General features: G+C 42.2%; 1 protein-coding gene and 1 long non-coding RNA gene across 2 annotated transcripts; both read left to right on the top strand.

Moving 5' to 3' along the window:
* The first annotated feature begins 26,264 nt into the window (after positions 1-26,264).
* LOC141583217 (phospholipid phosphatase 2-like) lies at positions 26,265-30,474 on the top strand. The gene is made up of 3 exons (XM_074392535.1): positions 26,265-26,361; positions 28,948-29,246; positions 30,151-30,474. The coding sequence occupies exons 1-3, from the start codon at positions 26,265-26,267 to the stop codon at positions 30,472-30,474; spliced, it is 720 nt and encodes a 239-aa protein (XP_074248636.1).
* Positions 30,475-32,060: 1,586 nt separating this feature from the next.
* LOC141583193 (uncharacterized) lies at positions 32,061-101,268 on the top strand. Its single transcript, XR_012515900.1, has 4 exons — positions 32,061-32,261; positions 70,708-70,846; positions 75,318-75,435; positions 101,224-101,268. It is a non-coding gene; the product is annotated as an uncharacterized LOC141583193 (long non-coding RNA).
* The last annotated feature ends 5,651 nt before the right edge of the window (positions 101,269-106,919 follow it).

Genomic DNA, 106,919 nt, shown 5'->3' with positions numbered 1-106,919 from the left:
CTATGCCCCAGGCACTGAGATGGAAGTAAATGCTGGGCATGTCAGACCCTGTACCACCCCAAAGGAGCTCTCGGTCAAATGGGAGGGACAGATACTCCCCTAGGAAACTGAGATTAGGGAGAAAAGAGCTGTGGAAGGGTACGCAGTGACTGCCACCAGAGTAAAAGCAATATTTACTAAGCTACCAAATTCCCTGGGCCTTCGACTTTCAACCAAAAGAGTCCAGCTGCTTTCACCTAAGACGGAATGTAGTTGCTTGTAGAGCTGGGAGAGTCACCAGGGAATAGCCTCAGGCACAGTTGGACTCACAGGCTCCAATGATATCACTGGATCGCTCATACTCCTTATGTTTCTCAACATTTTGATTCTGTGCAGGAGCATCTTTCTCTTTGCTATGGGATTTACTCATGAGGCAAGAAAGGGAAGCTGGAAGGGAAATCATAACTACTGGCAGCTCCAAGCTTAGCTCATCCCATCTACTGACTCCAGAGGGAAGAGAGAACCGCTCTCTTATAGCCATAGATAAAGTTTCAGTCAAGGATTCTATTAGGCTGATTTTGGTCACATGTTCTTCTTGGACCAATCACTATTTCCTGGGGAGAATGGATTGCTGTGATTGGTTTAGTCTAAGCTGATACCTCTCTCTGAGGAGAGAGGTGGGATAGTCACTGACTATCTGGTCAGACTATCAGGGCCTGAGTGCAGGAAGCTTACTTTCCCAAAGGAAGGGAGACAGGAGTGATAGGTGCCAAAAACAGAGGGGGAAAGAGATGCTGGATGAACCAAAGCAGCCCAAATGCAAACTGCAGGAGATATTATGATTTCCTTTTATAAATAAATAAACTGAGTCTCAGAGAAACTAAGAAATTGGCATAAATTAGCAAGTGGCACAATAGACCCTTGAACCCTTCTCTGCTGAACAAAAGTGCCCCATGTTTTAGTCCATGGACAGCAGTGCTTCCCAGGAATACTGGCCTCTGCAGGCATCTCAGCACCTCCTGAGTTCCAGCAGGTTTAAACTCATAATTCCAGCCAAAATAGGAAGATTCTCAAAGCTCAGGCATTCAGGTCCCTCACGGGCCCCATGGCTTGCAAACCTAACCTTCATGATAGATTTAAGGCCCCCTTTCGTCTGGCTCACTGTGTGCAGGAAAATGCCGCTCCTGCTACTTCTTGTCAACTAAGCCATGCTGGGAGTGAGCACATCAAAGGGAACAGAGACTGTGTCGGTGTTGCCAGGGGCAACATCAACCTGGAGGTGCAGGGAACATTAAGATGGCTGAGGTGTGAGCTGCCTGACATGTGAGGATGTTCTCCAGTGAAGCACACAGCAGACTCAGCCAGAACCTCTGCAAGCCCTCCCTTCTCCCCGGGCTCCTTTTCAGCAATCAGATCCTCCTATCCCTCCTGCCAGTCCCAACCTGTCCATTTCATTTAAGGGACTGATTCAAAGCATACAGCTCAAGAGGGCTAGAGGGACCTTGTGGATCCTTTATTCCAACCTCATTCATTTTACAGATGAGAAAACAGGGCCCAGAGAGACCCAGACACTTGTTCAAGGTCAGAGAGTAAGTCAAGGGTGAGGCTGAACCAGAGAACATCAGGACCCCTAGACGGAGGTTATCTCATGTTCAAGTCCTGACACAGACACTTTTACATGCATGTTTAATCCTCACACAACGACCCTGTGCAGTGGGTGTTATTATCCTTATTTTATCCTTGGGTAAAAGAAAGCTCTGAAAAATTAAATGCCATGCTCAAGGGCATAGAGCTGAGTTTCAAACTGCTTTGATTAGCACAAAAGTAGGAAGACATCAGTAATAACATCACAGTGTATATTTCAAAATAACTAGAAGAAAGAATTCTGAATATTCTTACAACAAAGAAATAAGTGAGGTGATATTTTAAATACCATTTCATCATTGCACAATGCATACATGTATAAAAACATCACAGAGTACCCCCATACATGTGTACAATTAAGTGTCAATTGAAAGCAAAATTAAAAAAAGAAACTGCCAAGCTGTTTTCAAAGTAGTTGAAACTATTTTACATTCTCAAAAGCAGCTTGTGTGAGTTTCAGTTGCTCCATAGTCTTGCCAATAGTTTTTAAAATTTTAACCACTGTAGTGAATGGGTGCCTCCTAGGGCACACTTTGCAATGTCTGGAGACATATTGGTTTTTACAATTTGAGTAAGGGAAGAAATAATACTGCCATTTGATGGGTAGACCAAGGATGCAGCTAAACACCCTACAATGTACAAGACAAGCACCCCAACCCCCACCTTCCTGCAACCAAGGAAATATTGTGAGGCTCAAAATGTCAACAGTGCTGAAGCTGGGAAACCTTAGTGGAGTGGTATCTAACTGTGATTTTAATTTACCTTTTCCAGTGGCTAATGATGAACATCTTTCCACGTACTTAATTTAAAATACTATTTATAATAGCACCAAAAAATAGGGATAAATTTGAGAAAAAAATGTACAGGATGAAAGCCACCAAATATCAGTAAAGAAATGAGAGAAACTAAACAGAGGAACTAAAGAAGTAAATGGGGAGATATACTGCATTCCTGGATTTGAAGGTTCAATATTGCTAATAGGTCAATTTTCACAAAACTGATGGATACACTCAATGCAATTATGATAAAAATTCTATCGGGGCTTTTAGAAATTGACATAGTAATTTAAAAATGTATATGGGAATGTAATAGACCTAGAATAGCTAAAACAACTTTAAAAAAGAAAAAGGTGGAGGATATCCAATACCTGGGTTTCAAGGTTTGTTAACAAAGCTACAGTAACTACAGTATTGATGGTATTGGTACAAATACACATCTAGATCAATGGAAAAGAATAAAGGGTCCAGAAAGAGGCCACAACAGATATAGAATCAACTGATTTTCAACAAAACTGCAATGCTGAAATGACAAATCCCCTAAATGAGGAAAAGAATAATCTTTTTATGAAATGTGCTGGAACAATGGAATAGTCATCTACAAATAAAACAAAATAAAACAAAAACACCTTGACACTTACTTTGCTGTATATACAGAAATTAACTCAACATCATGAATCTAACAAATCACCAAACTGCTCAAAGCAACTGTAAGAAGAAATTTTAATGACCCTGGATTTGGCAAAGATTTCTTAAACGGGGCACTAAAAGTCTGAACTGTAAAAGGAAAAATAAATAAATAAATTGGACATCACAAAAATGTAAAACTTTTGCTCTTCAAAAGACACAAAAAGGCAAGCCAAGCCAAGGATAAAAACACTACTCATAAAACCCACATTCAACAAAGAACATTTACCTATAAACAAAAACCCCCTACATTCCCAACTGCACATGATAAATAGTTCTAAACAGATGCTTCAGTGAAGGAGATTAACAGATGGCAAATGGTAATTACTGAGCTTTTTACTCTTGATGCTAGTTAATGAAACTAGACTGCTCTCCTAATACTGCTGAAAATAACATCAGCAAAATAAAAAGAAAACAGCTGTGTTTCCCCAAAGCCACAAAAAGCAGATATTATTCTGCTCCAAAAATACATTGCAAAACAATATATATATATATTTTTAGTGGGAATGTAGATTGGTGTAGCCATTATGAACAGAATATGGAGGTTCTAAATAAAGTTTAAAATAAGCCAGGTGAGTTGGTTTGCACCTATAATTCTAGCACTTTGGGAGGCTGAGGTGGGAAGACTGCTTGAGGCTGGGAGTTCAAGACCAGCCTGGGCAACATAATGGGACTCCATCTCTATATTTAAAAAAAGATATTAAAAACAAAACTACCTGTACCCCAGTAATCCCTCTTCTAGGCACACATCCAAAGGACATATAATCACCATGCCATAAATATATCTGTGCTACCATGTGTATTGCAGCACTATTCACAGTAGCCAAGATATGGAAACAACTTGGGTGTCTGTCAACAGAGAAATAATGGATAAATAGAATATTATCCAATCTTTATAAAAAGAGACATCCTGCCATTTGCCACAACATGGAAGAGCACGGAGCACATGTTGCTAAGTGAAGCAACCCAGACACAGAAAGACAAATACTGCATCATAAGACAAATACTGCATCACTTCACTTGTAGGTAGAATCCAGAGAGAGAGAGAGAGAGAGAGAGAGAGAGAGTCAAATATACAGAAAGAATAAAACAGGAGTTAACATGGACATGGGAAAGGTAGAGATGGAGACATGTATGTTAGAAGTTATACAGTAGCAGATACATAGGATAAACAACTCCAGAGATCTGATGTACATGACAACTATAATTAATAAAACTATACTATATTTGGGATTCCTGCAAAATAAGTAGATTTTAGCTGCTCTTGCCACAAAAACAAATAAAAATGGGTAACTATGAGATGATAGATATGTTAACTGACTTCACTATAGTAACCAGTTTACTTGGGGAGGAGAATTATCTACCATAATGGAAGGTTCTAAGCATGTGATATCAAATCCTGTATGATTTCTTTCTCTTAAATGAAAAGTGGCTCAAACTTGAGGCTGTTGCCAAGTTATGGAGATGACTGTAGCTTAGCCTTGGAAAAGTGCTCTGGATAGTGTCACGGGAGACCTGATTTGTGCATTCTTTCCTTCCAAGGAGGGTGGGTAATAGGTTGGGTGAAAGCATATTATTCATATCTCTGTACATAGGGAATTTTGAATAATCCTCAAAAGGATGTTTAAGTCTATGCTTTGGTAGGTAAACTGGCCTAGACACACATATTATTATTAGATATTTGGGAAAACTTGTGATATGAGTAGAAGCAACACACTCTCAAATACTGTGAACTAAACATACATTTAGGTTGATGAAAGGAGGGAAGCCATGGGAATAGCAACATTAGGTTTCTTTCTTGTGCATTTTCCTTCACATTTCAAAGGCCTTCACAGTAAAAATATACTTGCGAAGAGAGGTATGAAGCTGAGAACTTCTTTAACATTCTGCATATGGGAAATCAGAGATAGTCTACAAGAATACTATTCATGCTAATAAATTCATCAAAATTGCAGAGTACAAGGTTAACACTCACTCAAACGGCAGTTGTGTTAATATGCATTCAATATAAATAATCCAATAGTAAGATTACAAATGTAATTCCATGGATAATAACCTCTGAAACCATTGAATACTTAGAAATAAATCTAACCAATGAGATGAAATACTCGTAACCTGGTAAGAACAGAATGTGACTGAAAAGAAGTAGAGAAGGTACAAATAAATGAAAAGGCATCCTGTATTCATAGACAGGAAGACAAAACCTAATACACAATACTACAAAATGATCCAAAGATGCACAAGAACTACTATCAAACTGGTAACAGCCATCTGTGCAGAAACGGAAAAGATAACCCAAATTTTTTTATGAATTCTCGTATGTTTCAAATAATCATAATAATGTTGAAAAAGAATAGCGTTGGAAGATACGCATTCATGAGATTGAAATCTACAAGAGGAAAAGATAGAGAAATTCAGACAGCAGGGTCCTAGCATGGGGGCACCCGTAAGTATCAGAGATACGGAATAGAGAGCCCAAAATCCAATGCACACATACACAGTCAACTGATCTTCCACAAAGGTGCCGAGAAATGGGAAAAGGAAGGCCTCTTTAACAAATGACGGTAAAACTGCATATCCTCATTTGAATAAACAAACTGAGCAGTGTGCTCAAGATTGTGCTTCTTCCTCCATTTACAAGACACTGGAGCTTTGCAATGAGCCCAGAGCGAATCTTCATCCCGTCCCCCATGCCCAGAGAAAGTCCTTGATATCAGGAGTAAACAGCAAGGACAGACAAATGAATGTGCTGCCATGAAACCTAACAGTTCAGAAGGTGAGGATCAGTTTCTCCCAAGCATCTGGGCACACTGTGGAAGAACTGTTGTCTCCAGGATTAAGTAACTACAGAACTGTGTCCCAAACCAAAGGCTTTAACATTTTGCAGTGGCAGAAGCAGAGGCAGAAAAGAGGTGTCCTCAGAAAGACCATCTTTAAATAATAAAGCAAGAAGAGGTGATCACAGACAGGGTACTCGCACTTCTCACCACTATGACATTAATCTCTGACAAGAACAAACTTCATCCATGTGTTCTTTTTCTTCTCTTTCTACATGTTCACTAAGCCTCCCAAGCAGCAGGCAGAAGCTGAAGTCTCCTGGGCACCTGCTTTATTAGATTCCACCTGTAATCTTGTTGCCTACCTGGAAAGGCATCTTCTTCACTGTTGAGATTTTCCAGAATCCACTCTTTAGAACCACCAACATCAGAGTAAGTCAGAGAGAGGTACACTCACTTCTACTCCAGCTGAAGCCACGTTGGCTCACACATCCCCTGGCTGGTCCTCTGGGTTCACATGCAGTCATACAGCCCCTCTGATCAGAGTTATACACTTGCACAATTATTAGCTCTCACTAGACTCCCAATATTCTTTAACCAGAACCCAGAATCAGGTTTCTATATATTACAACGAACAAGTTTGTTCCTCAGCAAGTGAGCTACTTCAGGGTACATACCATAACCAGGGAGTTATGAACTCTGCAATTAGACAAAAGAAGACGCCATGAGGATCAGATTAATTCTTCTGTGCACCCCCGCCCCCTGCCCAGATCTGTTAGTCTCTTGATGACTTCAGAAAACTAGTTGTAAGACAATGGTTGAGTCAAAGGCCAAGAATCAAAAATGGTAGTACAGAGGACACCTGTGGAAAAGACAAGACCCTTTCCCACAGAATTTATCTATGAAGTTTATTTACATTGGCAAACACACAATGCCTAAACCGAAGAGGAAAACTGGTGTTGAGGAAAATTCCTCTGCATTACAGTTGATAATGGATGCTGTCATTTAAAAACATTCAGATACATCACGTATCCAATGGGAAGACACTCCCACTGAATTCCACTCCCACAAAGAGAATTGGACATGTGGTACATAATGTGCCTTCTCAGACTGTCACAATTAACAGAAGGAAAGAAATCAAGAAAGAAACAATTCTTTTTTAATTTTGTTTTCTTTTGAAGTTTAAGTCTCAGGATGTATGTGCAGGACTGTGCAGGTTTATTACATCGGTGAACATGTGCTATGGTGCTTTGCTGCATGTATCAACCCATCATCTAGGTTTAAGCCCTGCATCCATTAGCTATTTATCCTGATGCTCTCCCTCCCCGATCCCCACCTGACACGGCATTCTTTACAGGACAGAAAAAGGGGTTCTTACCTCGTCATCATCCTCAGAGGTGGTGCTCCTGAAATCCTCAGGAGGAGCTGGAGGGAGACAGAATAAAAGTCAGTCCCCTGGTGGCTGAAGACTGTGAGTAACTCAGGAAGCTTTGCTGGGTGTGGCATATGGAGTGTGGGACTGAAGATTCTGAGACGGTCTCAGAGAAACAACTATGGTCAAAGAGTACCATGAGGGAGTCTCACCAGTTATCTTTCATCTTAGACAATGCCAAAACCTGATAATACTCTTGCATTCCCAATTCCCAAAAGATATTAACCAATCAAAAAGCAAGGCTTAGATGTTTGCTGTGATACAGTCAGGAAAAACTGGTCTCCTGGGAAAAGTAATCATTAAATACCAGAGCAAGAAACAATGGTTACAAATGCAGCCCATAAAGCCCATGGACACACATCCTCTCATCTCTATTTTATTAAAACACAACAGGAACAAGTCAGACCTCTACAGCTATTTTTGTTTTTGTTTTTTTTTTTGGTTCTGGCTTCATAGCCCCCTTCCTAGGTTCCAAAGCAACAGGTGTAACCTAAATGCTCCCAGAAATACTCCTAGGGTATCATTTTCATTTTGTTTGTTTGTTTGTTTGTTTGAGACAGAGTCTTGCTCTGTCACCAGGCACTAGGTTGGAGTGCAGTGGCGGGATCTTGGCTCACTGCAACATCTGCCTCCCGGTTTCAAACAATTATCCTGCCTCAGGCTCCCGAGTAGCTGGGACTACAGGCACACACTACCATGCCCTGCGAAATTTTGTATTTTCAGTAGAGACAGGGTGTAGCCTTACTTTTATAATAGAACAGCCTTTAACAGGAAATGGATCACAAAAGGAAAGGAACATACATTGAGTGCTGACTATATGCAACACATTGTTTTAGACACCAAAGCTGTCTTCTCATTTAATCTCTGCAATCGCTGTGTGAAACAGGCACTATTCCTGACTTATTTTGACACTGAGGCTCAGAGCAATCTATAAAACAAACGACAATGTGGGTAGCCCCAGTAATTGTCCCTGTTTTTTATAACCTGTTCAGTATTATAATCATCTACACTTCAGAAAAAAGAAAAGGCATAAAAAGGATACAATAGTAAAATAAATAAAAATTTCAACAAAGAATAAAAGGAAAAATAGCCATTCTCTTACCTCTCTGGATGGGCATGGAACTTCACCAGACTGCTAGAGAGCTGTCTCTCTGCTTCTAAGTCCTCACTGAACTGACTCTGTTCATCTACTAGTCCTTCTAGCATCAGCAGCAACTGAGAGAAGAAGAGAGAAGAAGCAATACAAAAATGGCACAGTGAGACGGGAAGCCACAGTTCATCCTGAGAAACAAGAAAATGCATCAGCACATCCCATGACATAAAAAGCCCGCTATCTTAGTACTTAAGCTTTTGACAGTATTGTACAGTTTTCAAATCAATATCATATTCACTATTTTTTAAATCTTTAAAACCCTGTAAGGTGGAATTCAAACATGGGAGCAAAAAGGACAAAAAGGAGAGAGAAGCTAGCAGCACAGGAAAGCAGCTGAGAGAAAGGAGTAAGAGGGAAACGGGACAGGCAGGAGGGAAACATACATAATAGGGGTTACCAGTATTCTTCATTCATTCAATCAATATTTATTGAGCACCTTCTATGGGAAAGACTCTGTTCCATGTTCTAAGGGAAAGCCTACTATCTAGTGGAGGAAAAAGACATTCATTAATCATAGACGTGTGTCATTGTGAGTGTAACAGTGCTATAAAGATAACGAGCTACGATCATGTATAACCAACAGAGTTGTTTAAGGCAGAGTTGAGAGCCACAACGGAGAGGGGTGAGTAGTTAGTGAGAGAGATGCTAATGCAGACAGGAAGTACAAGCAAGTAAGTCTGTTGGAAAAGAAAGGATAAACAGGGCTGGAGCTACGAAGAAAGTTGGGGCAAAGGCAGGGGCTTCTTTCTCTTTTTTTAACTGGGAGAGATTTTAACATGGTAAAATGCAGAGAGGAGAAAGATTCAGCTGAGAGGGAGATGACTTATGCATGAGTGTGAGGGATAACCATTGGTATGTGTCCAGAAGAACTACTGCTCTTTACAGAACCACACATCAGAAAGAGGCATCTACAACTGCTACTGATCAAAGTAGGAAACTTTAGAGGTTTCCCGATGAAATAACATTTATGAAAAACCAATACCACGGTTTATTTCACAGTAGAAAAACAAGGTTTGTGCTGGGTGTGGTGGTATGCACCTGCAGCTCCAGCTACTCAGGAGGCTGAGGCAGGAAGATGCCTTGAGCCTGAGTTTGAGGCTGCAGTGAGCCATGGTCGTACCACTGCACTCAAGCTTGGGTGACACAGTGAGACTCCACGTGTGTGTGTAGAGAGAGAGACATTGAGAGAGAGAGACAGAGAGAGAGAGAGAGAGAGAGAGAGAGAGTCTGTATTCCAATGACTTACCTGTTGTCTTTGTTTTCCTGAAATTTCTTGATCCTGGGATTCTACTGAAGCAACTTTTTGCCAAAGAAGTAATACTTTTTGGTCAGGCGTTCTACAGCTGGTATGTCTTCAGGATAACCAGTTGTATTTGCAGATCCTGGAAGTCAAAAAGTAAGTGTAAACATGAAAATAGTAATAAAAGTATTATTCAGTTGAGGAGCAGAGGAACAAATGTTCTTGGGACAGTCTGCCTGTACTTTCAAGTGGGATACTGATAGGCACTGGGCAAGGGATTCAATGTGTGCATAGTGTCTGAAGATGCCCTACAGGTAATCTGAGATGTGAACATTTCCAGTGATCTGTAAAAAGTTTTGAAGGACCTTAATGAGGTCTTCTTTAATCTGTATTTTCCTGGTCAGAGGCTCTGTATCAGCAGCCTGCACCTGCAGCTCTTCTTCCCGCACCTGCGCCCTTCTTCCCGTACCTGGGGCTCTTCTTCTCACACCTGCAGCTCTAATTCCCGCATCTAAAGCTCTTCTTCCCACACCTGAAGCTCTTCCTACACCTGGGGCTCTTCTCGCACCTGGGGCTCTTCTTCCTGCACCTGCAGCTCTTCTTCTTGCACAGCCATCATGGCCTGTAGAGCAGAAAGTTCCAACTGTGAATAAAGGGAACAATATCTGGCATGTTTACATTTTAACACGGAGGCAAATGCTTTTGCATATCATATCACTATCAGCCAGTAATGCAAGAGAAAATGAGACAAGAATAGGGCTCTACAGGATCAAATAAAAAAATTCATGTAGTATGGTAACAAAGGATGTTTTACGGGAAGATGTAATAGTTCTTTTTAATGATATCTTCCACCTTAACTGGCACCATAAAACACACCAAATTTGTTTAACATGCTTATTATGTTACTTAAAAAGAATGGTGACCATTAGTAGAAGCAAGAAGAGATGAAGTTTTTAATATAAGTACTTCAGCTAATAGAGGAAAAAATGATAGCATTAGGATATCTCCATTTTGCAACCCTTAACGAATTAATGGATTAGGCATCAAACCACAAAAGCTGCTAACATCACAAGAGATCACCAAACATTACATGCCTCCAGATGGAAGAACATGCCACCACCTCTGAAGGAATCCTGCCAAAAGCTAGTGCTACATGCCCTGAACTTTCAGTGTTCTCAACAGAAAATGACAAATACGTGGTTATGACAAAGTTCATTAAAACTTATCATAGCCTGGGTGCCATGGCTCACGCCTGTAATCCTGGCACTTTGGGAAAACCAGGCGGGCGGATCATGAGGTCAGGAGTTCAAGAGCAGCCTGACCCAAATGGTAAAACACCATCTCTACTAAAAATACGAAGATTAGCCAGGCATGGTGGTGAATGCCAGTAATCCCAGGTACTCAGGAGGCTGAGGCAGAACTGCTTGAACCTGGGAGGTGGAGGTTGCAGTGAGCGGAGATCATGCCATTGCACTCTAGCCTGGGTGACAGAGCAAGACTGTCTCAAAAAAAAAAAAAAAAAAATCAAATAACCATACCTGCTAACGTTTACTATGTCACTGGCTCTCTAACAAATGCTTTGTATATAGTTAATTCTTTTAACAAACCTAGTGCTCTGGTTCCTGCCTACTTTTCCCACTTTAGTATCTGCCACTTTACTTCTCACACATGACTCTGTAGGTATACTAGACTTTTTCTGTTCTAGGAACACCAGATGTTCTCTTAACTCAGGGCTTTACAACTACTACTCCCTTTGCCTGAAATATCTTTCCCAGGGCTGTCTCTGATTCCCAGGTTTCAGTTTACATGTCATCTGCTCAGAGAAGCCTTCTTTGGCTCCCCTATTTAAGATGGTCTCCATCCACGCTACTTTCTATCATTTCCCTCCTATCACTTATTATCATCTATAATTATATCTGTTTATTGTCTGTATCTCCCCAGTGGAAATTAACTAAATAGAGCCAGCGACTTTGCAGATTTCATTCACTACCTCGTCCCCAACACGAGCCCAAGCTGAGAGAAGGTTCCCACATAGCTAATGAATGAAGGAGTGAATCCTCACAACAATCCTTTGAGGTAACTCCTTTTTGATTTATACATAAGGTGACTTCTACTCTTCAATTTACAGACAAGGTGATTGAGACTGAGAGAAACTAAGAAACTTGTTCAAAAATCACAGGGCTACCAAAAAAAGAAAAGAAAAGAAAAGAAAAGAAAAGAAAAGAAAAGAACAGGCATGGTGACTCACGCCTGTAATCCAAGCACTTTGGAGGCCAAGGCAGGTAGATCACCTGAGGTCGGCATTGCAAGACCAGCCTGACCAACATGGTGAAACCCCATCTTTAAAAAAAAAAACAAAACAAAACACAAATCACAGGGCTAGCTAGTGAGCTAGAATATGAACTCAGGGAAGCTGACTCAGAGCCACTAGGCTATCACGTCTTCTCAATAGATGTTGCATATCCATACTGTCTTTATGGTAAGGGCAAGTTATTTTAAATAAACCCGCTAAAGCTAGTTAGCAATAGCTAAGTATCAGCCCCTCAAAATACCCATTCATAGGCACTAGAATTTCATGATCCTGAAAACAGGACAGAACCAAAAAGTAACATTACTCTGGATTTGGTATATGTGAGAAACACAGGAATAGCAAGTGGAAACTAAAATACCTGACATGAGTAATCAGATAACGGCTAAGGCAGAACCACAAAAAGGAAAAGAGACTAGGGGAATTTAAAACCTGGTATCTCTTCAGTGCCACACATTCTCATATCCTAAAAACTGAGTCAAAAACATGAGTCTATTTGTAAGCAGAAATATGGTAATAAAATCAAAAGATAAAATACATTAATTCCATCACAAATACAAACACAGATTCTATATTATAGATCTAACTATGACAAAAGGTAGAAAAAAAATCTAAGGAGCTATTTAGACTAGCTAGCTAAAGTTAATTTAGGAAGCCACGACACTGACTGATCTTCTAAAAGAGATGCCAGAGTAACAAACAAGCTTTTAGTTTCAGTCTGTAACTCTGCACGGTGGCCCTATTTCCTCAACATCACAGATGAATATGCAACCAGCTGTGTAGACATTTAGGAAATATATATTTCCTGTCTATTTAATTCTTTTAACAAACCTAGTGATCTGGTTCCTGCCTGCTTTTCCAACTTGAATATCAGCCATTTTACTCCTCACTCATGACTCTGTAGGTACACCAGACTTTTTCTGTTCTAGGAACAGAAAAAATATATATATATAGGAAAGGTAGGAGGGTGCGAATCTCTAAGGCTGAAAGGCCTCTTCTAAAATAACTGACGAAAAGTCTATGCTCGAGAGAGTTAAAGCATAAGATGGGAAAAATAAATCTTAGGAATTATGTGAAGTCACAAAAGACAGGAGTTTGAATCAAAGCTTTGGCATTTATTAGTTACATGACTATTCTCCACTCTCATTCTATAAGCAAAATCAGTGTTTCAGCTTCTTCATCTGTAATAATGGGGCCGACATCATTTACTTCATGTAGAGTTGTAAGCATTAGTGCTAATTTAAATACCCAGCACGGTACATTGCATATGAATACTCAATAAACATTGACTATACTCAAGTTTCTCCTTTCATGTTTCTAAAACTAATTTCATGGGTCTAATGTCATAACTCTAAGCAGCAATCACACAATCCTTCCTATTTATACCAGTTATTTACTGTCATTATTATTATTTTTAGAGGAGGAGTTTTGCTCCTTTCCTAGGCTGGAGTCCGATGGCATGATCTCAGCTCACTGCAACCTCTGCCTCCCAGGTTCAAGTGATTCTCCTGCCTCAGCCTCCTGAGTAGCTGGGATTACAAGCACCTGCCACCATACCCAACTAATTTTTGTATTTTTAGTAGAGACGGGTTTTGCCTTATTGGCCAGGCTGGTCTCCAAATTCTGACCTCAAGTGATTAGCCCACATCAGCCTCCCAAAGTGCCAGGATTACAGGCGCGAGCCACCACACCCGTCCTTTACAGTTGTTTTAGCCCAATTAGCAATGGGGAGTGAGAGTTGTGTTTTTCCAGCACTTAGTAAGTTTTAATGGTCCCAATACAAAAACAGGAGCATCTTGTTAAGATAATGTATATAAAAAATAACATATTTTTCCCAAAAAAGAAAAAAGTCATACCTGGCATTTGGACTCAGATATTCTACTTGGAGAATTAGACACTTTTAAACATAAACTATTTTGAAAGTAAAAATAATAGGGATTTAAAAATTAAGACTTGACTAGAAAACTCACCTGACTTTCTCTTTTTTAGCCATGAGTTCAAGTTCCTCTTTGGCACTACTCAGTTCTTTTTCCAGCCCTGCCACTGTATTCAAGTCTCCTAAAATGAAAATAGAGTGTTAGTTTTAACTGCTATGAATATAATGTGGTTATCAGCTGCCTTCTTTGAGGAATTTACTGAGGACACATTCCAATAATTAGAAAAAAGTAAAACATATACACAGGTTGTTCTTTGTAGCATTATTTCTAAGAGCTAAATACCACAGTCATCCTGCAGTCTATAAAGAAAAGATTGAATAAAGTATAGTATATTCACAGATGGAACTATATACTGATGTAAAAAAGGAGTAAGGACAATCTTTTATCAACATATATGGAGTGATTTAGAAATCCTGAGACTATGTTAAGGAAAACAAGCTACATGCTCAAGAATACATGTAAGGTAATAGGTTTTATATTAGGAAAAGGAGGAATAAGAATATACACATATACATCATATATATACAGATGATTCATTTGCCGATTTTTGCAAAAAGATACACAGGAAGAATAACCCAGAAATGAAACTGATTACCTTCAGGAGATGAGTGGAAACAGGAGAGAGGGAATAGGGAAAGAGATGGGACATCTGAGTATATCATTTTATATACTGGAGTTTTGAACTGTGTTAACGTTTAATTTCTAATAAGTAAGTCAGCTTGTCAATTAATGGGACATAAAAAACCGAAATTCAATCCTAACATCAACAAATGAATCTATATGGTAAACAGATAATAAAGCCACCCAGAAGATAAAACAAATTAATCCAAATAATTTTTGAACTCACTAACTGAACATTGTCAGTGCAAAATACCCTAAGGATAAAAAGAATCACAAAACTACCTTAAGAATGAGAAGATTTACAAAAAAAGGTAAACATTACAGAATACATTTACTGTTGATAAGTGGTATTTATGTAGTAATTCTGAAACTACTTTTGCATAGTATACTGCTCCGCAAACGTGTAAATATTTTGAAATATAGTGACGTTATAAGTAACCAGGGCTCTCAAGAAGATACGAATGTGAAATGAAGGAAAAAAGAACCTATACTGTTAAATTCGAATTAGAGAAGTCAGTATCAAATCTTCATGTGTATACAAGTACATACATATATACTTAAAAATACTCACTGCTAGCTCTGTTCACTTAAAAGGGCCTAGAAGCAAAAGGTATTCATGTGGCAATGAAGAAATCTTGTGCCCAGATTACAGTTTGTCAATGCCATTACCCACCAAAAGGAACCAGGGAGCTCTTTAGGATAATGGCTGATCCTGGGACTGAGGCAGGTAAAGTAAAAGGTAATCATAGAACTTCTTACTGTGCCAGAAACTATGAAAGGACAAAAAATAAAGAAACCAAAAAAAACCGATGGGGATATGGCAAAGGGTCAGAGAAACAGCTCGATGAGGTTCCCATTGACCGAATCTGGGTTAATTTAAGGAGTCAAGGAAATAATGACCAAAATCAGTAATATAATGATTTTTGAAAATCCATATTGATAAAAACAAATGGAGTACACAGACAGGGAAAGGACAGCTCTTCTTTATAAAATAATATCCACAAAGAAATAAAGAAGAAATTTTACAAACAGAAAATTGTAATTTTTTTTTTGAGACTGACTCTCATTCTGTCGACAAGGCTGGTATGCAGTGGAGCAATCTTTCTGCCTCCCGAATTCAAGCGGTTCTCCTGCCTCAGCCTCCTGCATAGCTGGGATTACAGGCATGTGCCAGCACACCCGACTAATTTTTGTATTTTTAGTAGAGATGGAATTTCATCATACTGCCCGGGCTGGCCTCGAACTCCTGAGCTCAAGTGATCCACTTTCCTGGGCCTCCCAAAGTGCTGGCATTAAAGGCATGAGCCACCATTCTCAGCCCTGAAAAAAATCACTATTTTTAAGCTACCAATGTAAGAGTTGGTTCAAGCAAGGCTCAAATGATACTACAGCCACTGAGTGAATGATTGTTGGAAAACAGAACTGTCAACATCTCAAATTCAGCCAGCAGATGACTTACATATAAAGAAGAAATGAAACTTTTACAATGGAGAGATTTGGCAGCTACAACTTTAACCAAATGACTAAATTTCATATCACCACGGATGATACAAACTGATTATCATGCACTGATGTGATGCACTAAGAAAGATGTCATCCAGGCTCACACCTGTAATCCCAGCACTTTGGGAGGCTGAGGCAGGTGGATCATTCGAGGCTAGGAGCTCTAGACCAGCCTGGCCAACACAGTGAAACCCCATCTCTAACAAAACAAAACAAAACAAAACAAAACAAACAAACTAGCCAAGCATGGTGACGCATGCCTGTAGTTCTAGCTCCACTTTGGGAGGCTGAGGTGAGAAGATCGCTTGAACCCGGGAAGCAGAGACTGCAGTGAGCTGAGATGGCACCACTGCAATCCAGACTGGGCAATGACAGATTCTGACTCAAAAAGAAAAAAAAAAAAAAAGTAATATTCGTCCTGAATTCTTCAAAAATGCCAGTCTCGCTAAAAAGAAAAAGCTAGGGCCGGGCGCGGTGGCTCAAGCCTGTAATCCCAGCACTTTGGGAGGCCGAGGCGGGTGGATCACGAGGTCGAGAGACCGAGACCATTCTGGTCAACATGGCGAAACCCCGTCTCTACTAAAAATACAAAAAAAAAACTAGCTGGGCGTGGTGGCGCGTGCCTGTAATCCCAGCTACTCAGGAGGCTGAGGCAGGAGAATTGCCTGAGCCCAGGAGGCGGAGGTTGCAGTGAGCCGAGATCGCGCCATTGCACTCCAGCCTGGGTAACAAGAGCGAAACTCCGTCTCAAAAAAAAAAAAAAAAGAAAGAAAAAGAAAAGAAAAAGCTAGGCCAGGCGTGGTAGCTCACGCCTGTAATCCCAGCACTTTGGGAGGCCGAGGTGGGCGGATCACGAGGTCAAGAGATCGAGACCATCCTGGCTATGATGAAACCCCGTCTGTACTAAAAATACAAAAATTAGCCGGTGTGGTGGCACGCGCCTTTGGTCCCAGCTACTCGGGAGGCTGAAGTGGAAGAATCGCTTGAACCCAGGAGGCAAAGGTTGCAGTGAGCCTAGATTGCACCACTGCACTCCAGCCTGGTGACAGAGCAAGACTCTGTCTCAAAAAAAAAAAAAAAAAAGAAAGAAAGAAAGAAAAAGAAAAAAAGAAAAAGAAATAAAAGCTAAACAACTGTTTTAGATTAGAGACTAAGAGACATGACAACTAAGCACAATGCATAAGCCCTGGATTGGGGGAAATCAAAGTAGCTATACAGAACGTTATTGGTACAACAGGAACTCTGACTGTGGACTGCATAGTAGATACTAAGCCTATATCGAAGTTAAATTTTCTGAGTACGATAATTATATTGTAGCTATGTGGGAGAGTGCCCTTGTTCTTAGGAAACACCGACGTGTGCAGCATAAAGTGTCATGATTTCTGTAAGAAATTCTCCAACGGTTCAGAAAATACATCCACACGTATGTTTCTGTACATACAAAGAAATAAGGCAAATGTGGCAGAATGTTAATAACTGGTCTGAATAAAAATGTATATGAGTCTTCACTATACTATTCTTGCCCCTTTTCTGTAGGTTTGAAATTTCCAAAATACAAAACTTAGACGAAAGTACTTTTTAAAAAAGGCAAATAAAGAATAAATAAAACAAACCCAACATTATTTTACTCTTCGATTAGTATAAAGTTTCCAAACTGGAGAATGACTGCTCGTGAGACTGATCTAACCCACCCCCCGCACGGGCCCGGCGTGGCGAGTCACTGTGCGCCCGCGGCCGCCCTTCCTGACGGTCCGCGCAGGTGACGTCGTCCCAGCGAGGGGCCCCGACGGGAAAGGCACCGGGAAGCGCTGTTGGCACGTGGCCCGCCGTGCAGGATCGAACCGCGACCTCCTGCATGTCCGAATCCCCGCAGGCCGTCCGAGGAGGAGAGTAAGGACGGACCTTCTCTGGGCCACATCGGGACCGCAAAGCAACGACCTCAACGCAACATAAGGTAAGGGCAGTTCTTCAGCCTTTCAGAGAAATTCCAAGCCTGTTTTTTTCATTAAGTTAGGAAAAGAAAAGAATCTTAGCCAAACCGATTACTCACCGTCAGCGCGTCAGGGTCGTCGCGGCGCGGTCGGCGTCAGCGGCGTCCGGAGGGTTTGCGGCCTTCATGCCGCGCTCGGCGTGTCGGCGGCGTCCCATGCACTAACGGCGTCGGCGGCGCGAAGGCGGCGTCCCGGGCGCGGATGGCATCGGCGGCGCGGTCTGCGCGTCAGGAGTGTCGGCGGCGAGGTAGTCTCCTCGAGGGCGTCGGCGGCGCGGTCAGCGGTTCGACGGCATCCCGGGGCGTCGGCGCGTCGAGGGCGTCAGCGGCGTGGTCCGCGCGTCCAGAGGGTCAGTGGCGTCCGGAGCGGAGTCGGCGCGTCAGTGACGTCAGCGGCGCGACGGCGGCGTCCCAAGCGCTGACAGCTTCAGTGGCGTCGGCGGCGCTGTCGGAGCGTCGTGGGCGTCCGCGGGGTCTGCGGCGTGTTGGGGACGTCCGCTGCGCGGCTGGCCCGTCCGCGGCGTCCCAAGCGCGACGGCGGAGTCCCAGGCGCGGATGGCACCGGCAGCGCGGTCGGCGGTGACCGCGGTGCGGTCAGTGCGTTGGTAGCGTCCAGGCACTGACAGCGTCAGTGGCGTTGGCCGCGAGGTCCGCGCGTCGGGGGCGGGAGGGGGCGTTCACGGCGTGTTCGGCGTCGGCTGCGTCCACAGGATCTGTGACGTCAGCGGCGCGACGGCGGCGTCCGCGGATAGCATCGGCGGCGCGGTCAGCAGGTCAGGAGTGTAGGTAGCGCGGTAGGCTCGTCGGGGATATCCGTGGCGCGGTTAGCGGTTCGGCAGCGGCCCAGGCGCTGACACCGTGAGTGGCGTCGGCGGCGCAGTCGGCGCGTCGTAGGCGTTCGAGGCGCTGACGGCGTCCGCGGCGCGCTCTGCGTCGGGGCCGTCTGCAGCGTGTTGGGAACGTCCGCGGCGTCTGCGGCGCGACGGCGGCTTCCGAGGCGCTTCGGCGGCGTCCCTGGCGCGGATGGCGCCGGCGGCGCAGTCGGCACGTCGGTGATGTCAGTGGCGTGGTAGGCTCGTCGTGGGCGGCCGCAGCGCGTTCAGCGGGTCGGCGGCGTTGGCGTTGAGGTTCGCGCGTCGGGGCGTCCGCGGGGTCCGCGGCTCGGTCGGCTTCCGCGGCATCTGCGGAGTGTCGGGGACGTCCGCGACGTGGTCGGCGCGTCAGCGGTGACCGGGCGTCAGCATCGCGGTAGGCGCGGGCTGGCGCGTCGGCGGCGCGCTGAGTTGAGGTTTACCCGGACGTCCACGCAGCGTTTCCGAGGTGGGAGCGCCGCGCCAAGCCGGGAAACGGTGAGTCCGAGACCCGCGGCGTCCAGCTGGGTCAGTGTGCGCGCCGGGGGCCTCCACAACTTCCGCTGTGCCGGCGGGGTGGGCGCGCCGGGCTCCCCGAGCGCTTGAGTTTCCTGCGTTGGATTCCTTGCCGGCTGCAGCCCTGCTCTCGTGGGCTCTGGGGAAGAAACTCGCGGGTAGGTTTTTCTGTGGCACCCCAGAGGGTGGAGGGATGGAGCAGCGTCGGGGGCACATCCTCCTGGAGCTGGTGGAGGGCAGTGACCCTTTGCCCCACCTTCAGAGCATTCTTGTCTCCCAGTGTTTTCTCCTGTTAGGCAAAGTTAAAGAGGCATTTAAATTCCTTCATCTGGTTCCCCCCACCCCATTTTTTTTAAAGGTGGGGTTTCACCACGATAGCCAGGCTGGTCTTGAACTCCTGACCTCAGATGATCCGCCCGCCTTGGCCTCCAAAGTGTTTGGATGACAGGCATGAGCCACCACGCCCAGCCTCAAGCGATTCTCTTGCCTCAGCCTCCCAAGTACTTGGGATTATAGGCGCCTGCCGCCATGCCTGGCTAACTTTTGTATTTTTAGTAGAGGCGGGGTTTCACCAGGTTGGCCAGGTAGGCCAATCTCCTGACCTCAAATGACCACCCACCTAGGTCTTCCAAAGTGCTGGGATTATAGCCACATGCCTGGCCAGGAGTTTCTTTATTTTAGAAAGGGAATTTCATCAATAATACTTCTTTTTTTTTTTTTTTCTTCCAAGTTGGCCACTCCTGGATCATCAGTACTCTTAAATGAATCAAATGAATCTGGTTTTCAGTTTTCTGGGGTTTTTAAGTTTTGTTACTGATTTTAGGCTAATGAAGAAAGGATTTCTAAGTGTGCTATTTTTTTTTTTTTTTATCCAGTCTGGGACATCTTAAATAACATGGGATTGTGTGTCTTACATTTCTTAAAAACTGATCTGAATTCTTTAGTGGAGAGATTTGTTCCTTATCTAGTGGGCTTTGGTGTGATCTTTTTTCTTTTCCTCTTTTCTTTTTTTTTGGTAGCTGGAGAGCCTAGTAAGGAGGTCAGTTATATTTGGGATCTGGGTCTGGGATACTAAACTTGCTGTCAGTTCATTGCACCTATTTGCTGTTTGACCTTAGAAAATTTATTTCCATTTCTGAGCCTTGGTTTCATCATTTCTCAAATGGAAATAATCACAGCCTGCTAACATCACAGAGAACTTTTAAGAATGAAAAAAAGTAGCATATGTTAAAAGCACAGTAAAAAACCAAGCAAATGCACGACTTTTTAATAAAAAGGTTATGTTATGTTATGTTATTTATTTATTTATTTATTTATTTTTGAGACAGAGTTTCGTTCTTGTTACCCAGGCTGGAGTGCAATGGCGCAATCTCGGCACACCGCAACCTCCGCCTCCTGGGTTCAGGCAATTCTGCCTCAGCCTCCTGAGTAGCTGGGATTACAGGCACGCACCAACATGCCCAGCTAATTTTTTGTGTTTTTAGTAGAGACGGGGTTTCACCATGTTGACCAGTATGGTCTCGATCTCTCGACCTCGTGATCCACCCACCTCGGCCTTCCAAAGTGCTGGGATTACAGGCTTGAGCCACCGCGCCTGGCCAGAGTTTTGCTCTTGTTCCCCAGGCTCCAAGCGAGGCTATGTATTTATTGAGTTATTTATCTATTAATCGATTTATTTAGAGGCAGACTCGAATTTGTTTATTTACTGACGTACTTACTGTCTGTAGTCCCAGCTACTTGGGAGGCTGAGGCAGGAAAATTGCTCAAACATGGGAGGCAGAGGTTGCAATGAGCCGAGATCATGCCATTTCACTCCAGCCTGGGTGACAGAGCAAAACTCCATCTCAAGAGAAAAGCAAAAGAAAGAAAAGAAAATGAATTTGCGGGCAGCTGAGAAAAATCGAGGAGACACAGAGACTAAAGATGACAGGCAGCCAGCTGGACAGCCACCGCCTCCTCAAGCCCGAACATGCAGAGGCTGACCTAGGGGGGTGACACAGAAATGGCCAGGCATGGTGGCTCATGCCTGTAATTCCAGCTTTTTAAGAGACCTAGGAGAGCAGATCACTTGAGACCAGGAGTTCAAGACCAGCCTGACCAATGTGGTGAAACCGTTTCCACTAAAAATACAAAATTAGCCAGGCATGGTTGCAGGTGCCTGTAACTCCAGCTACTTGGGAGGTTGAGGCAGGAGAACTGCTTAAGCCTGGGAGGTGGAGGTTACAGTGAGCTGAGATCACACCATTGGACTACAGTCTGATCAACAGAGTGGCTCTTTCTCAAAAAAAAAAAAAAGAAAGAAAAGAAAAGAAAGAGAAAAAAAGACACATAGATTCAATTTCTTTTTATTTTTATTTTTATTTTATTTTTTTTTTTTTTTGAGACAGAGTTTCGCTCTTGTTACCCAGGCTGGAGTGCAATGGCACAATCTCGGCTCACTGCAACCTCCGCCTCCTGGGTTCAGGCAATTCTCCTGCCTCAGCCTCCTGAGTAGCTGGGATTACAGGCACACGCCACCATGCCCAGCTAATTTTTTGTATTTTTAGTAGAGACGGGGTTTCACCATGTTGACCAGGATGGTCTTGATCTCTTGACCTCGTGATCCACCCGCCTCAGCCTCCCAAAGTGCTGGGATTACAGGCTTGAGCCACTGCGCCCGGCTAGATTCAATTTCTGTGCAGAATTGTGAGTGAGTGTCTCTCCTTTTGGGGGCAATGTCAGGGGATTTCCGGGATCTGAGAGTGGGCACTGAGCATGTGGCTGAGAATCCTGGACAGCTGCAACATCCAGATGTACTTAGCAGAGGAATCCGGGATGTGCCTGACTGGGGTATCAAAAAAGCTGTCAATTCCAGCTGGCTGTGGATGTTGATGCTATACATCCTGTATATGAATTCTCCCATCAGAAGCTCTATCTAGTTAGAAAGGCAAAGAAGAAAGAAAATCATGCTCCCGTTCCCCAAAGGAAAGGGCAAGGAGGCGGGAAGGTGGAAGGGAACTTCCTCGTGCTGCGGCCTGAATCTCTGCTTGTGCTGCTGTCTTCCCCACTAGACTCTGTACTTTCAGAAGGGGCTGGAGATGGGCACAATGCCAGCCCCTCCCTTCTATCCAGAAGTGTTCCGCAACCCTGACATTCACAGTAATTGCTTCTTTCTGTTCGTCTTTTTTTTGAGGCAGGTTCTTGCTCAGTCACCCAGGCTGGAGTGCAGTGGTGTGATCATGGCTCACTGCAGCCTTGACCTCTTGGGCTCAAGTGATTGTCTCCCCTCAGCCTCCTGAGTAGCCGGGACTATAGGCGTGCGCCACCATTCCTGGTTAATTTTAAAAAAACTTTTTTTTTTTTTTTTTTCCTGTAGAGACAGGGTCTTACTATGTTGCCAGCTGGTCCCAAACTCCTGGGCACAAGCGATCCTCCCTTCTCGGCCTCCCAAAATGTTTGGCGTTACAGGTGTGAGCCACCACACCTGGCGTCTTTGTGTTTCTTTAGAGTAGAGCCGTCCTAGTATGCATCTCTAGCCCATAACTGTTCCCCAGCATTGTTATGTCTTTTAAGCCTCTTTAAATCTCCCAAGTTTGTTGGCTGGGTGAGTCCTCACACCTGTAATCCTGATGTGATAGGATCATTTAAGTTCAGAGGTTTGAAACCAACCTGGACAACACAGGGAGACTTCTATCTCTACAAAACCTAATTTTCTTCTTCTTTTTTTTACCCTACCCAGGCTGCAGTGCAGTGGTGTGATCTCACCTCACTGCAACCTTCGCCTCCTGGGTTCAAGTCATTCTTCTGTTTCATCCTCCCAAGTAGCTGAGATTACAGGCACGTGGAACCATGCCCAGCTAATTTTTGTACTTTTAATAGAGCCGGGGTTTCACCATGTTGGCCTGGCTGTCCTCAAACTCCTGACCTCAGGTGATCTGCCCACCTCAGTCTCTCAAAGTGCAAAGATTGGGATCACAGGTGTGAACAGCCATGCTTGGCCAAAAACTAAAATTTTTAAAAAGACGAAATCTACAAATTTCTCCTCTATTCCTTTTCCTTTTTTTTTTTTTTTTTTGGAGACAGAGTCTTGCTCTGTCACCCAGGCCAGAGTGCAATGGCACAATCTCAGTTCACTGCAACCTCCGACTCCCAGGTTCAAGTGATTCTCTTGCTTCGGCCTCCTGAATAGCTGGAATTACAGGCATGTGCTACCACACCAGGCTAATTTTGGTATTTTTGGTAGAGATGGGGTTTCTCCATGTTGTCTGGCTGGTCTCAAACTCCTGACCTTGTGATCTGCCCACCTCGGCCTCCCAATGTGCTGGGATTACAGGCGTGAGCCTCCTTGCCTGGCCTATCCCTTTTCTTTTCTATGAATTTTGGAAGACTCCACACTGTTGGGCCTGCAGCATTTCTCAAAGTCTGGATTTCCCTGGTGCAGGTGAACCCATTTCTGTCTTTTGTATTTGTGGCGTATTTGCAGCTGGATTTATGCTCACCCCATTAGATTAGAGTTTGATCGTGTTGGCAAGATTCAGTGGGTGATGTGATTGATCTCTTATTGGTGATGAATACTATCCTATTGTCTCTCTTATTTTGTTAATTTTTTAAATGAGTTTTTTAGAAATAGGGATCTCATTTTGTCACTGTCTGGAGTGCAGTGACTCCAACATAGCTCCCTGAAGCCTCAAATTTCTGGGCTCAAGTGGTCTGCACACTGCAGCCTCCTAAGTAGCTGAGACCACACACCACCACACCCAACTTTTTTTCTTTTTTGAGATGAAGTCTTGCTCTGTCGCCCAGGCTGGAGTACAGTGGCATGATCTCAGCTCATTGCAAACTCCGCCTCCCAGGTTAATGCAATTCTCCTGCCTCAGCATTCTGAGTAGGTGGAATTATAGGCAACTGCCACCACGCCCAGCTAATATTCATATTTTTAGTAGAGATGGGCTTTCACCATGTAGGTCAGGCTGGTCTGGAACTCCTGACCTCAAGTGATCTGCCTGCCACAGCCTCCCCAACTGCTAGGATTACAGATGTGTGCCATCGCACTGTACCTGGCCAATGCCCAGCATTTTCTTTTTTTAGACTGAGTGTTGTTTTGTCACCCAGGCTGGAGTGCAGTGGCGCAATCTTGGCTCACTGCAATCTCCACCTCCTGGGTTGAAGCGATTCTGTTGCCTCATTCTCCTGAGTAGCTAGAATTACAAGCACCCACCACCAGGCCCAGCTAATTTTTGTATTTTTTAGTAGAGACGGGGTTTTGCCATATTGGCCAGGCTGGTCTTGAACTGATCTAGTGATCCACCCACCTCAGCCTCCCAAAGTGCTGGGATTCCAGGCTTGAGCCACCACGCCTGGTACCTAATTCCTATTCACTGGTCATGGATGGGAGCTATGGAACCTTTCCCCAGAATACATGCTGGCCCCATCAGAACTTCAGGATTCGGTCTCCTAAGAGATGTTCCTCTGTTTGTGCTACACACCCAAATAATCCATCTCAGTCCACTGTCAGACAACTTCCAGGAATGACAGTGGCTGTAGTCTAGCTGAAGAAACACTGAAGTAGGAGTCAGCAGACCCCAGGACTCTTTTGACTCAGCTGCTAACAACTTAATGTGGCATTGGGGAAAAAAAAAAAAGTTGGAGCGACCATGCCTGTCATCCCAGCACCTTGGGAGGTTGATGTGGGAGGATTGCTTGAGCCCAGGAGTTTGAGAGCAGCCTGGGCAACATAGCAAGACCCCATCTCTACAAAAAATTTCAAAAATTTTTCCAGATGTGGCAGTGTCCCCCTGTAGTCCCAGCTACTCAGGAGGCTAAAGTGGGAGGGTCACTTGAGTCCCGGAGGTCAAGACTGCAGTGAGCCAAGGTCATGCCACTGCACTCAAGCTTGGGCTTCAAAGTGAGACACTCTCAGAAAAAAAAAGCTGGAGCTTTTGTTTCACATTTGTAAAAGGTACATGTTATTATCTCCTTCATGGAGTTACTGTGAGGATGGAAATACAATTATTTTTCTTCCCTCTCCTTTTAGAAATACAATGAGATAGGCATAGTGGCCAGCTGAGGTGGTTCATGCCTGTAATCCCAGCACTTTGGGAGGCTGAGGCGGGTGGATCACCTGAGGTCAGGACTTCAAGACAAGCCTGGCCAACATGGTGAAACTCTCACTCCACTAAAACTACAAAAATTTGCCCAGTGTGGTGGCATGTGCCTACAATCTCAGCTACTCGGGAAGCGGAGGCAGGAGAATTGCTTGAACCCGGGAGGTGGAGGTTGTAGTGAGCCGAGATCATCCCACTGCACTCCAGCCTGGGAGACAGAGCAAGACTCCATCTCAAAAAACAAACAAAAACCAAAACCCGGTGTGGTGGCTCATCCCTGTAATCTCAGCACTTTGGGAGGCCGAGTTGAATGGATCACCTGAGGTCAGGAGTTCAAGACCAGCCTGACCAACATGCAGAAATCCCACCTCTACTAAAAAGACAAAATTAGGCAAGCATGGTGGCATGTGCCTGTAATCGCAGCTACTTGGGAGGCTGAGGCAGAAGAATTGGTTCAACCTGGGAAGCAGAGGTTGCAGTGAGCTGAGATTGCACTCCAGCATGGACAATGAGAAGTAAACTCTGTTTCAAAAATAATAATAGTAATTAGATAGGCATAGGCCCTGCGCATCGGTGGGATTCGAACACCTGCGCCTCGGGCGGGGGAGACACTTGGAGAGAAAAGCTGAGTCCCAGGCTTCGGGACCTCGGGAGACTGAAACCTGTCCCGCGGGTTATTGGGCCAGGTTGGGGAAGCAGTGCCCGGAGGCCTCCCACCAGGGTCCCGGAAACAAAGGCCAAGTGTTTGCTCTGTGGCTGAAGGGACAATGGCGTCGCGGATCTGTCACCGCGGGGGGGTGGCCAGGGGTGCGCTCCTCCCGAGCGCGTTTCCTGGTTCTCTGGCCAAGCACTCTGAACTCCGAAGTAGACCCTTGTTGGGGGGGCCAGGGGACAGCACGAGGTCCCCGTGGGGTGTCTGCCAGCCCTGGGTGCCATGTCCAGTGGGGTGTCTGCCAGCCCTGGGTGCCATATCCTGTAGGGTGTCTGCCAGCCCTGGGCGCCATGTCCTGTGGGGAGTCTGCCAGCCCTGGGTGCCATGTCCTGTGGGGTGTCTGCCAGCCCTGGGCGCCATGTCCTGTGGGGTGTCTGCCAGCCCTGGGTGCCATGTCCTGTGGGGTGTCTGCCAGCCCTGGGTGCCATGTCCTGAGCAGCTGTGCTGTCAGTTACTTAAACGTGTGTGGCACTTTCTGGTTGCCAGGCCCTCAGCAGCATGCAGATAACCTAAACGGTTCCGTAAACGGCCTGTGAGGGAGGGGCAGCCGCGCGGAGTCGCCTGCTGGAGGCCGCACAGCCGGGAGGTGCCGCCAGGGTGGGGTTGGGTGTGGCTGCTGCGTGCCAGGGGTGGCGGCCAGGCCGAGGGCACCTCCATCTGGAAGCTGCGGCCCGTCACAGTGCAGTCCACAGGTTCCAGACGGGGCTGTGGGGGCAGCGTGAGGGCGGGAAGGCTCCCGGGGGTCAAAGGAAGAGAAGGTGCCTGTTCCGGGGACCCCAGAGTGAGCTTTCCAGGCAGAGGGAAGCCCGGGGCCAGTTGTCATGGGGGTGTCTGAGTCTCTAGCTGGAGTTACTGGGGCAGGGAGGTCGGAAACGGAGGCCAACCGGTGTGAGCCTCCGCCTGCTGAGAGCCCCTGGGAGGGGCTGGTGTCCTGTGACCCTGACCTTCCACCGCGGGGCAATTGCAGGAGCCTCCTCCCTGGTCTCTGCCATCACTCACAGCAGCGCCAGCCGCCCTTGCGCCCCAGCAGAAGCTGGGCTCTTACAAGGCATCCCGCTCTGCCCCAGCGCTGGCCTCTCCAGGCACCGTCCCGGCTCTGGGCCCCTGCGCTGCCCGTTCTGTTCTGCATTCCCTCCGCCTTTTCTGCCCTGTGAGGAGCTCTGCTGTCTTCACTGCTTTATTTCCCCAGACTCAGCCAGCATCGAAGGCGTGCCGTGTCCTAGGACCCTTGCAGCTGGCATGCAGGGAGGAGTGTGAGGCTCCCTGTCCCTCCTCAGGCTCTCAGAATTCGGAAGAGCCACGCTTTTTTGTTCTTGCCCTGCTGGGCCAAAGACGCCCTGCCTTCGTTATTCTCTGGGGTAGACACCCTGCGCTTTTGTTGTGCACCTGCCGTGTGGAACAGGGAGCTGCCCCGGGCCCTGCCCTCTGTAGCTGACTCCGGCTTCCCTGGCCACCCTGAGCCCAGCAGGGCCCCGGGAGCCCCAGTGCTGTGTGACACCTTCCGCAAGTGTGGAATTGACAAGAATGTGCTTTTCGTCCCTGAGTTACCATGTGGCTGGCATGTGCCCTGGCACGAGGGTCAGTGGCGGGCAGGGGCGAGCAGGAAGGCACCTCCGCTGTGCCCCTGCTTTTGCCTTTTCCTGACTTCTCTGGCCAGCTCTTAGGTTGAAATAAGTCCTGCCTGTTTTAACAGATGTTTATTAAACATCTGCGCTGGCCAGGCTCTGAGCAGCCTCCAGGGTCTCTGTCCTGAATACAATAGGCCTCTCCTGGTGCTGGCGGGTGGAGGCGGGGAGATTAAGTCCAGTGTCCCACAGGTGACTGCGTAATTCCACATGGGGCAATAGGGAGAAAGAGCAGACCTTCCCTTTTATTTTTATTTATTTATTTATTTATTTATTTATTTTCTTTTAATAAATTGAGACAGAGTCTCGCCCTGTTGCCAGGCTGGAGTGTAGTGGCACGACCAGCTCACTGCAACTTCCATTTTCCGGTTTCAAGCAATTTTTCTGCCTCAGCCTCCCGAGTAGCTGGATTACAGGCACACGCCACCACGCATGGCTAAACAGACCTTTCCTTTTGTGAGAGGGATGCTGGTGGGGACAGCCGGGAGGGGAGATGAAACTGAGTGGAAGTGAGAGTCACTTTGGTGACCAGCACGTTGTCTCACACCTGTAATCTCAGCACTTTGGGAGGCTGAGGCTGGGGGGTCGCTCTAGCCTGGGAGTTTGTGACGGGCCTGGTCAGCATCAGACCGCAGTCTCTACTTTTAAAAATAAAAATAAGATATTCTGGGCAGAGAGAAGTCCCTGTGCAAAGGCCCAGAGGTGAGTGTTTGCCCGTTTTTTTTTGTTTGTTTGTTTTTTTTGGGGGCCGGAGTTTTGCTCTTGATACCCAGGCTAGAGTGCAATGGCAGGGTCTCTGCTCACTGTAACCTCCACCTCCTCGGTTCAGGCAATTCTTCTGCCTCAGCCTGCAGAGTAGCTGGGATTACAGGCACGCACCATCATGCCCAGCTGATTTTTTTGTGTTTTTAGTAGAGACGGGGTTTCACCATGTTGACCAGGATGGTCTCGATCTCTTGACCTCGTGATCCACCCACCTCGGCCTCCCAAAGTGCTGGGATTACAGGCTTGAGCCACCGTGCCCGTCCTTGCCCGGTTTTTCAAGGAGCAGAGGGAGGGTGTGACGGGGAGAGGGCCTGGGGAGTTCGTGCTCATCTGAGGGTGATGGGAAAGGAGTGTCGCTTGGGCCTCCCACGTGCTGTGAGAAAAGCTCTTCCTTGTTGGTGGGAGCAGGCCTCGAGGCCAAGGCGGGTGTGGGGGCCCCATGGCCCAGCTGGTTTGAGAACCTCACAGCTCCCAGGCCCTTCTCCCCCTCCAGCCTCCCTGTCCTTCGCTGTTCTGTGTCGCTGGTGAACACCCCGTATAACCGAGGATTTGACTGTGGGGATGACTCCATCCGGTACCCCTACCGTCCAGGCACCATCACCCTTGGGCTCATGGCCGGGGTCACCATCACAGCCACTGTCATTCTTGTAAGACAGGAGGGATTCAGAGGGACAGGGAGGGGGCGGGATGGGGTACAGCCCTACCCTGGGTTCCTGATGGAGGTGGCCTGGAGGTCTGTGGGGGGCTGGGGGACACAGCCTTGCCCCGAGTGGTACTTGTGGGTAATAGGAACCCCCTTTTGGCCGGGCACGGTGGCTCAAGCCTGTAATCCCAGCACTTTGGGAGGCCGAGGCGGGTGGATCACGAGGTCAAGAGATCGAGACCATCCTGGTCAACATGGTGAAACCCCGTCTCTACTAAAAACACAAAAAATTAGCTGGGCATGTTGGTGCGTGCCTGTAATCCCAGCTACTCAGGAGGCTGAGGCAGGAGAATTGCCTCAACCCAGGAGGCGGAGGTTGCGGTGAGCCGAGATCGTGCCATTGCACTCCAGTCTGGGTAACAAGATCGAAACTACCTCTCAAAAAAATAAAAATAAAAATAAATTTAAAAAAACACAAAAAACAACAACAAAATAGGAACCCCCTTTTGTCTTTTGAGATGGAGTTTTGCTCTTGTTGCCCAGGCTGGAGTGCAATGGCAGGATCTCCGCTCACTGTAACCTCCGCCTCCTGGGTTCAAGTGATTCTCTTGCCTCAGTCTCCCCAGTAGCTGGGATTACAGGCATGTTAATTTTTGTATTTTTAGTAGAGACAGGTTTCATCATGTTGGTCAGGCTGGTCTTGAATGCCCGACCTCAGGTGATCCTCCCGCCTCAGCCTCCCACAGTGCTGGGCTGGTAGGCGTGAGCCACCAAGCCCAGCTTGGGCACCTTTAGAGTCCCCAGCTCTGCAGCAGCCTTGGGGAGGCCCGTGGGGAGGACTGAGGCCCACTAAGGGCCCATGGGCTGACCAGGACCCCCTCTGGTCACCGCGGCTGCCCCACACGCAGGTCTCGGCAGGAGAAGCCTACCTGGTGCTCACAGACTGGCTCTATTCCTGCTCTGACTTCAATAATTACGTGGCTGCCATGTACAAGGTGCTGGGGACCTTCCTCTTCGGGGCGGCTGTGAGCCAGTCTCTGACGGACCTGGCCAAGTACACGATCGGCCACCTGCACCCCAGCTTCCTGGCCATCTGTGACCCCAAGTGGAGCTGGGTCAACTGCTCGGTCTATGTGCAGCTGGAGAGCGTGTGCAGGGGAAAAGCTGCTGACGTCACCGAGGCCAGGTGGGTGTGGACGAGCAGCCTTCACTCTGAGGGCAGTGGGAGCTGAAGAAGCCGCAGAAGCCAGATGGTTAGCAGCCAGCAGGCGGGGGGTCAGGCAGGAGCGGGGCTCAGGGCTCCAGGCGCCCCGCAGACAGCAGGAGGCCGCGGGGAACGTGCTGTCTCCCTTGACTCCCTTGAGTCTCAGCCCTGCCCTCTTCTGCACTGTCTTTTTTTCTTTTTAAAGATAGGGTTTCACCATGGTGGCCAGGCTGGTCTTGAATTCCTGACTGCAGGTGATCCACCCACCTTGGCCTCCCAAAGTGCTAGGATTACAGGCGTGAGCCACCGCACCCAGCCATGCGCTGTCTTCTTACTGTTTCTACTGATAGGCCCTTAAACGTTTCAACTCATCATTGTCCTTTTTAAAAAAATCAAAATATTGACTGACAAGCCTAGGGTAATGTCGGACCAGAATAAATAAATAAATAAATAAATCAAAATAAAATTTGTATAAGTCACCATTTCTTCCATTTTAATGTGTACAGTTCATTTTTAGTACATTCACAATGCTGTACAGCCATCTCCTCTACCTAATTCCAGAATATTTTCATCTCATCAGAAGGAAACCCCGCAGCATAGGTAACATGGCAAAACCCCGTCTCTATGACAAATCAAAAAATTAGGCCGAGCTAGGTGGCTCATGCCATAATCCCCGCACTTTGGGAGGCTGAGGCGGGCAGATTACCTGAGGTTGGGAGTTCGAGACCAGCCTGGCCAACATGGAGAAATCCTGTCTCTACTAAAAATACAAAATTAGCCAGGCATGGTGGCACACGCTTGTAATCCCAGCGAATACCACACCATGAGCAAGAGAACCCTGCAGTGCTCTAGTTGCCATCACGGGAGTGTTGCCAGGACGCTATGGGCAAGAGGGTCTTGCAGTGCCCCAGCGGCCAGCAGGGGGCGTGACCCCACTACACCGAGAGTAAGAGTGCCCAGCAGCACAGGCACCACACTGTGAGCAAGAGGATGTAGCACTGCCCTGTTTGCCAGCAGTGGACATATTGCCACTACACTGAGCAAGAGGGCCCTGCAGTGCTCCAGCTGCCAGCAGGTGATGCCGGTCACCACACTGTCAGAGGGCCCTGCAGTGGATCTAGCCAGAAGGGGGCGTGGGCACAGCATCGTGAGCAAGAGGGCCCTGCAGTGCAGGCCCCCAGTAGGGGCCCCCACACCCACCTTTCAGATTCTTGAGGCTCTTCCACCGATGTACATCCTGTCACATCACCAGCGTGCATTGAGTCACAGCGGTCTGCAGAGTTGCATTCTCCTCCTTACAGAACTGGGGGGCATTGTGAGGGTGGAACTGCGTCCTCCTCAGCACACACCTTGGGGCGGGGTTCTTACTGCAAGAGGGGCTTGCGGTGGCCCCAGCTGCCATCAGGAGGGGTGCAGACACAGGACCATGAGCAAGAGGGCCCCGCACCGCCTGGCCACCAGCAGGGGGCTCCCGAGCGTGCATCGCATCGCTTCAGGGCAATCTGCGGAGCTGTGTTCTCCACGGCACAGACGTAGGGCACAGCCTCGGTTTGAGACAACTCTGGGCCATGTCCACGGTGAGTAAAATCCTTCCTGTCTGCATCCCTGACTGCTGAGGGTCAGAGACTAGTACGAAGAGCTCTGTGTGGGAAACTGGACACGAAAAGCCCCTCTGAACCCTGCGCACCTGGGTTCTCCCGCCCAAGGCCAGGCGGCTGCGGTGTGAGGTGCACCCAGCAGCCTCAGAAGACAAATGGAGCGTTCCTGAGGCAGATATGGCCTCTGAAATACGGATACAATAAGCCCAGTGCTCAGGTAGGAAACACCTAATGCTAACGCAAGGCCTCAGTCCAAACATGTTACTATAAAATCCGCACTAGTCATGCGGCCCTGCCAGTACCGCAGTTTCAATACTGAACACGGACATATCAGTGCAAACGTAGAAATTAACGTGTGGTTAGGGTTTAGGGTGAGGATTAGGGCTAGCGATTAGGGTTAGCGTTCGGGGTTACCAGTTAGGGGTTAGGATACAGGGGTTAGAAAAATTTTAGGCAAATTTGAAGGAAGGAATGTTGCATGAATCATGCCTGAAGCACCAGAACGGAAAACAGGGCTTGGGGCTTCGAGCTCTTAGCAGTGGCAGCTGAGTGAGGTTTCTCATGGGCTCCAGCTGGGTGACCGCCGGTTGTGGGGATGGTTCCCTCAGTGTCAATAGTCATACAGCCAGCTGGCAGCTGGGCTTTTTGTCATTAACTGATTGGTTTATTCATGTTTTTAAGTCAGTTTGCATGCCTCGAAGTTCGGTTTCCATTTGCTTAGGCAAGACCTCAGGCTAACGGCTTCCTCGTTTTTTGCTTTAACATATCAAAACCATAATTCATTTTCATTTTATTTTCCTGGCATTAGAAAAGTAAGTTCACGTTTTTGTTGTCATTCAGAAAGTCAGTTTAATTGGCAGCCTATTTGTGATTTGCATAAAATAATGTCTGTTAATTATTAGCATCTTAGATTAGATGAAATGTTTATTAAGCTTTGCTATTAAACCATAACAGGAGTTCAGTTGCTTTTTCTTCCTCCTAGGCTTTAACCAATGAAAATACACTCAAGCATCTCCTAACAATGTGGATACTGTCTGAGAAATGTGTCCTTAGTGATTTCATCTTTGTGCGAACACCATCGAGTGTCCTTATAAAACCTGGATGGTGTAGCCCCCTTCACACGTAAGTGATATGGTATAGCTTCTTGATTTCAGGCTACATACCATACCTGTATAGCTCATCTCTGTACTGAATGCTGTAGTCAAATGTCACACCATGGTGATTGTGGATTGTGATCCCAAAATATCTGAGTCAGGTCTCAGTCAAGTAGAAAGCTTATTTCGCCAAGGTTAAGGACATGCTCATGACACAGCCTCAGGAGGTCCTGACAACATGGGCCCAAGGTGGTCAGGGTAGAGCTTGCTTTTATATATTTTAGACAGGAGACACCAATCAATATGTGTAAGATGTAAAGTCATTTGGTTCAGTGAGGTGGAACAACTAGAAGTAGGAAGGCGGCTAGGGGGTGGTTTTAGGTCAGAAGTAGATAAAACAAAAGTTGCATTCTTCTCAATTTTTTGATCAGCCTTCCACTGAATACAATTTAGTCTGGTTCAGTGAAGTTGCATTTTTACATAGACAGTAGGGCAGAGGAATGGTGTGATCTTGGCCTAGCGTACCCCCCTCTGCCCTGGTTTAAGCCATTGTCTTGTCGCATCCTCCCCAGTAGCTGGGATTACAGGCATGCACCACCAAGCCTGGGTAATTTTTGCATTTTTAGTAGAGATGGGGTTTCTCCGTGTTTGCAGGTGGGTCTTGAGCTCCTGACCTCTGGTGATCCGCCTGCTTTGGCCTCTCAAAGTCTTGGGATTACAGGCATGAGCCACCATGCCTGGTCAGGAAGCTTATTTTGATTCTGATATTGTCAACTGTATTTCAGGTATAACTTGTTTTCCTTGGAGCATTAAATACTGCATTGGTATTGTATTACACAAATAAAACAGAGATCCCTTTTTATCACATTCATTGCTAGTGATATTAACAACTAAATTTAGATACATTCCAGAGTCTGGGCTTCCAGTAATTCTTGGCGATCCTCTGAAGGTAAATTACTTTTTCTCACAAGACACAGTGACATCTAAAGTCGCATTGATTGTCCTGCCACTTTTGTTTCTCTAGTTTCATCGATTTCTTCAAAGCATCTTTGGGGGAATAACTTTGACTATCCCTTTAAACTTTTCAGTATTAGAAAGCATCGTCATGAAACATTGAATAATTGTGGTCACAAATTCCCTTTACAGTCTTCCTTTGAATATTTTTTCCAATCGCAAATATTTGCTTTTGTTGTATTGTAGCTAAAAGGAATGCTGGGAAACAAAACAAAGACAAGCATTCATTATAATAAGTGATTCAGTCACAATCAATTGCTATTTTTTTTTTAAAGTTATATTTTTGAAAATGTCCCGCTGTAAATTGAAATAGTCTCCAAAATCTGAAGTCTTTCCTTGGTTCTAAGGTGACCAGATTTCCTAGAGAGTGAACCACACCACAAGAAAAAAGATATGATAAATATGTTTACATGGATGTGTTATTTTAACATAAATCTTGTAAAATAGGCATTTCATTGAAATTATATATGTTTGCATAAATTACTTTGCAGCATAATGAATGCCCTTGTTTTGAAAAGTAGTAGTTAGTGTCAATTACTACTTATTAGTACAAATAAGTAAGCAGATATTTTTAAAAATTTGTAATTTTTAAATAAAGGTTTTATTTTAAATTGGTTTTAGATTCACACTGAAATTGGGAGGAAAATGCAGATTTCCTGTGTAGACCCAAACTAGTTTCCCCTCGTGAATATCAACATGTGTCAGATACGTTATTAACAATTTTTTTTTTTTTTGAGATGGAGTCTTTCTTGCTCTGTAACCTAGGTTGGAGTGCAATGGCACGATGCTGGCTCATTGCACCCTCTACCTCCCATGTTTAAGTGGTTCTCCTGCTTCAGCCTCCCAAGTAGCTGGGATTACAGGTGCCCACCAGCACGCTTGGCTAATTTTTGTATTTTTAGTAGAGATGGGGTTTCGCCATGTTGGCCAGGCTGGTCTGGAACTCCTGACCTAGATTATTTACCCGTCTAAGCCTTCGAAAGTTGTGGGATGACAGACATGAGCCACCATGCCCAGCCTACTATCAGTATATTTGCTTTGGTTAGGTATCTGTTCAGATATTTACCCAGTTTTAAAATCACATATGTATTTTGTAATTATCTTCTCACATCTCTCTTGTCTTTTTGTTCTCTGCATACAGTTTTGCACAGTAGAATACTTAGTTTTATAAAGTCTGTGTTATCAATATTTTCATGAATTGGCATTTGATGTTTTGTGTTATAAGTCAACACCAAACTCAATGTCATATAGATTTTCTTTTAGATTTTTTATAATTTTGCATTTAAAATTACCGTCTCTGGACTATTTTGAGTAGGTTTTTGTTTTTCTTAATTTCTGTATTTATTCATTTTATTCTACATGGCTTCCAAAGTCTTCCATCACCATCTTCGGGAAGGAATGGCTACAGTGGGCTTCATTTTGGTTTGAATTTCTAAAATTATTACATTGAGTAAACTCAATATTGAATTTTATAGGTATTTCAGGACAGCCAGGCGGGGTTGCACGTCCACCTAGAAACTCAGCAAGAGTGTCTGTGCTGAGCTCTGGCATCACCAGAGGGTGCACGAACCCACCCCTGACCAACTTCCCTCTGAGGTGCCAGAAGCGGCAAGGAGCTTTATCTTCCTCAGGGCAGCATGAAGGTCATGTCAACTTGGTGTTGTTCATTGGTGAGTAACAAACTTCCTGTCCAAAGCCCTGAGTGCAGAGGAGAGAGTCTTTAGAGAGTACTCAGCAGAGGAAGGAATTCAGCTAGACAAAGGAAACCCTCACATCCACTGTTTTGACTACACTCTGATCTTGTCAGTGTCCAAGACACAGCGGCTGCTAATAAGTATTCTCACAAGTATTCTCACAGTGGTCTGTAATATAGTAATCACTCCGTGGCCTAACACCAGTATAATATTCACACCATGTCCTAACACTAATATCCATATCATGCCATAACACTAACATATCCACACAGTAGCTTCTAATACTAGTAAATACAGTAGTATCTACTAAGTGAACTCTGTTGACATGCAGACTTTTATAAGGATTTCACAGCTTTGGTTGAACTATAGCCTCTATAATGGATTTTGATGAGGTCTTTGCTTTCCTGGCATGGTATTGATATGGTTGTTCTAAAAAGTAGTTTGTTTCCAATAATGTCATACTTCTAAGAATCTTCCAATAGCAGTACAAAGTATAACCTCTTTCTTCTCTTAGATTTGCAGCAGTTGTTGCTGTACCAGATTTACAATGTCCCAGAAAATACTTCAGTATATTTTGCCCAAAGTACACTCTCCCAGGTAACCACCACATAACCCCTAGATCAGGAAATTAGCATGGTTACTACATGATAATTCAGTCTACAAACTCATTTCACTTTTACCTTCTGCACCACCTGGGAGTATGATGTGTTTTTTCATTGTTCTGATCCAGTTTTCTTTTCCTGGCACTGTTCCCCAGACTTTCCTGCATATTTATCACCTTGACACACTTAAAGAACATACAAGTTTTTGTTTGAACACCTGTCTTCAGTTCTTTACAGTATATGCCGAGGAATGGAATCATTGAGTCATATGGCAAATCTATTTGCACGTGTTTGAAGAAACACCAAATGATTTTACACATAGGCTGGACTGTTTAATACTGTCAGAAGCAGTGTTTATGGGTTCAAGTTTCTGCACATCTTTGTCAACTCTTTTTTGTTTGTTTGTTTTTTAGTATAACTATTCTAGTGTGAAATTATTTGAATTTTTTTTTTTTTTTTTTTTTTTTTTTTTTTTTTTTTTGAGACAGAGTCTCTGTCACCCAGGCTGGAGTGTAGTAGCACCACCTCGGCTCACTGCAAACTTCACCTCCCAGGTTGAAGTGATCTTCCTACCTCATCCAGCTAAGGAGCTGGGATTACAGGCACATGCCACTATGCCCAGCTAATTTTTGTATTTTCCATAGAGACAGGTGTTCTTCATGTTGGTCAGGCTGGTCTTGAACTGCTAATGTCAGGTGCTCTGCTCGCCTCAGCCTCCCAAATTGCTGGGATTACAGGAGTGAGCCACTACACCCTGCCACTCCCAGACATTTTGGTTTTCTTTCTTTTTTTCTTTTCCAGATGGAATCTTGCCGTTTCAGCCAGGCTAGTGTGCAGTGGCTCAATATCAGCTTACTGCAGCCTCCACCTTTTGGATTCAAGCAGTTCTCCTGCCTCAGCCTCCCAAGTAGCTAGGATTCCATGTGCATGCTAGCAGGCCCGGGTAATTTTTGTATTTTTAGTAGAGATGGGGTTTTGTCATATTGGCCAAGCTGGTCTAGAACTCCTAACCTCATGTGATCTGTCTGCCTCAGCTTCTGAGGCGAGTGGATCACGGGGTCGAGAGATCGAGACCATCCTGGTCAACATGGTGAAAGCCCGTCTCTACTAAAAATACAAAAAATTAGCTGGGCATGGTGGCACCTGCCTGTAATCCCAGCTACTCAGGAGGCCGAGGCAGAAGAATTGCCTGAACCCAGGAGGCGGAGGTTGCGGTGAGCCAAGATCGTGCCATTGCACTCCAGCCTGGGTAACAAGAGCGAAACTCTGTCTCAAAAAAAAAAAAAAAAAAAAAAAAAATGAATATAACTTAATCCTTTATTACTAAAAGAATGCTCAACTCAAGGGGACACAAATCACTCATTTTGACTTCATGAGACAAATTTTTGAAAATACACAGCTTAAACTGTCCGTGCTTTAAGTGCTAGACAAGTTTTTTTTTTTTTTTTTTGAGACGGAGTTTCGCTCTTGTTACCCAGGCTGGAGTGCAATGGCGCAATCTCAGCTCACCGCAACCTCCGCCCCCTGGGTTCAGGCAATTCTCCTGCCTCAGCCTCCTGAGTAGCTGGGATTACAGGCAGGTGCCACCATGCCCAGCTAATTTTTTGTATTATTAGTAGAGACGGGGTTTCACCATGTTGACCAGGATGGTCTCGATCGCTCGACCTCGTGATCCACCGGCCTCGGCCTCCCAAAGTGCTGGGATTACAGGCTTGAGCCACCGCGCCTGGCTGTTTTTAAGAATACACAGCTAAAATAGCTAAAATGGTCCCCGCTTTAAGTGATTTAGGAAAATGGATTTCAGGCAAGGCCAGGCACATCGATTTCAGAAAAGTCGATTTCAGACAAGGCTAGTCAATTCCAGAGGAATTGATTTCAGGCAAGGCCAAACAAGTCGATTCCAGAAAAATAGATTCGGGCAATCCCAGGCAAGTTGATTTCAGAAAAATCGATTTCAGACCAGAAAAGTTAATTTGAGAACAGGCCTGGCAAGTCCATTTCAGAAAAATTGATTTCAGACAAGGCAAGTCGATTCCAGAAAAGTCGATTCAAAAAAAAAAAGAAAGGCAAGACAAGTAGAATCCAGGAAAAGAGATTTCAGGCAAGGCCTGGCAAGTCGATTCCAGAAAAATCGATTTCAGGCAAGGAAAGTGGATTCCAGAAAAATCGATTGCAGACAAGGCAGGTCGATTCCAAAAAAGGAAAGGCAAGTTGAATCCTGGAAAACATGTTTTAGGCAAGGCCAAATTGATTTCAGAAAAATCGATTTCAAACAAGGCCAAATAAGTTGATTCCAGAAAAGTCGATTTGAGAAAAGGCTAGGCAAGTCAATTTCAGAAATGTCGATTTGAGAAAAGTCAACGTAAGTCGATTCCAGAAAAGTCGACTACAGACAAGGCCAAACAAGTTGTTTCCAGAAAAGTCAATTTGAGAAAAGGGTTAGGGTTAGGGTTCAGGTTCGGCATTAGGGTTAGGTTTAGCGCTAGGGCTAGGGCTATAGCACTTAAATCAAGGACAGTTTTAGCTGTGTATTTTGGAAAAGTTGTGTGCTCTACAAAGAAAAAGCAACTTTTGTTCTTTTTGGTCCCCAGGAGAAATGGGAGTCTTTTTCAGAGAGCACAGGAGACACATGAGTCCTTTGCAGTCCTCTTGTCTGCCTCTAAGGGTGAAATGAGAGTGCGAAGCACTTTGGGAGGTGGCCAGGCACACAGCTTGGATGGCTGCGGAGCAGAGCTTCTCCCTGGAGGCGTGGTCCCAGTCATCATGAGCCATGTCTGAAAGAATCACATTTTATATGCAAGCATGCTCTCCATTTGACTGTGCTGTTATTTTAAATGAGAGCATCATTGACAATGCTTTATCCTGATAGCCCTGCCTAATTTTGTTCTACTTAGTAATGCGTGGGCTTGAGGAGAAGACAGCATTGGGGGATAAGGAGGGAGAATGGACGTGTGAATTAGGGAAAGGTGTCTTTTCCTTTGGAGCATGAATGACTTCAAAGCCCTCCTCATACTGCTAAGTATCTGGCTGGACACTACCAGTTGTGTGTTTAGACTGTTTGTCTCTGTGTATGTGTGTGTGTGTCTGTGTGTCTGTGTGTCTGTCTTCAGGCGTGAACAGCATCTCCTTCCTGTGGTAGCATATTACTCAGAATCTTGGATAACCCCCAGCCTTCCGAAAAACACAATACATGTATGTTTTAAGAAATTTTATCTTGATGATTAGTGAGAGGGTGGTGATTGAAACCAGCTCATTTCCTATTGACCACTGAGGTCAGCTCACCTTTGCTGAAAATGGTTCTTGACTCTTACTTTGTAGCAGGAACTCCTAAGTTAATCAATCCTTTTCAAGAGTTTCAGGCTGAAAGTCCAGATCTCTCAGGTTAGACCCAGTGTTAAAATATTACCTGGGCAAATTCTCGTTAGAGACAAGGGGCCAAAGACTGTTCCGATGTCTTTTAATGTTGACTTCAATCCAGTAAAGCCCTTGTTAAGCTATTTACCTGTGAAACTGGGCCTTGGGGAGGCAGTGCACCCTTTCAAATTAGAGGTCAGGAGATTTGGATTTGATTTCCAGCCCTCTGCCAGTCAGTCAGCCACTCACTTTCAAGTGACAAGCCTTAGGCGAGTCCCTTTCTGTCTCTGTTTCTCGATTTCTGCACAGGGATTTATGTGGGCCTTAAGGCCCACTGGGAAAAGATCCCTCTTCCAGCTCAGTGCCTGGTTTGTTGAGTATACTTGTCAATCTGGACTTTAATATACCTATAGTTTTGGATTAACTATATTACCTCTGCTAGAAATTAACACAGAAAATTCACAGTTGATTGACAAGAATGAGAGTCAGTTCTAAAGAATTCAAATAGAACTTAATCCTTTATTACTAAAAGAAAGCTCAACTCAAGTAGACACAGATCACTCATTCTAATTTCATCAGCTATAGCACTTAGAGACAACTTTTTCAAAATACACAGCTAAAACTGTAGCAGTCCCCCAGGGCACCCTGGCTGCTAGGGACTCCTTGGCTAGGAGGCTGTGCCCACACACAGCCCCTGGCCCACCCTGGCTACTAGGGACCCCTGGCTAGGAGGCTGTGCCCACACCCCTCGCCAGAGGGCCCATAGCAGCCCCCGGCCCATCCTGGCTATTAGGGACCTCCTGGCTAGGGGGCTGTGCACACAACCCCATCCAGAGTGCCTACAGCAGCCCCCCAGCTCACCCTGGCTGCTAGGACCCCCTGGCTATGGGGCTGTGCCGACAGACCCCAGTAGAGGGCCTGTAGCAGCCCCCCGGCCCACCCTGGCTCCTAGGGACCATCTGTTTTGAAAATGTTGTGTAATATGATACTTAGAACCATATCATAGGGTGATCATAATGTTATTCTGTTTTTTTTTTATATTAAGCACAATAACACTAGTTCTAGTTACATGTCTTTGATATTGACAAAAATGTCATCCTTACCTTCCTTGACATTAGGATTGAAAGCACAGGGGGTTTTCACCCCTTGCAATGTTTAATTCAATATAATTTTGTGTGTGTGTGTGTGTGTGTACATTAGTGACCATATGAGAGCTTGATGTACACCTCTTGCCATACTGAGAGTATTTCCCTATGGGCAGTAACATCATCCTCTCCTTCCCTGGATATTAGGAACAACATCACAGGACGGGTGTACAGCCCCAGTCGGATTGTGAGTATTATTATCTGTAATCCCTTAGTTATTAGGAACAATATCACTGGGGGTTTGTGCACTTCCTGAGATACTTGGAGTAACATCCTCTCCGTTTTTGGATGTGTTAGAAACAATATTACAGTGGTGGTGTACACTTCCTGCGATATTCAGGGTACTTTCCCCAGGATATTAGTAACCACATCGCAGAAGCGTTGTACACCGCCTGTGATAATGGAACAGTCACAGAGTGTACACTTGCTTTCACAGTGAGAGTAATACTTACTTAGGATATGATGGATAATATCACAAGATATACACACATGGGTGTATACCCACCCTGATATTAGGAGTAATTTTTATCTAATATACTAGAAATAATATCCCAGAATATACTCATAATGTGTACATTTATTGGGATATTACAATAAATGTATATAATATGTACCATATGTACCTTTACTGTGATGTACATATGTGTACACAATACATATGTACAATAAATGTACATAATCCATACAATATGTACATTTATGTGCACATGTGTATGATATATACATTATTGTAATATCACAATGATATATGTAATTACAATTATATATATACAATATGTAATATCATGGTAAATATACAGATTGTACACATTATGTACTTTTAATTTATTTTGGTATTACAATGTGTAACCATGTACGTAATGTACATATGTACTATATGTACATGTGTACATATTTGTGCACATTATGTACATTATGTACAGCTGTACAAAATATACACGTTTACATAATGTGCACATTATGTAAGGATGTACAATATGTACACATATATGTAATGTATACATGTTCACGTGTACATAATGTGCACATTAGGTAGAGAGGTACAGTATGTGCACATTTACATGTTTACATTACGTACAGATGTACAGTATGTATGCATGTACATATAGGTGCACATTGTGTACATATGCACAGCCCCCTAGCTCAGTGAGCCTGAGGATCCTGCATTGCCCTAGTTGCCAGCAGGGAGCATGTTGCCACGGCAGTGTGAGCAAGAGGGCCCTGCATTGGTCCGCCAGGAGAGGGCGCCCAAGCCAGCCTTTTCAGAGTCCTGAGGTTCCGCCCCCCGAGGTGCATCATTGCCGCCCACGTGGTCTGCAGAGTTGTGTTCTCCTCAGCGTTGATCTGGGGGCACTTGGAGGTGGAGCTGCGACCTCCTCAGCACAGACCCCGGGGCTCGGGTCTCACTGTGGGAGGGCCCTGCCGTGGCCCTCGTCGCCGGAAGAGGGCGCGGGCACATCACCGGGAGCGAGAGGGCCCCGCACTGCCCGGCGGCCGCCAGCAGGGGGCGCCCGAGCCGCCTTTTCAGACGGCGTCACGGTCCCGGCGTGCCTTGCGTCATGGCGGCCTGCGGAGTTCTGTCGTCCTCAGTGCAGACCTGCGGGGCCCCGTCAGGGCGGAGCTGCGTTCTCCACAGCACAGACCTAGCGGGCACAGCCTCACCTGGGGACGACTCTGGGCCGCGTCCACAGTGAGTAAAATCCTTCCTGTTTGCAGCCTGACTGCTTAGGGTCAGAGACTAGTAGGAAGATCTCGGTGTGGAAACCTGGACACCAAAAGCCCCTCAGAGTCCTGCGCGCTGAGGTTCTCCCGAGCCAAGGCCACGTGGCGGCAGTGCGAGGTGCACACCGCAGCCTTGGAACGCAATGGCGCGTTCCTAAGGCAGCTGTGACATCCGGAATGTGAATACAACACCCGCAGTGCTCGTGTAGAAAACAGCTGTGATGCTGATGCAAGGCCTCCGTCCGCGCGTTACTGTAAAGTCCGCGCTGCTCCTGCGGCCGCCATACAGCAGTTTGAATCATCAACAGTGACGTATCAGTGCAAACGCAGAAACCAATGTATGCTCAGGGCTTTGGGTGAGGATTAGGGATACGGGTCAGGGTTAAAGTTTAGGGTTACCAGTTAGTCGTTAGGATTTAGGGGTTAGAGAATTTTAGGCAAAATAAATTTTGTTTATTTAAGCAAAGGAATGATTTGTGAATCACACCTGAAGCACCAGAATGGAAAACAGGGCTTGGGACTTTGAGCTGTTAGTGGTGGCAGCTAAGTGAGGTTTCTCCTTGGCTCCACCTAGGCGACTGCCTGTTGTGGGGATGGTTCCCTCAGCATCAACAGTCATAAAGCCAACTAGCAGCTGGGTTTATTGTCATTGACTGGTTGGTTTGCTCCTGTTTTAAAGTCAGTTTTAATGCCTCCAATTCGGTTTCCATTTCCTTTGCAAGACCTCAGGCTAACGGCTTCCTCCTGTTTTACTTTAACATGTCAAAACCGTAATTCATTTTCATTTTACTTTACTGGCATGAATAGCAGTAAATTCACATTTTTGTTGTTATTCAGAAAGTTTAATTGGCAACCTATTTGTGATGGTGCATAAAATAATGTTTGTTAATTATTAGCATCTTAGATTAGATGAAATATGTTAACTCTATTAAGCTTTGTTATTAAACCAAAACAGGAGTTGAGTTTCTTTTTTTTTTCTTCTAGGCTTTAACCATTTAAAATACACTCAAGCATCTTCTATTGATGTGAATTCTTTCTGAGAAATTTGTCCTTGGTGATTTCATCCTTGTCTGAACACCATAGAGTGTCTTTTTAAATCCTAGATGGTATAGCCCACTCCACACATAAGTTATATAGTATAGCCTATTGCTCCCATGCTACAAACCTGTATAGCACGTCTCTGTACTGAATGCTGTAGTCAACTGTCACACCATGGTGACTGTGGATTGTGATCCCAAAATATCTGAGTCAGGTCCCAGTCAAGTAGAAAGCTTATTTCACCAAGGTTAAGGACACGCCCATGACAGCCTCAGGAGGTCCTGACAACATGGGCCTAAGGTGGTCAGGGTAGAGCTTGCTCTTATACATTTTAGAGAGACAGGAGACACCAATCAATATGCATAAGATGTACAGTCATTTGATTCAGTGAGGAGGAACAACTGGAAGTAGGAAGTGGGGGTGCTTCTAGGTCAGAAGTAGATAAAACAAAAGGTTGCATTCTTTTGAATCCTTGATCAACCTTCCAGTGAATACAATTTAGTCTGGTTCAGTGAATCTGCATTTTTACATATACAGTAGGGCAGAGGAATGGTGTGATCTTGGCCCACCACAACCTCCGCCTCCCAGGTTTAAGCAATTGTCTTGCCTCAGCCTCCCGAGCAGCTAGGATTACAGGCATGCACCACCATGCCTGGGTAATTTTTGTATTTTTAGTAGAGATGGGCATCCACCATGCCCAGCCTACTATCGGTATATTTGCTTTGGTTGGATATCTGTTCAGATATTTAACCAGTTTTAAAATCACCTATGTATTGTGTAAATATCTTCTCACATCTGTCTTGTCTTTTTATTCTCTGAATACAATTTTCCACAGTAGAATATTTAGCTTTATAAAGTCTGTTATCAATATTTTCATGAATTGGCATTTGATGTTGTGTGTTAAAACTCAACACCAAACCCAATGTCATCTAGATTTTCTTTTAGATTTTTTATAGTTTTGCATTTTATATTACCACCTCTGGACTATTTTGAGTAGGTTTTTGGTTTTTTTTTATTTTGTGTATATATTCAGTTCATTCTACATGGCTTCCAAAGTCTTCCATCACTATTTTTGGGAAGGATATGGCTACAGTGGGCTTCATTTTGGCTTGAGTTTCCAAAATTATTACATTGAATAAACTGAATATTGAATTTTATAGGTATTTCAGGACAGCCAGGCAGGGGTGAACATCTGCTGAGAAACTGAGTAAGAGTGTCTGTCCTGAGCTCTGGCGCCACCAGAGGGTGCGTGAACCCACCCCTGACCAACTTCCCTCTGAGGTGCCAGGGCAGCACAAGGGTTGTGTCAACTTAGTCTTGTTCATTGATGAGTAAAATGCTTCCTTTCCATGGCCCTGAATGCAGAGAAGAGAGCTTTAGAGTACTCAGCAAAGGAAGAAATTCATCTAGAAAAATGAAATCCCCAAATCGCATCATTAAGACTACAGCCTGATATCATTGTCAATATCCAGACGCAGTGGCTGCTAAGATATGTTCTCACAGTGACCTCTAATATAATAATCACAGCATGCCCTAACATTACTATGATATCCATACCGTGCCCTAAAACCAATATATTCACACCATATTCTAACGCTAATCTGATATCCACACCATTGCTTCTAATACTAATGTAATACTATCCACATGGTTCCCTGATGTTAATGTAATATCTGACTGTTCTCCAACACCAATATAATATGTACACCATGTCCTAACACTAATATCCACACTGTGCCGTAACACTAATGTATCCGCACAGTAGCCTCTAATACTAATAAGTATAATAATATCTACTAAGTGGAGTCTGTTGACGTTGAGGCTTTTATAAGGGTTCACAGCTTTGGATGAAGCGTAGCCTCTATAGTGGATTTTGGTGATGTCTCTGCTTTTCTGGCGTAGTATTGATATGGTTGTTTTAAAAAGTAATTTACTTTTTTTTTTTTTTTTTGAGATGGAGTTTTGCTCTTGTTACCCAGGCTGGAGTGCAATGGCACGATCGGCTCACCGCAACCTCCGCCTCCTGGGTTCAGGCAATTCTCCTGCCTCAGTCTCCTGAGTAGCTGGGATTACAGGCACATGCCACCATGCCCAGCTAATTCTTTGTATTTTTAGTAGAGATGGGGTTTCACCATGTTGACCACAGGGTGGTCTCGATCTCTTGACCTCATGATCCACCCGCCTTGGCCTCCCAAAGTGCTGGGATTACAGGCTTGAGCCACCACCCCCGGCAGTAACTTACTTTTTAATAATGTCATACTTCTAGGAAACTTCCAGAAGCAGTGCAAAATATAACCTGTTTCTTTTCTTAGAGTCCCCAGCAGTTACTGCTGTACCAGATTTGCAGCGTCCCACAAAATACTCCAGTATACTTTATCCAAAGCATGGAAACTCTCCTAGGTTACCACCACATAACCCCTAGATCAGGAAATCAGCATGGTTCCTATGTGATAATTCAGTTCACAAACTCATTTCACTTTTACCTCCTGCCCTGCTTGGGAGTATAATGTGTTTTTTCATTTTGATCCAGTTTTCCTGTCAGTGTTCCCAAGACTTTCCTGCATATTTATGATCTTGACACATTTAAAGAGCATACGAGTTTTTGTTTGAACACCTGTTTTCAGGTCTTTGGTGTATATAGCTAGGAATGGAATCACTGAGTCGTATGGCAAATCTACTTGCAACTGTTTGAAGAAACTCCAAATTATTTGACACATATGCTGCACCATTTCATATTGTCACAAGCAGTGTTAAATAGTTCACGTTTCCGCACATCTTTGTCAACACTTTTTTTTTTTAGTATGACTATTTTAGTGTGAGTTAAGGGGTATCTCTTTCTGGTTTGAATTAGGACTAATGATGTTAAGCATCTCTTAAGTGCTTGCTGGTGAAGTGTGTATTAAAGTGCTTCATTAGTTTTTAGATTGGATTGTCTTTGTTGTTGAATTGTAAAAGTTATTTATACATTCTGGATAACAGACGCTTATGAAGAATCTACTGTGCAGATTTTTTCTTCCATTCTGTGGGTTACTGGAACATAATAAGAGTTTGTGTGTGGTCTCTGCCCCAGTGTCCTGAGTGTAATGTATGAAATGATGTGTCTTTTGTATGCTAATGAGATGACTGATGGCTGGGGGCACCTGGACAGCCTCAGTGGGGCTGGTTGCCAAAGAAACTAACCTTGCCATTAGAAGATTTGAAATTTCAGCCTCACTCCCATCTCTGTGAAAGTTAGAGGTACTGATGGTTGAGTAGAATACCTAAGGCACTGTTGGGAACATGGTAACACAGTGGTCTGCAAGCTTTTTGGCACCAGGGACTGGTTTTCTGGAAGACAGATTTTCTATGGCCCAGGGTGGGGTGCATGGATTTGGGATGATTCAAACACATTATGTTTATTGTACATTTATTACACTGTAACATGTAATGAATGATTTCAGATTGTCTTCTTGCAACTGGACGGTCCCATCTGGGGGTGATGGAAGACAGTGACAGATCATCAGACATGAGATTCTCATAAGGAGCATGCAGCCCAGATATCCCACATGTGCAGTTCACAATAGGGTTCATGCTTCTATGAGAATCTAATGCCACTGCTGATCTGTCAGGAGGCGGAGATCAAGTGTGGACGCATGTGATGTGGAATGGATATGAACACAGGTGACACAATGCTCGCCTTTCCTCCTCTCACCTCCTGCTGTATGGTCCAGTTCCTGAGGCTGCAGACTTGTACCAGTCTGTGAGCTGGGGATTGGGGGGACTCCTCCTCGAACAGACCAGGTCTTGTCCTCATGCAGAAAGTCCAAGATGATAAGCATGGCAACATTTTGGTCAAGCTAGAAAAAAGTATCACTGCAAGCTCAGCATGGTGACTCATGCTTGACATCCCAGCACTTTGGGAGGCCGAGGTGGGTGGATCATGAGGTCAGGAGTTTGAGACCAGCCTGGCCAAACTAAAATACAAGTATTAGCCAGGTGTGATAGCGTGCACTATAATCCCAGCTACTCAGGAGGCTGAGGCAGAATAATCACTTGAAGCTGGGAGGCACAGGTTGCAGTAATCGAAGACCATGCCACTGCACTCCAGCCTGTGCTACAGAGTGAGATTCCATTTCAGAAAAAAAAAAAAAAAAGGAGAAAAGAAAATAGCATAATTGCAAGCATTATTGCATGATGAGACTCTCCAAACTCAAGTTACTTGGGCTTGCCCCTCTATCCCATCCTTTTGTCACCCCACAGACCAAGCCACCCTCCCCCTTGTTGTACTGAAGAACCTGGGCAAACTGTGTACCTGAAAAACACTCACCTAGTGGTAAAAACCTAGCCGATGGCATTGGACTGCCCAGGTCCAAATCCCAGCCCCAGCACTGACTAGCTGGTTGATCCTGACAAGTAGATCACCTCTCTCAGCCTCTGTGTTTCCATCTGCAAAATGGGCATATTGATCATCACAGCAGCTGGTTGTGAGAATGGATTTAATGGATCTGGGCTGAGCCATGAGAGCTTTGATTTTTAGAAAATCTTTCAGGAGATTCTATTTGTTAAGGATCAAGAACCACTAATCTAATTACACGTGTCACAGTGAAATATTTATTACCGATTATAATGGTTATGATAATTATTGTAGTTATGTAATTAAAAATATATAATATATATTCTAATAAGTACTTGCTATTATTTGAGATGGAGTCTCGCTCTGTCTTCCAGGCTGGAGTGCGGAGTCTCGCTCTGTCTTCCAGGCTGGAGTGCGGTGCAATCTTGGCTCACTGCAACCTCCCAGGTTCAAGCAATTCTCCTGCCTTAGCTTCTTGAGTAGCTGTGATTACAGGCACCCACCACCACACCTGGCTACTTTTCATACTTTTTGGTAGAGATGGGGTTTTGCCAAGTTGGCCAGGCTGGTCTAAAACTCCTGGCCTCAAGTGATCCACCCACCTCAGCTTCCCAAAGTGCTGAGATTACAGGTGTGAGACACGCGCCCTACCCCTGCAGGGTCACACAGGAGCCAGCGAGCAGCAGGACGGTTTGTTCAGTAGGAGAGATTTCCTGTTGCCGCTTCTGCCTCTGGCCTCCCCGATGCAGAGGGTGGCCAGGTCAGGGGGCTCCCGTAACTGGCCTCTTGTGCCCCGCAGCTGCCAGAAAGGATTGCATCATGATACATGGTGCCACCTCTGCCTGGTTCCAGGAAAGCCCTCCCTGCCTCCACAGGTACAGAATGACACCCATGGAAACCAGCCTCATGTTTTCAGGGAGAAGCTGTGTAGGGCTCCAGCTGACTTCCACCTGAGGGGTGGTGCAGGTTTCCAGCCTGGGATGGGAGGGTGGGTTAGGTTGGGCTGGGCCTCTGCCAGGAAGGTTCCCAGGATGCTCCTGTACCTCCTGCAGGTGGGGACCTGGACAGCATAGACCTGCACTTCCTGCAGATGGGGACAATGGCATTTGCTTAATCGGCTTTGCTCAATTCTGTGCCACATATGTCAGTCCCAGATCATTATCATCTACAGCCCCCAATTCCATGGCTTGGTCTTTGTGGCCAAAAAAATCTCAGCCAGGCCTGAAACTCCATAAGAAGGGAGAGAATATGTCCTGGGCAGTATTTGCATTGGCTGTCACTCAGTCACTTCATTGATGGAGCACTAGCTGTGGGCCATGCTCTGTTCTAGGTACTGGGGATTGGGTGAAAGAAACAGACAAGGGCCCTGCTGTCTTGGGGTGATGTGCTGGTAGAGGTGAGGTCCAAACAGGAATCCAGGGCAAGGGGACAGAGCACGATGGCATGCCTAGTGAGGGAAGGCTTGGCATTCAAGCTGAGATCATAAGGAAAGACAGTGAGCCGTGCAGGTGTCTGGGAGAACAGTTTTGCTTTTTTTTGGAAACAGTCTTGCTCTGTCACCCACGCTGGGGTGCAATGGCATGCTCTTGGCTCACTGCAACTTCCACCTTTGGGGTTTAAGCAATTCTCTTGCTTCAGCCTCCCGAGTAGCTGGGATTACAGGTGTGCCCCACCACACCCAGCTCATTTTTGTATTTTTAGTAGAATGGGGTTTCACTATGTTGGCTGTGCTGGTCTCCAACTCCCAACTTCGAGTGATCCACCTGCCTCATCTCCCATAGTGCTGGGATTACAGGCATAAGCTGCCATGGCTGGCATGGGAGAAGAGCCTTCTAGGCAGTGGGAATGGCATATGCAAAGGCCCTGGGTCAGGACTATGCCTGGACTTGGGTTTTCCAACCTCAGCATGGTTGATATTTTGGGCTGAAACTTCATTGTTGGGTTCTGTCCTGTGCATTATGGGATGTTTAGTAGACTCCCAGTCTCTACCCACTAGATGCCAGCATCACCCTCTACCAGTTGTGACATCCATAAATATGTAGATCTTGCCAAATGACTCTTGGTGGATGCAGTCATCCGCAGTTGAGAACCACTGACCTACTGTGTTCAAGAAACAGCAAGGAGGTCAGCATGGCCAAGAAAGAGCAGCTGAGGCACAGAGTGGACGGAGACGGGATGTCGTTCATGATCATCAGGACTTTAGCTTTGACCCTGAGTGAAATGGGTGTGCTAACAGGTTCAGCTGGGAAGTGTTAAGAGCTGACTTGGGTTTTTTGTTTGTTTGTTTGTTTTTTGAGATGGAGCCTCTGTTGCCAGGCTGGAGTGAAGTGGTGTGATCTCAGCTCACTGCAACCTCCACCTCCCGGTTCAAGCAATTCTCCTGCCTCAGCCTCCCAAGTAGCTGGGACTACAGGCATCCACCACCACACCCAGCTAATTTTTGTATTTTTTAGTAGAGATGAAATTCCTCCATATTGGTCAGGTTGATCTCAGACTCCCAACCTCAGGTGATCCACTCACCACAGCCTCCCAAAGTGTTGGGATTACAGGCATGAGCCACTGCCAACTTGGGTTTTAACAGATCCCTCTGGTCACGGGGTGGAGGATGGGCTATGGGACATGGACAGGAGTGGGGCAGAACCAAGAGCAGGGGCAGGGAGGGGAGGAAAGAGCCTATTTATTGCAGGAGCCAAGGCAGGAGGCCAGGCTGGTGAAACCCTCAGGGTACTGCCAACTCTGTGCACGTGGGTGGACATTCATGCTTGTGTGTGCATGGTGTGTGTGCACACATGTATGCGTGTGAACATGGATTGCTTGGGTATGCATATGTGCTTGTTGCGTAGATTTGTGCCTACATTGTGTGTGTTGATGTGCATGCTAACATGCTTGTATGAGTGTGCAAATGAGTGTACATGCATGTGTACACACTTTGTATGTGTGTATGCATGTGCACATGCACAGATGTGCACAGGATGGTTGCTCAAATAGCCAGACAAGGACTGGGAAAGGAACAGCCCCACAGGTGCTCTTAGAGTCCTGGAGCAGGAAAGCTCGTCTCCATCTGAGGCTCACCCTTCCTCAAAGATGAGGGCTGGGCCCTAACCAATGTCATGTCTCCTTTCTTGCACTCAAAGAATAAACCTCACCATGTCCCAGGGCTGTTTCCTGCCTTTAGTCAGTCCAGTGGGGACAGGGAAGTCCTCCCTGCTGTCCATCCTCTTTGGGGCGCTGTCAAAGGTGGAAGGGTTTGTGAGCATCCAAGTAAGGCCACCCCCTTCCTGTGTGCTAGGATGTCCCCATCATCCTGAAAGTCCCCCTTCCTCACTGCCTTTCCACCCCTCCCCATCTCAGCCAAGCTCACTTTCATTCTCTCAACCACGCACCCACGCACCCACCCAGAGCCCGGCTCCCACTGCTCCTCAAAACCTGTCATATGTCTTTCCCCATCATCCTTCTGTGACCAAAGTAAGTCGTGTTTTAGTGTTCAGTGGCCTACATGCTCCAGGAGGCCTGGGTGCAGAACACCTCTGTGGTGGAGAAAGTGTGCCTCAGGCAGTAGCTGGACCCAGCCTGGCTTGAGAGAGTCCTAGAGGCCTGTGCCCTGTGGGCCAGATGTGGATAACTTTCCTGGGGGAGTCCACACTTCAATTAGGGAGAAGGTGAGAGTCTCAGGGTCTTTTGGGTCAGGGAGGCATTGCAATTGGGGGTCATTTGGGTCTCTGACTCATCATGGGCACCGTGATGGAGAAATGCAGGGAGTGGTCAGGGAAGTGAGGAAGAAGAAGGGCTGAGCTCATGGTCAAGCACATACTAGGTGCTCAATGAATAATCACTAATCAATAAATAGAAATGGACACAAAGAGAGACTCAAGGAGTCATGGTAGGGATTGGCTGTGAGGGTCTGTTCGACAACTGAGAATGAGATGACTAGAGTCCTGTCTTACTCTGCCCTGCCTTGTTGGGTGATGTTGATCTAATTGCTTCCCCTCTCTGGGCCTCACCAAAGGGTCTGGACAGGGATGTCCAAGACACAGAATATATGCATCTGGAGCTATGGCTTGGGCAGGAGCTTGCAAACTGTGACCCCCAGGCCAAATCCAGTCCTCCACTTTTGTGTGTGCGTGTGTGTGTGTGTGTGTGTGTGTGTGTGTGTGTGTGTGTGTGTTTGAGATGGAGTCTCACTCTGTTGCACAGGCGGGGGTGGTGCAATCTTGGCTCACTGCAACCTCCCCCTCCCACATGCAAGAAATTCTCCTGTCTCAGCTTCCTGAGTAGCTGGGATTATAGGGACATGCCACCACACTTGGCTAATTTTTACATTTTTAGTAGAGACAGTGTTTCACCATGTTGGCCAGGCTCATCTCGATCTCCTGACCTCAGGTCATCTTCCCATTTTCCTCAGAGTCAAAGCCCAAGTCGTGATGATCCCTGGCAAGGTCACTGTCACCTTGCTCTGGTATCTGTCATCCCCATCTTCCTTCATCATCTCCTGGCTTCACTCCAGCCTCCAGAGTCTGTGATGTTCCCTGATCCCCTGCAGCACACTCTGTCCCCAGGGCCTTTACAACTGCTGTTCCCACTGTGGGAAATCTCTCCCCAGGAGTTCCCAGGACTCACCCCTCACTTCTGTCACATTCGCAGAGAAGGCTTCCCAGATTACCTTATCCACCACCCACCACTGCAACCCTGCTCATGCTAGTGCACCTTACACCCACACCTGCTTTGCCTTGCCTTGCCTTGCCTTTTCTTTTTCCTTTCCTTTTTCCTTTCCTTTCCTTTCCTTTCCTTCCTTTCCTTTCTTCTTGAGACAGTCTTGCTGTGTTCCCCAGGCTGGAGTGCAGTTGTGCAATCTCGGCTCACTGCAACCTCCGCCTCTCAAGTTCAAGCAATACTCCCGCCCGAGTAGCTAGGATTAAAGGCAGGTGCCACCAGTTTTGTACTTTTAGTAAAAATGGGGTTTCACCATGTTGGTCAGGCTGATCTCGAAGTCCTAATCTCAAGCGATCCACTCACCTTGGCCTCCCAAGATGCTGAGTTTACAGGCGTGAGCCACCGCACCTGGCTGCACCTACTTTAGTATTTATTCTTCATAGCGCTTTCTACCTAATGTGCTGTCTGTGTTGCTGGTTTGTTTGTGCATTGCCTGTCTTTCTCCTTCTCATTAGAGTGATGGATCCATTCAGACAGCAGAAACTGTTTCGTTCACTGCTGTTTCCCCAAAGACTAGAACCCTGACAGGGATATGATAACCAGGCAGTAGTTCTTAATGGAATAAATTAATGTAAGAATGAATGAATGTGTCATCTGAGTCTAGATTACAGAGAGAAAAAAAAAAGAATGAATGAATGGCCGGGTGCAGTGGATCATGCCTGTAATACTTGGGGAGGCTGAGACGGGCAGATTGCTTGAAGTCAGGAGTTCAAGACCAGCCTGACCATCTCTACTAAAAATACAAAAATTGGCCAGGCATGGTGGCACACCTGTAATCCCAGCTACACAGGAGGCTGAGGCAGGAGAATCGATTGAACCCTGGAGGTGGAGGTTGGAGTGAGTTGAGATCATGCCACTGCACTCCAGCATGGATGGAAGAGCAAGACTGTCTCAAAAATAAATAAAAATAATTTTAAAAAGGAATGCATGAAAGACAAGAAGTCCTAGATAGAAGGAATAAGTGATAGTAATCAATACTACACAAGGGAAATCATAGTGAATGAGACTTTATTTGTAAATTTCAAGACAGCTAGAAGACAAGGATTGTGGTGTACTCAATACAAAAGATAAATATTTGAGGTGCTGACTATCTCAGTTACCCTGATATAATCATTACATACTCTCTACATCAGGGGTCCCCACACCCTCTGGCCATGAATCAGTACCAGTCTGAGGCCGGTTAGGAACTGGTCAGGCAGCACAGCAGTTGAGTAGGGGGCAGGTGTATGAGGCTTCATCTGTGTTTACAGCCACTCCTTATTGTTTGCATCACCACTTAAGCTCCAACTCTAGATCAATGGCAGTGTTAGATTCTCATAAGAGCACAAACCCTAGTGTAAAGAGCACATGTGAGGAATCTCGGCTGCCTGCTGCTTCTTCTTTTTTTTTTTTTTTTTTTTTCTTTTTTTTGAGATGCAGTCTCACTCTTTGCCAGGCTAGAGTACAGTGGCACATGCTTGGCTCACTGCAACCTCTGCTTTTTGGGTTCAAGCCATTCTCCTGCGTCAGTCTCCTGAGTAGCTGGGATTACAGATACATACCACCACACATGGCTAATTTTTATATTTTTTTAGTAGAGACAGGTTTTCACCATGTTGGCCAGGCTGGTATCAAACTACTGACTTTGTGATCCACCCACTTTGGCCTCCCAAAGTGCTGGGATTACAGGCATGAGCCACCATGCCCTGCAACTGCATACTTCTTATAAAAATCTAATGCCTGATAATCTATCACAATCTCCCAGTCTCCCATTGCCCCCAGAGGGACCATCTAGTTTCAGCAAAACTAGCTGAGGCTCTCAGTGATTTTACATTATGGTGAGTTGTGTAAGTATTTTGTCATATTTTACAATGTAATAATAATAGGAGCAGGCCAGGCACAATGGCTTATGCCTATCATCCCAGCACTTTGCGGTGTGAGGCAGGAGATAATCTGAGGTCAGGAGTTCGAGACCAGCCTGGCCAACATGGTGAAATGCTATCTCTACTAAAAATACAAAAAATCAGCCAGATGTGGCGGCAGGCACCTGTAATCCCAGCTACTTTGGAGGCTGAGGCAGGAGAATTGCTTGAACTCAGCAGGCAGAGGTTGCAGTGAGCCCAGATCATGCCATTCCACTCTAGCCTGGGTGAGGAGAGCAAACATCCATCTCAATTAATAATAATAATAATAGAAGTAAAGTGCACAATAAATGTAATGTGCTTGAATCATCCTGAGAGCACCCCCCTGCCCCCAGGCCCATGGAAAAGTTGTCTTCTACAAAACCGATCCCTGGTGCCAAAAAGGTTGGGGACCACTGCTTTACAGGTCTCGAAATATCACCTGTGCCCCTCAAATAGGTACAACTATTACATATCAATAGAAACTAAAAGAAATCTATTAAAATTTAAAATAAAAATAAGTAGGACTGAAAAGTTACCACTGGATCATCGAATAGGGAAATGAATGGTGTCCTCATTAAAGGTGGTCTCAGTGGAGAAAGGGAACAGAAGTTGGACTCAAATGGATACAGAGAGTGAGTAGGAGACAGAGTAGCTTGGGAAGCACAGGTAACCCCTCCAGGAAGTGTGCTGGGAAGGGGAGAAGCGAGGCCGGTAAGAATGTAGGGAATGCTGGCTTGGGAGTGAGTGCCTTTGAAGCTGACCATGTCCCCAGGGGAGAGACATGGGGAGCTACACCTCACCCTGATGGGCAGTTGCACCCCAACCTGCTTCTGCGTGGGCTCCCCAGTTTCACCCTGTAGATGTCCCTTTTGTGGCCACAGGACATGAATCTCTCAGGGGCCCGAAGCAGCAGCTGAGCCTCGCCCAGGCTGTGTACAGAAAGGCAACTGTGTACCTGCTGGATGACCCCCTGGTGGGCTTGGATGCCCACCTCACTTAGCACATCTTTAACCAGGTCATCAGGCCTGGCGGGCTACTCCAGGGAACAGTAAGTTTGGGAACATGTGTCAGAGGGCACAGGACAAAGGCAGAGGAAGCCCTCAGCCTTCTGTCCTAACCCAAGTTTCTCTCACCGCCACCTTCCACTTGAGTCCAATTTTCCTCTTTATTGGTCAGCTTTTGCTGTGATGATGCGACATAACAAACAACCTGTCAGATTCCATCAGCTTACAACAACATCTGTTTCTTGCTTATGCATCTGTGGTTTAACTACTACAGCTCTGCCTTGGATGATTGTCCTGGGTCAGATGGACTCCTTGTTTTCTTGAGGTAGGCTGAAGGAGTCCCCTCTGTTTCTCTATTTGGAAATGCTATTTTCAAGAAAGATAGCAGGAGCACAAGGAGGGGAGCTCTCCCAACTCGGAGTCCAGGGACAATACTCCCACCCCTACCCCCTGCTCCAGAGGTTGGCCAAGCACATGTTTATGACTTTTCTTTTCTTACTTTCTTTCCCCTTCCCTTCATTCCTCTTTCCCTTCCTCTCTCTCCCTCTTTCTCTCTCTTCCTCTCTCCTCTATCCCTCCCTTCCTTCCTTTCTTTTTGATGGAATCTTGCTCCATCACCTAGGGTGGAATGCGGTGGTGCAATTTCAGCTCACTGCAACCTCCACCTCCTAGTTTCAAGTGATTCTCATGCCTCTGTTTCCCAAGTAGCTGTGACTACAGGTGTGTGCCACCATACCAAGCTCATTTTAGTATTTTTAGTAGATTCAGGGCTTAGCCACAGTGACCTGACTGGTCTTGAACTCTTGGCCTCAAGTGATCCACCTGCCTTGGCCTCTCAAAGTGCTGGGATTACAGGCATCAGCCATGGAACGTGACCACATGTGTGTTAACTCCTAACCCTTCCCTGCCCAGACACAGACTCTTGTGACCCACGCACTCCACATCCTGCCCCAGGCTGCTTGGATTGTGGTGCTGGTGGGTGGGGCCATTGTAGAGATGGGTTCCAACTAGGAGTTTCTTCACAAGAAGGGGGCCCTCACAAGTCTTCTGGATCAAGCCAGACAGCTAGGAGATAGAGGAGAAGGAGGTACTAGGTGTGCTCTGCTGATTCTCTGTGACTGGCTCTTGCCAACCTTCGGGAAAAAGACTCAAAGGGTCCTACTGGCAAGAGTGGATTGCTCTGGTCACACCCTCCCTGCAAACTGATGCCCAGAAGCAGATGGCTCTCCAATAGGTCACCTCTCTCCAAGAAGAGCCAATAACACCATCTATGAGCCAGGGGCTGTGCTAAGTACTTCTGTAAAAAATACACTATTTGCATTTGATTCTCATCATACCCCAGAGGCGTGTGAAATTACTGCTATTATTTTATGAGCAAAGAGAGTTAAATCAGTTGCCCAAGGTCACCAGATTAAAACTTGAGGGTGTCCGACTCCAGAGTCTATGCTTGCAGTTGCTATGGAGACAACACAAGAAGGTTTTGGTGCCTAGAAAGCTACAACATGCCAGCTAGAGTTTCTAGTAATCCAAAGAACACAAATTGCGCTGGATACATGACAAGGTTCTAGAAGTAAAGTTGCCAAGCCAAGCTCACCCACAATGACTGAAAAGTAGCGACTCATAGCACATCATATAAATTAGCTTACTGAATCAACTTAATGCCCTAGTGAGACTGGTACTTGAATCATTTCCATTTCACAGATGAGGAAACTGAGGCCCAAAAGTTAAGAAACTAGTACCAGGTTACATAGCTTATAAGTGGCAGCACTGGGATTTGCACCCAAGCAACTTGATTCCAGAGAATGTGTTTTTTAATCAATAGACTTTTTACTACCCCTGCATGACAAAGCAAAGACTCACACCCAGGTCTCTCTCAATCTCAGATGTTGTCTCTTCTGAGAACATCTGCTTAGCATTGGCCCACCCTGCCTAAAAACACTAAGCGTTGATTCACTGTGTCCCAGTCCTGAAACTTGAAGCTAGAATTTGCCTGTTTGTATTGGTCAGCTTTTGCTGCAATGATGCTTTGTAACAAACAGCCCCCCAACTCTCAACAGCTTACACTACCAGATATTTCTTGCTTACAGGCCTGTAGTTAAACTTCTATAGGTCTGCCTTCAGTTATTGGCCATATCTGGGGGATAGTGGTGGGCAGGTGCCCTTCCTGGCAGAGATGGTACCTGAGGGTTGGTGGGAGTGAGCCAGAAAAGAGCATTCCAGACACAAGGAACTGCTTGAGCAATGCTGTCAGGAGAAACAGAGATAACGTTATACAGTGTTCACAACTGTTTTTCCAACCTCAAGTTCACAGCAGGTGCTCCATTATATTCACTGATTGAAAAAATGAATGAGTGAGTGAATAGCCTGAATGATGTTCCTGGAAGAACTCAGAGTGGGATGTTGAGGTTGCTGGAGTGGTGGCAGGAGGCAGGACAGGGAAAATGGATGGTCAGAGCAGTTAAGGCCACATGGTCAGTGGGTGTCAAAGTGAGTATCTGAACCATGTTGTGTGACAGGACTCTCTTGACCTTTTATCAGATTGTGAAAACAATCTGGTAAAAAGAGATGACAAGATAAAAATTTAAAGTGATATGCAGAAAGAAATCAGCATGAGGCAATTTAGTTGGGAAGGCCTAAACCTTAGATTTTTGGATATGGACTGATTCAAAAGAAATATGCAACTACCCTTTCACCCCAAATTCCTCAAACATATTGTTGACAGTAATTGATTTTCACTCATTTCTCTTTAATATGGCTCCTAGTCCTTGTACTTTACTGTAAATGTCTTTCCTGAGCTTATTGGTGACTTCTTTCTTGCCAAATTTAAGAGACTTTTTTTTTCAGTCTTCCTATTGCCCAATCATTTAATTATATTTTGGAAGGGTTATCTTACATTTCTCTCATTTTACTTTTGGTGTTATAAATATTCCAAAGGTAATATGTGTTATTTGCAGTGAAATAGAACATACAGATTTGTTGATTTGTGATAATCCAGGCTAAGGTGTTAGTAGAATTTTTCCTGGCTTTTAAGTACATTTTTATATGTTGTATATGTATTCTAAATAAAGTCAATTGAGAACAGAGACAGGAATCATTATTACATTAATACTCAGATGTCAGTCGCTTTTGCTCCATGTGCTTGCAGATGACATTAGCTACTTCTACAATGTTTCTCAAGTTTTTCTGGGGATCTCTGGAGGTGTATCTTGTTTACTTATAAATAAGTCTTATCTTAAAGGTACTGTTACTGCTCTGTCAAATATCTACCTCCTCCAGACATCATAGACACTGCTCAACACCAGCACTAGCTCTCTAGAGCCCGTTAATTGTAAAGGCAAGGTTGATCTCTCAAAGCAAAAAGGTGGGGAAAAGATATACCAACAAAATTAAAAGAATGTCATGTTAGTTATATTTATGTCAGGTAACACTGACAACCAAAAAGCATTACTAAAGATAAAGAGATTATTACATAATAATTAAAAAGTTCATTTCACCAGCATTTAAACCTTGTTTCCTTCTATCACATTTTCGTTCTTAGATGTACATTTTTTTTCACATTTTAATATATCTGAAGTCAGAAAGCATCTTATAGTCAGGTAAGCAGCAAAAGTAATATCATCATTGCTTGAACATTTACATCAAAACTTGTAGAATGGGTGTTAGAGGCATGGAAGAAAATTCTGGAGAAAATAGTGATGCACTTTTAATAAAGGCTGAACAACAGTTGATGATACAGGAAACTACTGTATGAAGAAGGGTGGACATGGATGACTCAGTCAAAAAATGACTCAAGTAAGTCAAAATGAATTCAAGGAAGATCGAGGAATAATTTAGCCAATTCACTTTTCCCTAGTTTGATTGAGGAATAATTTCCATGCAATAAAATTTACGTATTTTAAATGTAACATTTAGTAAGCTTTGGAGTTTACACACAGTCATGTATCCATGACCATAATCAAGATATAAATCATTGCCAGAAGTTCCTTATGGCCCTTTGCAGTGAGTGCCTTCCTCCAATTCCCAGTTCTAGGCAGCCATCTATCTAGTTTCAGTCACTATGGTTTTACCTTTTCCAGAATTTAGTATTAGTGAAATAATACAGTATATGGTCTTTTGTGTTTGTCACAGTCTTCCATTTGTTTGGGTAATTACCTGGATTGCTGTGTTGTACTGTAAGTATATGCCTATTAGAAAGTGTCAAATTACTTTCTATATGGTGTGATATATGGATCAAGATTAGCTTTTTAAAAATATGGATTTACTATAAAAAACTAGCTGGGCGTGGTGGCGCATGCCTGTAATCCCAGCTACTCAGGAGGCTGAGGCAGGAGAATTGCCTGAGCCCAGGAGGCAGAGGTTGCTGTGAGCCGAGATCGCGCCATTGCACTCCAGCCTGGGTAACAAGAGCAAAACTCCGTCTCAAACAAAACGAAACAAAACAAACAAACAAAAGAAATATGGATTTACAATTATCCCAGCAGTATTTGTAAAAAAAACTATTCTTTCTCCATTTCATTATATTAAAATGTTGGGGTCTACATCTGGACTGCCTCTGATTTATCTGTCTGCATTTTTTTTTATCAGCAGTGCACTGTCTTAAATACAGTACTATTAAAATTGGATATTGTGAATTCTTCAACATTGCTATTATTATTCTTTCTGGAAATTCTTTTGGCTAGTTTTAATCTATTGTCTTTCTACCTAATTTTGGAATCAGCTGATACATTTCTACAAAAATTTTGCTCAGATATTGATTGGAGAGAACCGACATCTTAAGAATATTGAGTTCACCAATCCATGAACACAGTATATCTTTCTGTTTATTTAGTTATCTGTGATATTTTCTGATAAGTTTTGCAGTTTTCAGCATACAGATTTTGTACATGTTTTGATTGATTTATACTTAAGCATTTCATATTTTGGTGCTATTGTAAATAGTGCTTCATGTTAAATTTTGATTTCCAATTGCTCATACTAATTATGAATGTACTAATTATGAACAATTGGAAATCAGATTTTATAGTATATAAAGCTACAATTAATTTTATAGAACAGAATTTTATAGTATAGTATATAGAACTATAATTAATTTTTGTATATTGACCTTGCATCCTAAAACTTTGCTGAACTCAACAAATAGTTTCATTCATTTTTTGCAGAGTCTTTGGTATTTTCCAAGTACAAATCATGTCATCTATGAAGAGAATGTTTTATTTCTTCATTTCCAAGATTATTTATTGAATGATTGACCTCATCATACAAGGTGGAACCTTCAGTTCTTCAGTATAATTATAAATTCTGGTGACAGTGGAAATGCCTGTCTTGTTTCTGACATTAAGAGAAAAGCATTTGATTTTTTTATCATTAAATATGATGTTTGATACAGGGTTTTTTGAGATGCCCTTTATTAGGTTGAAGAAGTTCTCTTCTGTTATAAGGTGGATGAGAATCCAATATTTTAGTCTTCCTTTTTGATAAACTCCACAAACTAGACATTATTATTAGTAGGACTTTTAGAGAAAAATTTTTTCCTTTTTTTTATTGCATTTTAGGTTTTGGGGTACATGTGAAGAACATGCAATATTGTTGCATAGGTACACACATGGCAGTGTGATTTGCTGCCTTCCTCCCCATCACCTATATCTGGCATTTCTCCCCATGCTATCCCTCCCAACTCCCCAATCCCCACTGTTCCTCCTCTATTTGTGCTGACAGACCTCAATATCTGATGCTTCCCTCCCTGTGTCCATGTGTTCTCATTGTTCAACACCTGCCTATGAATGAGAACAGGTGGTGTTTGATTTTTTGTTCTTGTATCAGCTTGCTGAGAATTATGTTTTCCAGGTTCATCCATGTCCCTGCAAAGGACACGAACTCATCATTTTTAATGGCTGCATAGTATTCCATGGTGTATATGTGCCACATTTTCTTTGTTCAGTCTATCATCGATGGGTGTTTGGGTTGGTTCCAGGTCCTTGTTATTGTAAGCAGTGCTGCAATGAACATCGGTGTGCATGTGTTCTTATAGTAGAACGATTTATAATCCTTTGGATATATACCTGGTAATCAGATTGCTGAATCAAATGAAATTTCTATTTCTAGGTCCTTGAGGAATCACCACACTGTCTTCCACAATGGTTGAACTAATTGACACTCCCACCAACAGTGTAAAAGTGTTCCTATTTCTCCACATCCTCTCCAGCATCTGTAGTCTCCAGATTTTTAAAAAATTTTTATTACATTTTAGGTTTTGGGGTACATGTGAAGAACATGCAATATTGTTGCATAGGTACACACATGGGAGTGTGATTTGCTGCCTTCCTCCCTATCACCTATATCTGGCATTTCTCCCCATGCTATCTCTCCCCAATTCCCCACCCCATGCTGTCCCTCCTCTTTTCCCCTCAACAGACCCCAGTGTGTAATGCTCCCCTCCCTGTGTCCATGTGTTCTCATTGTTCAACACCTGCCTATGAGTGAGAACTTGCGGTGTTTGACTTTCTGCTCTTGTGTCAGTTTGCTGAGAATGATGGTTTCCAGGTTCATCCATGTCCCTACAAAGGACACGAACTCATCGTTTTTGATGGCTGCATAATATTCCATGGTGTATATGTGCCATATTTTTCCTGTCCAGTCTATCATTGATGGGCATTTGGGTTGGCTCCAGGTCTTTGCTATTGTAAACAGTGCTGCAATGAACATTCGTCTGCATGTGTCCTTATAGTAGAATGATTTATAATCCTTTTGCTATATACCCAGCAATGGGATTGCTGGGTCAAATGGAATTTCTATGTCTAGGTCCTTGAGGAATCGCCACACTGTCTTCCACAGTGGTTGAACTAGTTTACACTCCCACCAACAGTGTAAAAGTGTTCCTATTTCTCAACATCATCTCCAGCATCTGTTGTCTCCAGATTTTTTAATGATCGCCATTCTAACTGGCGTGAGATGGTATCTCAATGTAGTTTTGATTTGCATTTCTCTAATGACCAGTGACGATGAGCATTTTTTCATCTTTTTGTTGGCCTCCTATTTGTCTTCTTTTGAAAAGAGTCTGTTCATATCATTCACCCACTTTTGAATGGGCTTTTTTTTTTCTTGTGAATCTGTTTTAGTTCTTTGTAGATTCTGGATATTAGCCCTTTGTCAGATGGGTAGATTGCAAAATTTTTTTCCCATTCTGTTGGTTGCCGATTCACTCTAATGACTGTTTCTTCTGCCGTGCAGAAGCTGTGGAGTTTGATTGGGTCCCATTTATCTGTTTTGGCTTTTGTTGCCAATGCTTTTGGTGTTTTTGTCATGAAGTCCTTGCCTACACCTATGTCCTGGATGGTTTTGCCTAGATTTTCTTCCACGGTTTTTATGGTATGAGGTCTTCTGTTTAAGTCTTTAATCCATCTGGAGTTAATATTAGTGTAAGCTGTCAGGAAGGGGTCCAGTTTCTGCTTTCTGCACATGGCTAGCTAGTTTTCCCAACAACATTTATTAAACAGGGAATCTTTTCCCCATTGCTTGTTTTTGTCAGGTTTGTCAAAGATTGGATGGTTGTAGATATGTTGTGTTGCCTCCGAGGCCTCTGTTCTGTTCCATTGTTCTATATCTCTGTTTTGGTACCAGTACCATGCTGTTTTGATTACTATAGCCTCGTAGTATAGTTTGAAGTCCGGTACTGTGATGCCTCCTGCTTTGTTCTTTTTGCTTAGAATTGACTTGGCTATGCGGGCTCTCTTTTGGTTCCATATGAAGTTTAAGGTGGTTTTTTCCAGTTCTGTGAAGAAGGTCACTGGTAGCTTGATGGGGATAGCACTGAATCTATAAATTACTTTGGGCAGTATGGCCATTTTCACGATGTTGATTCTTCCTAACCATGAATATGGAATGTTTCTCCATCTGTTTGTGTCCTCTCTTATTTCATTGAGCAGTGGCTTGTAGTTCTCCTTGAAGAGGTCCTTTATGTTCCTCGTTAGTTATATTCCTAGGTATTTTATTCTCTTTGTAGCAATTGTGAATGGCAGTTTGTTCTTTTTTTTATTTTTTATTTTTTTAATGAGACGGAGTTTCGCTCTTGTTACCCGGGCTGGAGTGCAATGGCGCAATCTTGGCTCACCGCAACCTCCGTCTCCTGGGCTCAGGCAATTCTCCTGCCTCAGCTTCCTAAGTAGCTGGGATTACAGGCACGCGCCACCACACACAGCTAGTTTTTTGTATTATTAGTATAGACGGACCACGTTGACCAGGATGGTCTCTATCTCTCGACCTCGTGATCCACCCGCCTCGGCCTCCCAAAATGCTGGGATTACAGGCTTGAGCCACCGCGCCCGGTGGCAGTTCGTTCTTGATTTGGCTCTCTTTCAGTCTGTTATTGGTGTATAGGAATGCTTGTGATTTATGCTCATTAATTTTGTTTCCTGAGATTTTGCTGAAGTTGCTTATCAGTTTCAGGAGATTTTGGGCTGAGACGATGGGGTCTTCTAGATATACAATCATGTCGTCTGCAAATAGAGACAATTTGACTTCCTCCTTTCCTATTTGAATACGCTTTATTTCTTTTTCTTGCCTGATTGCTCTGGCTAGAACTTCCAATACTATATTGAATAGGAGTGGTGAGAGAGGGCATCCTTGTCTAGTGCCAAATTTCAAAGGGAATGCTTCCAGTTTTTGCCCATTTGGTATGATATTGGCTGTTGGTTTGTCATCAATAGCTTTTATTATTTTGAGATACATTCCATCAATACCTAGTTTATTCAGAGTTTTTAGCATAAAGTCCTGTTGAATTTTGTTAAAAGGCTTTTTCTGCATCAATTGAGATAATCATGTGGTTTTTGTCTTGGTTCTGTTTATGTGGTAAATTATGTTTATAGACTTGCATATATTGAATCAGCCTTGCATCCCCAGGATGAATACTACTTGATCATGGTGGATAAGCTTTTTGATGTGCTGTTGCAATTGGTTTGCCAGTATTTTATTGAAGATTTTTGCATCTATGTTCATCATGGATATTGGCCTGAAGTTTTCTTTCTTTTCTTTCTTTTTTTTTTTTTTTTTTTTTTTTTTGAGATGGAGTTTCGCTCTTGTTACCCAGGCTGGAGTGCAATGGCGTGATCTCGGCTCACTGCAACCTCTGCCTCCCGGGTTTAGGCAATTCTCCTGCTTCAGCCTTCTGAGTAGCTGGGATTACAGGCATGTGCCACCATGCCCAGCTAATTTTTTGTATTTTTAGTAGAGACGGGGTTTCACCATGTTGACCAGGATGGTCTTGATCTCTTGACCTCGTGATCCACCCGCCTCGGCCTCCCAAAGTGCTGGAATTACATGAAGTTTTCTTTTCTTGCTGAGTCTCTGCTGGGTTTTGGTATCAGGATGATGTTGGTCTCATAAAATGATTTGGGAAGGATTCCCTCTTTTTGCATAGCTTGGAATAGTTTCAGAAGGAATGATACCAGCTTCTCTTTGTATGTCTGATAGAATTCATCTGTGAATCCATCTGGACCTGGACTTTTTTTGGGTTGTAGGCTCTTAATTGCTGCTTCAACTTCAGATCTTGTTATTGGTCTCTTCAGGGTTTTGACTTCTTCCTGCTTTAGGCTTGGGAGGATGCAAGTGTCCAGGAATTTATCCATTTCTTCCAGGTTTACTAGTTTTTGTGCATAGAGTTGTTTGTAATAATCTCTGATGATGGCTTGTATTTCTGTGGAATCTGTGATAATATCCCCTTTATCGTTTGTTATTGAATTTATTTGATTATTCTCTCTTTTCTTTTTTATTAATCTGGCTAGTGGTCTATTTTGCTGATGTTTTCGAGAAACCAACTCCTAGATTTGTTGATTTTATGAAAGGTGTTTTGTGTCTCTATCTCCGATTCTGCTCTGATCTTAGTCATTTCTTGTCTTCTGCTAGGTTTTGAGGTTTTTTTTGAGCTCGCTCCTCTAGCTTTTTCAATTTTGACTATAGGGTGTCGATTTTAGATCTCTCCTTGCTTCTCATATGGGCACTTATTGCTATATATTTTCCTCTAGAGACTGCTTTAAATGTGTCCCAGAGATTCTGGTATGTTGTGTCTTTGTTCTCATTGGTTTCAAAGAACATCTTTATTTCTACTTTCATTTCTTTGTTTATCCAGTCAACATTCAAGAGCCAGTTGTTCAGTTTCCATGAAGCTGTGTGGTTCTGTTAGTTTCTGCATTCTGGGTTCTAACTTGATTGCACTGTGATCTGAGAGACTGTTTGTTATGATTTCCGTTCTTTTGCATTTGCTGAGGGTGATTTACTTCCGATTATTTGGTCAATTTTAGAGTAGGTGCAATGTGGTGCTGAGAAGAATGTATATTTTTTGGATTTGGGGTGGAGCATTCTGTAAATGTCTATTAGGTTTGCTTGGTCCAGGTCTGAGTTCAAGTCCTGGATATCCTTATTAATTTTCTGTCTCGTTGATCTGTCTAATATTGACAATGGGGTCTTAAAGTCTCCCACTATCATAGTGTGGAAGTCTAAGTCTCTTTGTAAGTCTTTAACAACTTGCCTTATGTATCTGGGTGCTCCTGTATTGGGTGCATATGTATTTAGTATCATTAGCTCTACTTGTTGCATTGATCCTTTTACCATTATGTAATGTCCTTCTTTGTCTCTTTTGATTTTTGTTGGTTTAAAACCTATTTTATCAGAGATGAGAATTGCAACTCCTGCTCTGTTTTTTGCTCTCCATTTGCTTGGTAAATATTCTGCCGTCCCTTTATTTTGAGACTTTGTTTATCATTACATGTGAGATTGGTTTCCTGGATACAGCACACCAATGGGTTTTGGCTTTTTATCCAGTTTACCAGTCTGTGTCTTTTGATTGGAGCATTTAGCCCATTTACATTTAGGGTTAATATTGTTATGTGTGAATTTGATCCTGCCATTTTGATGCTAGCTGGCTGTTTTGCCTGTTAGTTGATGCAGATTCTTCATTGTGTTGATGCTCTCTACTCTTTGGTATGTTTTTGGAGTGGCTGGTACTGGTTGTTCTTTTCTATGTTCAGTGCCTCCTTCAGGACCTCTTGTAAAGCAGGCCTGGTGGTGATGAAATCTCTGAGTACTTGCTTGTTCACAAAGGATTTTATTTTTCCTTCACTTACGAAGCTTAGTTTGGCTGGATATCAAATTCTGGGTTGAAAGTTCTTTTCTTTAAGGATGTTGAATATTGGCCCCCACTCTTTTCTGGCTGGTAGGGTTTCTGCTGAGAGATCTGCTGTGAGTCTGATGGGCTTCCCTTTGTGTGTAACCCGACCTTTCTATCTGGCTGCCCTTAGCATTTTCTCCTTCATTTCAGCCCTTGTGAATCTGATGATTATGTGCCTTGGGGTTGCTCTTCTTGAGGAATATCTTTGTGGTGTTCTATGTTTCCTGGATTTGGATATTGGCCTGCCTTGCTAGGTTGGGGAAGTTTTCCTGGATAATATCCTGAAGAGTATTTTCCAGCTTGGATTCATTCTCTCCATCACATTCAGGTACACCTATCAAATGTAGATTAGGTCTTTTCACATAGTCCCATATTTTTTGTGGTCAATTCGGCTGTTGAAACTTGTGTATGCTTCATGACATTCTCTTGTTGTGTTTTTCAGCTCCATCTATTCACTTATATTCCTCTCTAAGTTGTTTATTCTTGTTAGCATTTCATCAAATCTTTTTTCAAAGTTCTTAGTTTCTTTGCATTGAGTTAGAACATGTTCTTTTAGCTCACAGAACTTTCTAATTACCCACCTTCTGAAGCCTGAGTCTGTCAATTCATCATATGTATTCTCCTCATCCAGCCTTGATCCCTTGCTGGTGAGGAGTTGTGATCCCTTGTAGGAGGAGAGGCATTCTGGTTTTGGGTGTTTTCATTCTTTTTGCACTGCCTTCTTCCCATCTTTGTGGATATATCCACCTGTTGTCTTTGTAGCTGTTGTCTATCAGATTGAGTCTCTGAGTGGATGTCCCATTTGTTGATAATGAAGTTATTTCTTTCTGTTTCTTAGTTTTCCTTCTAACAGTCTGGCTTCTCTGCTGTAGGACTGCTGAGGTCCACTCCAGGCCCTGCTTGCCTGGGGGTCACCTGCAGCAGCTGCAGAACAGTAAGGGTTACAGCCAGTTTCTTTTTCTGCTATCTTTGTCCCAGAAGGATACTTGCCAGATGTCAGTCTTATCTCTCCTTTGTGAGGTGACTCTTGCCATATACCGGGGTCAGAGAGCTGCTTGAGGAGACAGTCTGTCCTTTATAGGAACTCAAGTGCTGAGCTGTGAGCTCCGCTGTTCATTCAGAGCTGCTAGGCAGGTACATTTAAGTCTGCTGCAGCAGAACTCATAAACCCCACCCTTTTTTTTTCTTCCCAGGTTCTTTGTCCCAAGGAGTTAGGGTTTTATTTATGAGTTTCTGTTGTGCTGCTGGCTTTTTTTCAGGGCTGCCCTACCCAGGGAGGAGGCAGCCTTGTCACTGTCTGCCTGCCTAGGCTTTGCTGAGCTGCTGTGGGCTCTGCCCAGCTGCCATGTGAACTTCCCTGCAGTCCTGTTTCTATGGGTGTAGTTAGAACTTCCTTGGCATTGGTGGCCCACCTCTATAATGGCCGACTCTCTCTGTAATGGTGGACTGCCTCAGGAATGGCAAACTACCTCTGTAGTGGTGGACTGCCTCAGTAATGGCAGATACCCCTCCCCCACAGAGCTGGGCCTTCCCAGGTTCAGCTGTGCTTGCTGTGAAACTCTCAATACAGAGTGTTTCGGGTTGCTTTTTTTTTTTTTTGTGGAGGTGGGACCAGCTGAGACTGATCACCTGGCTCCCTGCCTCAGAGCCCCTTAAAATAAATTATTTTTCTTTCGTTAACGGTAGACTGTCTCCCAGGTGTTCCAGTCACCTGTTGAAAAGGCGCCGGGATCTGTGTGATTTCCCATGTGGTGACCCACTGTGCCAGCTGAAACAGCAGCACTGAGATTCGTGGTGCTTTTTTGCCTGAGACTCTCCTGGTCGGGCTCCCTGTTTCAGTACCCTTTTTAATCAGATGAATGGGTGACTTTGCCTTCCCAGAGCTCCAGTCACCGGCTAAAATGGCATCCAGACCTGTGTATTTTGTATGGAGAACCGCCATGCTGGGGCACCAGCAAAACAGTTGCACTGGCAAAAACAGCCATGCAGGCCAAAACAACTGCGGGGGCCAAGATAGGCATGTTGGCCACCCATGGGGCTCCTCCGCTTGGGAATCTCCTGGTCTGTGAGCAATAAAAATACATCTGGAAATGCAGCATCCACTCACCCTCCATGCTTTTCCTGAGAGCTGCAATCCTGAGCTGCTCCTAATTGGCCATCTTGGATGCCCTCTCTAGATAACAGTCGAGGAGAGATTTGATTGTTTACCCTTGGGTAGATGAAGCATTACTGAAACATACTGTCATTCACTCCAAGTTTCAAAACCCCTTTGTAGTGCTTCAGTTTCTTGTCATGAAGGAGGTTCAATAAGTTTTTATTAAGAATTAGGTTTGAGGCTGGGCACGGTGGCTCAAGCCTGTAATCCCAGTACTTTGGGAGGCCGAGGTGGGTGGACCATGAGGTCAAGAGATCAAGACCATCCTGGTCAGCATGGTGAAACCCCGTCTCTACTAAAAATACAAAAAAATTAGCTGGACATGGTGGCACGTGCCTGTGGTCCCAGCTACTCAGGACACTGAGGCAGGAGAATTGCCTGAACCCAGGAGGCAGAGGTTGCAGTGAGCTGAGATCATGCCCTTGCACTCCAGCCTGGGTAACAAGAGTGAAACTCCGTCTCAAAAAAAAAAAAAAAAAAAAAAAAAAGAATTAGGTTTGATATGAATAATGCACTAATACAAAGGTGAGATTTAACTTTTCCCTGTGAACAAGATTTTCATGTATTATTTTAAAAATGAAAGATTTTTGCCTGACCTTTTGAATAAACTGGAACAACAGGAAAGGGAAAAATATATATTATTTGGAAAGTGAAGTCATCCCTCTATTAATGAGTAAAGGTTTTTGCCTTTTTACAATTTTTGAGTTATCACTTTGGTTAATGAGTGACTTAAGATAACCTGGGATTTGATATCCGAGAAACTTGTAAAAATCAAATTATAAATCACTTGTTTTTCTTACATACATATCTTTTAGATATTATATCCCCTGAAGTACATAAATGACATTTGGCTTATTTGGTATAAAAACCATAGAGGAAGAATTGTCAGGAAGCATTGTCAGGTCAGATACAGTGGCTCCCATCTGTAATCCCAGCACTTTGGGAGGCGAGGGAGGGTGGATCATCTGATGTCAGGAGTTAGAGATCAGCTTGGCCAATATGGTGAAACCCCATCTCTACTAAAAATACTAAAAGTTAGCCAGGTATTGTGGCAAGCACCTATAATCCCAGCTACTCAGGAAGCTGAGGCCGGAGAATCACTTGAACCCAGGAGGTGAAGGTTTCAGTGAACAGAGATTGCAGCGTTGCACTCCAGTCTGGGCAACAAGAACAAAACTCTATCTCAGGAAAAAAAAGAAAGCATTGCCAAATGTGAAATGGTGTTTCATTTTCCTTGGACTGTATTTGCATAAATATGTTATCCTAAGACTTCTTTGTCATCCACAGACATTTGTTGTCTTGTTTTAATCCTCTTTGAAAGGTGACTTATAATCTGCTATGGGACATTGACAGGTGCTCCTAAATGCAGGTTTCTGATAACTTTGGAAATTTTGTCATTAGCATAAAGAAAAAACTTTCAGGACTCTCATGGAGACCTGAAATGTTCAAGAATATAAAGCAGAACAGGAGATAACTGCACGGAGTGAACTAATATAGACTGAAGTAATCTTTTTGGCTTTGCTTAAAATATTACTGATCCTTTGTTTTGTTTTTCAGAGTTCAGGAAGCTTATTTTGAGCTATTTACAGCTTTTAGCAATTGAGTAAAATATACTCCAATTGAGTAAACAAAATTAGAAGCATATTTGTTTCTCTCTATTTGTTTACTCCAGAATTTAGAATCTATTTGTGAATAGATTCTTAACTTATGGAAATATAATTTGCATAAGTGCAAAAGAATGTTTTCTTCTGCAACAGGTCACAATTGGAGAAATTAGTTATTTTGGCAAGGCTTTGACTGGAATGGCATGCTTTCCCTAAGGAATCAAACTTGATGTATAGAGTCAATAAAAACCCTTTGGGAAAACTGGCTTCATACCTTGTCTACACATTCCCTGTAAGTAACTTGTGGTAAGTAAATAATGTCACTTCCTGACAGGCTTATGATACCCAAGTTATCCTGTGACCTCAAAAGAGAAATTTATGCAACTCATGTAGTTATTTGAGGGAACAGACCTGTGCGACCCGCAGAGACCCTCCCCAAAGCAAATGAGAGCGAGGAGTTGTTAAGCCGAGTCCAGGTTTATTGGGATCTGCGGGCAACCCAGGAGGGAGGGGAGCTGAGCTGCACCCAGCAGCTGCCAGAGAGGGTTTTTATAGGGGCGGCGGCCTGTTTAGGCGAGGTGTTGCAGAGTGATTGGTCTAAGGGAGAGCAGAGGAGGGTTTTCTGCGTGCCAGAAGGGGATTGGTCACCTCTTGGCGGGCTTAGGTTTGAATTTTATTGGCTGTCTTGTTTCTAGGCAGACTACTGCAACTGCCAAGGGGTGGGGGATGGGGGTTGGCTTTAGGTTTGGCGGGTTAAGGCTGAGCAGTGATTGGTCGCCCTGCGCTACCAGGCAGAATAGGGTCTGCAGGCGGACTCCAGGAAGTGAGGGACAAAATGGAGGACTGTGGGTTTTTCTACAAAACAAGACCCATAGCTGGGCTCAGCTTTAAAAAGTATTATCTGAGATTCACTTTATGAAACCAAGTTTTATGAAATCCGATTTTGAAAACATATGTAAAAATAATTATTCTTGCTATACTTTATACAAATATTCAGGCCAGGTATAATAGAGACATTTGGTCATATCATGATTTTTCCTTAGTAAAAATGGGAGACTGGAGAGAGAAAAAAATTATACTTTAAGAACTAAGGGCCGGTAGCGGTGGCTTACTCCTGTAATCCCAGCACTTTGGGAAGCTGAGGTGGGCGGATCACAAGGTCAGGAGATTGAGATCCTTCTGGCCAATATGGGGAAACCCCATCTCTCCTAAAAATACAAAAAAATTAGCTGGATATGGTGGCATACACCTGTAGTCCCAGCTACACTGGCGGCTGACGCAGGAAAATCACTTGAACCCAGGAGGTGGAGATTTCAGTGAGCCAAGATTGCACCACTGACAGTGTGGGACTCCGTCTAAAAAAAAAGAGGTCCAGGTTCAACCTCCAAGGGTTGGCCTCTGTCTGCAGGAAACCTGGAACCCCCATCTAACAGAGGAGGCCCCAGGCTGGAGTCAGGAAGCCTTCAGAGTCACCAGGTCAGTAGATCAGAGCTGGAAACATAGAGCAGGTGGAAGCCCTGGACTCTTCTAGTGAGGGCTGAGAAGCTGGGGTAGGAACACATTCCATGGGCAAATGCACACAAGGGGTCCCTGGGCCCCTTCCCCTGCCCAGTGACTGCCAAGTTCCTAAGGAACTTCTGAGGCCTGAGACCCAGGGACATACTACCTGATCATCACCCCCACACCTTTCTGCCAAGATGAGACAATGCCCAGTGCAGGCAGGTGGTCTGGGATTGGGGTCTGGGGTGGGGTGCATGTTCCTAACTAGCAGGTGCCCTTACATAAAGCTGCCTGAGCTGGTTGCACCATCACTTGTTAGTCTACCTATGTGTGGCCTAGATTCAAAGGCCCAGTTGTCCATTCTGGCTATGCCATTCCCTGGATCCTCTGCCAGACCCAATAGTGTATAAGGAGTTTGAATAACTTTGCTTTTAGATCCTGAATAAGAAGCTTTATTGTTACTAGATTTTATCTGTAAAAACATTTTCTGCATTTTCAATGAGATTTGACTTACTAATTTTGGATAAAATCCAATTGGTTTATTTTAAAAATGGAAAAATTTTTGTTTTTTAGGTAATGATTTTCTAAAGTGCCCACAAAACTTGGCAAATAGGCTTGCCATGTTACACTATTAGTATAGGCTTGCTGAATTTGAATTTTTGTAAGAGGCACTATTATTCTTATGGTATTAAATCCATGCACTTTTACAACTTGAGACCTCCCCATTCCAATCAAAGTTGCAATTCAGTCCAAATACAGAGTGTGAGTGCTACTATGAAGTAAAAACAGCCACTCCACTAACTCCTGATTTTTGAATAATAACTCCTAAGAGATTATTACTAAGAGAGTGTAAGATAGTGTTAAATAGGGAAAATTAATAATGTTAAAGGCTTTTTATGATTAATTTTACTTACTTGAGCCTTATGAATTTTTTTCTTCAATTACTTGCAATTCCATTTTAGCTTTTTAAGTTAATTCTTGAGGACTATGCAGACTGGAATCTTCTCAAAGAATAGAAAACAAATTACTCATAGCATAAGTTGAAATGGCTAAAGTAGGTCTTATCTAGTTGATATTTCAAAGTAACTTCTGGAAATTATTTAGAGTTTTTAAATTATCTCTTCTGATGAACACCTTTTGAAGTGACATAGTGGGGGGTTTTTTTGTCGTGTTTTTTTTTTTTTTTTTTTTTTTTTACCAACATGCACAAATACGAATAAGGAGTTGTAGTTTGAATTTTATCTGGAGCTACGATTAACCTAGTACATTGAATGGATTTCTTTTTTTAAATGGTTATAGCATTGTATAAGTAACTCTTTATTTGGTGCAGTACAAAGAATATTATATAATGAATAATATAGCACTGAGGAAATTTTTTTCTAGTGGGCTTAATAGCTGTGTCCACATAAGTTTGACAAACTGTGGAACTGTTTAACATCCCTTGGGGAAGCACTTTTCAATAATACTTTTAGGCAGGTTTTTGATGAGTGTATTAGGAAAAGTGAAGGCAAATTGCTTACAGTTCTTTTCTGCCAAAGGAATCGTAAAAAAAAAAAAAAAGAAAAGTAAAGAAAAAAAAGAAAGTCCTTCAAATCAATAATAGTAGTAGACAATTTTTTTGAATCATAGTGGGTAAAAGTAGTATAGCTGCATTAATTGCTCTGAGATCTGTTAACATTTTTTATTTTTTAGATTTCCTTTTTATTACAAAAATAGGACAGTTTTAAGCTAAAAATGTGGGAACTACATGTTCTTTTTCTAATTGTTTAGCAACTACATTTAAAAAAAATTCCAGTTTTTGTAAGTGGCCATTGTTCTATCAAAATTGGTTTATTATCTAACTATTTTCAAGCTATTGGTTTTGGAGGTTTAACAATGGCTGTCATTAAAAATGATATTCTAACCATGTTGAGAACTTTGTCCCTTAACTTCTAATGATTCTTTTAGACCCTGTAAATTTTTTTCTATTCCCATTTCAGGCACATAGCCCATGGCCTCCATTATTTGTTGATTTTGGGAGCTATACGATTGTTCAGGTATTAAGACTTTGGTTCCCCACTGCTGTAATAAGTTTCTTCCCCACAAGTTAATAGGAATCTGAATTACAGTAGACTGAATGGGGCCCTTTGCATGGTAAGATAAGACTGCTTTGATAAACTTCTGAGGCCTACCCCACTCTGACTATATTAGAGTGAGCATTTTATACAGGCCAAGAAAAGGGTCAGTGCTGAACAGAAATAATTGAGATATTTGTGCTAGTATTAACTAAACCTTTAAATTTTTTTTCTATGAATAGTGACTTTACATGCTGGGTGTTTATCTGTAATTTGATATATCCAGTATGCAGCTTTGCCCTGCTTATTTGTACTTCCAAATCCTCCAATTCTTTCATCTTTGCTTTGACCTAATTTGATGTAAGGTAAAAGTAACATTTGTGCTATGCGTTTTTTAGGTTTAGCACTGCAAGTATTGGAAAATGACATACAATTTGCATTCCCCCTGTAAAATTACTATTAATAGCTTCTGTATGAAATTTTATCCCTTTAGTATTAAGGCTAGGTTTTTCTAAAAGCAAAACCACTGTTTCTGTAGGTAAGGGCTTACAAACTCCTGCTGGTATTTTTTCGTGGAGGCTCCCCAGGTAAAATATTTACTTTCTGAGTGCTACACAAATTTGCTGCTGCGCTTTTATTGGTGGCAGGGGACAAACATTGTACAGAGATAAGAGAGTAACTTAAGCAGGATAGGACCCAGTTGGAATCGGGTTTCCTTCCTTATTAAATTTTGAATGACATTGATTAGCCCAATTATTTTTCTTTATTTTTTTACACTTGGGGCAAATGTCTGGTTTAGTATTTTTTGTTGTTACCCTCGGCTGAGGTCCTGTTCTTAGATTTTGTCTGCAGTCCTTTTGGTGTGTTCCTTTTTTCCAGAATGGAAACAAGCTCCAGGAAATGCAGCAGTCCCATTGTTTACCCTCAATCCTGCCATAGTTGGCACTAATAATGTAGCCTTATGTAAATTTCCTCCATTGCCATCATGAGCCTTAATATAGTCCATTAAATGAGCTATCCCTTTAAAAGGCTGCTTAGCAACATGACATTTTGTATTAGCATTATTGATTGCCTTGTTTAAGTTTCTTTAGAAATTTAAATGGCATTTAAATGGAAAAGGCTTCAATGTTACCTAAAACTGTCCCTGCTCATTTTGGGGGTGCATTATAACTGGAAACTGCTATCCCTCTAAATTTTCATCTTTACCAGCCTGCTGAATCCCAGCCTGAATAGACAATTACTGCTGTGGAAGGCCGGTATAGAGCCACTGGAGCAGCAAGCTTTGCTTTTTGAACAACGTTTAAGTTTTCCAACAGGGAAATATCAGGTAGGTTTGGCCATTTTACTTTTTGAGAATGGGCTTAACAGTTTTACTTTTTAACTTAACTGATATTACTTCCATTTGGTTTAAAGCTTTTCTTTAAAGGGTGTAGTTTTACATGCTTAGCTTCTACTTGCTTTTTAACTAATTTATGGGCTAGATGTAATTTCTTCCCCTTTAGAAGCTACTGCTTTAATTAAATCAGATTTTAAAAGAGTTATCTCAGAGATAACAAAGAAATTATTATTAGAATTTAAATGTTACTTAAACCTTAGCGGAGAATTACAATTTTGGATGTTACTTGTTTACAAAGAACACACAAAATTTTGCTGTGGAACACCTGCGGAGAGCAGCACGCAGCTATTTGGACCTGGCCCCACATGGCTGCTGCTTGCTGCGTTCTGCTTGTGTTCTGCTTGTGGTACTCACTACTGAGCCTGGGCCACAGTTGTGGCCTTGGGCTGAGTCTGTTCGCTTGAACGCTGCTTTGACCTTTCTTTGCTGCTGAGCTGTTACCATTTTTTTCTTTTTCTTCCCTGCCCTCCCCACCCCTGTAATGCTATTAAAGTTAGAAATACCTGTAATGCTATTAAGGTTAGAAATATAGCATATGAAAATCTGTTGATTCTTAAAAATGTATTTTAAATTTCTGGGCTTAAATGTGTAACAACATAAACATTTGACTAATTCTGCTGCCATAATTAATATGGAAGCTTCAGTTTAATACAGTTACACAGATCTGAAAAAACAATTGCTCTAAAGCTAACAACGGCAATGAGAAAATTATCAGAATAATTACCGTCGCGTTAATATCTGCACACAAAATGTTTAGAATAGTAAGCTAGGATTTGAACCTAGGCAATTTGGTCTCAGAGAGAAAAAGTGTTCTGTTCCCAGTGAGTTCATAGTCAAATAGGTGCTGGGAGAGGAGGAAAACGAAAATGAAGTCACACAGATGAATGCATGCTGTAATTCTGGACAATTTTAGGAAGGAGTGGTATATGCTACTAAAAAAGCCTGAGGTTGCAAGATTTGACTTATCTAGAGGAAGATGAAGGCTTGGCTGTTGCCTGACTTGTGAAGAATGCATAGGCCTTTTTAACTAGATAAAGCTGTAGGGTGGGGGCCTGGAAGAGCTTTCCAAGCAGAAGACTGAGCTTCTGCAAATGGCCTGTGGCAATCTGTTTGCTTAGCCTGTATGAACAGAGAGAAAGAAGGCTATCCTGGCCAGATGACAGGAAGTAAAGGGAGCTGAGTCCTGAATGAGGTGAGAAAAGGTGGAAGCCAGACCAAGGTGTGAACGTTTTGTACTGTATTTCCATAAGAGCTCTGGGCAATATGTTAAGCTCTGGGTGACTTGGTAAGATTGATGTTCCAAATGATAAGTCTGGCTCTAATGGAGAAAACAAGTTGGAGTAAGGCAAGAGTAGAAGCCAGTGACCTGGTGTGAGAATGAGATACTGGAGTAGACTGAGGTTTGTTGTTAGGCTCTTAGGTGACAGGTGTGATGAGGGGTAATGGAGGTAAGTAGAGATATTTCACATGTATTTAGGAGATAAAAGTTTTAAAAACGATGCTGCATTGAATGTTGGTATGAGAAGGCAGGAGATTGAAAGACCCCAATGTGTCTATATATTCTTTATCTTTTCCAACCTCTGGGATTGATTATAATGTCTTTGGAGTCTTGTGAAATAGTGCTTCTTAAACTGAAGCTCTTGATTCTCCTTACTTCTGTGGAGATCCTGACTCAGGAGGTTTTGCTTGAGGATCTAAAATTTGGAAATTTAGAGCCATTAGTCTTGTTTTGGATTTTTGAGGTATCTTGTTTGAACATTCTTACGTTCAAGCACATTTGGAAAATGCTGATATAGACAGTGTGTAAGATAGTCAGTGATTCTCAATATTGGCTACACATTAGAGTTGCCAGGGATGCTTTTAAGAATATGTATGCCAGGGCCCTACCTGAAACAATTAAATCAGAATCTGTGAGTTGAGCCTGGATGTTGATATTTTAACAGGTGATTGGGATATGCAGCCAGTATGAACCTCTGGGTTAAATTATAATTCTAGAAAGCATGTGGAAAAAAAACTGGGATAATATGAAGATAGATAGAAGCATGCCAGGCATATATTAAAAATGATTTGTAAAGCAAAACATGGACAAATTACTCAAAATAAAATCAATAAAGTAGTAAAGGTACTGAATTATGCTGTGTCCACTGGGATATTTTCAACCTTTTCCAAATGACTATATAAAATTATTCTTCCATCTTCCTGCAGGAATTATTAAATAGTGTATATAGTACTTGATATACTTCTCTAAATTGGACATAAAGCAAATGTCTTAAATTGAGAGAAACTCTTCATGAAAAGAATCAAAGTATTCAAATGAAGATAAAGTAACTTTGGCCATTTAGCATGATCTGAGGTTATTTATAAAATAAACCAGGCAGAACTATAATTTCTGTACTCGTAAGCTTTGTATTTTTACTTCTCAGTAAATTTTATGTTAAAAGACATTAATACTTGCTGTTCGTTATTGGATACTTACGTCCATTGTTGAGAATGCTTTGCATTTAAAGCAAAGCACAAATAAAAATATGACTACAAAAATGATTTCTATAATTAAGTTAAAAAATTAGAATGCCCGAGACCTAAAAGTTATTCTCATTCGCAGGTGATATAAAGAGAACAACTTAGTTAGGTGACCCAAGCTTTAGAAATGCAAAGGTCTCTAGATGGATTCCTGGCTTTACATTTCTATCAGTCAATCAATCTGGCTATCATTCATCTATCAAACAATCAAGTTATACTCAATCCTCAAAAACTGCATATTTAAAAGTTAAATATATATATTTAAATCATAGAATGTAATGTTTTGACATATTTATAAACTTGTGAACCCCTTGCAACAAAAATAATGAACATATCCTTCAGCTCCCAGAGTTTACTCATGTATCTCTGCAATCCTTTGCTCCCACATTTCCTCATTCCCCATTCTTCATACATACAGAATATACTCCTTTTTTGTCCTGTTTTTTGTTTCATCCAGAAAAAATATTTTGAGATTCATCCATATTGTTGCTTATACTGATAATTCATTTCTTGTTATTGCTAAGTAGTAGTCCATTACATATAATCACCTCAGATTTTCTATATTTCTTGATGGATATTCAAAGCATTCCTAGTTTTTGGCTATTACAAATAAAACGGCTATGAACATCCATATACAACGTTACATACAAGGTTAAAGGAGAGCAGTATCAGAAAGAATATTTTCTTTCAGAACTTTGGAGTAGAATGGCTGAATCAAATGGTAAGTGTATGTTTGACTATTTAAGAAAATACCAAAATATTTCATGAAGCAGCTGTATCATTGCACATTCCCACCAATGTTTTTCCCATAGACAAACCCTCCAAAGGCCTGGATGGATAAACCTGTCTGTAAATATTTCAGAATTCATGTGAGGGAGGGAGACTGGATCTGGTACTCTCAGTAAACACTGTTTCTAGCATGGCACCTCACTTCAGCTTTTACTGTGCCTTCACAACCTGGATTCTGACACTCTTTGACCCAGTTTCTACAGAGAATAAATTAATTATCTCCTGAGACATAAAAAAGAGGAAATTACTTGGTTGCATGAAGTCAGAGAAAGAGACACAGAATCCAGTTGTCCTTTTACAGACACCTAGGCAATGCTTCATTTTCAGTGTCATGATCCTTAAGCCCCTATAACTTCAGAAATACCTGGCATCTTCGATGTCTAAAATTTTCCAGGATTCTAAAAGATAAGTTAGCTTATTTCTCATTGGAATCTTGCTTAGCTTCCACTTAGGCAACACCTTTCTCCTTTCTGTAAAGTCAGCTATCACCTAGCAATTTTTCCTCTTCCAAAAGTTGGTTAACATCTCTTGCTCTGTCACTTAATATGGTATTATATTTCTCTTATTGCTTAGCTGACACTTCAGCAATGTTTGGAGAGGGAGCAGACATAAACAGCTGTATTGTTACATCTATGCAAAGTAAAACAGCGAAAACCTTTCATGCATGTTGGTTATTAGACTTGGCTACTCCAAGTCTCCTGCCCCTTCTAAGATCTCTGAATGTCTCCCATGATTTAGCAACGAATGAGGTAATGTCTTATGTAATAGGGGGGCTTCTAGGCCCCTGATCTAGCACTTAGCTGTTTATTTTGATTGGGTGGCATGTGTTCTGATTGATCTATAAGTTTTCTTGAGTAGTTGGCATCTGGTTCTGATTGATCCTGTCCATAATATACTCTGCTAAATAATTTTGATATCACTCTTGAATAAAGGAACTCTAACCCATATCATCTGAGGAGGAATTGAATGAAATGAAGTATGAGGTTAAGAGAGTAGAGTTAGGAAGGATATTTTAATTATTTAAAAATACAGTAGGACTTAGTGACATGTTCAAAATAAACCATAGATTTAGATGTAGGGAAGAATTAATTTCAATATGAACATGAAACTTCTAAAGGTTAAACCTTATCAAAGTTCAAATGAGCAGTTCTATTTTTTCCCTAACTTTGGGAAGAATAATGTAGCTACAATTATATCTATCTCTAATATGTTATATACAACATAATACATGATTTTAAAATATAACATATATTCTACGTTTAGACTATAAGAGCAATGCAGCCTTTTACAGCAGCACGTGCTGAAAAACTTAGCATAGGAAAGTCTGAATAAGAGGCTGGGCATGGTGGCTTATGCCTGTAATCCCAGCACTTTGGGAAGCTGAGGTGGGTAGATTACTTTAGCCCATGATTTTGAGTGGGCAACATGGTAAATCCCCATCTCTACTAAAATACAAAATAATAATAATAATAATAATTAATAACAAGTAGCTGGGCGTGGCAGCCTGCACCTATAATCAGAGCTACTCAGGAGGCTGAGGTACAAGAATTGCTTGAGCCTGGGAGGTGGAGGTTGCAGTGAGCTGAGATCATGCCACTGCACTCCAGCCTGGGCGACAGAGTGAGACTGTCTCTCAAACAACAACAACCAAAAAAAAAAAAAAAAAAAAAGGAAAGAAAGAAAGAAAAAAAAAAGTAGGAATAAGAAAACAGAAAACTCTGTCATTTTATAACTGAGAAATGATGATGATATATTATTTCCATGTAATTAATTTTTTTTAGTAAAATAAATAAATTTGTCCTTTGAGGTTTTCCTACCTTATGTATTTGACATTTGAGACCTTATTTAAAATATCTACCTTAAAATGATTTTCGATCACAGGAGGCAGTCCATTCTTTTATCCAAGAAAATTCTGGAAATTCCTAAAATGTATGTATACAATATGCATAACATGTACTGCAAATTGACCCATTGGCTGTGTTTGGGAGTTGTTTTGTTGGATTGCATTCTGATTTTGTTTTAAATCTGTGGAATTCTTAGAGTACTTCACTAAATCCAGTGGTTTCTCTGCATCATACTCTTCCTCCATCAGTTTACTTACAGGATGAATATAAACCCCTCATTTAATTTCCCCAAATTATATTTCAGGTGAGGCTATGTGTCATAGAACTTGAGTAAATGCAGATACATAGAGCAAAATAGAGGAAGTATATTGCACTGCTATTAGAAATAGTTTCTCTTAGTGTGTAGATACTAAACAAACCAGAGAGTTCATGCCTTCCTCCTGGTAGGTTGCTGCTCAGTCAGGGACATCTCAGCTCCATCAGAAAGTAACTTCTACCATCTGGTACCACGTATACCAGGAGACAATCTTCCTGGATGCCAGAAAGAATAGCAGGTCCCCTCCCCTGTTGTCCAAGGAAGTCGTGCTTATTTAATGATCTCGTATGTTTGACAGTGATAGTAGCCATTCCTTTATAAAAACCGCATACCCCACCTATGATGATGTGGTTAGACTTTCCTGACCCAAGAAACACATTCACGATAGTCGCTATACATTTCTAAAAGATAAAACTATTTAGTCTTAACTTCATATGTAATACCAACATACGACTAAACATAGTTCATACTATGTTTAGTTTGGACTGAATATATTTATGTGGGGATGGGGGGAAAAGGATCTAACTTTCCAAAGGCAAGTGATCCTAAAAGTAAGAATACTCAATTTACATTCACATACAGGATATATAATATTTCCACCTGCAGCTTCTGCACTGAAAATTGTTGAGATTCCATAGTTTTTCAAAGTCAATATACTTGCTTTATATTTGTGTAACTAAAGAATCTAGTCCTGTGAGTGTTTTTTTTTTCCAAAACACTCTATTACAGAAGTAAATTAAAGTTTTTTCCAAGGAAAAGAAAGCTGCTAGAAATGTGTTATTTTTTTATTTTTATTTTTAAATATGTTTATTGAGTTATAATTCATATATCATGCAATTAATTCATTTAAAGCATACAGTAATAGCTTCTAGTGTATTAATAGATGTGTACAACTATCACTACAGTCAACTGTAGTTTTCATAATCTGAAAAAAGTTTCCATGCCCTTTATTTATACACTCCCATTGCCCAATGCCTCCATCCCTAAGCAATCCCTGATATATTCTCTGTCTCTGTAGAATTGTCTATGCCAAACATTTCAGTAAAAATGTTGTATAGTGATGTATATTAGTTCATTCTCACATCTCTATAAAGAACTGCTCAAGACTGGGTCATTTATAAAGGAAAGATTTAATTGACTCACAGTTCTGCATGGCTTGGGGGGGCCTCAGGAAACTTAGAATCATGGTTGAAGGGGAAGTAAACACGTGCTTCTTCACACGATAGCAGGAAAAAGACTTGTCAAGCAAAAGGTGAAAAAGCTCCTTATAAAACCTTCGGATCTCACGAGAATTCACTCACTATCAATAGGACAGCATGAGAGTAACCACCCTCATGATTAAATTACCTCCCACCAGATCCCTCCCACCACAGAGAGGGATTATAAGAACTACAATTTAAAATGAGATTTGGGTGGGGACACAGCCAAACCATATCACAATGTAAGGTCTACTTGAGTGACTCCCTTCACTTGGCATTATGTTTTCAAGGTTAAATTTGGTGTGTATCACTACTTTTTTATGGATGATAACCATTGTATGGCTACCACATTTTTAAATTCATCAAGGTGACATGTGGAGGGTTTCTACCTTTTGACTACTGTTAGTAATGTTGCTATATAAATGTAGGTACAAATATTTGTGTGATCACAGATTTTTATTCCTTTGGGTACATACATAGGAGTGAAATTTCTGGGTCATATGTAAGTGGTAGCATAAGTTTCATTTTTCTTAAAGGTAAAATTATGATATGTACTTTGGTGCCAATTTTATACGTATGTATATATACACACATGTATCTCACATGAGATATATGCTATTTATAGTTAAAGAGAAAAGAGAGAAAAGGATAGAGATAAAAAGCACTGATAAGCCTACCATTTTGTAAAATATACTTTCAGCTCTTTCAGGTGTACATATCAATAATACATCCAAGTTTCTGTCATAATGTAGATAGTTTTATATGCTTCCTTTGATGCTTAACCTGATCATGGAAATTGGATTCATTATTACATCATGCAAAGGTATCATAGTTTATTTAACTGATTTCCTACTACTGGACATTGTGGTCATTTCAAAACCTGGTATTATTAATACTTATTTTAATATATAGAGTTGGTGCATACATTTTGGTCCTTGGAATAAATTCTCAAGAGTGGGATTGGTAGATCAAAGATGAACATATTGCTACATATTGCCCATTTGAATCACACAATTTTAAGGTCTTGTAAAACAAGGTCTTGTAAAACAAGTTTTTTTTTTTGTTTTTTTTTGTTTTGTTTTGTTTTTGAGACGGAGTTTCGCTCTTGTTACCCAGGCTGGAGTGCAATGGCACTATCTCGGCTCACCGCAACCTCCGCCTCCTGGGTTCAGGCAATTCTCCTGCCTCAGACTCCTGAGTAGCTGGATTACAGGCACGCGCCACCATGCCCAGCTAATTTTTTGTATTTTAGTAGAGACGGAGTTTCACCATATTGACCAGGATGGCCTCGACCTCTTGACCTCGTGATCCACCCGCCTCAGCCTCCCAAAGTGCTGGGATTACAGGCTTGAGCCACCGCGCCCGGCATAAAACAAGTTTTTATAAAACCTGAATGAGAAAACATATGAAAGGGCACTATCTAAACCAGGGTAGTCCTCATGTAATTATTTGAGCAATTCGAGTTGTGGGGAGAGACTGGTATTGTGATAGAAATTTTAAAAAAGAAAAGAAAATAAACGATGTGAAGCATCAAAGAGAAATGGTGAATAATGGAAGCAATGCTGATAGTTTGACTCAGAATGGTAGAAACTAAATGGCAAGAGAGATGATGTGGAGTTGGCTGTAGTAATCTTTTTCTAATCTTGGTTTTCTAACAAAACATCTGTGCTATTTTTAATATAAGCCACATTTAATTAAGTACGTGAAAACACAAAAACATATAGCAACTGTTCTTTAGCAAATGACGGTGGCTCTGTTGGGTTGTCCACAGAGAAAATATGTCTACCCTTTCAGTTTATGGAGAAAATACAGCTAAATCTTACCCTAATGAACCAAGGTAATTGGAAAGGAAGTCAAACAAAAAGTAACAAAGTCTTTATTTATTTATTTATTTATTTATTTATTTTTGGCGAAGATGTGTGTGAAACAAGAGAAAATTCTCATACAGAAGACAATAATTTAAAAACCAGTAAGCATTGCTTCAAGTCCTTTCTAAGAAGCACAACCTAAAATATGGAGGAGAACGTAGATCTTATATCTATGTTCTAGATCTTAGACCTATGTTATTTTAGATCTGTGTTCTCCTTAGATCTCAATACTATTGCAATATTTCCTAAAGTTCTGAAGAAGTTGGTTCAACAGAAGGAATGTAGCAAAAACATTAAAGTTCGTCAATGTTTTGTTTTGAAAGTGGGTAGCCTTCACAACTTTTATTTGCATTATCTATGTTTGTCTCACATGTGAATGTATATATTCAATGACATTTTTATTGCTTACTTTTTTTTAACTTCTATGTTATGAGAACTGAAATTTTTCAGACATGCTTTTCCACACCTTTTTTTTAGAAATAAAATTTCTGTGTTTGAAGACGTCTGTGTTGGAGAAGACTTCCCAGAGGCAGGACGGACATAAGTTGGTTTTAAGGATGCATTTGCTTCCCTAGCCTAAAAATCAAACACTACATGAAGTAAACCAAAGTTCTGTTCTCAGATTTGGAACACAACACTTCTGGGACTGTTTCTTGGCAGCCTCTATAAATACATATAAGCTCACATTATAGTGTGGCATAGCAGGAAATTCTAGAAGTCAGTGGTCAGAGTTAAGAGAAAGAGCCAGATGCAGTGTTATGAACCTGTAGTCCCAGCTACTCAGGAGGCTTGAGGTGGGAGAATGGCTTTAGCCCTGGAAGTTGGAGGCAAGCCTGAGAATTTGAGACAATCCTGGACAATACAGTGAGACCCTATCTCTTAAAAAAAATTAATAAAATGAAACAAGAAGAGGATCTAATGTAGCTGAATATTGAGAAAGTGCAGAATACACAGAGCCCAAAAGGGGAGATATTTTACATAGGCAAGTGACTCGAGGCATTTTCTGATTGGTCTTCTCCATGCTCCTTGCCTAGCAATCTCCATGGCATTCACCTGAAAGCCACCATGTCAGTGAGTAGTTATGGGTGAAAGGCATTCTGGAGGTCTTGGGGAACATGGCTAAAATGGGCTTATGACATTCTCCCAATTCATGTCACTTACTTCTCCTAAATCCATTTTCTGTTGTTGGTACCACTTATATTACTTCTTCACTAAGTGTCTGCATTCATAAAGTTCCTACCATAAAAATAGGAATCTGTTTTCTTTAGAATATCACAGATTCTCAAGGAACAAAACAATGTAACAGTGATTAAAAGTTCATATTCAAAAGGCAGTTACTGGATATTTCTTTTCTCAGCTAAATGTAATGTTCACTTATCTTGACTTTTAAGTAGCAAAGAGTAGGGATCCTTAACATAAATCTCAATGTCTAATCTCTAAATTAAATGTATTTAACCAGATTGTCAATCTTGTGTGATTTCCTAAAACAAACACAGGATTATTCAAGTATTGAACTCTGATAAAAAAATGTGCACTGGCTTCCAATTGCCCTGGTTTTAGACTGGCATTTAAATCTATTTGACTGATTTGCCCCCAGTCTTCTATTCTAGCTTGCTTCCTACCATTTCTCAATATAAATCCTCCACTGACTCAGTCAGTCTCCTAGTTATTCTACAAACATAACTTTTCTTCTCTTTTCATCCTGTGTGCTTTCTCCTTCCTGTAACACTCATTTTCTTATCCAAATACTACTATTTTTATTCTAGAGCCATATTAATCTCTTCTTTGCTCTTTGGGAAGACTGGGACCTTGGAATGAGAGGATCTTTAGTAGTGTAACCACTTTGGACCAGTTATTTACAACTTCTGTAGGCTTTAATTTTTTCATTTGAAAAAAGGGGCTCATAAAAGTACCTGGCTCATAAAGGTTTTGTGAGGTTTCCTTGAAAACACTTAACTTGTTGGCACACAGTAAACATTCAGTGGATGATGATGTTGAGAAAGATGATGAATCTTGGCTTATGTAATTGTGTATTTGGTCTTTGTCAGGATAGACATGCCTTATGTTTTAATTCATATCAGTATGAAAGATCAGGGGGTCTCACTGTATTGTTAAATTTTTCTTTCTATACACCAGTGTGTGATTTTTTAAAAAATTTCCAAATATCCCCTTCCACCTTTGTGAAAAAAATAAGCTAATCTCTATGAGAAAGAAAGTCTCTCAGTGTTTGACAGAAAGCAGCCAATTTCAGAACTACAACTTCTCTGGCTGTCTCCTTAGCTGTGCTTTATTTCTCAGAGTTCTGAGCCCATTCCACTTTCTCTTCAATCCTCCCTGGCTCACAGTAGTAAACTCAAGCATGATTTATTAAAGTGGAATGAAATAACTATGTCATGCTTCTTGCCTGCAAGCACATGAGTTTTGATGCCTTTCAAGATGTATTAGACAGGCAGGTGGTTGGTAATCATCCTACTCTGCCTCATCGGGTGACATTTAAATAATCACACTCAAATCTGCAGTAACTACAGAGGAGCTTTTCAAGTGAATTATTATTTACTTCATACTACAGTTTATTAGGCATACAGATAAATAAGGGAACATTTTCATGACATACATGCTATTGAATGCAGTGAACATCGAGAAAGCAACTTGATTTCTAAAAATTCCTACAGTTACCAGTGAACAAAAAGAATACAACTGAATGGGGAAATTTTCAATTCTTTTCCAGGTTCAGGTTGTCTGGCAGCTTATTTTTAGAGATGCCTAGGACACTGAAATAACCGATGATTCATAGGAAGATTCTTTTTTGACTTGCAATTATGTCCACAAAAAATATAGAGTTAAAAAAAAATTAACCTGGACTACTAGAATATTTTCCCTGAAGATCTCTCAGTAGAATGGGGAAGACATTTTTATTTTCAGTAATTATTTATGTGGGTTCTATTACTATTCACCATGTTAAAAATTAATACTGAGAAATGCTTAAAATATGTGTACAGTTATCTTAATATAATTTATATTTTAAGTGTCTATGAAAAATTTTATTTTTCAGTAATAATGATGAGTAATATTTTTATTGTATAAATGTAAGGTGTACAACATGTTTCCATATACATCTGCATGGTGAAGTGCTTTTAACAGTCAAATACTTTAATAAATTACTACATTATCTTCCATAGTCACCTTTCCTTTTGACGTGTGTGTATGTGCGTGTGTGGTAAGAGTATCTAAAATTTATTGTTTTAACAAATTTCCAGAGTATACAATGTAATATCATCAACTATGATGCTTATGCTGTATGCTAGTTCTCTACCCATATTCATCCTGTGTAAATAAAAAATTTATACCCTTTGGCCCACATCTCCCATTTCTCCTGTACCTTTCCCAACTACCATTCTACTCTGCTGCTTTGTGTTTATGATTATGTTTTTAAGATTCCACATATAAGTGAGTTCATGTAGTATTTGTCTTCCTATATCTAGCTTATTTTACTGAACATAATTCATCCATGTTGCTGAAAACGGCAGGATCTCCTTTTTAAGGCCAGATAGTAATGTGTTGTATATGTATACCATGGTTTCTTTATCCATTCCTCTATCAGTAGATGCTTAGCTCATATCCCTACTTTGGCTTTGAGAATAATTCTACAATAAGCATGGACACACAGATATCCTTATAAGGTGGTGATTTCATTTCCTTTGGGGATATATCCAGAAGAGGGATTACTATGGTAATTCTACATGAATTGTTATATGGTAGTTCTACGTTGAATTTCTTTTAGGAAGCTCTGTAAAGTTTTCCAAAGTGGCTACCTAAATCTCCATTCCTACCAACAGTTTGTAAGTGTTTCCTTTTCTCTACACCCTCAGCACCACTTACCTCTTGTCTTTTTCATAATAAGCATCCCAACAGATGTTAGGGGATAAATCATTGTGGTTTTGATTTGTATTTCCCGAATGGCTAGTGATGTTGAGCACGTTTTCATATACTTGTTGGCCATTTTTATGTCTTCTCTGGAGATAAGTCTGTTGAAGTCCTTTACCTATTTTTTAATCAGGTTATTATTTTGTTTTGCTATTGGGTTCTTTGAATTCCTTACATATTTTAGGTGTTAACTTTTTAAGAGAGACTATGGTTGGTAAATCTATACTCCCAGTGTTTAAGTTGTCTCTTTAGCTTCTTTACCATGGTTTCATGATAAAAACAGTGTTGAGACAGACATATATCCAACTTGGTCATTGTGTGTAATTTCTTTGATGTGTTCTTGAGTTCATTTTGTGTGTGTTCTCTTGATGGTTTTTCCATCTATGTTCATCTTAGTGGCCTGTAGTTTCCTTATTGTGTCTAGCTTTGACATAGGAATGATGCTGGCCCAAAAAATGGGTTTGACAGTATTCCCTCTAGTTCTAAGCTTTAGAAAAATTTAAGAAGAATTTGAGATATGTTCCATGAATATCTCGTTCATTGCACGTTTTTAACATGATGGGATGTTAAATTTTATCAAAGGCTTTTTCTGCATGTATTGAGATAATCATTTGATTTTACTCCTTGGTTCTGTTTATATGGTATGTTTATTGATTTGCATATGTTGAACCAGCCTTGGATCCCAAGGATGAAGCCAACTTGATTGTGGTGGATAAGCTTTTTGATGTGCTGCTGGATTCAGTTTGCCAATATTTTATTGAGGATTTTCACATTGATGTTCATCAGTGATATTGTCCTGAAGTTTTGTATTTTTTGTTGTGTGTCTGCCACATTTTGGTATCAGGATGATGTTGGCCTCATATAATGAGTTCGAAAGAAGCCTCTCCTTTTCCATTGTTAGGAATAGTTTCAGAAGGAATGGTACAGGCTCCTCTTTGTACCTCTGGTAGAATTGGTCAGTGAATTTGTCTGGTCCTGGGTTTTTTTTTTTTTTTTTTTTTTTTTTGGTTGGTAGGCTATTAATTACTGCCTCAATTTCAGAACTTGTTATTAGTCTATTCAGCGATTTGACTTTTTCCTGGTTTACATAGAGGTAATATAGTATTCTCTAAGTTTGTACTTCTGTGGCGTCAGTGGTGATATCTCCTTTAATAACATTTTACTGTGTCCGTCTGATACTTCTCTCTTTTCTTCTTTATTATTGTAGCTAGGGTTTATCTATTTTGTTAATTTTTTCAAAAAATGAACTCTTGGATTCATTGATATTTTGGGGGTGTTTTTATGTCTCTGTCTCCTTCAGTTCTTGTCTGATCTTAGTTATTTCTTGTCTCCTGCTATCTTTTGGATTAATTTGCTCTTGCCTCTCTAGTTCTTTAAGTTGTGATGTTAGGTTGTCGATTTGAGATCTTTCTAACTTTCTCATATGGGCATTTGGTGCTATAAATTTCCCTCTTAACACTGCTTTAGCTGTATCCCAGAGATTTTGGTATGTTGTCTCTTTGTTCTTGTTGGTTTCAAAGAACTTCTTTATTTCTGCCTTACTTTCATCCTTTACCAAGGAGTCATTCTGGAACAAGTTGTTCAATATTCATGAAATTGTGTGGTTTTGAGTGAGTTTCTTAATCCTAGTTCTAATTTGATGGCACTGTGGTCTGAGAGACTGTTTGTTATGATTTCAGTTCTTTTGCATTTGCTGAGGAGTGGTTTAATTCAATTATGTGGTTGATCTTAGAATAAGTGTCATGTGGCACTGAGAAGAAGGTATATTCTGTTGATTTGGGGTAGAGAGTTATGTAGACATCTACTAGGTCCACGCGATCCAGAGCTGAGTTTAGTCCTGGATATCCTTGTTAATTTTCTCTCTCATTGATCTGTCTAATCTTGACAGTGGGGTGTTGAAGTTTCCCACTGTTATTGTATGGGAGCCTAAGTGTGTGTGTGTAGGTCTTAGGCTCAAGAACTTGTTTTATGAAACTAGGTGCTTCTGTTGTGGGTGTATATATATTCAGAATAGTTAGCTATTCTCGTTGAATTGTTTCCTTTAGCATATGTAATGCCTTTCTTTGTCTTTTTGACCTGTGTTTAAAGTCTGTTTTCTCAGAGACTAGGAATTGCAACCCCTAATTAATTTTTTTTTTTTTTTGGCTTTCTAGTTGCTTTGTAAATTTTCCTCCATCCCTTGGTTTAGAGCCTTTGTGTGTCTTTGCATGGAACATATCTCAAAATATTAAGAGCTATTTATGAGAAACCTACAGCCAAAATCATATTCAATGGGCAAAAGCTGAAAGCATTTCTTTTGAAAACTGGTACAAGACAAGGATGCCCTCTCTTACCACTCCTATTCAACATAGTATTGGAAGTTCTGTCCAGGGCAATCAGGGAAGAGAAAGAAATAAAGGATATTTAAATAGGAAGAGAGGAAGTCAAGTTGTCTCTGTTTGCAGATGACATGATTTTATATTTAGAAAACTTCATTGTCTCAGCCCCAAAACTTCTTGATCTGATAAACAACTTCAGCAAAGTCTCAGGATACAAAATCAATGTACAAAAATCACAAGCCTTCCTTTACACCAATGATAGGCAAGCAAAGAGGCAAATCTTGAATGAACACCCATTCATAATAGCTACAAAGAGAATACCTAGGAATACAGCTCACTAGGGATGTGAAGGACCTCTTCAAGGACAATGACAAATGGCTGCTCAAGGAAATAAGAGAGGACACCAACAAAGAAACATTCTATCCTTATGAATAGGAGAAATCAATATCATAAAAATGCCACACTGCTTAAAGTAATTTTTGGATTCAATGCTATTCCCATCAAACTACCGTATATATTTTACACAGAATCAGAAAAAAAAAAAAAAAAACTATTTCAAATTTCATATAGAACCAAAGAAGATCCTGTATACTCAAGATAATCTTAAGCACAAAGAACAAATCTGGAGGTATCATGCTACCTGACTTGACACAGTACTGCAAGGCTACAGTAACCAAAACAGCATGGTACTCTTGCCAGAATAGACCCACTGACTAATGGAGAAGAGAGGCCTCGGAAATAACACCGCACATCTACAACCATCTGATCTTTGACAATCCTGAAAAAAACAAGCAATGATGAAAGGATCTCCTAATCAGTAAATGGTTGCATCGCCGGGCGTGGTGGCTCACGCCTGTAATCCAAGCACTTTGGAGGCCAAGGCGGGTGGATCTCCTGAGGTCGGGAGTTCAAGACCAGCCTGACCAACATGGTGAAACCCTGTCTTAAAAAAAGAATAAATAAAATAAAATAAAATAAAAAGTAAATGGTTGCTACTTCAACTTTTTTTGTTAATGGTTTGTTGAACCTTTTTGTTTCTTCTTGATTTGATCTTACTAGATTGTGTGTTGCTAGAAACTTATGCATTTTCTCTAGGTTATTTAATGTTGGCATATGACTGTTTATAATAGTCCCTTATGATTCTTTTCATTTCTGAGGCATCTGTTGTAAGGTCTCCTCTCTAATCTGTGATTTTTTTGCTTTTCTTTTCTTTTTTTTCTGAGACAGAGTCTCGCTTTGTTGCCCAAGTTGGTGTGCAGTGGTGCCATCACGGCTCACTGCAACCTCCACCTCCCAGATTCAGGCAATTCTCCTGCCTCACCATCCTGAGTAGCTTGAACTACAGGGGTGTGCCACTACCCCTGGCTAACTTTTTTTAATTTTTAGTAGAGGTGGGGTTTCGCCATGTTAGCCAAGGTGGTCTTGGTCTCCTGACCTCATTATCGCCCACCTCCACCTCCCAAAGTGTTGGGATTACAGGCGTGAGACACAGCGCCTGGACTGTTATTTCATTTATTTGAATCTTCTGTCTGCCTTAGTTGGTGTAGCTAAAGATTTTTCACTTTTGTTTATTTTTGCAAAAAAAAAAAAAATTAAAAAAACCCACTTCTTTGTTTTATTGATATTTTTCCCATACTTTTTCTATTCTCATTTGATATATTTCTGCGCCGATCCTTATTGTTTCCTTCCTTCTGCTATGTTTGGGCTTAGTTTGTTCTTTTTCTAGTATCTTTTGGTGTAATGTTGAGGTGATCTTTGTTCTTTTAGATGTACATGTTTATTGCTATAAATTTTGCTTTTACAGCCGCTTCTGCTGTGTCTCGTAAGTTTTGGTATGCTTTGTTTCCATTTTTATCTCTGTATATTTATAAATTTTCCTTGTAATTTCTTTTTTTTTTTTTTCCTTTGGCACATTGGCTGTTCAGATGCATGGTTTTTGATTTCTTATATTGAGAATATTCCAGGTCTTTTTTTCCTGTTATTAATTTCTACTTTTATACCATTATAATCAGAAAAGATTTTGATATATTTTTAATCTTAAATTCGTTAATCTTGTTTTGTGATCTAACATATGATATATCCCGGAGAATGTTTCATTTGGGCGTGAGGAGAATATGTATCCTGTGAATGTTCTACATATATCCCTTAGGTCCATTTGATTGAAAGTATAGGTGAACAAAAAAAGTATAGGTGAAGTCCAACATTTTCTTTCTTTTTTTTTTTTTTTTTTGAGATGGAGTTTCACTCTTGTTACCCAGGCTGGAGTGCAATGGCGTGATCTTGGCTCACCACAAGTTCCGCCTCCTGGGTTCAGGCAATTCTCCTGCCTCAACCTCCTGAGTAGCTGGGATTACAGGCACGCGACACCATTCCCAGCTAATTTTTTGTATTTTTAGTAGAGACGGGGTTTCACCATGTTGACCAGGATGGTCTCGATCTCTTGACCTCGTGATCCACCCGCCTCGGCCTCCTAAAGTGCTGGGATTACAGGCTTGAGCCACCGCGCCCAGCCCAACATTTTCTTATTAATTTTCTCCTTAATCATCTTCCTATTGCTGAAAGTGTAATACTGAAATCTGTCCCGACCTGCAGGACAACAACAGGAGCTCGAAGGGAGGGAGTGGGGATGGATGGGCAGGAGACACGAAGAATGGAGACAAGACAGGAGTCTGATCAAGTCTCATTTATTGTTGCTAAGCTCACAGCTTAAATAGGCTCAGGCAGAGAGGCGGGGCAAAGGAAGCTTGCAGTTGGGAGATTCCGGCCTTCATAAGTTTCAAAACTGAAACTTACCAGCAGGAAACAGAAACTGAAACATTCAGTGGAGAAACAGAAACTGAAACATTACTGAAACTTATCAGCGGGGAAACAAAGACTTAAACTTTTCAACAGGAAACATTAAACTGAAACTTACTAGCAGGAAAACAGGAACTGAAACTGAAATTGTGCAAACTGCAACAGATCATAAAATGGCGGCTATTGCTGCCCAAGAAATCTCCTTCAATTATTGTATTGCTGTCTATCTCTCCCTTCATATCTGTTAATATTTGCTTTATACTTTAGGTGCTCTGATGTTGGGTGGTGCATATGTATTTATAATTGTTATATTTTCTTTTCTTACAGTTTTGAATATAAAGCCTATTTTATCTGATAAATAGCTACTCCTGCTCTATTTTGATTTCCATTTGTATGGGAATTGTTATATTTTCTTTTTTTACAGTTTTGAATATAAAGCTATTTTATCTGGTAAACAGCTATTCCTTCTCTATTTTGATTTCCATTTGTATGGGATATCTATTTTCATAATTTTATTTTCAGTCTACGTGTTTCTTTACAAGTGAAATGAGTCTCTTTTAGGCAGCATGTAGTTGGGTCTGTTTTAAATTTATGTAGCTGCACTGTATATTTTATTAATTTTAGACCATTTACACTTAAAGTAATTATTGATTGGTAGAGATTTACTATAGATATTTTATTTATTGTTGTCTGGATATTTTATAGATTATTTCTTTCTTCTTGCAGTCTTTCTTTGTAATTATGCAATTTTCTGTAGTAGTATGCTTTGATTATTTTTTTCTCTATTTTGTATCTACTATAGATGTTTGCCTTGGGGTTACCATGAGGCTTATGTGAAACATCTCATAGTTATATCCAACTTAACTGCACTCACATAGAAGAGGTGGAAATTTCTAAATGAAGCTTACAACTGGGAGTTCAGGTGTTTATGTTTTAGGAACCTTCAAAATTTATGAGATCTCTAGAGCTGTAGCTGCCACTGTAATGAGCTGCAAGGATTCATTTCCTGCCAAAGGGTAGCTTAACTACCTCTCTTATGGAACCCAACAGTGACTCAGACATTCAATCATTTCTCTGGTCATTCATTTACAAAAGATTGATTAAACTACTCGGGGTCAGACACTGCTTCATGGCTTAGTGATACCAGTGTAAACAAAGCGCATTTGCTCCATTGTAGCAGTTGTATGGTGGTATAAAAGCTAAACATGATATGGGAAGCTTTTCAGAATTAAAATTGTGACCTTGGGCAAATCTAAACCTCTCTGATATTAGTATCTTCAACTATAAATTGGGATAATATCTGTCCAAATAAATTGTCTTTAGATAATCAGATATGCTAATGTATGCTAATGCATGTGAGAATACTTTTTAATGTTTTAATGGGCTTTTTTTTTTTAATTTGCTTTAAAAAAAAAACAAAAACAAAAAACACAGACAACTGGTTAAATAGCATTTCTTTTCAAGTGTCCAACGTGGTAAAGAAACATGATGACCAGAATGTCAAAGGGTTGAGCATGTCTTACGTGTTTTAAAACTAGATTTATCACTAGAACTGTTCCCAAAAGAAAGCACATTGACAATAATGAATTTGAGATCTGTCAAAACACAAGTGATAGAAATTCATTTTCACATTTTTAATGCTCTTATTAGGAACTTTTATTTTTCCCAAATGAAACATGGCTTTACCTTTTTATAGCTGTTCCAACATGTTTTTTTTTGTTTTTTTGTTTTTGTTTTTGTTTTTTTTTTTTTTTGAGACAGAGTTTTGCTCTTGTTACCCACGCTGGAGTGCAATGGCACGATCTCGGCTCACCGCAACGTCCGCCTCCTGGGTTCAGGCAATTCTCCTGCCTCAGACTCCTGAGTAGCTGGGATTACAGGCACCCGCCACCATGCCCAGCTAATTTTTTGTATTTTTAGTAGAGACGGGGTTTCACCATGTTGACCAGGATGGTCTCGCTTTCTCGACCTCGTGATCCACCCGCCTCGGCCTCCCAAAGTCCTGGGATTACAGGATTGAGCCACCGCGCCCGGCCAGCTGTTCCAACTTTTAAAATTATCCAGCATGTTCCTGAATTTAACAGGTTTGAATTTCTAAGTTACTCTCTACTTTTCCATGCATTGCAACCTGGAAGCAAATATGAAATCCATGAATACACAGTAATATTTTCAGCCATTTATTTGTTTACTGACTAACTTTTTCTCTGATTGGTAACATATTAAAGTAATATATTTAAAAATACTTGTACAGTTTGGTAAATGAATCAGTATGAATATATCTGACCCCAGGGATATTGTTACAAACGTCCAGTAGGCTAGGAAGAAATACGCTGAGAGAAAAGTATGCTGGTATAAGTTATCTGGTTATGATTTATTACAACCTTCTTGTCTGGATTAATTATTGTGTGAACAAATTTTAAAATGTCACATAAGTAATGTATCATGATGAAACTGTATAATTAAAATATGGTTTACCAGTTCCTTTTCTCAGATTATAAATTACTGACCTTGTGATTGTATTAGTGCAGCTTTGTTAATTTTTCTCATGTTTAATGTCTGCCCAGAGGAATAGATTTGTTTATAATATTAATGAACCAAAAGATGGATGGTGAGAGTTCATTGCCATGGTTGTTCTGATTTGTAAAAGGCTAATACAGTTATGTGAATTCAATGTTATGTTTATTTCTCTATTCTGTATCATCATCTAGTAGCTAAACAGATTGGAATTCCCTTTTGGGGTCATCGCTCACATAGAATAGCAAAGCTGAAAATCAGTCGTGCAGTGAGATTAAAATGGAGTGGTTAGGAACATGAAAGTGGGGGAAAATATGTGAACAGAAAGAGTATGAAAGAGTGGAAACAGAGTTAGTCACATGAAAGTAGTTCTGGAGGAAGGGTTCAGGAAGATATGGCATTTGCATAGGTCAGGTTCTGCCACTTCCCAGGGTTAGTCGATCTCATAGTTATCATATCCATGCCTAACTGACTGGGTTGTGTTGTATGTGTGTTTTTAATTCATAAGAATTAAAGTATAAATGGCCAACAGGTCTATACAAATATTCTCAGCATCACTAATAATCAGGGTTGTCATCTTCCCCAGTTAGGAGCGCTATTATTAAAAAGACCATAAATTCTTGCAAGGATGCTGAGAAAAGGGAACTCTTACATACTGTTGATGGGAGTGTAATTTAGTACAGCTATGAAGGTAAACAGTACAGAGATTTCTCAAACAACTAAAAATGGAACAACCATATGATCCAGAAATCCTATGGTTATAACTCCTGGTTATTTCTCCAAAGAAAAGGGAATCAGTGTATCAAAGGGAGACCTGCAACCCCACGTTTATTGCAGCACTGTTCACAATAGCTAGAATATCGAGTCAACCTGCGTGTCCATCAACAGATGAATGGTAAAGAAAATGTGGTATATATACACAAGGAAATTCCATTCAGCCATAAGAGAGAATAAAAATCTTTTCATTTGCAGCAACATGGATGACACTGGAGGCGATTAAAGTAAGAGAAACATTAGTTAGAAGAAATAAATACCTGTGTTCGATAGCACAGTAGGGTGACTATAATTAACAATATGTATTTCAAAATAGCTAGAAGATTTGAAATGTTCCCGACATAAATAAATGATAAATATTTGAGGTGATGAATATCCTAAATACTTGATCAATAACCTGATTTGATCCATTATACATTCCATGAGTATATCAAGGTATCATGTGTATGCCATAAAAATATACAAATATTATTGGTAAATAAACTACAAAGTATTATGTATAATAACCAACAAAAATAAAAGATCAAGGAAAAGTAATACTTTAAATCATGCAGGGAAATCTTCCAGTGAGTTCCTTCAATGAACAGGAACGGCCTTTCCCTCATGCCTTTTAAAATGTCAGCATCTTGTTAAGCTAAGTGGAACTTTTGTATTTAAACGCAGCACTGATTTGAATAATGTATTACCTTAAATGAAAACCAAACATTTCATAGTGATTGATTCAAATGCTGGGAAAAAAAACAGCAATGAGGCATTTTTGAGATATATTTCCTTTTTTCTTATCTGATAAGATTTGCAAGAGTATTATCAGTGTCCTACATTTTTTTCTTCACCTAATAGACTAATGTTAGAACCTAACCCAGGAGTAAGCTGTGACTCCATTGCATTCTCCATTAAGAAAAAATAAAATTTACCCAGGCCAAGGAGTCCAAGGCAGATACTGGACACTGCTAGATACTTCAGGACTAGGCAGCAGCTGCCTCAAGTCAGCAGATAGCTAATAAAGGGTCAGGCACATCCAGGATGGTAGACAGGTTTCAGAGACAAATAACAGTGGGTGGGAAAGTACAGCTACTGGGATTTCAGGCTTAAAAACATTCCAGAGATAAAGAGATGAGCAAATAAAGGGAGAAGAAAATGAGAAAGAAAGCCTAGTAAATGGTACTACAATCTGATCAGAGTGTAGAAGTCACTTGATTTCTGATATATTGGATGAGTCTCAGGTTATATGCCAATTAAGTACAATTAACACTTTAGCCATTTCTTTGCTTCAAATACCCATTTTTTTTTTTTTTTTTTTTTTTTTTTTTTTTTTTTGAGACGGGGTTTCGCTCTTGTTACCCAGGCTGGAGTGCAATGGCGCGATCTCGGCTCACCGCAACCTCCGCCTCCTGGGTTCAAGCAATTCTCCTGCCTCAGCCTCCCTAGTAGCTGGGACTACAGGCACTTGCCACCATGCCCAGCTAATTTTTGTATTTTTAGTAGAGACAGGGTTTCACCATGTTGACCAGGATGGTCTCGATCGCTTGACCTCGTGATCCACCCGCCTCGGCCTCCCAAAGTTCTGGGATTACAGGCTTGAGCCACCGCACCCAGCCTAAATACCCAAATATTTTATTCCATAATCAAATTTTCTTTTTTCCTGTTTGTCTTAACATTGTTTGGCCATGTTAAACATGTATTTATATTGGAGGAATCAAAGGTATCTTATATATTTAAAAATAATTCTGTATAGTACAGTTCTTGTTAGGGTATAAACACATTTGATTGAAGAATTCTCTTTGCTTTTAGATGACACTAAGAGAAAAAATACTGCAAAGTGATTAAAAAAAATTATGGTGCAAGTAAAATAGCAATATTAACTTTTTGCTGTTAGTATGCCAGGGTTACTTAAAGTTTGTTGTAGATTGACTACCACAGAAAACAGACTCAGATGGAAATGAGTGTAAAGGATGTTTCTTAGGGAGTGGTCTTGGGCTCAGCACTTGGGGTGTGGGGAAAGGAAAGAATTAGGGTTGGGCAGAGGAAGAATTGGAGCTGTGATGCATTGCAACAGGGATGCAGCTGACTCCAAAGGGAGCCCTGAAGCTTGGGTAGCCTCCCAGAGTTGTTCCTCTTTGGGAAGAGGAGCTTATTGTTTATCTCCAGTACTTGGGTAGGGATTCACTGGAGAAGAGGTAATCTCTTTCAGCGAGGTCATACCCAGCTCGGGGTACATGTCCTTGAGTCTTGAAGGAAATAGGGCAGAGAGATCTGGGCACTGCAGTATTTATGACAATTCCTCCGTATTTCTATGGCCGTTTGTCTCATATAATTTCTCAGGGTGGCTCGTTTAGGACTCTGGTGGGACTTTCTCTTTGAAGAAACTTGTAAGGTTATAAGGGAAAAAGGTTAGTAGGAGAAATTGCAGCCCTAGCTGCTACTGGGGAGGCAGAGTTCTAGGCTAAACTCTCTGATTCATTCTAGAGCCCTTCACCTTAGTTCTTATAATGGTAGAAGGATGCTAACTTTGTGGGTAGCCCACAACTTCCTTCCTGTGGGCACCAAGTTCGTGTTTACTTTTCTTAGGCTATGGCTATGGCAATTATGGGTTTATGATTAAAATTAGATGATGAAATACTAATGTCTGCGAACCACCTTGGTATTAAGCTGATTGCTCACTTCTCAAATGTGTAATAGCAGCTTTCCTCCTGATGATTAGGCCATGTACCGTTTCCCGGATGGCAATTATCCCTATTCTGTTTGTTGTTGTTGTTGTTGGCCCTAAACACAAAGTGCCCAAAATGTTAAAGTGGCAGCTGTATTTTCTATCTGCTGGTGGAAGAGTTCTCTACACCTGTGGTGCCCAGAATTGTGGAAATGGGAAGCACGCATTCCAGAAGTGGGTTACTGGGGGTGATAGTAACAGAGCCATTGTGGCTTCCATGCCTTAATTCTGAGACCCATATATTTTTTCTTTGTGGGATAGTGCATCAAATAATGGTCATTGATTTAGCATGCACATTTATACTGGAGGATGGGGCCCTATTGTTAATTTCTAATAATGTTTAGAAATTTTACAAATGTTTCTAAACATTATTAGAAATTAATGTCAATGCCACTCAGAGTTTGTGAACACTGCTCTGTGTACATATCGTCTAATGGAAGAACGCTAGGAAAAACTCCCGGGAGCATAAACATCTTAAACAGAACTTGCCGTTGTGTATCAAAGACTCTGCTAATGATGCAGTCTCCCAGTACAAACAATACGTATGACTTGTCCTCAGCTTCTCAATCTGGGTTTGCTCTATAGCAGAACTAGAATTTAAAACACCATGTCGGCCAACTCAGTGAAGTTCAATTGTTGGTAGAATTTCTGCTTCTGAATTCTTATAGTTTAAATGATGGCCGGTGTGTTGTAAGCTCCAGAAACTTCTTTGAAAATGTGTGGGCAAAAAAAAAAAATCTTTCTCTAATAGCTGTTGAAAGAATGCAGTCTCACTAAAGGGAATTAGACTAGGGGATATAGATTTAATTTCATTCACTTTGATTTAAAGCAAAATATGGTAAGAATTTGATAAATTTATGAACCCAAACTAACCAGAATCCTCAACTTAATTTTTGTTGTTGTTGCTACACTCATATTTCATGAGAAGGAGAAAAAGAGTAGAAACTAGTTCACACTCGAGATTTATGTCCCTCCAAAAATCACCTTCCAGGGATACATGAATCCTGTACAGATTCAATCCAGTGTTCACATCCCATATTTACAATCCCTATTCAGAGGTAATAATGTTTAAAATAATGACTCAGAAATATTATAAAATGTAAAATGATCAAAGGAAGATTCAGTAACGTTCTGGAGACTGTGCCTATTTAGGAAAGAAAATTTGCCTATGTACTTAAAAAATCACACACCACACAACTGAACAGATTGACAAATGTTCTAAATTAACTCTGAGTTAATCTAATAATCAATTTCCAAAGCATTCTACTCACCTATGGTCTTACTCTGCTTGATTTAACCCATACCTCACTTGGTGGCATCTATGTCCTCAGTAGTTTAGGCAATTTTTTCTCAAAGCCCCATGTCATCAGCAGTGCAAGGTTAGAGGTATCCTGGTTCATACATGTGTGTGTCTTTCCACACGTCAGACTTCTATTGAAGAAGAACTCATCCTAATTCTCTTAGTTCTCCAGAGAATTTCTAATCACAAAAGCCATGAGCTACAAGGAGTTCCCAAGGAGACAGTTCTCCTTAGCACTTCCCATTCACTCCATAGTTAGAGACATGGGGAACACAGACTCAATCCATTCGACAAGTCAGTCTATATTGCATACCACACATAATAGTATATTTAACCAATATATAAATATTATAGGTTAAATATTCCACAACAAACAAGGTAGCACTTAACATCAAGAGGACAAAGAGATAGGAGAAAGGGTAAAAGAGCAAGTCCCAGTGGGAGTGAAGAAGACAAAAGGATTCCTGGTCTGGTCCATTGGTGTCCCAAGGAGGAGACTTTGATTTGGAAGAGCCTTTAGAGATGCCATATATGGCACCTCTAAAGTTTAGAGCTCTGCTTTGGAAGCAGAGCTGAAGCCATCACTCTGGTCTTCCTCTTCTTAGGCCAATGCCCCTATCTACATGTGTCATTTTTTGCTTCATTCCAGATTGGCAAGATTGTAATAATGAAAGATGACAGGGTTGCTTATGCACCTTGTATTCTTGTCTATTATAACTATAAACCTGAGTATATGTTTCCCAGAATAGTTAATCATCTAGTAGAAGAAGATAGTGTGATTTCTTGTCCTGTAAATCATGAAAACACACCTCCTGTACCTTCTCTTAATGTTTGCCATATTGTTTTTCAGGCTACAAGGAATTGGTCTCAGTGTCATTGTGTATAAATACTGCCCATTGCTCTCTCCTTATTAGTAGAGCTGACTAACATTACAAGGTAATAATTGGTTATACTGTATGAGGAGAATAACAGTTTATAACAATATTACTTGCAATAAACTTCATATTTTCTTTTCCTATTCAGTGAAGCAATTGTTTGGCTTTATGGCTACACAGACAGTTTTTCTTTCATAGCTAAGTTTATTTTGTCATAAGGCAATCAGGTGGCACAAAAGTATTAACAACTACAGGAAACCAACATCTAGCAAAGAAATTTGAAAATCATGCTCACCCTGAATAAACAGGTGCCTTAAAAAAAAATTCTTCCGACTTTTAACATCAAACAGAAAAGTTGAAAAAGAAGTACTGTAAAGACACATGCGCCCTTTATTTAGATTCACAGATTAACATTTTCTGGGATTGGCTTTGTGTGTCTCTTTGTCTTTTTTCTTCTTCACATACACACTCATTTTCTCTCTCTTACATACACGTACATATACATGCACACACACATTTTGGGGAACTCTGAACTGCTTGAAAGCAAATTGCATACATCAAGATTATACAAAAATACTTAAGGGATTCTTCCCAAAATTAGCACATTCTTTTATATTACTAAAGTAACAATCACAAGACATTTGCTACTGATAATTAATATTATGTAGTATACAGTCTAAATTTAAATGTCTCCACTTGCTCTCAAATATTCTTTATATTAGTCAGGGATCTTATATTGGATTTTTTGGTCATGTTTATTATTTTCATCAGTCTAGAATATTGCTTTCCCTCCACGCTTTTCCCTCATCTTTTACAGCCTTGACATTTTTGAAGACTCCAGACCAATTGTCTCATAGAATATTTCTCAAACTGGATTCATCTAACTGTTCTTCTGGATTAGACAAAATGTTTAGGCAAATATTATGTTTCCCATTTCATTGTATTGGGAAGTTTATAATGTCACTTTATCTCAATATTTGTGAAGCTAAGTTTCATCTCTTCGATTTAAATTGCATACTTAATAAACATTTGATGGATAATAGAGATATATGAAGGTCCTTTTCCTAACAATATGTTAGTGTATAGTGCTAGGAGTAATTTCATGCCAGAATCTCATATTACCTTGATGGTATTTGCAAAATGGTATTTTTAAAATTCAGACATTTTTCTAGATCAGGAGCCAGTAGATTTTTCCAGTAAAGAGCAACATTCTAAGTCTTTTAGGCTTTGTGGGCCACATATGGTCTCTGTTACATATTCTATTTCTTCTTTAGCTGTGTAAAAATTATTAGCTCATGGACTGCAGGAAAATGGTCTGCAGCAGGATTCGGGCCATGAGTAGTAGTTTGTGAAAGTCCTGTTCTGTGTTATAAAGAAGAGCTTTCCTTTTCCTTGTAACACCTGTGTGCGTGTGTGTGTGTGTGTGTGTGTGTGTCTGTGTCTCTCTTTGCGTGTGTCTGTGTCTGTGTCTCTGTGTGTGTGTGTGTCTCTCTGCGTGTGTGTGTGTGTGTGTGTCAGAGGGAGAGAATGAGATTCTTTAATAACTTTATTTCTTTTATAGAGTTGGTCTTTAAGTTTTTTGTTTTTTAAATAAATACTGTTTGGATTTAACTTAGGTAAATAACACTGTCTTAAGAAAATTTCAATTTCATTTTCTTCTATGCTTTCTGATACAATAGCCACTAGCTGCATGTGACTGTTCAAATTTAAACTAATTATAATAAAATTATAATTAGAAATTAAATAAATTAATAATTAGAAAAAATTTAGTTTCTCAGTCACATGAGCCACATTTAAGTGTACAAGTATTCACTCAACACACGTAGCTAGTGGCTACATATTGAACAGTGCAGATGTAGGATATTTTTATAATTTAGAAGTTGAATTGGATAGTAATAAATGCAGATTTCAAATGTATTTGCACAGAGTTGTGCAAAATAGTACCTCATAATTAGAGATAACATAATTTTTTTCTTTTCTTTTTTTGCTTTTATGCTTATTTCCCTTCTTACTAATTTGTCTATTTCCTTTTTTTAAGGTACCAAAGTATTTATTATATCCACTATTTTTTTGTTTTTATCTCACATTTTCCTTTCCTTATGCTTCCTTTGATTTAGTTTATCAGTTTTTTTTTTAAACTTTTATTTTAGGTTCAGAGGTACCTGTGCAGGTTTATTATATAAGTGTCACTGGGGATTGTAGTACAGATTATCTAGTCACCTATGTGGTAGGCACTGTACCTCATAGGTAGTTTTTCAGTCCTGACCCTCCTCTTTTCTTCATCCTCAAATAAGTCCCAGTGTCTATTGTGTCCATGTGTACTTAATGTTGAGCTTCTACTTGTGAGAACATGTAGTATGTGGTTTTCTGTTCCTCTGTTAGTTCATGTGAGATAATGGCTTTTACCTTCATCACTGTTGCTGCAAAGGACATGACCTCATTCTGTTTTATGGCTCCATTATATTCCATGGTGTGTATGTACCACATTTTCTTTATCAGTCTACCATCAATGGGCATTTAAGTTGGTTTCATGTCTTTGCTATTGGGAATCATGCTGCAATGAGCATACGCACGCATGTATCTTTTTCTTTTCTCTGTTATCTTTCTTCCCTCCCTCCCTCCCTCCCTTTCTTCTTTCCTTCCTTCCTCTCTTTTCTCTCTCTCCCTTTGCTTTTCTCTTTCTCTTCCTCTGTTTCTTTCTCTTATCTTCCTTCCTGTCTTTCTCTCTTTCTCTTTCTTTTTTCTTTCTTCCTCCCTCCCTCCCCCCTCTCCTTCTTTCCCTCCTTCCCTCCCTCCCTCCCTCCTTCTCTCTGCTTCTGTCACCCCAGCTGGAGCACCATCTTGCCACATTGCAAGCTCCACATCCCAGGTTCAAATAATTCTCCTTCCTTAGCCTCCCAAGTAGCTGGGACCACAAGCATCAGCCACCAGATCCAGCTAATTTTTGTATTTTTTATTAGAGGCTGGGTTTCTCCATGTTGCTTAGGTTATCAGGCTGGTCTTGAACTCCTGACCTAAGGTTATCTGCCCACCTTGGCCTCCCAAAGTGCTGAGATTGCAGGTGTGAGCCACACACCCGGCCTTCACCACTCCCTTTTGTATCCCCCAACTCACACCTTGCCCATGCCACTCATGCATACCCCCTGCCTTTCATCAAGGTCATTTGTGAGTCCTGCACTAAATGGCCTTCAGTCCAGAGACCAGACATCAGACAGCAATCTGGACCTCTTCCTTGATGGGAGGTGAAACCTCCAAAAGAGGAAATGCCTGCTATGGAGCCTGCAGGCTAAACACAATGACTCTACAGGCAAACAGCTAGAACCGTACTGAGTAAAATCTCCAGCTAGAAAGAAAACTTCCCAATCAACTCTTCCCTGATCCCATTTTACAGATGGAAACATTAAAGCTCAGAGGAGAGGAGACAGAGCAGGCATTGGAACCATAGTCTCCTGGCTCCAAAGCCAAGTTCTGTCCACCCAGCCAGACTCTATCCTTCCTTCTATAAATGTTTATAACAGTATGTGCTGGGCACTCTCGTTAGGCCCTTTTACACATATCACTCAGTCTGCTTTTCCCATTCATTTGACAAGTGTTTACTGAGCTCCTACTGTGTGTCGGAGCTGGACTCGATACTAGGGACATATTGGTAAAAAACTCAGGCAAAGTCTACCCACCTGGGGTTCTTACAAGACAAAGAGAGGGTTGGTGTCATGGGAAAGGCTGTGAATGTAAAGAATAAAATGGTGGGGTCAGACAGAAAGGGTGGTCAGGGATGCTCTCTGCATGGAAGGGGCATATTCTTGGCTTTGAGACCCAAATGCCAAAATACCTGTGAGCAGCAGGCCATGCCCATTCAGTAACAGAGCTGAGCCACAACCCTCCATAGATGCCAAACCAAACACCAGATCAGGTCAGCAATGAGGGACAAAGACCATGGCCGGCAAGGGTCTTGCCACCTGAGCTCACAAGGGGATTTTTGTTATGCTTCTTTTATTATTATTATGATGGTGGGGTTGGGGGTCCTTAGTGCACAAGACACACTCTAGGAACCATAAGTCAGGATCGAGGCTGCAATCCCTGCTCTGCCCTTGCTGTGTGACCTCGGGCTGCTATCGCCACCTCTCAGAGCCTGCTTCCTTCCCCTTCTGTAAAATGGAGAGTCTAATAATACCTACCTGGCAAGGGGGTCCAGGGAAGTCAGTGAGCTCCTTCATGTAAATAGGCGATGTCTGCACGTGGCCCCGGGTCAGAGATTTGTAATGGGGATTGAAATTACTGATAAGTGGCCAGGCATGTTGGCTCACACCCTTATTCCCAGCACTTTGGGAGGCCAAGGCAGGTGGACCATCTGAGGTCAGGAGTTTAAGATTAGCCTGGCCAACGTGGTGAAACCCCATCACTACTAAAAATACAAAAATTAATCGGGCATGGGGGTGTGTCCCAGCTACTTGAGAGGCTGAGGCAGCGGAATTGCTGGAACCCAAGAGGTGGAGATTGCAGTTAGCTTAGATCATGCCACTGCACTCCAGCCTGAGCAACAAGAGTGAAACTTGGTCTCAAAAGAGCAAGCAAGCAAGAAATTACTGATAACCTTACAGGTTGTCAGAGGTACACAAGGGACTCAGAGCGGGGGACCACACTCATCCTCTCACACACAGAGAGGGGAGCAGTCTACCTCCCCAAGACCACACAGTGACCGGCTGTCAGCAGCTGCATCACCCCAGGCTCTCCATTATGGCCCAGGGTTTCTGATGTGCTCTGGAGGGGCCCTTGGGCCTCCCCACCACCTCCTCTTCATTCCTCACTTTAGCTCTTCTCTGTGGCCCCTGGTTATGGCCAAAGGCTGGGGATCTTAAGAGTTTGAGGCAGCCTGAGCATCTGTCTGTGCTTTCACCCAGAGCCAGAGCACCAGGCCCCATGCACATCAGCTGTGATTCTCCACCAGTTCAAAACCACCTAAGGGCTGGCTGGTTGTGCATGTGGAAGAGGGGGTGCTGTTCTTCCTCCAGGATGACAACATGATAGATTGAAAAGTACATGGGAGCCTGGGTGCAGTGGCTCAGACCTGTAATTTCAGCACTTTGGGAGGCTGAGGCTGGTGGATCACCTGAGGTAGGAGTTCAAAACCAGCCTGACCAACATAGTGAAACCTCATCTCCTAATCATACAAAAATTAGCTGGGTGTGGTGGCATTTGCCTACAATCCCAGCTCCTCGGGAGGCTGAGGTGAGAGAATCACTTGAATCCAGGAAGCAGAGGTTGCAGTGAGCTGAGATCACACCCCTGCACTGAAGCCTGGGTGACAGAGTGAGATTTCATCTCAAAAAAAAAAGAAAAGAAAAGTACATGGGCTCTGGAGGCAGAGAGATGGAATTGAATCCCAGCTTTTACTTCTCAGCTGTGTGCCCTTGGACAAGTTCACTTCTCTGAGCTTCAGTTTTCTCATCTGTGAAAAGGGAACAACATTTGGCTTGCTAGGGGTCTTAGGATGACTGGGAAGTGTCTGGCACGTAGTAGGTGCTCAACATGTGTGTTTTCCCATGGCCATCTAAGAGTCCTCAGGGCTGCCCTCCTGCCCTTCTCCCACAAATCCTGTGCCTGCATCTTAAATGGGTGCTCAGGGTGATAAGAAGGCACAGGGAGGGAGCCAGGCTAGATCCACACCCACGCA

This window comes from Saimiri boliviensis (assembly GCF_048565385.1).
Source record: "Saimiri boliviensis isolate mSaiBol1 chromosome 19 unlocalized genomic scaffold, mSaiBol1.pri SUPER_19_unloc_1, whole genome shotgun sequence".
Lineage (NCBI taxonomy): Eukaryota > Metazoa > Chordata > Mammalia > Primates > Cebidae > Saimiri > Saimiri boliviensis.
The sequence above is the reverse complement of the archived record's forward strand: the minus strand, read 5'-3'. Positions and strand labels throughout refer to the sequence as shown.

Excerpts from the sequence above, each read along its gene's own strand:
- LOC141583217 (XM_074392535.1), top strand. The coding sequence starts at position 26,265 with ATGGCGTCGCGGATCTGTCACCGCGGGGGGGTGGCCAGGGGTGCGCTC. Across the intron at positions 26,362-28,947 it reads CAAGCACTCTGAACTCCGAA|GAGTGTCGCTTGGGCCTCCC; the intron begins GTAGACCCTTGT and ends GTGATGGGAAAG. Across the intron at positions 29,247-30,150 it reads TCACAGCCACTGTCATTCTT|GTCTCGGCAGGAGAAGCCTA; the intron begins GTAAGACAGGAG and ends CCCCACACGCAG.